A 144179-nucleotide genomic window follows, 5' to 3' on the forward strand; every position below is an offset into this window, starting at 1 on the left:
TTTGTTTCTTTTTTTGTCTTTATTTTTTCAAAATGTTACATTCAAAAAAATATAAGAGGTCCCCACATACCCCCCACCCCCTCACCCCACTCCTCCCACATCAACAATCTCCTTCATCATCACGGGACATTCACTGCATTTGGCGAACACACCCCAGAGCACTACTGTACCATATGGATAATGGATCACACTGTAGTTCCCACTGTCCCCCAGTCCACCCAGTGGGCCATGGCAGGACATACAATGTCCAGCTTCTGTCTCTGCAGTACCACCCAGGACAACTCCAAGTCCTGAAAATGCCCCCACATCACATCTTCTCTTCCCTCTCCCTACCCTCAGCAGCTACCGTGGCCAGCTTCTTCACATCAATGCTCCAATTTCTTCCATTACTAATCATAATAGTTCCATAGCAGACTATCAGTAAGTCCCCTCTAATCCATACTCTATTCCTCCATCCTGTGGACCCTGGGATGGTTATGTCCACTCCACCTCTCTATCAAGAGGGGCCTAGGTTCCACATGGATGATGGATGCAATTCTCCTGCTTGCAGTTGTAGGCACTCTTGGCTCCCTGTTGTGGTGGTTGACCTTCTTTACCTCCCTGTTCGCTGGCTGGGGTAAGTCCAAAAAACCAGAGGGTAGGAGTTGCAGGTCTGCTGAGGCTCAGGGCCCAGCTGTCACATGGACAGTCCAGAGATTCAGCGCCAACCACAGGTCCAGTAAAAGTGACAGAAGAGGCATGCACATAAAAGTCACATCTGAGTCCAACTCCATCTTCACACTCAGGAACATAAACTCCAAAGAGGGCCAACTGACATGGCACTGAACTCCAGAGCCATCTGCCATGACTGTAGAACCTGTGGGTCTCTGTAGCCCTCAGGAGAACCAGTACCTGGGGATTGTATCTACTTTGGCTGTCTCTGAGACCCTGCTGAGGTGTGAGTAAACATGACTACTCTGAAGACCTCCCGACACTTCTTTGGAGACTCATAACCATATAAATTCATTTGTCCTTTCCATTTCCCCTTTTTATTCAAGGTCAAAAAGCAGTTTTTAACACCTGATATTACATGTAGGCTGAGATATTCTGCTGGCTGAGTTGACCCTTTTATTCAAGGTCTTTTTCTAGTTACATCATCAGCTGGTACTTGGTAGTAATCCCTCAGCACCAAGGAGGCTCATCCCTGAGAGTCATGTCCCACACTGGGGGGAAGGTAATGCATTTACATGCAGAGTTTGGCTTAGAGAATGGTCACATTTGAGCAACATGGAGGCTCTCAGGAGGTAACTCTTAGGCACTCTGCAGCTCTAGGTCTAGTTCATATTTCAGGCGCACAGGCTCATAAGCATAGTCATCAGTATCAAGAGCTCATTGTTGGACCATCCTTCTTTGTTGGTCTTTGCCATTGCACTTGGGGATTGTTGCTGTTCCATTGAGGAATGGGATAGAGCTCCGCTGGTTAGGGACTCAGCACTCCCTCAGTTGTCATTTTTAACTGTAATCACTATGAAAATATCCAAACATTTTTATGTACCCTGAATACATGCCCTGGAGAACTCCCTCCCAGCCATGTTCCCCCCGTCAATAACACCCCACGCCAGTTTTCCTCCCCTGCCACAGCTGAACCACTCTGTGGTCCAAAACTTCTTCAAAAATGAAGCCTAATATATAGCCAGGTTCCATTAATAGTAAAATGGAATATAGTGATGGGTTTAAAGGCTAGATATAGAATACATACTAATTTAGAAAAATGAAATAAAGTAAAAATAAATTAGGATATCAAAAAATGAAAAGATGGGAAGCGGACTTGGCCCAGTGGTTAGGGCGTCCGCCTACCACATGGGAGGTCCGCGGTTCAAACCCCGGGCCTCCTTGACCCGTGTGGAGCTGGCTCATGTGCAGTGCTGATGTGCGCAAGGAGTGCCATGCCACGCAGGGGTGTCCCCCATGTAGGGGAGCCCCACGTGCAAGGAGTGCGCCCCGTAAGGAGAGCCGCCCAGCGTGAAAGAAAGTGCAGCCTGCCCAGGAATGGTGCCGCCCACACTTCCCGTGCCGCTGACAACAACAGAAGCGGACAAAGAAACAAGACGCAGCAAACAGACACAGAGAACAGACAACCGGGGGAGGGGGGGAATTAAATAAATAAATAAATAATTAAAAAAAAAAAAAAGAAAAGATGAAAAACTTTGTTTTTGATGTTTTGCCTTTCATTTCTGCAATAGGTGTTGCCCAGTATATGTTTTAAAAAATGTGATGTAATTAGGAGTTCAAACTTGATTTTTCCAGTCTATGTAAAAATCTGACCTGATATGATGAACATTGGGTTTCTTATTTTTAATAATCTGTTTAATGTAAAGATAATATGTTAAATTTTATAGTGGTTGTGGTGGGAGTCCCTCAAACCACCCTTGGGTTCAATGATTCACTTAAAGGACTCACAGAACCCAGAAAACCTGTTATGCTGACAGTTATTATTATATTTTTAAAGATTTATTTATTTATTTCTCTCCCCCCCGCCGCCCAGTTGTCTGCTCTCTGTGTCCATTTGCTGTGTGTTCTTCTGTAACCGCTTCAATCCTTATCAGTGGCACCCGGAATCTGTGTTTCTTTTTGTTGTGTCATCTTGTACCAGCTCTCCTTGTGTGCGGTGCCATTCCTGGGCAGGCTGCACTTTTCTTTTGCACTGGACGGCTCTCCTTATGGGGCGCACTCCTTGTGCATGGGGTTCCCCTACGCGGGGACACTGCTGCATGGCAGGGCACTCCTTGCGTGCATCAGCAGTGCACATGGGCCAGCTGCACACGGGTCAAGGAGGCCCGGGGTTTGAACCGCGGACCTCCCAGGTGGTAGGTGGATGCCCTATCCATTGGGCCAAGTCTGCTTCCTGACAGTTACTATTTATTATAATGAAAGGATATGGACTAAAATCACCAAAGGCAAAAGGTGTACAAGTTGGGGTCCAGGAGATACCAGGCATAAACTCCCAGGTATTCTCTTGCAGCGGAATTGTATGGATTTATGCGTGTCTGTGGGTATGATGTATTGCCAACCAGGGAAACTCATCTGAGCCTTGGTGTCCAGGCTTTTTATTGGGGGTCTGTTGCATAGGCATGGAGTTTGCTCATAACTGAGGTCTGAGCTACCCAGGGCCCAGCAACTCCCCTCCCATTTTGAAATTGATACAAATAGCAAAAACAGGTATTCATCATGAATCATATTAGCACAAACTATGTGGCATGGCCCAAGGTCCCAGATATACAAAGATACTCTTGATCAGGCTGGATATTCCAAGGACTCAGAGGTTATATCCCAGGAGCCAGTCAAGAGCCAGTTTTTTTTCCTTGGAAAACTCTCCATACTTGCTGAGTTTACCTTTTATGGCACCTTGATAATCTCCTTAGCATAAGCTTGCTTGGAAAGATACTGTATTAGAAACACACTAAGTGATTGGAACTAAACATCAGCCAAGCCTCGGAGATTTTGAGCAATGAGCCTGGACTTGAGACTAGTTACATAATTTGTGGGGCCCAGTGCAGAGTGAAAATACTGGGTCCCTTAGTCAAAAGGCAGGAAAAATAGTGCCTTTAAAAATATTTTAAAGTTTTGCCTTTCTTTTGCTCTCTCCCCTGACTAGCTGTGTTTATTATTATTTTTTTAGATTTGCTTTTTTGATGATATTCTAGCTAAAGAAAAATCCAAATTTTTAAGTTATTGCCATTTCACCTTACATTGTACAATGCCAGTTTAAAATGCAAATATAAGCTTTAACCTTGCATAAAGAATCACTGAAATTACACAATTTATATTCTGTAGCTCCTACAAGTTTATACAAGAGGAGTGGAAATGCTGAACAAAATTAACTAAACTGCTTTTTTCCCACTTCTTATAGACACACATTCTACCAACACTTTATACTTTCCCCTTGTTGGTGAGTAAGGAAAGACCGAAAGGAAAAAGGGGAATGATTGCCTTATCTTTCCCTTTCCTTCTACGGCATCATTTTCAGCATCAGTGATTGGCTACTACCTGGAAGTAACTCCAATAAGAAAGGATGTGATAAGGTTCATTGGTCATTTACGTGGCTTAGAATACCATTGCCTTCTTTGAAGTAAAACAGTTTGAAGGGAAAGTGTAGCCTTTTGGAGGTATTGGGGTGCGGCTTACTCAGTCACAGATGCACATGAGTCATGGTGCTCTCCCACACATCATGGGTCCACTGGCCATCATGGGCTCACTGGAATTTCTTGCATGGGCATGAAAATACTATATGTGAATGGAGTTGCAAGGAATGGTGGGCCACATATAAACGTGCATTGCATTTCCTCTGTTCACACTCATGCTCCATTTTTATATGGGACTTCGCTAATAAAACATGAGTTCGAAGATAAATTACTAGAATTGCACGATGGTAACAAAAGAGTATTAAACCAATTGGGAGGCCTTGTGGAGTGTGAGGTTCTGTGTGGCTCCACAGGTTACAGCCCATGAGGCTGGCCTTGTCTAGACCCATATTTATCTCTGCTGGTGGCCAGGCCTGGGCCATGGTTAAGGGATCCAGGTTGTTGGGAAGAAGAAAGGGACCCTGACGTTGCAATCTGGTGTTACAAAGAACCCCAAATCCTTATATTTAACTTAAAACACAGTCTCATGTCTACAAAAAAACATGTTCCCTCTGCTCTCCAACTCCTCCCACCACATATGCTTATATACTTCCAACTGGCTAGGGCATTTAATTTAACCCATTTTCACCCATGTAAGCCATGTTGGTAAGGAAGGTGTTGGAGATTGAATAATGTACTTTACAAATCACATGTTCAAGTATTAATCCTCATTCCTGTGGGTATGAACCCATTTTAAATAGGACCTTTGAAGTGTTACTAGCTAAGGCATGGACTCACTTGTGAATAGGACATTCAAAGGTCATTTTTAGATGAGGCCAGATTGAATTAGGATGGGCACTATTCCATAAGCTGGAGACCTTATAAAGAGAGGAAATTTGGATGCAGTAAGACAGTGAAAGTCAGAAGCCAGAGCGGGGGAGAGAGAGAGAGAGAAATGGCCATGTGTTTTAATTTTCTATTCTGCTCAAGCAAATACCACTCAAAGGGATAACTTTAACAATGGGAATTTAAGAGCTCATGGTTTTGAGGCCAGGAAAATGTCCAAATCAGGGCATCATCAAAATGATGCTTTCTCCCAAAGACTGTGGCATTCTAAGGCTGGTTACTAGCAATCTTCAGTCCTTGGTTCCTCTGTCGCATGACAATACACATGGTGGCCTTTCCTGCCCTCTCAGTTCTCTTCTGGGTTCTGTTTAATTTCAGCTTCTTACTTCTTGTGGCCTTCTCTCTATCTGAATTTCACTCTGCTTATAAAGGACTTCGGTAATAGTATAGAGCTCCATACTCATGGAGGTGGGCCAGACCTTAACTAAAGTAGCCTCCTTAAAAGGTCTGATGGGTTCACAGGGATGGGTTAAGTGTAAGGACGTGTTCTCCTTAGGTACATGCAGGTCCAAACCAGCACGCTTGTGTGTGATGTTTAGGTTCACATGTCAACTTGGCCAGGTGAGTGCCTACTTCTTTGGTCAAGGAAGCACTGGCCTGATTGTTACTGTGAGGACATTTTGTGGAATAAGTTGATTGCATCTATGGCTGATTACATCTACAATCAACTGAGGAGGTTGTCTTCAACAATGAGAGATGGCTTATCCAATCAGTTGGAGGCTTTCATAGGAGAAGTGATGATTTCAGCAGACAGAGGAGAGAATTTTCATCTCTGCTTCAGCCAGACAGTTTTTCCTGGGAAATTCATTGAAAACCTTTATTGGAGTTTCCAGCTTGCGGCTTGCCCTATGGAATTTGGACTTGTGCATTTCCAGAGCTTTGTGAGACAATTAAAAAAAAATTTTTTTTACCTCCTCTCTCTCCACAGCTTTTCTTTTTCGCTTGCTGTCTGCTTTCTGTGTCCATTTGCTATGCGTTCTTCTGTGTCTGTATTTATTATTTATTTATCCCCACCCCCCACCTTGCAGCTTGCTGTCTGCTCTCTGTGTCCATTTGCTGCACGTTCTTCTGCATTTTTTTTTTGCTTGTCTCCCTTTTTGTTGGGTCACCTTGCTGAGTGGGCTCTCCTGTGCTTGCAGACCAGGCAGCACTCCACAGAGCTTGTGGGCCGGCGGCTCTCCGTGGCCTGTGGGTGAGCCTGCCTTCATAAGGAGGCCCTGGGACACAAACCCAGGGCTCCCATATGGCAGATGGGAGCCCAACTGATTGAGTGACAACTGCTTCCCGTATGTGAGACAGTTTTTATAAAATCTCATAATATTGGGAAACGGACTTTGGCCCAGTGGTTAGGGCGTCCGTCTACCACATGGGAGGTCCGCGGTTCAAGCCCCGGGCCTCCTTGACCCGTGTGGAGCTGGCCCATGCACAGTGCTGATGCGCGCAAGGATTGCCCTGCCACACAGGGGTGTCCCCCGCGTAGGGGAGCCCCGCGCGCAAGGAGTGCACCCATAAGGAGAGCCGCCCAGCGCGAAGGAGGGAGCAGCCTGCCAAGGAATGGCGCCGCCCACACTTCCTGTGCCGCTGACGACAACAGAAGCGGACAAAGAAACAAGACGCAGCAAAAAGACACAGGAAACAGACAACCGGGGGAGGGGAGGGGAATTAAATAAATAAAAATAAATCTTTAAAAAATAAATAAATAAATAAAATAAAATCTCATAATATTTACAGACATCTCCTGTTGGTTCTGTTTCCATAGAGAACCCTGACTAATACACTGTGTGGTGGAGAACTGCCAATGCCAGGAGAAACCATGACCTTGCTGACGCCTTGATTTTGGACTTCTGGTTTTCTAAACCATGAGACAATAAATGCTTGTTGTTCAAGTCAACCCATTGTGTGATATTTGTCATAGCTGCCTTGGCAAACTAAGATATATCAAATGCCTTAGCCTGCTCCCCATAGGAATAGTCCTGAGCCCCATACATGCCAGTTTACCTCTATTCTCATACCCAAAGGGAAAAATTAGAGAATTTTGTAATTACACTTACGAAATAACTTTTCTTCTAAAAACAGATTTGCTTTCTGGCAGAGTGGCTGTCTTTATTCTACCCTAGATACAACTGCATTCCAATTACTCATGAGGGACCCTTTATACAATTTTGTAAAATGCTTTAAGAAACATCCAGAAAAACAGGCACCATGCAAGCATAAGGCACTATTATCACTTGTTTGGAAGTCTGTGTTTTTTCACCAAACATTCTCCCCTGGTGATGCATAGATCAGCATGTTTTATTGCAAAAAGTCTGTGCGTGGCTTCTCATACTCCTCCCACTTATCTGTAGAGGGTCCTACTCTTACTGACTCTCCAACACGATGAAACCATTGATAAAAATGCTAAGAAGCAAACCCTGAGTCAAGGGGGATTTGGCTAGTCTTTCCCCCCTAATCAACAAGTGAAGAATCTAACACTAACCCATCAGATCTCCCAGACAGAATCCACAAATCTTTTTTTGTTTCATTCAGTATATTGGCACAATGACAAGTTCGTTTTACACTGTCTAGAATTTCTCTGGTAACCTCAGCAAGTCTCAACAAGTTCACAGAAAGGACCCAGGCAAATAATGCTGGAATGCAGGTGATTATTTATATGTCTGCTTCCTACATACCACTCTGTACCTAAGGCCTTTCCAAAAGAGGTTCATAAAAATTAATAGTAACTGACATTCTGTACTCACTGTGCTGCTGCTTCCATTTCCTGTTTGTTTAATAGATCCCTACAGAGGGTGGGGAAGAAAGCTCAGGCTCTTGTCAGACAATCATATTACTTCACTCTCTACAAGCTCATCAAAAATCTTTTTGCTGCTGTAGGAGTGAAATATATTTTTTGAAAAGATGACCTGGGTATCATTTGTGGGTATCTTTACACCATTTGGCCACCATTTTCCTTGCCCTCACATCATTCCAATCCATTCCCAACATTCATGATTCTCCTGAGAGTGCCTTATGGACCAGAGGAAGGAGGCAAGTGACATAACAACACTTTCTTGCACTTAACATTGCTCAGGAAATTTCAAAGCACTTACAAGTGTAAGGTCATTTAGAAAGAAGGGTAATTCATTTCTCTGATAAATATAATGAAAAGTGCTTGGGTTTATGATGATAGTTGTAACATAACATAACACCCCTGGTAACTTCTGATCAAGGTGAACAGATACATTTACTGGGAAGAAAGAGCTTCTCTGTAAAAAGAAACAGTTTCCAGCTCCTTCTTCCTGGGGTGTTTGCTCAGGCTCCTTCCTCCACTCCCTCCTTCTCCTTTTTTCCTGTTTTGCTTTGAGGAAAAAAAAGCTTTTGAACATTGACTGTTTGACTTTCCACTTGCTTCAGTGTGACCTCTGATCATAGATTGTGGGATAACAGTGGTGTTTGCCATGCTTGAAAGATCTGTTTGTGCCCTCCTTTTCCTTGGGTTTGGGCATATTCGTTATCCAGATTTGTTCATTTATTTAAAAATGATAATATATAGTTGTATCCAGATACAAATAGAAAGGAGGACTGAGCTGGAGTGGGGTAAAGGGAAGCTATAAGGAGGAAGCCTGACTCTCCTTTTCTTTCCACCGGTCAAACTGAGTTAGCAGCTCCTGCTTGCTGCTCCCTTAACACATTGCATGTATCATGACTACATTCTCTCCCCGCCCCCCCTTTTATTTTGGTAACTAGCTGTATTACCCAGAATTATCAGGGCAATTATCAACCATTATTAAATAAATTTTAATGGAAAGACTAAAAATAAATATTTCAATTGTAGTCATTTTCTAAAATTATAACTATCAGTTCAGATATACAAGAATTTGAATGAAGTAATAAGGCTTCTTTAGATACTGTCTTTTTCTTTCTATTAGCTGGAACAACTAGGAATCAATACTGGTGGTGTTTCTTGCTGTGGAAAACAAAAAATCGGAGAATGCAAATCTGAGTGCCTGCCTTGGTCATTTAGAGAGAATATACCTGTTCACTGCACACATTTGAAACCAGGGGGGATAATTTGAGGGAATTACTGGGTCTAGGGGGATAATTGCCAATTTCTCTGGTTGCACCCTTTAGAAATGTACTATGATAGACCCTGCTGTTATTTTTTAAAATGTCTGAATCCTGGATGATAAGGTCAGAAATGGTCCTGACCTTACCATTGGAACAACCTCTCATCTGGATTTTCCTTTCCATTTTAGGGCTAGATGATGGAGACGAACTCCAGGCCCTGAACCTACATTAAATTCAGATTTGCATTTGTGTTCTCTCCCTGCAGCACAGAATGGCATGTCTCTTCAGATGCGTCCTGATGTAGCCCCAGCATTCATCCCATGGGTTTCTCCTGGTACTGGGTTTTGACCTCTGGGAGGATGCTGCTCCGTCTTTGGGTGCTCAATGTGCCCCTGGCTCTCTTGTTTGTGGTGCCTCATGGCAGATACAGCCTGAAAGACACCGTGTCCTGATCGTCCCTCATCCATGTCTGTCAAAAGATCCACTAAGCACCTGATAGATGCCAGCGTCCAGCCTAGATTCTGGGCTCCCACCAGGGCAGAAGGCCCGCTGCACAGAGACTGGCACAGTCACCATGAGTAGGCAGCCAGGCACTCGTGCCTGCTCCATGGTACCATGGTATTGTGGTCACCAAGGAAGACACAACACAGACATAGACTGGTTGGAACACTTTACTTACTTAGAGAAGAGGCAGAGCAGGGTCTGCTTCAGTAACGGGCGTCAGTGTCCCACTGCCAGTAGGTCCTTCCTGAGTGCTGATGCAGGGTGATGGATTGCGCACAGCTCTCTCATGAATGTTGCAGTGGGGAAGACTCCTTACTGGAAACAGATGTACAAGTGGGGCTGGCCAGGTGCCATTTGACGCACATGCTTGAGCAGCACTAAGAAGTCACCATGCATTGGTACAACGAAGGGTCACCTTATTATGAAGCAAAATCCCTGACCGAGTATGAGCTTGCTACCCAGCCTCCGAATGAGGGAATGTTCTAGACCCTGGCTCTGATTAGGGCAAGTCTGTGGAGGGCTGACAGGTCATGCCATGGTTGCTTCCCCAACAGCCAGATCTTGGACTAGGAACTGGGGACATAACAGAAGAAAAGACAGGTTTGGTCTTTTGGGTTGTCAAACTTCTCAGATTTTTATAGCCTGTGCTGATGAGGAACTGGGTTATTCATCTTCAAGAAGGCATTTTTCAGTGTGATTTCTTATGTGAATCTACCGGGAAAACTGGAAAATTATAACTCCAAAAAATTCATGAACATTGAGCCTCCTTTACCATCCATAAAATTATGACAGCATTCAAAATACATAGATTTATAAATTTAAACTTTAATGCACTGTGGTACTCTGAATGAAATGATGCATTATTTGTGTGAAAAGAAAAATAATTGTGTTCTCCCCTACTCTTAAACCTCCTCCCCAGAGTGATTTTGTCTGTGACACCCAGTCACATATGACACCCAGTCACATATGACACCTATTTGGGTGTCAATAAGAAAAAGACAAATAGCAGACAATTTTATTATGGAGATCATTAATTTATGTGTCCTCTTTCTAGAGGGTGATGACTCTGTTCTTCATATTTGAGTAGATTGAGGCTAGCATAGTAGCTGGCAGATTTTGGATTTCTCGCCTCCAGAATTGTGAGATAATACATTTCTCTTGTTTAAAGCCAAATCGCCTGCGGTATTTTGTTACAGAGCCCTGGCAAGCTCAGACCGATGGAAAAAAGGGGGTGAAAGTAGAAAACTAAATGTCCCATACACATACTGCATGTTTATTGTACCCTTGCTGTGCTAAGTACTTTACGTAAATGACATGTATGGACTCTCATGTTTAATCCCATGAAGGAAGAACCATCGATTTCATTTTACAAACGAGGACACTGAAGCCTATTGGATTTAAGAGACAAAGCCAGAACTGGAACCCAGGTCGGAAAGTGAGATGAACTTCAAATATAGTGCTCTCAACCATCAAAATATACTGTATCCTACAGACAAACTAACGCAATGCTTTGTTTATGTAAACCTGCTAGTAGGGTTCCCACCCCCACTCCCACCACCACCTTGTGCCTCTTTTGTTGCTTCTGGATTCTGAGCCTGAGAATATTAACTTTGTAAAAGAAAATACCATTGCATGAGTCGTCCTTGAAAGTCATATTTAGTTTGAGGAAAGGAAAGGAATAATTTGATGGCATTTCTAATTTTATTTACTGTTGGGTTTTTTTTGCAACTTATGGTAATGGGTCCTTTTGCATTCAAACATAAATTTCTAATGAGTTATTTGGAAATGAAGCTATTACCACATTGAAAGAGAGAGAGAGGGAGCGTGAGAGAGAGGGGAAAATATGGTGAAAGATTTATTGTGATTGGAGCTGGTCTCAGTATCAACTGAATTTTTAATTTTTAATTTTGAGTCTTAGACTAAAATCTCCCTTTCATTCTTTCATATTTGGGGATTTCTGCTTCCTTCTTTTCCTTGAGCCTGATTATTTATTTATTTACATTTACTTATTTTGGGGTTAATGCACATATCCCTGAAATTCTGGATGGTGGAAATGTTTGCTCTTTAAAAGCAGGAGCATGCTGAATATAGACCGATGAGTACAGACTGATGAAGAGAATTTTCTCCTTGGGGAAGGCGCCTCTCCCACCAGTTGCTCTGTGCTTTTTGACAGTAACCTCAAGGTGAGGGGTGTGATAATTAGCATACTAACTTAAAGCGGGTGGTGCTTATAACCTTCCTAAGGAGGTAGGGACATTTCCTCTTTGTCTGTTTTGATTTGGAAGGACAACCCTAGGATGGATGTCATCTGCTCCTTGATGTGAGGAAAGAAGACTAGTAAAAGGCATTAAAAACATCTTTTTCCTTATTTCACTCTATTCTTCGCTTCTGTCACAGACCCTGCTGGACTGACAGAACGTTACACAAATAACCCTCCTTCTTAAGCACCAACGAGGCAGCAGTAGGCATTTTTTCATTTAGAGTCTATCAACTGAGAATTGATAAAGTCATCAGAGAACAACTGTAGTTTGACCCTGACCTGACAAAAGAGATCGAAAACATCTCGTGTGGAAAGAAGCAAGGGGGCTGGGAACATTATTTGGCTCAGAAAGAAGCTGCAAGTCGGCTAAGGGCTGACACCCAGGCATTCCGCCGAGTGTGTTTAATAACTGAAAAGTAAATAATGAAAGGGCAGTCAATAAGCAATTGTGGCTTAGTAAATTATTCATTTTAACACTACTTCCCATGTTTGCCCAGAGATGGGAGATGTCTGTATGTTTTCTTCCAATATACTCATTTTGTTGAACCCTGAATGCCTAGTTGTTCACCTTTCTGGACAGCAGAGAGCGCTCGAGTCACATCCCCAAAAGGGAGAGGCTGAAGCCGCCCAGTGCCTATCTGTGTTTATGAGAAAGACGGAGGAGAGAGAAAATGTTGAGAAGCGCTATACGAGAAGATAGAGAGTGGATAGACACGTAAATAAAAATAAAAAAAAAAGATATTTTTCACAGGTAGATAAAATTCAGTCCTGCACTGAACCAAGGCATAAGGAAATAAACAGATAACAGTCATTCCACATTCCTTGGTTACAATAACTTATTTATTTGAAAACCGTAGGATGACAGATTTGGAACAGTCAGGGCAAGGGCAAGGAGATATTTGAAAAATTTAACAGATTTATTTTCATCTTGAAAACCGAACTCTGATTTTCAGGAAATACTCTCAGGAATCAAGTGGTTCTCTTGGGATTTGCTGCCAGTGAGCAATCAAAAATGCTGCACAGCTGCTGAGGTGCCCCAGGCGGTTTGGAACAAAACTCGACCATGCTTTAAAGCATGTCCTTCATGGAAATGGTTCCGTAATATCAGTCAAACTCTATGTTCATTTCCTGTTCTCGTGGTGCTGTGCTACAGCCTTATTTATGAAATTGTGTCACATGAGTCAAAGCTCCTGTCTTTGGTTGAGATGGGCTTTTGTACTCCCTGGGATATTTACTGTATACCTAAGGTGCTGAGGTAATATCTGTCCTCTATAGGAATGCAGATGCTAAAACTAATCTTATTTATTTATAATAACACATGAGGCAGCTTACAGGGAAGTGTTATCTTGTTGGTAATCAATTCCCACGTGAGGCTGTTGTTGCAGCACAATCAGGCTTTGCAATAAGTGACAAATTGGCTTTGTCTTCTTATTCTGACATTTCTCTCGAGTGTGAATACATCCTCACGGTTACAAGGTCTTGAAGCTTAGTGCCACACCCCAACACACACAAATGCATGCTCTGTGAATGTACTCAGAACAAAAGCCACTGACTCCCATCTGCCAACAAACTAAACTCAAATTCTGGTGCTACCGACGAGCACTAATATGTTGAAAGAAGTAGGCAAAGTGGAAAAGCGTTCTGGACTTGTGGTGAGGAAACACTGATGTATCTGGTGACAGTGGGTCATTATTGTACTAACATTGGTATTCTTAGATTGATTTCTGCTAGGAGCTTCATGAGAGAATGGATACCTCACTCCCAAAGACCAAACAAGCAAGGCTATTTGAAGAGACTTTTTAATTTGAACTTTAGATGAAGTCTTCTCTTATCCTGAGGTGGACTGACTCTTAATGCCCTCTACCCCCATAGCCCTTGCTGGACCTCCTCCCTTTGAATGTGAGCTGGCCCTGAGACTTGCTTTTAACCAGTAAGATGTGGCAAAGGTGAACGGATATATGAGATTATGTGTATGATATTATGTGACCCTGTTACATAAGATGGTGTCTCTCATCTTGTTGGCTTTGAAGAAGCAAGTAGCCACGTTGGGAAACCACACATGGCCTCTTAGAGCCAAGGGCAGGCTCCAGCTGACACCTAGCAAAAACCTGCAGTCCTACAACCACAAGGAACTGAATTCTGCCAACAACCTGGGTGAGGCTGGAAGCAGATCCTTCTCTAGTTGAGTCTCAGATGAGACCACAACCCATCTAAAACCTTGCCTGTAGCCTGAGGAGAGGAACCAGCCAACCTGCACATAGATGCTTGACCAATGTAAAGTGTGAGGAAGGAAATGTGCCTTCTTTTAAGCTCCAAAATTTGTGATAATACTGTCACATAACAATAGAAAACTAGTAACCCCAAATCTTATCCTCTTTTTCTTCCATATGTCTCTTATGATCATGCAAAAAATGGAACTACTTCTAATGAGAGCTGAATGAATTTTTTCTGCCTGATTAAAATCAGCTTATGTCTTAAAAAGAGATTTTCCAGGCTTTCTGGAGTAGAACTTGCTTTCTATTTGGAATAAAATCAAAAGTTAGGTATAAAGAGAAAATAAATTGCAATGAAACTGAATTTATGCAATTAATTGTAACCAGCATTAGACTGGATCTTATTTAAAATCAGACCATTGTTATTTGATTAAATAAAGGAAGAGGCTCCAGCAGAGCAGGCAGAAGTAGGAATGTGCAGGACAGGTGCACTTGGTCTCTTTATTTATATATACATATATATATATAATTTTTTTCATTTAAAAAACAATTTATTGAAGTATATCATTCATACGCGAACATACATAAACAATAAGTGTATAGTAAAAGTTGTGAACTTATAAAACAAACATGCATATTATCATACAGGGCTCCCATACCTCACCCCACCATCAATACTTTGCACTGTTGTGAAACATTTGTAACAGATTATGAAAAAGCCTCATCAAAGAATTACTAACTGTAGTCCATATCTTACATTTAGTGTATTTTCCCCCCAACCTAACCTATTTTTTTTTGTTATTGTTCATAAACCTTAGAACTCACTTGCCCTCTTTTTGAGAGTCTGTTATTTATTTATTTATTTAATTTTTATCTTTTTTTTTTTTAAAGATACATAGATCACACAAAATGTTACAGTAAAAAAATATAAGAGGGAAGTGGATATGGCTCAAGTGACTGAGCTCCCAGTGTTGTAGAATTCGAGAGAGGTTCAATTATTTGTATATAGAAAGGCCAGGACTCGGGAATGATTTTGAGAAGGAAAAATGGTTTATTGATGGTCAGCCAGACTTGGGAGCTTTCTGTTTCAATCCTGAGCCCCAAACAAGATTTTTGAGTCCCTTTTATACAGAGAGGAAAGGCCAAATGGTTCTTTTGTTTCAGCTCTCAATAGGCTTGAATTAGCATATCTTCTACATCCTAGGTAAGCTTTTAGCATGGACTTCATACATTCTAGATAAGCTTTTAGCACATTTGGTTTGCATTTCCCCTGAATATTCAAAGTCTATAGAGTTTGCATTGATAAACTGTTTCCTGGGACTGGAGTCGTTGCCATGGTCACCAAGGGCAGGATTGCAGCCTCTCATCATCCCACACCCACAAGTCAGTACAGACAGTTTAGGTTAAGGTTATCTCTGAAGAGACAAAGAGCCTCACACCCATAGCCCACATCACCAGGAGCCTACCACATGGGAGGTACTGGGTTCAGTTCCTGTTGCCTCCTAAAGAAACAAGGAAGATGAATAGATACAGCAAGTGCAAACAATGAGGGAATGGGGAAGAGATAAATAAATAAATAAATAAATCTTAAAAAAAATGTAAGAGGTTCTCATATACCCCATTCCCCACACCCCCTACTCCTCCCACATCAACAACTTCTTTCATTAGTGTGGTACATTCATTGCATTTGGTGAATACATTTTGGAGCATTGCTGCACAGCATGGATTATAGTTTATGTTATAGTTTAGGAGAGTCTATTTTACGTTAAATAATTGGCATATTTTGATGTTGAGAGTCTTGACTGGTGCCTGAGGGAAATGCAATAGTCCATTATTTGGTGGGGAGAGAATAGCAATGATTAGAAACCCAAAAAGATGGGGGAGGGAAAACAGAAATGGTAGGTGGTTCTAATCAGCTAAGACAATCTGAAAAGGGATGACTAAGTGGCCAAGTCAACCAGGATGTATCAGAATGATCTTTGAAGGTGAATTCCATAGAAGAGGGGTAAAGCCCTGCAGGGGTATGCCTGCTTTGCTTAGGTGGCTTTTCTGTCTTTCCTGGAATGCTCAGCCCTCCCTGTATACCATCCAATTCCTATGTCTTACAGGTCTGATTTAAATTCTAATAACGTCATGAAATCTTTTATGTCAATTCTTGATTTTTTGATTCCACATCACAGAAATTTCCTCAATTTCTCTCAAAAAATAAAGGAATGTCACTGACTTATATCACTGAACAGTCAGTAGGTAAACTGAGCTTCTGACAGGGTTGACCTAAAGGAACACAAAATCGTCTGGCCTCTAGCTGTGTTTCTCTGTAATTTTTAAGGTTCTGTTTCTCTCTGACTTTCCTCATGCTGACAAAAATGATTTCATTCCACACTTTCCAAAGGAAGAGAGAATACCTTTATCCTAAAGTTCTAAGCAAAGCCCGCCCTGAGACTCACTAATGGATCTGCTAAATGTATAATGCCCTATCATTTTGACCTCAGGAAGAGAAGGTGCTGATTGGCTGAGACTGACTCCTGGGATAGACTCAGCTTCCCACGGAATCACAGGAGTCCCAAACGGAAATCAGTGTCCACCTACCTTATTTTAAATATACTTTTTATTTTTTTAAAAGGTAGTTAGATTACATAAATGTTACATAAAAAATAGACGGGATTTCCATATGCCCTGCTCCCTACACCTCTCACATTTTTCCACATTAGCAACATTGTTCATTAGTGTGGTGCATTAGTTACAACTGATGAGCATATTTTGGAGCATTGCCACGAAGTGTGGATTATAGTTTACATTGTAGTGTGTACTCTCTTCCATTCAATTCTGTAGGTTATGGTAAGGTATAAAATGGCCTGTGTCTGTCATTGCAATGTCATTCAGGACAATTCCAAGTCCCGAAAATGCCCCCATATTACACTTGTTTATTAACTCTATTCCATCCTTGTTTTTCTTTCTTTGAAATAAAAGTTTAACAAATATGTTGAATGAGTGAATGAATGAATGATAGTTTTTGCAAGTTAGTATCTGACAATAGCCTTTCTCATCAAGGCTGATGGGGCACGACCACTCGTGTGTTGCTAGTAAACATGCCCAGAGGTACCTCTCCTATGGGGGGTAAATTGCTAATATCTATCTAAATTGCAAACGCATAAACCCTTTCATCTGGCAATCCACTCTTGGGAATTTATCAGGTAGATATACCAGTGCATGTGTGAAATGGTGTATGTTCAAAGTTATTCAGTGTAGCATCTTTTAATGGAAAAAGATTGGAAATCAGCTAATTGTTCATCAATATGTAAGTTGGTAAATATAAAATGATGCTTCAATATGACTGAATACTAAAAATACTATACTGCAGTATAAAAGAAGAGTAAAGTCTTTATATATTGGGATGAAAAGGGGAAGACATCTTTGGTTAAATGAAATAGTTAAATGGAAAAAATGTGCACAGCAATAGATAGAATGCATTATCTTTTATGAAAAACAAGAAGGGAAAATACATATTCGTATGCACTTGTCTTTGTATAAAGGATTCTGAAGGCTACCATAAAAATCCAATAAAGTGGATACCTGAGTAGAGAGCTGATGAGGTACAGGGTGGGAATACACGGTTTTACTCTGTGCCTCTAAAGCTGAGTTTCGAAACTTGTAAATGTTTTACCTATTCAAAATCTTTGAAAAAAATAACTGAGCCTTTCAAGTGCTTTTCCCTCTTGCCTGTTTGGGAATCAATGGTTGAAACATTTCTGTAGACTCATTTATCATTTATGTAGCATGTGTACTGCTTCTTACCTTAGACTGGAGGGGACAGTTTAATGTAATGGTAAAGAGCCTGCCTGGAATTTGCAGAATCTGGGTTTGTCAAATATGGATTCTGATTTTAGCTTTATCCCTTAAAAGCTGTGTTAACCCATGGCAAGCCACTTCAGCTCTCTGAGTTCTATTTGTTCATTTACCTCCCTCACAGAGTTGCTGTGAAAAATAAATCAGATGTCAGGTATCATACATAGCACACTGTGTGGATGTTATTAAACACTCTTTAAATCATGACTAATATTAACCTGCAAGCTCTTAGATGTCAGGGGCTTTCGTTTTGTTTAATTTTCTCCCACCATATAAGTGTTGAGAGTGCATTGTGAAAACCCAGAGTATTGTCCATGTACATGAACTGAAAGGGAAGGTAAAGATGTTCTTGTTACCTGAGGGAAATCAGGGAGAGATATATTCATGCGCCTGACCATAATTTAGAAGTCCTCACCCAGTCCTAGAACACAAGGGCAAAAGATGTCTCTTTTTCCCCTCCAAGTATAATCTACCTTGGTTTCCAGGATCAGTCAGGGAGCAACAGGACAGCAACCCCCCATGAAACCAGGGGCTCTCCTGAGCTGGGCTCAGGTGGAGCTGGTCAGATGCTGAGCAGATGGACCTCCCATGCTTTTCCTGTCAGGTGCTATCATTAGTATCATTAATTCAACAAATAATTATGAGCACCTCTGTGATGGTTCGAAGCTGTCTGTACCTCAGAAAAACATGTTCTTAAATATAATTCATTCTTGTGGGTGTGAACCCCATGTACGCAGGACCTTTGGTTGAGGTTACTTAAGTTAAGAAGGTGTGGCCCACCTCAGTCAGGATGGGTCTGAATCCTATTACTGGAGTCCTTTCTAAACCCGGTGAAATTTGCACAGAGAAAGAAAGCCACAGGAAGTAAGAAGCTGAAATCAATGAAACCCAGAAGACTGAGAAGACAGCCCCATGTGCCTTTACCATGTGACAGAGGAGCCAGCCTCAGAATGCCAGTCTTTAGGGAGAAAGAATTGCCTTGATGATGCCTTGGATTTCTTTCAGACTCAAAACCGGAAGCTAATTAATTCCCATTGTTTAAACAAACCCATCCATGATATTTGCTTGGACAGCCTAGGAAACGAAAACAGATTTTGGTACCTGGAGTGGGGTGCTGTTACTGGAAATACCAAAAATGTGGAAATGGCTTTGGAATTGAAAAATGGTAGAGGCTGGAAGAACTGTGACGTGCTTGATAGAAAAGACCCAGCTTGCTTTGAAGAGACTGTTGTTAGAAATATGGATGCTAAAGGTTCTTCTGATGAGGCCTTAGACAGAAATGATGAAAGTGTTACTGGCAACTGGAGGAAAGGTGATACTTGTTTTAAAGTGGCAGAGAACTTGACAAAATTGAGTTCTGAGGTCAGATGGAAGGCAGAACTTGAGTTTGATGATCTTGGATATTTAGCTGAGGAGATTTCCAAGCTAAATGTTTCTTCTTAAGCCTGATTTCTCCTTGCTGTTTATGTTAAAATGTGAGAGGAAAGGCATTAAGTTAAGAACAAAACTCCGGGGCACAAAGAAACCAGAAATTGATGGTTTAGAAAATTCTGAGTTTCCAGAAAGTGAGTCCTCAGAGGCTAGTGCTCCATGTGAGGGTTTAACTGAACATGGATTGAGTCAGCCATTTCAGTGCAATCAGGATTAGAGATGCAGTTATGCAGGATAGATGTGTGAAAATTTCTTTTGTCTAGCAGGTTGGATCCCTGTGAACTATATGCAAAAATAACAAGTTTTTTTTTTTTGCATAATGTGTATGAATGGAACCACTGACAGCCTGTACTAAAAAGATAAAGAAGGGACAAATTGAAGGAAAAGTCACTTCAAGGGCAGTACCATGGAAGCTGAGGTCTGGACTGAAACCATCTTGGTCCAAGAGAGCAGTCTACCCGTGTATGTGGAAAGGGTGAGTGTGTTCCAGTGCTTAGAGAGGGTGGGCCTTCCACCCTGTTGTTCAGAAAAGTGTGCCATCCTAGTCTCAGAGAGGGTGGGAGTCTGTGCCTTAGTATTTGCAGAGAGTTTGGTCACCACCCTGATGTATGGGGAGTGTGGAACCTTCATTCCAGTGTTTGAGGCATGCATGGCCACTGGGCAAGCCCTTGGAAGGGGTGGGGATGCAGCTTCATCAGACTCAGAGGACAAAACATCATTCCAAAGATGACTTTCAGACCTTGAAATCTAATGGAGTATGCCCTGCAAGTTTTTGAAATTGTTTGGGACCCATGACCCCTGTTTTCTTTCTAGTTTCTCCCTCTGGGAATAGGGATGTTTATCCTATGCCTGTCCTCCATTTTATACTGGAAGTTGATAACTTGATTTCTAGGTTTCACAGGTCCACAGACATAAGGGATTGTGCCCCAGGACAGACCACACCTAAAATCGACTTTAATGAGACTTTGTACTAAACGTTGCTTCTGAAATGACTTAAGGCTTTTGGGATATTGTGATAGAATGAATGTATTTTGCATTTAGAAATAGCATGTCTTTTTATGGTCTAGAGGGTGGTTTGAAGCTGTATGTATCTCAGAAAACCATGTTCTTAAATGTAATCCATTCCGGTGAGTACAAAACCGTTGTAAGTGGGACCTTGTGCTGTGGGTGCTTCAGTTGACAAGGTGTGGCCCCCAATACTCTGGATGGGTCTGAATCCTATCACTGGAGTCCTTTATAAGTGGGGACAGAGAGAAAAAGCCTTAGGAAACAAGAAGCTGGAATCAATGAAACCCAGAAGAGGACGGAAAGACCAGGAGATGCTGCCATGTACCTTGCCACGTGACAGAAGAACCAATGATCATGGGAAGCCAGCCCCAAGACACCACAGTCTTTGAGGGAGAAACATTGCCTTGGAAGTGCTTTGATTTCCACTTTCTTTTAGCCTCAAATCTGTCAAGTAATAAATTCCCATCGTTTATGTCAACCCATGTCATGGTATTTGCTTAGGCAGCCTAGGCAACTAAAACAACCTACTGTGCATGTGGCACTGAGCTATGGTGCTGGAGAAACAAGGACAAATGGAAAAGATTTTTGATTCTTGGGGAAACCGATTCTTAGCACATTTTTTGTTTGTTGTTCAAGCTTATATCTGGATTTCTACCAACTCCTTCCACCTTGTGTCTCTTCTATCCCCTTTAATTTCTGTATTTTAGAACTAGCCAAGAGTATATTTTCTGGATCACCTAAATGAAAACCATTTCAGGTCATTAACCTAAGGACACACCTGGACGGATATTCAGACAGAGAAGGACCTTAGGTTACAGAAGCCAGTTTTTAGCTTGATGCATCCTCAACAGAAGTAACAATGTTGTCACCACATCCTAGAACAGGGAGGATGGAGGTAGCCAATTTGTTTGCATTAAACCCTCTGTGAACATGTAAGGTACAAAGGGTGTGGCCCAGACTAGTGGGCTGAGTTTATGACTGGGATTCTGAGCTTGTAACCTCTCACTCTAAATCTGACATTTATGACCTTTTGCAAATATAAAATTTAGTGGTACCTCTGATTTTTCCCAATTATCAGGTTGAGATGACAGTGAGGGAAAGTCATCCAAATACTTTAAGGATCTTAAATTAGAGGATTATGCTCATTTAACTCACACTAAAAAGACTGCTGCGGAGCTTTGATATTGTAATACCAAGAAACTGCTCTCCTTCCTTAGTGCCAGAGATAACTCTGCCCCCTTTTCTGAGGTAACTAGTTCAGTCTCTATCCAACAGGTGAAAAATGAAATTAAAGAGAATTAGACCTATTCTACATGAGTAACATATAAGGCTGGGGGCCAGCCTGTCTTTCCTCTTGATTAGTTGTAAATAACAGCTGTATATTCAGGGAATAACGAATCTGAACAATTTACCCGCCCCTCCCACCCCGACCTCTCAGAGGTCTCCGTGGCACTGTGTGGAGGTGTTGGCTTCCCCGAAGCCACAAGACACTGGCGTAGAGCCCGATGCTCTGAATCAGTGACCCAGGACCCCTCTGCGGTCCTCCCTCCTTGTCTGTGTGACACTGAAGTGGGAGAGGAGCAAGGGCTTCAAAGAATTCTGGGCGTAAGGGAACAGCGCATCTCGTCTCCCGTCCTTCGTTCTGCCTGCGCTGGGGTTCTCTCAACATTTTAAGCACGAGCTGCGCCCGCGGTCCTCTTTCCCAGTGCCTGGCACACGGCGCAGGGAGGCCAAGAGCGCTCGCCGCAGACGGAGGGCGAACCCCACCAGGCGCTGTGCTTTAAGGAGCGGCTTGTTTCCAGCAATCTTCCTCACCTCCACAAAGGGCAAAGCATGCCAGGAGATCCGGGGCTCAGGCTTGGGTTGTTCGTGTCATTTCCTGCAATGTTTATCCGGTCTTCTGTGTGTACTTTGCCAGCTAGAACAAAACAGCGCTGCTATGGAAACTGCAAACACCAGGCAATCCTGGTCCCTGCACTTGGCAGCCCAGCCGAGAGCAAGATAATGGCTTTTGTTGTTATCTACGGATGCTGATGCTCAGTCGGTTGTACCCGCAGGCCCTAACTAGGGACGCGCTGACACTGCACTGTAAGCGCGATCTTGTACTCTGCCTCGGCCTGGTGATGCGGGCCAGAGATAACCAGTACAGCCAGGGCACCAGCTCATTATCCCGACGACAACCCGGGGCTTTATGCTTCTCTGACAACCTCTGTGGTCTCTTCACTCTCAGGTGACCCAGAAATCTCAAAATAGCCTGCTGAACTCTGTAACGTGCAGAGCCCAACCTCTTGGCAAATCTTATATCCTGTTTTCCTTTCTGCTTTTTTTCCCCCAAATCCTAATAAGGTCATTCTTCTGAAGACAATTGTAACCCGCATGCATTCCATTGGGGGCTGGAGCAGGGTGAGAGCAGCCTGTGTGTAGGGGGAACAGGTGGGCTGACATTTTCCCTCCTGGAATGAATACAAATTGCAGCCCTCTGAAAACATTTACTCTCATTTACTACGATTCTTTTTTTTTTTTTTTTTTTTAAAGATTTATTTGTTTAATTCCCACCCACCCCGTCTGTTCCCTGTGTCTATTTGCTGCGTCTTGTTTCTTTGTCCGCTTCTGTTGTCGTCAGCAGCACGGGAAGTGTGGGCGGTGCCATTCCTGGGCAGGCTGCTCCCTCCTTCGCGCTGGGCGGCTCTCCTTATGGGGTGCACTCCTTGTGCATGGGGCTCCCCTACGCGGGGGACATCCTTACGGGGTGCACTCCTTTGTGTGGGGCTCCCCTACGCGGGGGACACCCCTGCGTGGGGCGGCACTCCTTGCGCGCATCAGCACTGCGCATGGGCCAGCTCCACACGGGTCAAGGAGGCCCAGGGTTTGAACCGCGGACCTCCCATGTGGTAGGTGGATACCCTAACCACTGGGCCAAGTCCGTTTCCCAACTACGATTCTTAAAGATTCTTAAAACTTCTCTGTTGACTGCAAGTTTTAATAAGAGGCCAATTTACTACATGTGACATTAACAATGATAATGTTGGGAGATGAGGAGCTTCAGAGATTTAATAATTGGATGCGAAAGCCTTTCACCCCTGGGTTGCCAGGTTAAACACTGCCTGGCAGGGCGTAGGTGTGGACAAACACAGCTGTGTTTAGAATGTGTCAATGTCTTGGTCTATTTTTCCAATATTTGTGCTTTGAAAAGCGCCTTCTGCTTGACATGCAGCCTCTCTTGTGTTTGGAGCTCACATGTGTGGTAAGAGAAAGTTATTCCATCTCAATTTCCAAGATATCTCAGGGGCTAGCTTTCTTGTACTCCTAAAGCTGGTTTTCTTTTCTGTGGCAATACCCATTTTCTCTGGTTTCAAACTGCTCTTTTCTTGAAGAGATAATCGTGGAGAAATCTTCTGACCCATTTGCTTGCAAATGCTCTTCTTTGGTAAGAAATATTTGATATTCTTAAAGCTTTTGCCACATAGAGTAGGGTGATTTTCAAATGCTATTTGATTCTTCTAAAAGCTAGCTAGCCTTGTTCTCAGAAAAAGCGTGGAACAGGCACAAAAAAATAGTTCTAAGTCCTGATCGCTGTTTCTTTCACACTTGCAGGTTGCTGATCACAGGAATATTTGGACAAAGTGAGGTGGGTGAGAGTGAGGCCCTCGTCAGGGATGGTTTTCTTCTCTCTTTTCCCAGAGAGACTGGGAGCAAAGGTGGGCTCTGCCTAAGAATTCAATGGATTCTTGCATATGGTAATTTAAAAGCTTGAAGCTGGTCAACCTGTAGGGAAGGGAGCCATGGTCAAGAAATTTAAGACTTACCAATGGGTTGGATTTTTATTTCCAGCAGGCTATAGGGGCACAATTTGTTTGGGGTTAGGGGGGGATTGTGAATAAGGAAAGCTAATGTTCTGCATAATTAAGGACAGTATTAATTGCACTGTGAGGGAAGCAGCCTTGCAGATTATAGGGTAGGAGTTAAATAAATCTTATAGGTTTGGAGGAGAGGATGCAAAATGGTAGCCTGGTATCTCATGGCCAGATATAGCATGCAGCTCAGTTTTGTTTTGGCTTGCAAAGTGTTTGTCTGTTTTTTAAGTTGAATTAGTTGCCAACTTGTAAAATAGGGAGATGCTATATAGAATTTTATCTTCTTTGGAGCAATTGAAAGATCTGGCAACAACACTGGCCCACAATCTGCATGGTAACAGTTGGGGAGACTGGGTAAAAGCTGCTTCCTTTACACATAGCAGGCCTTATCCAGTCTGACATAGTTTTGTACACAGCCTACTTCAACTGACTGGCATTACTTACAGGACCACTCTGGACATTTGCATTTGTGACTCCCGGTCTAAGAATATTATTCTTTAGGAATGTGTGTGTGTGTGTGTAAATTACTGTTACCTGCTGTACAGTTGAGAGATTCAAGTGTGACCGCAATCCACACCAATGAGGAAACACTGAAGGAGTTTGGATAATGAAGGCCAATGTTATGCCCTAATTTGCAGTACCCTCCTGTGGAGCTTGGAGTGCCAAAGTACTCACTGGCTGACTATTCTGATGAAGTCTCACATTTTTCTTGGGGGCATTATTAATTAGGAATAATTCAGATTTGGTAAAATATACAGGTGGAAGGAGGGGGAGAGATTTTAGAGTAAGACTAACACATGAAGGTGGGGTTTCTTGAAGGGTAGATGAGGAATCTTTTTTGTATGGAGCTAAAGCTACACCGGGAATAACAAAGAAACTCTGGACTCCTGATAGCTTAAAACGATGAGTATATTCTTTGCTCAAAACACAAACACCATCTGATGGAGGCTGGGCAGCCGTCTCTGTGTAGATGGCAGTGCCATCTGGAACATGGGGTCTCCAAGGATGTTGAGCAAGAGACGAGAGGGAGCAGATACTCATACATGGAGTGTATGCATGGTTTTGGAAGTGGAGATCGTCCCTTCCAATCATGTCCCATTGTCCAGAACCCACTCAAATGGCCTCATATTAACTTCAAGGGAGGCTGAGAATGGAGTCTTCTGTGTGAGGAAAATGAAACAAGACTCAGTGAACACACAGTACTGACTCTGTTGCAGAGGTTAAAGGAAAAGTATAATTTTGAGAGAAGGGCAGACCTGAGTGTAGCAGAGCAGAGACAGAACCTCTCAGGAAAATCTGACACAAACCCCTATGTAGCCCCTCGAAGGAGAACAAAGAGGCAGTCCAGTGAAGGGAAGTGGTGCCTGCCCACCTCCCTCCCTGCTGGCTCCCTTCAAGAAGCAGCACATCCTATTGGAACTCTCTGTGTCTAGGAGTCCTGGGTAGACCAGCCACAAAGTGAGGGGTGACCTCCCCTAGAGCAGGGGCCCTTCCCAGTAGAGAACTAGGGATGGAGGTAACAGAATGCCTCCCCTTTGTGCCTATGAAGGAAAGCTGCCCCTTGAGAAGGGGGACACTAATTGCTTGGATTATGCTTTACCATAGAAATAGCTCAAGCCCAGGTCTTATCAGTAGCCTTTAAGATTGATCTACAGTGCCGATCGAGTGCCCACAGAGCCAGTACCATGCTAAATACTTTGCAAACCTTGTCTCAATCTTCACAACAACCTGCTGAGGTAACTGGGATTCTCCCATTTTACAGGTAAGGAAATGGGGGCTAAGAGAGTTTATTAACCCAGATCACTCAGCTGGTGACTGGCAGGGCCAAGAGATGAATCCGTTTGATTCTAAAGCCAGCCTGACACTGTCCTTACTAGCAATAGATCTACCCCTTTACGTTCATTAACGAGGTTCACCAGTTGTTTTCTTTAGCAGTTAGCAGGACCCTCTTGGGATCCTTGATAAATGGTCTTCTGTCTATGACTTTTTTGGGGACTTTAGACTAAATTTCAGGATTTTAGGGAGACCTGGGGTTATTCTTGGGGTTGTAGCTGGAATCGAAAGGCCTGCTTTGTGAGGTGTTTTTGAGCTGTAATGCCTGAGGTCCTGGGTCAGTCTGGATGGGAACAGAGTCCAAGCTTGTTCACTCCTTGGTGGTACAGGTAATGTCCCGGAGGTTCTGACCTGAAGTCAACTTGGAAAAAAATTTAAAAAGAGAGAAAGAAAATATAGAACACAGGCACGCATAAATTACCAAACAATATGATTCAGTTACTATATAGCTTGTATTCTTATATATCTGGTTCTGTACAAAGATACACGTAGCAGTTTAATATAGTTCATGAATTCCAAAAATAGATATTGGATTATGTTTGTAAAGTGGTCTGTACCTGGGCATGATTAAGTTATGATTAGGGCTTTGATTGGGCCACATCAGTAGGGTGTTGAGTCCCCACCCCTTGGTCGGTGGGGACTCACAGATAAAAGACATAGCAAAGGACAGAGTTTTTTTGATGCTGGAACCCAGGAAGTGAACACACAGAAGAACACAGAAGAATAGAGTTGGCTCCTTACACAGCAGAAGCCCAGGGAGAGACAGAGCTGATCACCTGATTGTCTACAGCCGACCTTGTGGAGAGAGACAAAGCCTAGAGAGCCTCATAGTCTACAGCTGGCCTTGTGGAGAAAAAGGAGGAGCTGAGCCTGGAGAGAAATGAGTCTCAGGAAGAGAGGAACCCAGGAAGCCTGAACCCTGGCAGACGGCAGCAGCTATCTTGCTCCAACAGGTGGCAACAGCCTTTGGTGAGGAAAGTAACTTATGCTTTATGGCCTGGTAACTGTAAGCTTCTACCCCAAATAAATACCCTTTATAAAAACCAACCGATATCTGGTATTTCACATCAGTACCCCTTTGGCTGATTAATACAATACACATTTATAATATAGGTATATATATATTTTACAAAACTGACTCTAATACTATGTTTGCACCAGGATTTTGGGTACTCTTCCTTCAATATATTAGTGCTGGTGGGGTGTTGAGGGCCAAGATCAAGGTGTGAGTTGAGGTCAAATGTCAACAATCAGGAAGACAAGACTTGTTGAAAAGGAGGTGAGGAGCCCAGTTCAGCTGAGAGGTCATGAAGGACTAGTGATATGTGTGATGTTTAGGCTAATGTGTCAACTCAGCCAGGTAATGGTGTCGAGTTGTTTGGTCAAGCAAGCACTGGGCTAATTGTAATACAAGGGCATTACATGGACTTTAATCATCAGTGAGTTGATTGCATATATGGCTGATTACATCTACAATCAATTGAGGAGATGGCCATTAGCAATGAGTGACACTTCTCATCCAATCAGTTGAAAGCCTTAAAAGAAGTCATTTTTGGGAAGCTGACTTGGCCCAATGGATAGGGCGTCCGCCTACCACATGGGAGGTCCGCAGTTCAAATCCCGGGCCTCCTTGATCCGTGTGGAGCTGGCCCATGCTCAGTGCTGATGTGCGCAGGAAGGGCCCTGCCATGCAGGGGTGTCCCCCATATAGGGGAGCCCCATGCACAAGGAGTATGCCCCAAAAGGAGAGCTGCCTAGCACAAAAGAAAGTGCAGCCTGTACAAGAATGGCGCCGCACACACAGAGAGCTGACACAACAAGATGACGCAACAAAAAGTAACACAGATTCCTGGTGCCGCTGATAAGGTCATAGAAGAACATGGAGTGAATGGATACAGCGAGGAGACAACTGGGGGTGGGTGGGGCGGAAGAATGGGAGAGAAATGAAAATAAACCTTGAAAAAAAAAAAGAAGTGATTTTGACATTCAGAAAGAATCCTCATGTCTACTGAAGAAGAGACAGCCAACCTCTCCTGAGGAACTCAACGAGGACCTTCAGTTGGAGTCCCTGGCTTGCAGTCTGCCCTAGGAATTTTGGACTTATGCATCCTCATGGTTGAGAGACAATTTTATAAAACTTCATACTATTCACAGATATCTCCTGTCAGTTGTCTACCTAGGGAACTCTGACAAATACAACATGGGTGGCCTATTTGCATGTGGTATGGTAGAGGCCCTGCCTGTTAAAGGTATCAGACTGAGTTGGGTGGTAAAATAACAGATCATTCTCATTTGGAGTTATAGATGATAGTTTGATATGATGATGTCTCAGAATTGGGACAATATTGGTGATTTTTCCTCTGAAGAAACTGTTGTTCCATCAGGGTCTGTCTCTTCAAAAAAAATGGATACTTTGCCTGGACAAGAGACCTAAAGATGTCTCAAAGCTGGCAGTATTCTTTTCAGGCAGATAGATGCATGCTGGCAGAGACCTAGATCCTTCTTTCATTCCCTTCTTCTTTGTTTCTTATCTGCCAGACTTCCTTTCTAGTTTTGGGGCTTGAGTCCTTTTTAGCAGCCAAACTTCCAATTCAGACACTGGGTAGTTAAATTCAGCTTCTGGCCTGGTATGGGAGGAGAGCCTCTCGGAGTAGCACATAGGGCCTTAATGGTTTGTAAATGAGTAAGAATCAATGACTGGATTAAACTGACATGGGAGGTTGAAGTTCAGTGAAAGCAGTAAGTTTTTCATAGTTTCCTCCAAGTACAACATTGAAATGACCTCATTTCAGGGTGTTAGTTTAGTGCTCTTGCTTTTTAAATGAAGGCTTCAAGCCATTCCATTAGCTAAGTCAGGCTGCATTACCTAAAATATGCTGTTTTCTGGCTCCTGGTGAAGGGAACAGAGGGCGTGTTGTAAGTCAGAAAACATCTCAGACAGTTAAAGTGGAATCAATACCCATTTCTTCTTGGGACCCAAGTGTATCATTTAATTTCTGGGCATGGGGAGATCCCAGGCATTCCAATTAACAGCTCTCTCTCTTTTTTTTTTTTCATACTGAGTATAATAAATGATATACTACAAATCTAGGGAAAAAAAGAAACAGAAGAAAGCAAAACCATAAAAGACAAAAAATATAAAAGGCAGAGATCCTGTCGCCCTAAGGCTAATTAGGTGCTTTTATTCAAAATGAGTTGGATAAGATAACTGTGATATCCAAAGATCCAAAGACCAAAACCAGGCTGCTTTTTAGAGGGTCCAATTTTGGGAACTGGAGAGGGTGAGAAGTGACAGGAGAGGGAGCTGAGAGTCAGGGAGTTGAAGTCATGCATTCCCAGAATTGCCTAAGTGGGTTAGAATTCCTCATTGAGGAAGCTGGGAGGAGGGGAGAGGCTCCTGGGCTCCCTGGGGCCTGTTATTATTAGAAGACCAATACTGCTAATCAATCCGGCATCCACAAAATCCTCATAACTTTAATTACCTCTAATCTTTGCATCTCTGTAAAATGTACCCGGCCCTGTTCTAAGCACTTTATATGTACTGACTTGTTTAGTTCTCACAATAGCCTATGATGTAAGGTACTCTTCAACTCTTATTATTTTCATTTTACAGATGAAGAAACTGAAGTATCACAATGTAAAGGGGCTCATTCTATGGTGCACAATTAGTAAATAGGAGGGCCAAGATTCAAACCATGTCTGTCTGGCTTCCCAACTGATTTTGTTTTTCCCATTTCACCATGTGGCAGCTAAAAAGCTGACAAATACCACAAACATCACAGAATCCAGAAAAAAACGTAATATGTTTAGTAATTCCCTTTATAGGGTTACTTTATAATATTCTTTTTTTACTTTTCTGGGCCACATCTCCGTTGATTGCCTCTTCACATGACAATGATTTTTTAATATCAATTTCTACAGTAAGAACAGAAATATCATTTAGTCTTTCATTTAGTGTGATTGATCAAAGCTTTAAAAAAATTTATTAGAGTTGGGAATGCATAAATCATGTGATGTCACACACAAATGAACTTGTTTAATACAACTATAGATTTTTTTGCCCTATCATAAAAGCATGCATATGGTGAATTCTATTTTGCATAATTCTCATCAAAAAAGAAAAAAAATGTATAGTGGATCTGTAATTGTATGTCATGCATTATTGAATATGTTCCAGACGGAAAAAAGCTCTTGTTTTGACTAGTCTTCAATGAGAGCCATAACCTCTAGTTATAATTTGACATGTCTGAAGTTGAAAGAACTATTAAGACTAACCTCTGATTCCATATATTTCAAACTTGTTTCTCTTCTACTACCCATATACTACCCCTGCTGTGTGCTATCGATAGGGTGTCATTACATTCTTGTCTTTCTGGGTTAGTCCAGAACAACAGTTATTGATCTGGCATAATTATTAGTAGCCCCCTTCCTTTTCTTTTCAAAAGTGTTCTGGTCCAGTTTTTTGTTTTTTTTAATAGGAGAGTCCTTATCTATGAAATGTTTTTAGTTGGGTATCTCTGGTTTAGGATTACTTATTGTCAAAAAACCTAGAAGCTACAGATTTATGAGGCATGATCCCTGGAGATGGTCACATTGGCTATACAACTATCTGGGTATAAAATGGAGATGTTTCGTAACCTAAACGCTCCCTGCTGTGTGAGGTGACTCACAAACCTCAGCAGAAGACCACATCTATCACTGGGCCAGAAAGCATGTGTCTGTCACGGGGAACCATGCAGGATGCCCCAGACATCCCCCTGCTTCATTTGCATCTCTTGATTGCTTGTATCCTTGAAATTACTAAGAAAACTTGATTTTGGGTAAAGTCTCTGATTCTTGAGAGTCTGACTTCATAACCTGATCCTATAGGCTGATCACCTGGTTTGAACAATGGATTAAAGGGCGTCTGGCCTTAGGACACATTCGCATTGTGATGTGACTTCTGGCCAAGCACCCTTGTGTCATGATCCTGGGTGAGGTGGTCGAGGACGAGTTTTCGGGGCTACTAGCAATGACATACAGAATTGACTCTGAGCCATGTAAGAATATCTTTCTAAACCTAACTGAACTTCCTCTGATGTGGATATCAAAGACACCGCTCTGCCACTCCTTTTTTTATTTTTTTTATTTTTTTTATTTTTTTTATTTTTTATTTTTTATTGACTTTGTAATAATATTACATTAAAAATATATATGTGAGGTCCCATTCAACCCCACCCCCCCACCCCCCCTCTCCCCCCCCCCCCAACAACACTCGTTCCCATCATCATGACACATCCATTGGATTTGGTAAGTACATCTTTGGGCACCTCTGCACCTCATATACATTGGTTCACATCATGGCCCATACTCTCCTCTATTCCATCATGTAGGCCCTGTGAGGATTTACAATGTCCGGTGATTACCTCTGAAGCACCATCCAGGGCAGCTCCATGTCCCGAAGACGCCTCCACCTCTCATCTCTTCCTGCCTTTCCCCATACCCTTTGTCCATTATGTCCACTTTTCCCAATCCAATGCCACCTCTTCTATGTGGACACTGGATTGGTTGTGTCCATTGCACCTTTATGTCAAGAGGAGGCTCAGATTCCACCTGGATGCTGGATGCAATCCTCCCATTTTCAGTTGTAATCACTCTAGGCTCCATGGTGTGGTGGTTGTCCTTCTTCACCTCCATCTTAGCTGAGTGTGGTAAGTCCAATAAATCAGATTGTAGGTGCTGGAGTCTGTTGAGGCTCAGGATCTGTCTGCCACTCCTTGACATGAGGAAAAATATTATGGTGGAAAGGTAAAAATGGAAAGAAACATTATCTTGACTGATGGTGGTTAAAGCATAATACTTTTGCAAATATTACAAACACTTAAGACTATGTGTGTACATTAGCAGTTTCCTTCCCGGGGTTTGGAAGTGGCTCATCAAAGTGGAAGATCCTGTAATTTAAACTTCATTAGCTTCATGGTGAATCTGCTGCTGCAGACAGAGGTGATTGCTCATGTGGTATCATTTGAGGACAGCAGCCAGGCAATGACCCCAAATAAATACTAATATGATAACACCTTAGATTCTTTAGAAACAGCTTATAGGGAAGCGGACTTGGCCCAGTGGTTGGGGTGTCCGTCTACCACATGGGAGGTCTGCGGTTCAAACCCTGGGCCTCCTTGACCCGTGTGGAGCTGGCCCATGCGCAGTGCTGATGCACGCAAGGAGTGCCCTGCCACGCAGGGGTGTCCCCTGCGTCGGGGAACCCCATGCACAAGGAGTGTGCCCCGTAAGGAGAGCCGCCTGGTGCAAAAGAAAGTGCAGCCTGCCCAGGAATGGTGCCGCACACACGGAGAGATGACGCAACAAAAGAAATAGATTCCCGTGCCACTGACAACAACAGAAGTGGACAAAGAAAACACAGCAAATGGACAGAGAGAACAGACAATTGGGGGCAGGAGAAGGGGAGAGAAATAAATAAATCTTAAAAAAAGAAAAAAAAAAAAAGAAACAGCTTATAGTTTTCAGAACAAATTTACCTACTTTCTCCTCAAACAACCATAAATATTCATATTTTTATTATTTACATTTCACAGATGAAAAACATGTGATTTAAGGAAATCAAAATACTTAAAGAAACTCCAGAGTCAGGGCAAAGTTCTGGGTGGGACTCCTATTTTGTCTTGTATTTTGACTCTAAATTCCATCATCTTCCTTGATATGGCCTGAAATTTTTTTTTTCATTTTTACTCAGTTCCTGAAATTAAAACCCTTAGAGATGATTCATTTAGGTTAACCAATGTCCTATTTCAACATCCAAATTCTCGTGGCCATGATTTTTTGGAGGGGAAGAAATGGTTTGCTGGTTACTTATGTATTAATATGATTTGATTCAATCAGATTGCTTTCCTCCTGATTGGCCAGGCAATGGGCAGGCAGAGAAGCAAGGGAAGGTAATTTTGGAGAATGAAGTTTGAGACCAGGGCTGGGCTTTGCTACTGTACATTTGCCTGGGCTACTTTCTTAATTTTCTTTTCAAATGGCTAGAAATAACCAGAGTCTAATTTCCTAAATGGGTCCTAGACTGAAAGCTCATGGCTGGCTTGGACCTGCCTACGTCCATCCCTGGACCTACATGAATATGGCTAGATGCAGCATGGAGGCCAGCACATGGCAGAGGGCATGTAACCAAGTCTGGAGCTGCTGTGTCTTAGGCTGAAATACCAGTGCAGAGCAACTGTCCTTGAGGGTTACTGGATAGATAGAAGGACAGTAAGAGAGGCACATTATTTCCATAAGGTAGTTTGTTTCTTCTGTAAAGTCATTGTTTTCAAGGAAAAAGTAACTCCATAAAGTCAAACAGGTCCCTTAAACACAGAAAGTCAATAAATTGAGGGCTTTGAATATTTGTCTGTTTTCTTTTATTAGGCACTGCCAGTGTTCTCAAGGGATTCTTGTCCTTCCAACTGAGAACATAACAAGACTAACCAGAATAGGAGTTTAATATTTTCTTGTTTACTGTATGGGTCTCCACCCACTGAGATAACACAGTATATTTATTGCAAGTAACTATGAATATTCTTCTTCAAAAATTGAAACTTAGTGGTTATCATAGATTCTGAGGGGAGGGGGAAGAGAAAAATAGAATAGATGGAGCATAGGGAATTTTTAGGGCATTAGAATTGTTCTGCAGGATCTTGCAATAATGGGTACAGGCCATTTTAAAATTCATCAAAACCTATAAAAGTATACAGTCCAAAATGTAAACCATAATGTAAACCATTGACTGTGGTTATTATCAATGCTCCAATATTTGTACATCAATTGTAACAAATTTACCATCCACATGTAAAATGTTATAAATAGGGGAGAGTGGAAAAAGGGGAGGGCATTGGGTATACAGGAATCCCCTATATTTTCTATGTGACTTTTCTGTAACCTAAAACTTCTTTAAAGATAAAAATGAAAAAAATAAGACACTGGGGGAATATATGGAAGAAAATATCACTGTACATATAAGACAACAGATCTTACAGTGATGAAAGGCACAATGTCTAAAAATTATTATATTATTTCAATTTTTTCTGTATTTCGTTATTTTAAAAACTATTATTATTTCATTTCCTTATTAATTTTATTCATTTTTGGAGAGGTTTTGCATTACAGAAAGGTCACAACTGTGGCAGGAGAGGATCACTGGTACAGGTTGTTAGGGATGGGGTGATGTATGGGGCAAGGTTCACCTAGGGCATGCCTGTAAAGCAAGTGAATATGTTCAAGTGTTCATGGGGTGTTGTCTTGGTGGGTGGAGACCTACGCAATAACTGAAAAAATATTGAATTTCCATCGTGGGGAGTTCTGCTACATTCTCTAAAAGGATTGCAAGAATCCCCTGAGTACAAGGGCAGTGCTTCCTCGTGAAGGAAGACAGACCATTATGCCAGGCCCTTGATATTGACAATTATACCTATGAACCTTTTTTTGTGTGAAATTGCCACTTAGCCTAGTACGATGAGCCTGAAAGTCTCATTGCTGCTCAAATGTGGCATCTCTCTAAGTCAAACTCAGCATTTAAACTCATTACCTTCTCCCCAGTGTGGGACGTGACTCCTGGGTATAAGCCTCCCTGGCACTGAGAGATTATTACCAAGTGCCAACTACCAGTGCATCTGGAAAAAGACCTTGACCAAAAGGAGGAAATATTAAGTGCAAATGAGTTTTTATGGCTAAGAGATTTCAAAGTGATTAGGGAGTTCATTCCAGAGGTTACACCTGTGTACATGTCAGTGGGATCACACTGACTGCTGCAGTAAACAGTGGAGCTCCTGAAGGCTCTAGAGACATCCAGACACTATAAGCAGGGTAGACAAGCTCAGAAATTTGGCGTCCTTTCAGTGGGCCTTACTTTGGAATTTATGCTCCCCAGTATAACAGAGTTAGACTCATTTATAGTTTCCCTACACATGGCTCTTCTGCCCCTTTTATTTGAACCTATAATTAGCACTATATTTGTCAAATATATGTCACAGAGGCTTAACTATTTGGTCCTTTCATGTGCCAGTTGAGCCCTGAATCTCTGCAGAGTTGCAACAACTCTGTTCATTGGACTCACCCTGGGCAACTAACAAGGAGATGATGATGGACAACGCCCATCCTAAAGAACAAAGAATGCCTTCAACTGCAAGCAAGACAGTTTCTTCCATCTGCCCCATGAGATCTAAGCCCCCTCTCAATTAGAAACAAAGTGGACATCACCCAATCTCAAGATTGGGGAATGAGTAATGGACTAAAGCACATTTATTATTATTTATTACAGCCTTATTATTATTCTAGAAGAATTTGTATCATTGATAGAAAGGCAGTGGCCACCAGAGGTTCTGAGGGGAGGGAGAGGGAAGAATAGGTGTAACGTGGGGGCATTTTTGGGACATTGTAATTGTCCCATATGACATTGCAATGACGGATACAGGCCATTATATATTTTGTTATTACTTTCAAAATTGTGAGGGACAGAGTGTAAACTATAATTAAACTATAGTTCACAGTTAGTAAAAAACAAACAAACAAACCCAGAAAGGCAAAACCTCTAGGAAACAAAAAAGTGACTTTTTAGCATTTGCCCCAGAAGGCGGTGTTTGGATGCTGTGCTGTTTAATTCTTCTTTCTGGAACACTGTGCTATAATATCTTATCAGCTAGGTTTTTCTTCCAATAAGACTACTTTGGTTTTGTTCAGTTCTTGAACACTGTTATAATAGCTGTTTAAAATCTCCTGATTGTTAGTTTTACGGGAGTGAGAGTATGTGTATGTGATACTTATTTTGACTGATAAACTACTTGAAAAGTTCCTATAATTGGCCTGATTAACTAATGGATCAATCAAGTCTTTGGGGTTGTGTTTGGGTCATTGTTAGGCCAAAGAGCCACAGAAATGTATACAGATCCAAGCAATGACCATGGGGGCTCATGGTTAAGACATATTCAGAAGAGAAGGAAGACAGGGAAGAGAAGGAAGAAAGGGATTGGGGAAACAGGAGAAGAAATCCAGAGCAGAGTAAAAGAGAAGAAAATAATTAAGCTGTTCAGGTGGGTGCAGCAATAACCCAAAATTACCCAATAACTTTGGGTGAGTTTCATAATTTAAGTTGCCTCCCTCTGCTATTTTAATTTTATTATTAGTTTTAATAGGCCTTAAGATTCAGTCAGACTAGCCCATGCTTGTGAGGTACTCGTTCTGTAAGTTGAATCAGAGCTCTAATTGAGTCTAATTTAGCAGCATAAACCAGTATCATTTAATTTCCAGAACCAGCACTTGGCAGGCCCTCAGCAAGTTTCTGCTGTGGAGACATTGGTTCTACCACCAGGCTATTGAGAACCCAAGAAGAACACCTCCTTCCCCTTCAGTCCTGTTCATCAATACTGAGAAGCAGTAAGGAGATTAAAAGATGCCAAGATCTAATAATAAAATGCCAGCAACCTCAAGGTACCCCAAATTTGGATACAAAGTTTCTCCCATTATCAAATTCCCAGGGATAAATTAAAATTCAATAATTAAATCTCCTCGAAATCTCAAGTCCAAATATGTTAAAGTCCAAAGGAATTACATTTCAAAATAATTCTCTTTTGTACTTGAGTGGAACATTCTAATATTAAAGACCAAAATTCATAGCCTCTGATTTCTTAATCTCTTAGTCCCAGCATTTGCTGAGTCACCGGAATTCATACCCCACGTCAGCATGATACATGCTAAGAATAATCAATACCAAGTTGCAGCAACCTGTGCCATCTCTGCAGAGATCTCCCTAATGACCCAAGAGTCTTAGCTGAAGGCCATGTGACCTTATCCTTCCCCTGGTTGCCCTTTTACCTTTGCCAAAATCTGGATGTCGCTGTGTAAGGCTAGAGTGCCTGGAGCATTTGCTTGAAACCGACTATTCATGTGGACTTGCCTCTAGAGGAAGTCACTTGCCTGTGGAATGAGCCACCATCAGAAGTCAGAGGAGAAAGAAGCTTTCCCCATCCCATTAACATGGGCCTGTGGGCTTCAAAACTTGGTGTGGTCTGCGAGGCCCCCAGATGCTATAATTCTATTTCCAGACATTCTGATTAAGAAGGTTTGTGGCAGGGCCTAGGAATCTGTCTTTTTAACAGGTACCTCAGGCGATTCTGATGAAAGTTTGGCTTACCGCGTTTGACTGAAAATGCCTTGAATATTATTCCCAGTTTACAGCATGACATCTGGCACATATTAGAAGCTCAATGAATATTCGTGTACAGAATAAATCACTTTGAACCTGAGGGAATGGCAGAGAATCTGAGGAAGGATTTCACACCGTTCTTTTTTTTTTTTTTTTTAAAGATTTATTTATTTATTTAATTCCCCCCCCCCCCCCCCCCCGTTTGTCTGTTCTTGGTGTCTGTTTGCTGCGTCTTGTTTCTTTGTCCGCTTCTGTTGTCGTCAGCGGCACGGGCACGGGAAGTGTGGGCGGCGCCATTCCTGGGCAGGCTGCACTTTCTTTTCACGCTGGGCGGCTTTCCTCACGGGCGCACTCCTTGCGCGTGGGGCTCCCCCACGCGGGGGACACCCTTGCGTGGCACGGCACTCCTTGCGCGCATCAGCACTGCGCATGGCCAGCTCCACACGGGTCAAGGAGGCCCGGGGTTTGAACCGCGGACCTCCATATGGTAGACGGACGCCCTAACCACTGGGCCAAAGTCCGTTTCCCTGCACCGTTCTTAAGTATACATTTTTTCAAGGATAAGGGAATCCTCCCTCTTCTTAAAATGTGTTTGTGAGTAAGTTTTTGGGTTTTAGATTTTGATTGAGTAGGATTGGGAAGGAGAGGGAAGAGGGAACATTATCAAAGTAATTTCTCCTAAATTTACTGGAACTTTGGGACCCAAGTTATGTCCTATGTCAATGAATGACACTTTCTACAGTGACTGGTGCCATTAAAATCACTTTCCATATAGTCAGATAGAGCCTACACTGGATGCAGAATGCATTATAATTTTTTCTGCCTTTCATAAGGTTTTCTCTGCAATGCTTTATAATTCTTAATTTTATGTAGCTACTGCTGATTTTAGTTCCATTTTGACTTTCAACTATATTATGTTAGTCCTTATTACTTTCATCCTAATTCTAAAAACTTAGGTAAAATGTCCAAAATTCTCCATGGAAGTTCTTTGCATCTTGTTGGGCTTACACTTTCTCTCTAAACCACTCCTACTCATCTCTAAGTAGATAACTAAAACTCAGTAGCCAAGTTAACTCTCTAAGAAATCATAGAAAATTATTTTTTTAAGGAACTTAGCCAACAGCAACCTATATAGTATGAATTCTAAACTTTTACCTGCCCACAATATGTATTTTTCAGAAAACTACAGATTTTGCTCAACCTGGTCCAGTAATGAGTCCTCAAGCACTGACTAAGGAATGTTTTCCTACTGGTAGGAAAGCTCTAATGAGACTTAAGGAAGATGAGTAGTAGTTAGGCAGCAAAATGTGATCTGGGTTCCTTGGTTGATCTATGTTGTTAACGAGGTAATGAGTGTTAGGGCACCTTGGACAACCAGCAGTGCGTCTCAGGGAGCTCACGTAGGGCTCCGGAGCCACTTTTTTGTGAGCTTGAATATCTGCAGGCAAGGCTGGCTGGTTCCACTGCAATGTAAGCCACAGGGCCATCAATCACTCTGCTCCCTCTTTTTATATCTGAATTTCCCAAGGTGAAGGGAAAAATCCACATTTTAAGATACTGTGTATATATCCTATTCTTCTGAGTGTATTCTAAAACTTCTAGACTTCTTTTCTTCCACTTGTGATGCAAAAGCCTGGCTCTAAAAATAAATCTCTGGTTGCTGACGGTGTCACCTTATGACATACTCCCCATTCCCTTAGTTCCAGAGTAAACAGATGCATATCTTGTACCTTGGCCAACCATAGAAATTGAGTCTCCGCCACTGCACTCATCTGCTATCTCTGCTGGTCTCCTGAAAATCTATGCAAACCGTAACCCAGGAACAGTTCATTTCTGTAAGAAAATTATTTCCTATTTTCCATCTGTGTTGCGAGTGTACTTGCCCCGAAACAATTTAGTTCAATCCCTTCACCCATGGTTCTCAAACATTAGTGTGCATTATATTCACCTGGAGGGCTTATTAAAACACAGACTGCTGCCTCCACCCCCGTACCCCGGGGTTCTGATTTAGTAGATTTGGGTTGAGTTCTAAGAACCCGGATTTCTAATAATTCACCAAGAGATCCTGCTGCTGCTGCTGATCCAGGGACCACTTTTTGAGAATCACTGCCCTTAAGGCAATTTTATTGATTCTGATTAACTTCTGGATTGTGATACATTTAAAACACCATCAGGTGAATTTAAATACCATAAGGAGGAGGTGATGTTTAATTAAATTAGATTAAATCAATTTAATAAATTAGATCAATTTAAAATGCCATCAGACAAATTTAAATACCATTGGTGAATTTAAAATACTACCCGGCACAGATGTTAGGGCACCCACAAGTCCTACGAAAAGGTGCAAAAAAATCAAGAGTGAATGAGAGCTTTAGGAAGCTCTTCTTCCCACAAATTCTTCAAAAATAGATAGGAAGCGGGGGAGGCAGGGAACTGTGCACATTTGTGTATAGATACAAATTTTCTTACAGTTCAGATCAATTATGCAATCATAATTTGCAATCGCTGTAATTAGTTCAGGTAAATTATGGGTTAAAACAGAAGCTCCACAGCCTGACATGGCCCACTATGCTGATAAGCCAGGGGTTAGTCCTTCCTCTTAACTCAGAAAATGTTTGTTGAGGGTCTATTAGGTGCAAGATCTGGTCTAAACATAATTTGTGAAGTTAGATGAACAAAATAGAGTTCTAAGAGCTTACAACCCAGTGTGTGAGATTAGTCAGAACTACAACTCAAAGCATGGTATAATTGTCACAAGAAAAGCACAGATACAGTGTTTTCTATGTTCAAAGGAAGAAGAGATCATTTGAGACAGGCACAATGAGAAAACACGTACTAGCAACTGTGAGTGCTTTGTGTATTTGAGAACACTAGGATAGTGCCCGTGGGGTAGGCAGGCGCTGAGTGTTGGTGGATGCACGTCTTGAAAGACGTGCGGAAGAGCGAGTGTCTTCAGTAACCTAAAGCCTCTGTAAAAAAAGAAAAAAAAAAAAAAAAGAATAGAGAATTTAAAGGGGATTAATGAGAACTTAGACTGAAAGGTACACGAGGGTCAGATGTGAAAGGCCTTAAGTGCCAGTCTCAGGAATTTATTTCCAAAGGCTTTGGCGGGACTCGGTGATATTTTTTGAACTAGAGAAACAATCTGGTGGATAAGGAGGCTGAATCGCATTGGGGTGGATATAACTGGTTACATTCAACCAACATTTACTAAAGTACTAGGATCTGTGCTAAATGCTTCATGCAAACTATCTCATTTCATCCTGACAACTCTGACAGATAAGTATGCTATTGTTCCCATTAACAGATGAGGAAACCAAGGCTCAGAAACCTAAAGGAAGTTGCCCAAGTTCTCATAACTGCTAAATGGTAGAGAAGTAATGAAAGCCTGAGTAGGGTGATCATGGCATGAGTGCCTAGCCGGGGACATGCAGTGGGCACATGGCTATAGTGCCCTAGCGTATCCACAGGGCCAGGTGATGGCCAGTTGTGGGGGGAAAGGGAAAGGACAAGTTTAATTGACTTAAAAGGTTTAAGTCTGGCTGACCTGGGGAAAAATGTTGCCTTCAACATGTTTTCTACTCCTGATAGATTATATTAGCATCATTAGAAGACTTCATTGTTTTGTAAAGGAGAGAGGCGTCTAGATTTCCTTAACAGCAATGTCTCCTTTTTCTGTGTCATATCTGAAAAGTGTGGTTTGCATGGGAAGTCTTCAAAATGTGGATAGAAGAGGGGTGGGAGAGAGAGAGAGAGAGAGAAAGACAAACAGAGACTGAGCTAGGAAAGAGAGGAGAGGATTTGTAGAATGATGAAAGGGTAATGTTTATAACTCTTACTTCCTTTCCTTTGAAGTTTTCATGTTTCTAAGGAGAGCCAGTTATCTGTTTCAGTGTAGTTTGTTACTTCCTGGGTTCCTCAGGAGGTTGAGAGTGAATTAGAACTTGAGTAAATGACCCTGTCTTTTGTCTGTGTTATGCTTAGTGTCAATTTCCATAGTTCATTTCTGACCAGTTTCATCCAGGACAACTCAGTAGTTCCTTAAAGAAGAGGCAAAGTTGAATTGAGTAAAGAGTGAGCTGGGACTCTTTAGAAGAGTGACTTACCTTCCTCAATTCCCAACCAGGACTCTTTTTACATTCATCCTTTTACTCCTTTTCCATTTGGGAAACTTTCTTTCCTTAGGTTGATGCCTTTTAAAGATTATAATAGTCTCTGCTGGAAGGTTGAGTGAAGGATTGAATTTAAAAAAAAAAAAAAAAGCAAGGATTAGATTATATAAGGGAAATGCCCTGATTTTCCTTTGACCATAGTAGAGGGATCAAAATGGGTGGGTGAAATGGGGAGGAATAAGAGAGTATATTATCTGTCTGAGCCAAATTCTCTCTGACATCAAATCACATCTGAGTTATTTCTAGGTGATTTCAAAATAAGTGGTGGAGGGAGTGGGTGTGGCTCAAGTGGTTGAGTGCCTGCTTCCCACATGGGAAGTCCTGTGTTCAGTTCTTGGTACCTCCTAAAAACAGAGATAAACAACAAGCAAACAATGATAAAACCATTTCAGGGGAGTGGATATGGCTCAGTGGTTGAGCACTGGCTTCCCACTTACAAGGTTCAATCCCTGGTCCTGGTACCTCAAAAAACAAAACAAACAAACAAACAAAAAACAATACTGGTGGCCATCCATTCAATTTAGTGAAACAAAAATCAGTCATCACAGGTTTTCAACCTGAGGTGGTAGTTTTGGAGGGGGCTGGGGTGAATTCCAAAATCAGAGTCTGCCAAGGAAATTTCCTTTTCTCTAAAAATACACATGGCCTGGCCTCCTCCCTGTTTTTTTTTTAAGGATTTATTTATTTATCCCTATCCTGCCCTCGCCCCCCATTGTTTTACACTTGCTGTCTGCTCTCTGTGTCCATTCACTGTGTATTCTTTTGTGTGTGCTTGTCTTCTCTTTAGGTGGCACTGGGAATCAATCCCGAGACCTTCCAGAGAGGGAGAAAGGTGCTCATTCTCTTGCACCACTTCAGCTACCTGGTCTGATGTTACTCTTATTGTCTCTCCTGCTTCCTTGTTGCTCATCTTGCTGTGTCAGCTCTCCGTGTGGGCCAGCACTACTGCATGGGCCAGCACTTTGTGCGGGCCAGTTTGCCTTTTCCAGGAGGCCCCAGGAATTGAACGCTGGACCTCCTATATGGTAGACAGGAGCCCAACTGTTTGCACACAAACCGCTTCCCCCTCCCTCAGTTCTGATCTGCCCTGGGGTTCTGAAGAGGAACCGAGGTCATGCTGACAGGCTCCCAACCCAAGCTAAGAGCCTTCCAGTTATACAGCCACATTCAGGCAGTTTGAAGGGTCTGCTTCTTGACTGTGGCAGTTTTAATAAAAAAAGAGGGGGACTGATAGTTGATTTTCTAGAGAAAACACAAACTATACTATGCTTATCCTAAAAGACTGGAAGGATAATTTCTTTTTTGGGGGCAGTGGTGCTCCTGTGCGTTTCTCAAGGAAGTACCGAGGCTGATGGCATAAACATGAACCTTTGGTTCATCGGCATCAATGACATGTGCTCTGAATCGCTGGCCACTGAAGTTGCTCTCAGGCTAGTTCTGCCAGCAAGGGGCTTTCTCTTTTGAATATTTATTTTATGATCTATAAACCAGCCTCACCTACAGAAGAGCTAAGCCCCCTGCATGACAAGGCTGTGTGCCATCCGGGGACTTACTAATGGCTAAGCCATGTTGAGAATGGAGATTTATGATCACCTTCCCAGTCAATTAAAATTCCAGATATTACTAAGGCAGAATTCAATTAAGGTTAATTGGGGCTTCTGAAAACTGCTTTTCCAAAGGGAGAGACCATGATGGGATTGTGACTCCTAGTGGGTTTCGATCAGTTTTAAATAACTTTCCGTGCCTTTCTTTTCTTGGCACAAGACACATCTTCTCTCTGCTGCCTGGCTCTTGCTATTATCATTCGATTCAGATGTTGATTTTTCTGTCATAAGTTATCATTGTGACTTATTTGGTTTTTGCTTTGTCTTTTCCTTAAAAACAAAATGGAACAAAACGAAAAAAAAACCCTCTCAAGGCTCTCAACAGACTAGAACCCTAACAAAACGGCAACCTGTGCTGCACAGAAATCACCGAGGTCTGACATGAAAGAAATATAGTCATTTGGAAGATTGTGACAACATTTCAGAAGCAATTATACAAACTGGAAAAAATAACCCATTCCTTTTTCTTTGTCATTAAGGTAGATGAAAAGGTTCGCAAACATTGTCAACGAGGGGGGAAAATGAAGCAAGGGGAGAAAACCAGGTGCAAACAAAAATTAAGATGCAAGTCAGGTTTCCCATTCTACCCTAAATTTTATTTTCTTGTTGTCAAGGGCTATTGTGACAGTTCTTAGCACAGTTGATTGAACTGGGAAAGCACATGGGACGGGGCCTTAGTCACCGAATGCAGAACATGTAGTCCGTAGCTCACAGAGCAATCTGGAGCGGGGAGCGAATAATAATTTCAGCAGTTTATTTTCTCAGAATTTCCAACCTATTGTTTATCACTGGAGACTAATAACAAAAAAGCTAAGGAGGAATTTTCTTTTTGAAAAGAAGAAATGAGTGTGTGTGTGTGTGTATTTGTAGGGGAGAGACATGGCAACTGCTCAGATGTGCTGTTGTTCTTCCAACTAGCTGAGCTACGTATTTGCCACAGGCAGAGAAGGCCACCCTGTCGGAAGCTGCTTCTTCTTGAATTACCAACTCCTTACGTGTTTTGCACACCTGAGCTTCTCACTGTACGATTGCACGTTAGATCTCTTTGGTACAGAAAGCTTGTCTTTGGAAATGGCTTTGCTTCTTTGAGAGCAGAGGAAGGATTTCTGTGAGGCCAGTAACAAAGGCTGCTGGTTTCAGTGCTTTCCTTCTTGGTGCATTTCAGTGGATGGTAAAACAATGATGTGGGCAGGTTGTGACATATGCAGAGCTATCTACAGGGCTGGGACAGGGAGCAGTGAACAGGGCTGGAGTAGCTTGAGTTCTAAATGGGCTTCCTTTCAATGTCTCTTTCATTTGTATGTGAGAGTGGTGTTCCAATTGCCTCTGCCCCATCACAGGGAGGACACACACTGGAATTGTTTTCTAGGAATGACGATAGTCTCATTAGCACCAGACTCCCACACATTACTTTTATCTACAGACACAGAACAATGTTGGAATGAAAGTTTAACCCCGCACTGGTATCTACTCATATACTTATCTTTGCCAATATCCTGTTTCTCCTCTTTTTAAGGCCAACTGGAAAATGAGATGGTCCAGACTTGCATGGAGGTTAAGGAGAAAAGTTTCTGTAATCAGAAATCTGGGGTGTAATTATACAATAGCTAGAAGAAAGAAACATGCAGGTGGAATAAGTCTCCAGGGTATGATTACTAATGAATTCTCTCGATTCCTTATGGAAAAGAGCCACATTTGTAAAATTAAAAGTCAATGCCTCTTTGATGAGAGGATTTGCAGGCTCTGCTGTCCTTATTTCAAATATTGTGTGCTTGGAAAGAAGAGCGAGAGAGCTAACCCTCTAGTCAAGGGCGTTGGAGCAGAGCAAGCTGCCTGCTTTTCTTTTTTCTTTTTTCTCTCTATTTCAAGGCTATGTGAGCCTTTTTCTGAAGAAACTTGATAGGTGGTACATGCGTGGCTGTTTTGAGGAATATGGCCTCATCTATACAATATCAAAATACCCAGCCAATTCAGAGGAGAAAGACATTTTAGTTATACCAGTTTTTGGCATTGTGTAGCCAAACCAAGTGGTTGACTGGATTTTTCACTTTTTATCCTGACGTTAGGGAGCCTTCTCGAGTCTGTGTGTATATATTCCAGCTGACATATAGTGCAGGGGACAGCAGGAGGGGACTCCGCAGGAGGATGTTATCTGGTGTCTGAGAGTCCTTTACTGAAAGATACTTATAATTTGAGAGGAAACCAAGAAACATCTACTTCATAGAACCATAAAAGCTGCCTGAAATTCAACCATTGTAGTTACTCCTTCAGGTCACATAAAAAATGTCACGAATGAGCAGGTTATGTTAGCAAATCAAAAGAAGGGCCGGGTGGCTAGTGGGTGGGGCAGTGGTTTGCTGCAGTCAAACTATACAGGCTTGAGAGAGCCGATGGTTAAGTTTTCTGGAAATTTGTGAGCTGGTTGTTAAACACAGTCATTATTAAAAAGTAAATGATATAAACTTATAATTAAATAAATTATGTTAGAAACAAAGGTCGTGAATACTCAAAACTCGAAACTCGTCACTTCCGAATTATTTACATCTGTTGCATCTTTACTCTGGAAATTCTGTTTAATAACATGTTGCTGCAATTCTTTCCCAACTCTGTGTTCGATTGTTAGGTTGGTAGCTTGAAATTAGCCAAGGTGGCAGAATTGACATCGCTGCAAAGGCAAATCATATGAATCAGGGTTTTTTTGTTTTTGTTTTTGTTTCGGAGAGTGGGTTGTTGAAACGTGCCGGTTCTACCCTGTGTTGTATGTGTGTTTGTGTGTATACTTATGGCTGTGGTAGTACAGGGACCCCTGCACCAGATAAGCAAAGATGTTTGTTTTTTTAAGTTGGGGAAGGTAAAAAGGCTGTACGGAGCAGGTGGGGGTGAGGCAGGTCCCTGTGGACTCTGGGCAGGAGGAAAGAGAGGTACGTGGCATCCAAGGGGGACCGGGAGGACCCCACACTTTGCAGTTCTGCACAAGGCAGGCTGAGCTCCGCTCCCTGCCAGCATCATCCAGTGGTCTTCACTAGTATTAGTGGTTGGTGCAAAGGGAATTGCGGTTTTAGACTGAGAATTTTAAATCATTATAATTAGGCTCAAACACATCTTTATTAATCAAAATAGGAACCATTACAATCAACACATTTTTGCCAATGAGAAATAAGTTTGTTAATTCCTGTAGGGAAAAAGAACTCTTGGAAAGAAGCATTTTCTGCATCCTGCTGGTTGTGGAAGCATTTTCCCTGCAAAAAGTTGAAATGCTTGAAGAAATGGTAGCTGGTTGGTGAGAGAGAGGTCAGGTGAATATGGTGGATAAGGCAAAACTTAGGTGCCCAATTTGTTCCACTTTTGAAGCGTTGGTTGTGCAACGTGCAGGTGGGCATTGTCGTGGAGAAGACTTGGGCCCTTTCTGTTGACCAATGCCGGCTGCAGGTGATACAGTTTTTGGGGCATCTCTTAGATTTGCTGAGCATACTTCTCAGATGTACTGGTTTCGCTGGGATTCAGAAAGCTGTAGTGGGTCAAACCGGCAGCAGACCACCATACAGTGACCATGACCTTTTTTTGGTGCAAGTTTGGCTTTGGGAAATGCTTTGGAGAGTCTTGGTTCAGCCACTGAGCTGGTCTTCACTGGTTGTCATATAAAATCCACTTTTTGTTGCATATCACAGTCCAATTGGGAAATGGCTCATTGTTGCGTAGAACAAGAGAAGACGACACTTCAAAACGATTTTTTTTTCAGTCAGCTCATGAGTCACCCAGTTATCAAGCTTTTTCACCTTTCCAATTTGCTTCAAATGCCAAATGACATTAGAGTGGTCGATGAGTTCTTTGGCAACTTCTTGATAGTTTACGAGGATCAGCTTTGATGATTGCTCTCAATTGGTTGTTGGCAATTTCCGGTGGCCGGCCCTAAGCTCCTCATCTTCAAGGCTTTCATCTCCTTTGCAAAACTTCTTGAACCACCACTGCACTGTATGTTCATTAGCAGTTCCTGGCCACATGCGTTGTTGATGTCGGGAGTTGTCTCCACTGCTTTACAACCTGTTTTGAACTCAAATAAGAAAATCGCTCATATTTGCTTTTTGTCTAAAATCATTACCATAGTCTAAAATAAATATAAAATAAACTGCAAGTAATAAGTCATTAGCCAAAAACCATAAAGCAAGAAATGCATATTAAAATGATGTATAACATAACCACATTTATTAAAGAATGTATTTCAATATCAAATGGCAAATTTCAGCAATGCAAAACTGCAATTACTTTTGCACCAACCTAATACTAGCCTCACTACTTATTTGGGAGAAGTTCAGAGCCTGCTTTAGTAAAAATGGATTGGGGTGTTTTCAAAGATATTTGCCTACACACAATGAAAGAAGGATGTGAGGATTCCGGGGTGCCTGTGTTTGAGGAGGAAAGTGGAAGGACACTGCCCTGGGAATCAGGACGCTCCATTCCTAAAGTCAGGCTCTGTACTGCTAACTGTGGAATATGGAGCCGGAAGCCAACGGAGCTGCTCTTTACTCATATGTAAAACGGGAATAATACTGGCGTGCTCATGACGTTGTGAGAATCACCTGACACGGCTTTGACAAAAGGGGAAAATTGTTTGAAAATTGTAAAACATGTAAATGCCAGGTGTTAGGAGTCCGGGGGATACTTTTTAATTTACAGGTCGAAGGGCAAAGGAGATTTCTAAAGTTTTGGAACTCACTGTTTATTTTTCTCTTCATGATCTTCTCTCTCTCTTTCTTTAAAATTTAATTTTCTTCCTTTAACTTTCTTATTTCTTTTATTTTGGTCTACTTTCGTCCCTACTTCTCTCCTTGTTTTTCTCCTTCAGGCTTCTTTCTTCCCCATCTCCTATTCCCATGACTAGTTATATTATAGAACTACAGTGTTTTGAATATATTCTCTTGTTCTAAAAAATCAGTTTTACCTTTAAATATTGCTCACTAAAAACTTCTCTTCCCTTCGAAATTAGGTGCATTTTCCTTTGGTGGGATCTTCGATTATTTTCTGACTCAGTGACCCTAATGTTCTTTGCTGTGGGTGTAAGATGTGGAAATTGCTATGGGAACTCTTCTAGGGCCAGACAAGTTGGTGTTTGTGAAAGTGGCACAGCCGAGGGTTAGAATCCTAGGTTTCCTTGAAAGAAGGACAGCAATTAACCTTGGCAGTGGAGTAGAACTCACTTGAATTTGTACTTGCAAATCTGCACCTCTCCTTAAGCAAATACGATGGGAGGAATCCAGATTTTCATCAAAAATAAATTAAAAATGAAGTCTTCACATTATGAAAGAATTCATGCGGAGATTTCCTTAGTGAGCAACTCTTCCTCAATATATTTAAGTCATGTTTTGATTCATATAAGTTCATTACCAATAGAGCTGTTCCTGGTAGCATGCAGACGGAAAACATGCGGCATACCTGGGATATGCTACAGAGGCTGCTCATACTTTCAGTAAGTTTATTAACCAGTATTAATCCTTATTTCACATGGCAGTTTACTGCTTTTTAAAGTTTCCTTCTCTTAAGGAGGATGTTAAACCCAGGTGAGATGGCTGTTTAGTTCCATTTGGGCATACAACACAATCTGTTTATTTGGAGTCTTGGCTCTACTCTGTTTTCACTTTAAAGAAGGGATTTTGGCTTCTGTGATGTGTGGAGTGAGAAAGTAGGTCACTAGCAAAATGCTTCATGCAATGGATAAGTAATCTGCCATCCGAACAGCACACAGAGGCTGTTTACCGAAAGGACAGTCCAGGCGGAAAGAGTGAGAGGCAAGGCCAAGTGGGGCAGGCTTTCCAGGATTGTCCAAGGGGTCCTTTAGAGTGTGTGCTCCCTGACCCAGATTACATCTCTGAACTGCAGGGACTCCCATCGTCTGGTCACACATTCGTGCCAAGTACCCTGAGGGTACTAGCTATAGTGCTGGGCAGAACCACTTTGTTTGGGGCAGAGTTTGCCAGAGGTTAACCAGGAAGTTCAGAACTGCTGAAGCTGCTTTTCCAACTTTGTGTTCATGTGGCTTCTTGTCTAGTATCTCCTTCCCTTTGAAGTTCTGGAATTATGAGCTCCAGGGAGAAGATGCAGGTTGCCCATGCTCCATGGAACCACAGGGCGTCTTTTCTATAAAGACCACGATACCCTGTGAGGAAGATGATCTCCATTCATTGCAATTGCCCTTCCCCTCACTACCTGCTTTTGTTTCCTATTGCTGCTGTAACAAATTATTACATACATGGTGGCTTAAAGCAACAGAAATATATTCTTTCACCATTCTGGAGGCCAGAAGTCTGAGGTCAGTGTCAGTGGGCTGAAATCAAGGTGTCGGCAGGACCATCACCCCTCTGGAGGGTCTGAGGGAGAATCCTTTCCTGGCCTCTTCCATTTTCTGATGGCTGTTGGCATTCCTTGGCTTGTGGCTACATGGTTGCATCTCTGCCTCCGTGGTCACTGGCCTTCACTTCTCTCTGTGTCTAGTGTTCCTCTGCCTCACTTTTATAAGGACCTTGTGCATACATTTCGGACCCACTTGCATAATCCAGGACAATTTCCCCATTTCAATTTTCTTAACTTAATCATATCTGCAAAGTCCTTACTAGATAAGGTAATACTTACAGGGTCCAGTTAAGGCCCTGACATCTTTGGGGGGCATTATTTAGTCTACTACTTCTCTTAAGTTTTCAGTAATACTGTTGTGTCCCCACCAATTTCATGTCCACCCACAACCTCAGAATGTGAACTCATTTGGAAGTAGAATCTTTGAAGATATAATTATGTGAAGGATCTCGAGATGAGGTCATCCTGGATTTAGGGTGGTTTTTAAAACAAACAAACCAAAAACAGAACAAATGGGTTGATTTTATTATTGTTTTAAAATTCTCTACAAAGAATACACCCATTGTTCCCCTCACCTTGGGCTGACCACTCCCACATCCTCCCACCTCAGTTCCCACTTGTTAGTAAAAAGGCACTTCCTATTTTAATGGTCACAAGATAGATGCAGAGAAGTGAGACAACTTGCCCACTTACAGAGGTAGGTACAGAGCTGAAGCCAGGCTGCACGGCTCCTCTCTCACATCCCAGCTCTATGTTTTTGTCATTGTACCCCTCCTCATGTCATGAAACTGTTTCCCACTTACAGAGCCAAGGAGGCATCACAGAGTCAGCCTCACCCTCACATTCCCCTTCTGAGTTGTCATCTTCTATTTAACGTTTTTTTTCTTTCTCCCTCTCAGTGTAAGTCTGGTTGTAGTATAGGAGGTTCTAGGAGGTTCTTTCTCTAGTTTTCCCATTTCCTGCAGAGTTTGGAGCAACTGGCTCAAGGGATCCAGAGCCAAACGCCACAGGGAAACAGAACAAGGAAAACAAAACAGCCACAGTATGCAGCTAAGATTCCAGCCATCTTATAACAGACTATGGCCATGAGTCCTGGCCAATGGTTCTTCCTGTCTTAGGGTGGAGAGGAGACACAAGCCATGCCTGGAAGCCATCTTCCTTCCTTCTCACAGACTCTAGACTAGATAACTACTAGAGTTCTCTTTCTCCCCTGGAAAAGTTTGACATTTCCTACATTGGTACCTGAAGTTCCTTTACGATTTCTTCACATAGCCCTCTGGGACGACTCTTCTCCACCATGGTTTCTCTGCTCTATTTTTTTTTTTGCCACCTGCCTCCTCACTGACCCATCCTTAGAATTGATTCTGTGTTTGTTGAGTCTTAGCTTCTTCTTCTATCACTTAAACTGATGAGAACACCCTCGTAAGATTACCTGACCCCACTGGGAGAGACCATCCTTCCCCACAGGCACCTAATCCTTTCCGCTCCTGGGAGTTTCTCCTCACACAATATTCCTGTTCTCTTAGAACAGGCCTCAGGTTTGCAGCTCATTGTGGAGCAGCAGTGGAATGATGGAGCCCCTCCCAGCTCAGGTTTTGTGGGTGGGGGCCCCCTTTTGTGCTCTTTTCCCTCCGTTTTCTTCTCTCCCTGCTTTCCCCTTCTCCATGCCCTCACAGGAGTAGTCTTTTAAAATCACATCTTTAAAAAAGAAAATACTTCAAAATATGGAGACAATAAAAGACATAATACTCACCAAGGGGCCAGGAAGATAATTTCCTCACATGCATTTTCTGACAATTTTGGCAAAGCTGCTTTCCAAACATCTGCATTAAATATTCTCCACCACAGGTGTGTGTTTAATGTGGTCGTTGAGTAAATAACACTCAGAATTGAATCACTGGGTGACTTGGGACCAACCAGGCCATCTATTTGGATTTACCTCTTGGGAAACTGGGGGGATGGAGCCCTGGGATCAGGGGCAACAGGGATAGTGGGAAAGCAGATGGAGCTCAGGGCCTTTAAGAGAGACAGCACTCACTCTTCATAGCACAGTCCCTGAATTAACCTTATTAATTTAGTCGCTGTGCTATCCATCTTCCTGCTTCGCAGATGAAAAAACAAGGCACTGAGTAGTCAAAGATTAGATCTCAAGTACCTCAGTTCCCTCATCTTTAAGATGAAGAGGATGGACTAATATTTCTCCTCATTCTAAAATGGTCTGATTCTTTCAAATCAGTCCTTCCAAATTTATACACTACTGCTGATGAGTGCGGCTGCCTCTCTAATTTCCCTGCGATGTGAAGGGTTTTTTAGCAATCTGCAGGCTGAGCTGAATGCCTCTTTGTGCTTTCCATTGCAGTCTAAAATAAAATCTTTGGAATCGTAGGGGGAAAAAAATCTTCTGAGAAAGTCTTAGAAAAAGAAAAAGAAAAGTGCCTTCAGTGTAGCCTCTGTTCCACAAAAGGAAAAAGATCTTGACATTTTCCCAGGAGTGAATGAGCAGGTGCAGCAATTGTAAGAGTTAATGGCAAGGTTTCCCAAGAGCTCTGGGATAAGGACAGGATCATGACCGAACTTCTCAATGAGCTTTTTAAGGGATGATGTACAGGCTGGAATCGAAGATGCCATTATGTTTCTCTGGTGAGGAACAAAAAGGCTGTTTTAGTGTGTCTCTTGTTCTACCTGTCTCCTCGGTAGTCTGGGGTTGTGTGTATGTATATATGCATGTATGTAAGTATCTATCATCTGTCTATCACTTTCCTTCCTTCCTTCCTTCCTTCCTTCCTTCCTTCCTTCCTTCCTTCCTTCCTTCCTTCCTTCCTTCCTTCTTTCCTTCCTTCCTTCCTTCCACCCAGCCATTCATTTGCCTCTCTGTCTCTTTAGCTCATTTGCTCACTCTCTCTGCCTCTTCTCATTTTTGTCTCGTCAGGCTGAAATTACTTGTCTTCCCAGTAAGGATGAATAATGATGCAGTTTTCTCACCCGTGGTATGTCAATCTTTCTCCTGAGTGGACTGTTCAGATAGTTTCATAGAATTAAAATTCTGAGTCTGCCCTGAAAGTTGAAGCATACATATATAATGTTTCCTAAGGGTTTTCAGAAATTCCAAGACAGGTGATCACAGCTGCTGACAGTGAGGCCCTCTTCTCTGAAGGGTCCCAGAGGCTTTTTAGCATGATCATGAAGGAGGCATCCCCAGGCACCTGTTGGCAGTAACAGAGTTCACATCATCCCATTCAAATTTTCTTTGTCTTAAGGTTGTGGATGGAATTTGGTAGCTGCAGAGCCCCACTGTGGAACTCTTAGCCCCCACCCCTCATTAAGGAACTTGAGATCTTGGGAAAGGAGACATGCATTCCCTAAAAATGAAATAGTTATGTAACTTACAAAAAGAGATTATGAAGAGTGAATAACCCTAGCTTCTTAGCCCTGATAATTTGACTTGCTAAACTTGTTATAGTACCAGTAGTTGACATTTATTGAGAGTTTCAGGTACTCTTCTGAGCATTTTACATGTATTAACAAACTTAATTCTCACAACAACCTGATTGGGTAAATAGCACCGTTAGTCCCATTTTATACAGAGGGCATTAATGAGGGAGTGGATATCTTTTTGATGTAAGGCGCACTTACTGCTTGGAAATTAAATGGACAAGGGAATAAAAAAAGTGAGTTTCTGTCCTACTCACATTTTACTTTCAAATTCCCTATCGACAGGCAAAATAATTTTAAAAATAGGGCAATAAGAATAAATAGGGCAAGGAAAAAATAGAGCAATGATTACCGATTCATCATCTGTCAGGGTTGAAGTGAGTAGAGATGCTCAATGTCACCTTATAATCATTCCCAACCACCAGTTCTCTTCTTGAGAAAGGGTACGACAGGTGGCTTACTGTTTTTGTCATAGCCATCCTGATTCTTACAGTGCTGATGATACCTTCTTTTCATCTCCAGCCATCTCTTCCCGCTATGAATAAAGACTTACTGGATAAAATGGAATCTGGGTTTCCATCTATGTCAAACTTTGGTTGACCTTTAGTCTTCAAGTTTATGCAATGCATTAGCCAAGTAGTGGCTTCCGAGGGTTGAAGTGGGAAGAAAGAAAAGGAGTCTCCAAGGACCAGGTCACAATGCCTCTGCCCATTTTACTTCTGCTTCTGTTGGCAGGTGCAGGATTGAGGAGAGGGAGGGGACTGAACCCGGATTGCTTCTTCAGTGATGCTGGTGGGATTTCCATCGCATTCAGTCAGTGGTGTGTTTGCTGTTTGACATCGTTCTGGACAGCATCGTTAACGGCCTGTGCTTTCAGATGGGTTAAACTTGGCTTCTATTTTAAGCCCTAAACCAGAGCATGGAGATAGAAGGTCCCTCCAGTGCAGGATATTGACAGCTTATCTAAATTTAGAGGCCATGTGGAGTGTGATTTCGCATATGTCCCTTCCTGATGCCATTTGGCAGTGAAGAGCTCAGCAAAGCCCTGAGCATTTTCATGCTGCCCTCATCTCTTTCTCTCTCTGCTCCAGAGCTGTGTGCTTCAGGAACATGACTAAGCAGAGGCAGCAAAAGCACTTTACAGATTTGTTCGAAAATGGCTTCTTTCAAAATGCCGAGATCTGCTTTTAGCTCTCTTTCTGGAAGTCTATGAAGAAATGTCATGTATCCAGCACCGTTTTATGGGGCCCCACAGCTCCTGTGTTGGCCGTCCCTGTCTTCTGCCCAGCCTGTTTACTGTATGAGCTCTTGAACTTTGACTGCCAGAGCCGCTTGTCCTCTTCAAATTCCAAGGGAAAAACTTTTCGAGCCTTGACAGAATATGGCCACTAGATGGGACCAAAGGTCTGCGAAACATTTTATGGGCACAGAACTCGTCATTCCACCCTTAGCTGAAGAATTCTTGTAGGAGAGACTTCGATCATAAATCCCACACGCAATAACAGGTTCATAATGCATCCCAGTGACTACATGTTGTATTTTTTTCTCCTTGAGAAATAAAATTTCTCTTTCAATGGAGAAGGATGTTCCTTTACAGCTAACATGTGCTAATGTTAAATCTCTTTCCTAAGAAGCCGGCAAACTAAGCCTTTAATGTACACTGACCAAGACATCTGGGCAATGTCTGCAGTGAAATGTGGGATTGATAGCTTGAGGGACTGAGAACACATAAGCCACAGTCTTGGCAGCCTGGATAGAGAGGGTTATTTTTCCCCTAAAAGATGAATATTTGACTTGTCAAAAACGTTTTCTCATTGATCCACTGAGACAGAATCTGCAGGTTAGAGAGACAAGTTTTCAGAAAATCTCCTTCGTTTTAGAAGGGAAGTTAACGGAAAAGAAGAGTCTAATTTCCTCCATTTAAATTGTTTTTATCTATTGGAGAGTGACTTCAAGAACAAAATATTGGTGGGATGGAAATACATTTCTTTGTTGCCCCTGACTTTTCTCTTCCCACAGCCTTCCATGTTGCCTGGGTAATAGGAATTACAAAACAGAGAACATTGTTGAATCAGAGAATCAACAGCAAAATCTAAATGAAAACATATAGAGCAATATATCCACCTACATCTCAATTTATTCTTAATAGCTGTCCTTTTTTCAGCAGGCCCATGCAACAAAAGAGCTGAAATTTATGTTTGTTAGCTTATTGGTGAGCTCTTTATGTATTGGTTATGATTTGCAAAATGTGAGATTAGGTAATTAAAAAACCTAAAAATTAATTTGAGATTGAGTTCCTCTTCCTTTGCATCTTCTACTCCTCATCGGTTGAAAGCTAATTTTCCAAAGTGATTTCTTGGAACTGTACTAGGGGGTCAGGTGCCTTGTGTATGCCTAGCACCTGGCATTGTATCTGGCATGTTGTGGACTCTCGACCTACTCGCTCGAAGAATGAATGGCACGAAGGTCTGGAAGTGGGTCTGGCATGGAAAGAACATGTTCATTTCCATATTTTGCAGGTGTCATAGTCTGAAGTCTGCCTAAATCAGATGGGCCCTTCCAGAGGTGGAGATTTACATACAGTCCTTATATCTTATTTAGAAAAGTAGAAGAAAATGACCACACCCCATTCCAAAACAAGAAAGAATCCTGCTTGCCTTTCAAATAAATCAAACCAAGGTTCTCAAAGTAGACTGTGGCACACTTATTTTTAATAGGTTCATTGTTTTTATTACTCTTTATGGCAGGCAGTATCCTTTTTTTTTTTTTTAAAGATTTATTTATTTATTTAATTTCCCCCGCTCCCCTGGTTGTCTGTTTTCTGTGTCTATTTGCTGCGTCTTGTTTCTTTGTCCGCTTCTGTTGTCGTCAGCGGCACGGGAAGTGTGGGCGGCGCCATTCCTGGGCAGGCTGCTCTTTCTTTTCACGCTGGGCGGCTTTCCTCACGGGCGCACTCCTTGCGCGTGAGGCTCCCCCACGCGGGGGACACCCTTGCGTGGCAGGGCACTCCTTGCGCGAATCAGCACTGCGCATGGCCAGCTCCACACGGGTCAAGGAGGCCCGGGGTTTGAACCGCGGACCTCCCATATGGGAGACGGACGCCCTAACCACTGGGCCAAAGTCCGTTTCCCGGCAGTATCCTTTTGATATTTTTCTTTCCCCAAGTCTGGTGGTGTTTTTACTGGTTTCCATAATGCTAAATAGTCATCCTGTATTTAGACTTGGCCCATGTGGACAGGTGCAGAAGAGAGGCGAGCATACAATAGGACATAGATCATGTTTAGACTGTATGATAAACAAAGCCATAACTCTTAACGAGGTGGGAGAGCTTTTCTTCTCCGTTAACATACTTCTTTATCAAACTTTGTTTCCAGAAACACAGGAAGCAGACAGATGTATTCCAGGATATAAACATCTCTCAGATACTTCAAAATACTTCTTAGAGGCAATCCTTCCCCTCTCCTCTGTTTCTCTCTCCTCCCCTCCTTTTCTCTCTTTCCCTCCTGGCAAGAAGACACACCTCTTTCTTTCCCTTCAACCTGAGTTTCCTTGGGTTGCATCTCCATTCAGTGATAGAAGAACTGCAGATCAAGGCTGAGGAAGGTGCCATATGCCTCCCAAAACTGGGTGGCAGAAGCTGGGATGTACCATGGCGGGAGAGAGCCCTTTACCTCCACCCCAGCTGCCCGGGCCACTGACACAGCAGGGAGGGAGCCAGCACTGGCCCCCAGCTCCTTTCCCAGATAAACCCTCTTCCCTTAGACCTTCAGTTGGCTGTCATTCCCAAGAAGCAATCTGACCACAGGGCAGATTCTCTGAGTTTTCACATTTCAACCACTTTTTCTTATGAGAGCTACTTACTTCTGGTCAGAATGTAAGTACATAGGTGCAGGGACCATCTTCAGTGTGGTCCCTTGAAATCCCCTAGGGCTTTTGGGGAGGGGGTAGCACCCCACCTCCCTATTCCACAAGGGGGTTTGTGGGATATTCTCAGGACTCGTAGCAGCATAACTCTCTCCAAAGATACCATTTTATAGATATTTTCACCAAAACCCCTACCAAAATTTTCTCTTTTCTGCCCGCTTTTCATGTCCTCATTAGAATAAAACCAAGAACTGTGGAAGGGGTTCTGGGATCATTTCTTTGTAATCTGCATGAGGGAAGTCTGTCCCACAAACCTTGATATCAGACACCTATTTATTTATTTCCTACCTCAGTTGAAATGGAGGCAGAAAGAGTATCATTCTAATATCTCATTTCTTGAGGACTGAACAAGATTCTGAAAGTGAAAACCAAATGTGAGGACATCACTGCAAGCTATAAAATTCTGTGCAAATGTCACTTACTAGCAAATAGTTCTCTACTAATCTGATAATGGACTCTTATTACAATGACTATCAAGAAACATTAAAAATCCTTTGAATAGCACTGTCCAGTTTGAAAGTATACTTTCTGGAAACAATGCTTCAGATCCAAAGATTACTCATAAGTGATAGTCTTCAGTCGGGGTAGGGAGCATTTAATTTCTAATCACATATCAGATTGGTTTCCCAAAACCAAAGAGAAATTCCATCAGCAGTTTCCCCCCTCCCCACCCCTCCCCTCCCGTCCCTTTCCCCACTGTTTTTGCTTTTTGTGCCCATTTGCTGTGTGATCTTCTGCACCTATTTCTCTTTTTGTTTTTCTCCTCTAGGATTCACAGGATTTGATCCTGGGGACCTCTGATGTGGAAAGAGGTTCCCTGTCACATGTGCCACCTCAGTTCCTGGTTTCTGCTATGCTTCACCTTGACTCTCCCCTTCATCTCTCTTTTGTTGCGTCATCATCTTGCTGCATGACTCACTTGTGTGGGCACTGGCTCTCAGCTTGTGGGCACTCAGCTTGCCACATGGGCACTTGGCTCACTGCATGGGCACTCAGTTTGCTGCGTGGGCATGGGTACTGGCTCACCATGTGGGCATTTGCTCACTGCACAGGCACTGGCTCGCTGAGCAGACACTGGCTCGCCACGTGAGCATGCTTTCTCTTTTTCTTTTCTTTTTACCAGAAGGCCCCAGGGATCGAACCTGGGTCCTCCTGTATGCGGAGAGGAATATGAGGGGTAGAGGGAGAGAGGTGTTCCAGGGAGAGAGCCCCTGTGTATAAGTGGGGGAAAAGGTGTTGGTAAGGCAGTAACTAGATGGTACTGAATTAGCCTGGCAGAAAGTTGACTGAAGGGAAGATCTGGAGAGTCAGTACTGAATTTAGATTTGATGAGTAGTGAGTGTTGAATTATACTGAAGCCTTTCAAACCTGTTTCTCATGACAAAAGGGGTACATGTATGCAGCGAACATGAAAACACAGAAATGTGCTTGTTACAAGGAGGGTGTGTCCCACTACTATCCTGGCTCAGTGGTTTCAAACTTGTTCCATCTAGCCCCATCTTGGTCGGGAGCAAAGCATAACCTTTATCCCACTACCACTCTCCATTGCTCATGTCTCACCCTGCCTTGGGGCAAGGAGGCAGCTTACAAATGTCTAATGTTGTTGGACTATGTCCCAGGAGTTTTCCACTGGAAATCAGCTGGGAGGCTAGGTAGTCTTGGGAGACAAAGCAATACCACTCCAAGGTGGACTGTCACTGGGTGACAAACCACTGTCGGTGACAGATTGTGTGCACCCACTCACAGTTTCCTGCAGCTCCCTAGAGTTGGCCAGACTTTCTTTTCTGGGGACTCATTGCTTCTCTTTGTCACCCTCTCCTGTCCCAGAGGTGGCTGCTCCATATCTCTCCAGCCTGTGGAATCTTTTCACTTGGAGTCAACTTAGTCTTAAACCTCCGTACTCTTAGTATATGGCAGATTCTTTCTGTCCCAGATTTAGTGTTTTATTTTTCCTTGGAAGTTGAGAATTTGCAACTTTTTCTTGTTTTATTATATGTGACTCATGCCACAGTACCAGTAAAGGATTTTGGTGAGTATATTTAGGGTGAGAAACATACTGATTAATAATTTGAAATAGGCGGTGGACTTGACCCAGTGGTTAGGGCGTCCGTCTACCACATGGGAGGTCCGCAGTTCAAACTCCGGGCCTCCTGGACCTGTGTGGAGCTGGCCCATGTGCAGTGCTGATGCGCACAAGGAGTGCCGTGCCACGCAGGAGTGTCCACCGCGTAGGAGAGCCCCACGCGCAAGGAGTGCGCCCTGTAAGGAAAGCCGCCCAGCGCGAAAGAAAGTGCAGCCTGCCCAGGAATGGTGCCGCACACACAGAGAGCTGATGCAACAAAAAGAAACACAGATTCCTGTGCTGCTGACAACAACAGAAGCAGACAAAGAAGACGCAGCAAATAGACACAGAGAACAGACAACCAGGGTCGGGGGTAGGGGAGAGAAATAAATAAATAAATCTTAAAAAAAAATAATTTGAAATATATCAATACGTATAATTTAAAAGTGAAATCCCTCATAACAATTCTCTTAGAGAAAATCACTGCTTACGTCTGATATGTATTCTTTCAGGCTTTATATTCTTCCATATTATTCTAGTTTACATATAGTAATATTATATATAGCAGTATAATCAAATATTTGCAAATTGCATATAATTATGTTTATATTATTTGGAAAAATGAGATCTTACTAACAGTACCCTTCTCCATTTTGATTTTTCTCTTAACACATTTAGGCATCTTTCTACATTGTCAGCCGTAGATCAACCTCAGGATCTCTAGGGGGAAGAGGAGAAGGGTACTTTGGGAAAGCTTCTCAGGCAATTCTGATAACTAATCCTTCCCCACTCCCCTCTGCTGATGCTGCGTGACCACTCTATGATTTAAACCCTCACCCCCTTTGCAGGGGCACTTAAAGGTGCTGTGCTTGAATGCCAGGGCAGCATGCTCTTCATAAGCTCCTTGATTTTAAAACAGTGCCCTCTAACATTTAGTTCTTTTCCTTCCCTCCCTCCCTCCCTTCCTTCCTTCCTTCTTTCCCTTATTATTTTCTTGCCATTTCAAAAACCACTGAGTATAGGATATACAATTAGAGTGGGAAAGAATCACAGATAGCTTTTTTCTATACTTTCTCCCCCTGTAGATGGAACCATAACTGAACTTTGATCACCCTGAGAAAGGATCTGCATTTAAAAGGACCTGAGGTAATACAAAGCTGCACAGGCTTTGTGGGGCTGCTGGCCATGCTGGGAAGGGCCCAGGTAGGAGGTTGGATGCCTGGCTATGCATGAAGCCTCATGGCTGAGGTGAAACTCCTCCAGCTCTTTTGAAAATAACATTCATCTTCTTTCACAGATATTAGGTGGGTCTCAAGAGGTAGCTTCTGCCTAAGAGCCAGAAGGAAAGCATGCAAATAGAACCAGAACAGCCACTGGGGGACTCCTGTGATTTCAATGCTATCCAGTTGGTGGGGAGAGGAGCCAAGCTGTCACCTGTCCCTTTGTTCCTTGTTTGCATTCTTGCCTTTAATGATAAGGCTTTTATTTCTACGATGGAGGTAGTCTCTACTCAGCACTACCTCCTTCCTCATACAACTTCTCTTACAATTTTCATGGTCAGGGTCACTGTTATGGATTGAATTGTGTCCCCCAAAAGATATAATTGTGTGCTAACACTTGGTCCTATGACTGACTCTGTTTGGAAATGGGATCTTTGAAGATGTTAGTTAAGATGAGGCCAACCTGGATTAGGGTGGGCCTTTAATCCAATATGACTGGTGTCCTTGTAAGTAGAGGAAGTTTGAACAAAAGCAATATGAGAGAGAGAGAGACAGACAGACAGAGATGGCCATGTGATGGAGATAGAGATTGAGTTATGCTGCCATGAGCCAAGGAAAACCAAGGATTGCCAATAACCACCAGAAGCTAGAAGAGACAAAGGACAGATTTTTTCCTTATGTACTTCAATTGAAGCATGTCCCTGCTACCACCTAAATTTCAGATTTCTACCCTCCAGAATTGTGTGACAATAAGTTGCCTTTGTTTGTTTATTATTTCTTAATTGTCTGAAAAAGAATATATATGCCTTTGTTTTAAGCTCTCAGTTCATAGTACTTTGTTATGGAAGCCCTAGGAAATTAAGTTGCTCTTAGAATTTCAGCTTTTCCTTGAATATAAGAGCTACTTATGCAAATATCTCTCTAATGTCAATATTCTTTGATCAAAAAGAACATTTTTGACAAGTCTGACATTAATTTTTTAGAAGGAAAATAATCATCTTGAGCTGGGAGAGGAAAGATTTATTTGCCCATGACAAGAAGACCTTGGCTTTCACCCTGAGTTTTGTGAAAGGAGATTTTTGGGGTGAATGGCGGATGGCTCCTTTTGCCTCTGTAACAACTTCCATCTACCCATCTACCAGGGTCTTTTTAAATAAGTCACTCTTAGGATCAAATACAAGGCTGGTAGCAAACATTCCAAACCACTATACCAGCAATCTCCAAGAAGAAAGAAAGATAATTCCCAGATAGTGAACAACATCTTTTGATTTGCTTAAGAAATAAGGGATATCATTAGATTAAAATGTTTCAGAGTTATTTTGACAGAAACACTTGAGTGGTATTTCCATTCATGAGAAGGTTATTTCACCTCCTGTACATATCTCTGTCTAGTTTTTTATTTTATGACTCTTCTTTTCCATTTTACTTATGAGGAATTTGGAGTAATAGAAGTAAGAAGGAGCAAATAGAATTTTAAACCTTTGTTCAGTTGCTTATTAACAGAGGATCTCTGTTAATTTCAATTTTCATATTCCTCCCGGATTCAAGACTAAGTGTTATATTAGATGTCCATGAAACAGGAGCAGCTTGGCTTGGCTCTACGCCACCTGGCAGTTCCTTGGGCAAAGAACTCAGGCTTGAGGCCTGTCTTGGTGAGAGACTAGTTGTCTCAGGGTTTTAGAGGCTGGAATCCAGGGATTGGCAGGGCCATGTTTACTCTGTAGTCTGTAGCTGGTGGTGGCTTGCCGATAATCCATAGCTCAGCCTCTGCTTCTGTAATGGCAAAAAATAAATTATAATTGATGCCTGACTAAGTCATAAGTTCCCTTTTTGAGTGACCACTCAGTTAGCTCTGTCCTGGGTGTACCCGCAACTAGCAAGGCTTGTACATCTACATGGTTTAGATGATAAAAGGTTCCCTTAGCATCTCCATATTGTCCTTGCCACTTCTACCCTTTGGCACTGCATAACTCACTAGTAAGGTATGCAGCTCCATATGGCTTGGGTGATAACTCTCCTCAGTTCCTTCAAATAGCCCTTGCTGGGTCTGTGTTTTTTTTTTTTTTGCATTGTACAGTTTAAAATTGCCAATCCCCATTATCCTCAGGAAAGCCTCACTACTCTCCTCTAGGTCACAATAAAGGCAAGAGCCTGGGGCCTATATGTGTTCTTCCTTGCCTCCTTCAAAAACCCTCTCAGGGGATAGTTAAGCCCCGGGCCCCTCCACTGTCCTCACTCTCCCCTTTCCCTCCAGCCCTTTGATCTAACAGAGCTGTTGTTTCATGCATTCTTGGCTGGCTGTCTATCTGTGTTTGTGCCTCCTGACCTGAAGAACTTCCATATAACATCCAAAAGAACCTCCATCACATGGAAATTTGTCTCCTTCTGCCTCCTACTACTCTTTACATTGAAATTTCTTCTGCTTATAATGACTCTAGTCGTATTGGAATAAGGACCATCCTGAATCAGTTTGGCCTCATCTTAACTAATAATATCTTTAAAGATCCTATTTACAAATGTGTCCCACATCCACGGAACTGGAAGTTGGGACTTGAACATGTTTTTGTGTGGATCATGGTTCAGGTCACAACAATGCTCTAGTGGGATCATCCTACCTCACTCTTAAGATGCTTGGGATGCAGGTCAACAAACATGGTCAGGTAGAATCTTAATTTTGGACTCCAAAATAAGTTGAACACAGTCATGATTAAATACCTGTGTCAACTGGGTTAGGTTATGAAGTCCGTTGTTGTTTGGTCAAGCAAACACTGGCCTGATTGTCAGGTAAGTGTATTTCATGGATTTAAATCATTAGTCAAATGACTGCTTCTATGACTGATTACATCTACAATCAAAACAGGAGATTGCCTTCAGCAATTAGAGAATTCTCACCCAATCAGTCAGAAAGAAGAATTCTTCTTTCTATTCAGTCATCCAGCTTCTCCTGGGGAATTCTTCGAAACCTTCACTGGAGTTCTTAGATTGCAGCTTGCCCTACAGAATTTGGATTTGCCAATCTCCATTGTTGTGTGAGTCAATAGCTAGAATAAATCTCATATCTATCTCTATCTCTTTCTCTTCTAATTCTGTCTCTATCTCTATCCACACCTACATCTATACCTACACCTACACTTACACCTACACCTATATCTACATCTACATCTATATTATATTTCTGTATTGTATTGGTTTTTGTTTCTCTGGGGAACACTGACTAATATAGATTTTGGTACTGAGAATGGTTCTCGAGAAACAGAATTTTTTTTTCCATTTTTACAAAACAGCTTTATTGAGCTAAAATTCACATGTAATATAATTCATTCATTTAAAGTGTACAATAAAATGTTTTTTAATAAATTCACATATATGTGCAACTATCACCATGGTTAATTTTTTAGAATATTTTCAACACCTCAGAAAAGAAAGCTGGTACCTGAGAGAAACAATCTTAAGGATGTGATTTCTGCATTGGTTCTTGGGTTCCTGGAATTAGTTCTATATTCTGATTAGATTAGCAGCCACTGTGGGGGAGCAGATGTGGCTCAAGCATTTGGGCACCAGCCTCCCATATGGGAGGTCCTGGGTTTGGTTTCTGGTACCTCTTAAAGAAGATGAGCAGATGCAACCAGCTGACACAATGGGCTGGCGCAACAAGCTGGCACAATGAGCTGATGAACAAGCAGACAAAATGAGCAGGAAGTGGATAGGGCTCAAGTGGTTGGACACCCGCTTCCCACATGGGAGGTCCTGGGTTAGGTTCTTGGTGCCTCCTAAAGAAGATGAGCAGATAACAAGTGGACATGATGAGCAGACAACAAGCAGATAATGAGTAGATAGATGAGGGAGCCATCTTGGGGGGGGGGAGGGGAAGCCACTAAGGACTCTATTTCTAAGGTTCAAAAAGGCACTGATAGTCCATGATATGAATTGGCAATAGAGATACACAAAATATCACCATTGGAAACTGCTGCATAAATAATTAAAAGCGTCAAGGCTCTGGTTGACAGTATTTGAGCGCTTAACTTAGTTTTGTGGAGTTAAAACGTATAATGATGTTGGCTGTTTATTCCTAAATATGCTGGAAACAGTTGTTAAAGGGATGAGCTTAAGGTTTCAAATCCCCTGCTCAAGTACCACATGAAGAACATGAAAATTTCCATATGTACCTGAAAGAAACTCTTATTTCATATAGCCACACACTCAGGATTTCTGAAAACCAGACTCAGAGTCTCATTGTGTGAGTAGTTGAATTACAATGTAATTGAATTTCCAAACTTGCAAGTGTCTGCTCTTAAAGTGAGGGAATTGATTAGGAAGGAATGGAAACCCAAAAATTGGAATGGGGACATATGGGCTGATAATGATGATGGTTGTGACATTAAAATTGCTGACTCTTCTTTGCCAGACAAACCTGCAATGGTCTGCCCTGAGGAATGAGCCACCTGACCTCCAGTCTGCCCTGAGGAATTAGTCATCCTGCCTCCACCCAAGAGTTCAGGCTTGCTGTGCTTGATTAATCTGTAACTTCCTTCCTTTGAGAAAACCACCCTTATACCTCTGTCTGAAGAGATTAATCTTATTTCACAAGATGAAACTGTAATAGAATGCTTTGAAGTAGTTGGCTTGCAAGTCATTGCTAATTTTTCTCATGATGCACTCCCACCTTTCTTTTCTTCTAGACCTATAACTAGACTGATGTCCCAGCAGGCCCCAAAAGGTGAGGTAGAGAGGTGACCCATGAGGAAGTATGCCTCACTCCAATAGAACTGAATGATTTTTCCATGCAGAAGAAACCAGAGGACAGAAATCAGGGGATTATGTATAGGAATGGATATTAAGAGTATGAGACAATGATGGTAGGAATGTAAAGTTGGATCAGATTGAATTTATTCACATGGGCCCACTAAGCAGAGTCTAGATTCAGTGTTATAGCTCAAGGGGTTATAAAGGGCTTTAACAGTTTGTTTGGGTGGTTGAAAAACACATGACCAAAAGGTGGCCTACATTACCTGAAACTGAAATGTCAGAACTGCATTGGTATAATGTTAGAATGTTAGAATTGTTGGAATGTTCAAGTAGATTTATCATGTAAGAACTTCTCACCCATCCCAGGAATGTTGAAAGGACATACTTTCACCAGGACTGCGAGAGCAATTCAACCATCCTAGAATAATTCTGTGGTTGCCTTTCTCTTTGGTCAGATATTACTGTAGAAACTGCTGCCACTGAACTTGGGTCCTTAAACACAATGTGGATGATCAGATCCCAGGTTGGAAGGAGCCAAGTGGCAGCACTTACTTGCCAATGGCAAGGTGGGGGTGGCTACCATAATGGATAGCAGAGTCAAAGCAACAATCAAAATAATCTGAGTCACAGAGACCTATGGTATTGGTCATGGGATACCTAGAAGTGAAATAAATGGACAGGCTACTAAATTTCTACTTGATATGTAAAGGAGAAGATTTCCAGGTTAGATAAACAAAAGTCTAATTTGAATCACAAGAGTCATGACCCTGCAATGAATTTCAAGAACTGAGACAGTTTATAGTCAAAGAATCCCTTATATAAAGGGAAGGCTTTGTCCCCTTGGGTAAGGACCCTAATACACTGCCCAAAATATATATAGTTATTATTCCTCACAGCCTTCTCCAAAGGGACCTATGGTCTTTTACCAGGGTGATTGTACACTGGGGAAAAGGAAATGATCAGAAATTTTGGAGATGATTAGACTGGTTCCAAACTGGCATTAATTCCAGGAGACCCAAAATGTCATTGTGATTGGGTCAGAGTAGAGCTTATGAATGTTGGGTGATCAATGGAGTTTTAGCTAAAGTCCTTCTCACAGTGAGTCTAGTGGGTCCCCGAACCAACTCTGTGGTTATTTCCCCAGTTTCAAAATACATAATTGGATAGACATATTCAACGTCTGGCTAAATCCCTATATTGGTTCCCTGACTTATGGAGTGAGGGTTTATTATGGTAGAAAGGCCAAATGGAAGCCACTAGAATTACCTCTACCTAGAAAATAGTAAATCAAAAGCAATATCCAGGCAAGTGGATGTGGCTCAACCACTAGGGCTCCTGCACATGACATGGGAGGTCCCAGGTTCAGGTTCCAGTGCTTCCTAAAAGAAGATGAGCAGATGCTGCCTCCTGCTGCAACAGAGCTAGACTCCACCACAATAGAGGTAGAAGCTGCCATAACAGAGCTATACATCACTTCAACAGAGCTAGACACCATCTCAACAGAACTAGATGTTGCTGCAGCAGAGCTAGATGCCACCACAATGACCTAGATTCCACCCCTGCCATAACAAGCAGAGGCCATAAGCCAGCAGATGCTGCAGCCCATGGGGAGCAGATGTGACTCAGTCTGTTGGGAACTCGCCTGTCATGTGGGAGGTCCCAGGTTCAGTTCCTGGTGCCTCCTGGAACAAATTATTTGCTCCTGGAGCAAATAATGAGCAGACAGATGAGTGAAACATTTGGGGGAAGGGGAGGTTAAATAAAGAAAAACCAAAAAAAAAAAATTAAAAATTAAAGCAATACCCATTCCTAGAGGGATTTCAGAGATTAGAGCTGTCATTAAGGTCTTGAAGGATGCAGGGGTGGTGATTCTCACTGCACCCCCACTCAACTCTCCTATTTGGCCTGTGCAGAAAACATGGATTTTAGAGAATGTTTGTGGATTATTGTAAACTTCAACTTATTGGTGGTGACTCCAATTGCAGCTGCTCTTCCAGATGTGATAACACCTCCCTTGGTACCTGATATGAACTTATTGATCTGGTATTCTTTCAATACCTGTTAGTAAAGGCCACTAGAAACAGTTTGCTTTCAGCTGTGTTTTAGTTGCCAAAGGGCTACTGATGTAAAGTACCAGAAATATGTTGACTTTTATAAAGGGTGTTTATTTGGGGTAAATTTTACAGTTCCAAGGCTGCAAAAAGTCCAACTCAAGGCATTGTAAGAGGTGCTTTCTCACCCAAGTCAGCTGCCGTGTGTTGAAGCAAGATGGTGGGAGAGCCCTGCCTGGTTTCTGCCTTCCCCTCCAGACTTCCATACTCATGCTCAGTGCTTTGCTTTCTTTATAATTTCAGCTGCAAGCTAGCATAGGGCTTGTCTCTTTCTGGGCCTTCTATCTCAGTCTCGGCTGTTCTGCTGTCTTCTCAAGTTCAGCTTAAGCTATCAGGCATATAGCAGGGCTGGGCACCTCCTTAGCTGGTCCATGGGTCCAGCCTCTTGGGGACTTTGTGCTTAAGCAATCCACTCACATTATAGAATCAAATATGCTGGCATCCTTTTTTTCTCTGTCTGTGTGTCCATTTATAGCAGATCCACCAAGCAGGGCAGAGACTCAACCTGAGCCACGCCTTACTGATGTAGTTCAATCAGAAGCCCTAATATGATCTTATCAAGTAATCTAATCAAATATCCCTCAGCTGAATTTAATGCAATCAAAGGGAACCACACCTAGGGGAATAAATTAGTTCACAAACATAATGTTTATCTTTTTGGGATTCATAAAATAATTTCAAACTGCCACAAGCAATGCACCCTCACTTTCCTACCTCAGGGTATATCAACTCTCAAGCCCTATGTCATAATCTGCTCCAAAGGGAACTTGAACACCTTTCCCTTTCACATGCCATCATACTGGTCCATTATATTGATCACATTATGCCGACTGGACCTAATGAACAAGAAGTAGCAACTGCTTTAGACTTATTGGTAAGACGTTTACATGTCAGAGTGTGGGAGAGAAATCCAACAAAAATTCAGGGGCTTTCCACCTCAGTGAAATTTCTAGATGTTCAATGGTGCAAATTATGTTGCAATATCCCTTCTGAGGTCAAGGATGAGCTGTTGTATCTGGCCTCTCCTACAGGAAAAAAATGAAGCACAAGGGCTAATTGAATTCTTTGGATTTTGGAGGCAGCGTAGTCCTTACGTGGGTGTGCTATTACAGCCCATTTATTAAGCGACCTGAAAAGCTGCTACTTTAAGTGGGGCCTGGAACAAGAGGAGGTTCTGCAATAGGTCCAGGCTGCTGTACTAACAGCTTTCGCCTCTTGGGACATATGATCCAGCAGCTCAATGGTGTTGGCAGTTTCTATGGCTAATACAGATGCTATTTGGAGCCATTGGCAATCCCTATAGGAGAATCACAGCTGAGACTCTTAGGATTTTGGACCAAGACCCTGGCATCCTCTGCAGATAATTGCTCTTTTTTTGGGAAATAGTTTTTGGCCTGCTGCTGGGTCTTAAGAGATTGAAAGCTTAACCATGGGTGACCAAGTTACCATGAAACCTGAGTTGCCTATCATGAACTGGGTGTTGTCTGACTCACCAAGCCGTAAATTTGGGCATGCATAGCAGCACTCCATTATCAAATGGAAGTCATACATATGAGATCATGCCTGAGCCAGCCCTGAAGGCACAAGTAAATTACATGAAGAAGTGGCCCAAGTGTCCTTCACCTCACTTCTGCCATATTACTTTCTTTTTTCCAACCTGCAACTATAGTCTTGTGGAGAGTTCTCTATGATCTCTATGACTGAGGAAGAGGAAACTCAGGCCTGGATTACAGGTGATTCTGAACATTACATAGGCACCACCTGAAAGTGCAGCACTACACCCCTTTTCTGGGAAATCCCTGATAGACAAAGGTGAAGGGAAATTTTATCAGTGCACCTGTTAGTTCATTTTGCATGGAAGGAGAAATGGTCAGAAGTACATCTGTATACTGATGCATGGGCTGTGGTCAGTGGTCTAGCTAGATGGAAGGGACATGATTGGAAAATTCGTGACAAAGAGGTCTGGCAGAGAGGTATGTGGATGAAGGTACAAAAAACATTAGTATATTTGTGTCCCTTATGAATGTTTCCCAGAGGGTGATTTTAGCAGAGGAGGATTTTAATAATCAAGTGCATAGAATGACTTGTTCTATAGATAACTTCTGGCCTTTTCCCCCAGCCACTACTGTCATTGCCCAGTGGGCTCATGAGCAAAGTGCCTATGCTAGAAGGGATGGAAGTTACATGTGGGCTTAGCAACATGGACCTCCACTCACCAAGGCTGACAGGCCCAGAGCAGTGCTGAGTGCTCAATCTGCCAGCAGTGGAGACCAACACTCAGTTTCTGGTATGACCTCATTCTTTGAGGTGGTCAATCTGCTACCTGGTGTCAGGTTGATTACATTGGACTACTTCCATCTGGAAGAGGGAGCATTTTGTTCTTATCAGAATAGATACATACTATGGATATAGTTTTGCCTTTCTTGCATACAATGCTTCTATCGAAACTACTATCCATGGGCTTACAGAATGCCTCATCCACCATTATGAATGCTTCTGATCAAGGGACCCACTTCATGGTAAATGAATTGTATGAATGGGCACATGCTCATGGAATTTACTGTTCTTATCATGTTCCCCATCATCCTGAAGCAGGTGGATCAATAGAACAGTGGGATAGAATTTTGGATATTCAATTATAGTACAAACTAGCTGGCAAAACCTTGCAGGACTGGGACAATGTTCTCTAAATGAGCATTCACTCTATGGGACTGTTTCTCCCATAACCAAGAACCACAGTTCTAGGAATAAAGGGGTAGAAATTGGAATGGCACTGATCATTGTTATTCCTAATGATCCACTAGAAAAATTTTTGCTTCCTGCCTCTGCAACTTTAAGCTCTGCTTGTCTACAGGTCTTATTTCCAAAAGGGTGACTCCTTCCACCGGACACACAACAATGATTCTATGAAATGGAAGTTAAGACAGCCACTGAACACTTTGGTCTTCTCAAGCCTCTGAATCAATAGGCAAAGAAAGGAATTATTGTACTGACCAGAGTGATTAAGCCTGATTTTCAAAGGGGGAAATAGACTGCTAACACAATGGGGTAAAGAGTTTGCCTGGAATACAAAAGATCCTTGTAGCAGTTTGATATGGTCCCTGAATTCCAAAAATAGATATTGGATTATGTTTGTAAACTGGTCTGTACCTGGGCATGATTAAATTATGATTAGAGCTTTGACTGGGTCATGTCAGTAGGGTGTTGAGTACCTGACCCTTGATGGGTGGGGACTCACAGATAAAAGACATGGCAAAGGACAAAGTTGGAGTTCTGATATTGGAGTTTTGATGCTGGAGTCTTGAGTTGGAGCCCTGGGAAGTAAACCCACAGAGGAGCTTGGTTGTGTGGGAAGAGAAACAAGCCCTGGGAAGAGAAGAACCTGGATCCTAGAGAGAAATAAGCCCGAGGAAGAGAGGAACCCAGGAAGCCTAAACCCTGGCAGACATCGGCAGCCATCTTGTTCCAACACGAGGCAAAAACTTTGGTGAGGGAAGTAACTTATGCTTTATGGCCTGGTAACTGTAAGCTTCTACCCTCCAAAAATACCCTTTATTAAAAACTAACTGGTTTCTGGTATTTTGCATGAGCACCCCTTTGGCTGACTAATACAATTCCTTAGGACAACACTTAGTACTACCAAGTCCTGTGATTAAAGCCCACACTTAAACAAAACAATCCAGGCAGGACTACTAATGGCCTAGACTCTTCAAGAATGAAGGTTTGAATCACTCTACCGGGTAAAGAACCAAGACCAGTCGAGGTGCTTGCTGAGTGTAAAGGGAATAAAGAATGGGTAGCTGGAGAAGGTAGTTATACATGCAAGCTACATCCAAGTAACCAGTTCCAGAAATGAGGACTATAATGGTTATGAGTATTTTTCCTTGTTTTGTTATGAATATGTTGGCATATATACATAAAGCAAATATCTTTGTTTTCTTTCCTAACTTATCCTAACTTTCCTAACTTAGCATAAAAGTTGTATTAACTTTATATCATAGTATTTAAGTGACAAGATATCAGGTTTAAGAGTGAATATTTCCCAGGGAATCACATTCTCTTCTGTGGAAATTGTTAGTGTGCTTCTGGTTGTAAGTAGGACAGTTGAATTATGTTAGATGAAAATATGATTGATATTATTATATTTGACAAATCAATTTTATTGATACATATTAATAAAGCATACAATTCATCCAAAGTGTGCAATCAATGATATTTGATATAATTACATGGTTGTGCATTTATCACCTCAGTCATCATTAGAGCGTTTTCATTATTTCAATAATAATAATAAACAAAAACCAAATAAACTAACAAAAAAATTCTTCATCTCTTAGTCTCTCTATTTCTACACAGATGCTATTTCTGGCTATTCTTGCACAATTATTTATTTATTAAGCAGCTTTATGAAGTTATAGTCATATACCATATGATCTATCCAAAGTGTATAATCAACGGCTTTTAGTATAATCAAAATGTTGTGCATTCATCACCACAAAAAATTTTAGAACAATTTCATTACCCTGAAAAGAAAAACTCCACACTCCTTAGCAGTCCTTCAAAAGCCCTACATAACCACTACTCTAACTTCATCTTTATAAATTGATTTATGTTTATATTTTATATAAATAGAATCATACAATATGTAGTACTTCGTTATCATTTTTATTTAGAGATTAACTTTGGTTCAAGGAGATGTGCTTGGGTGCCAAGTTGACAAGGGATGGACTGTGATAGTTAAGCTCATGTATCAACTTGGCTGGTTGTGGTACCCAGTTGTTTGGTCAAGCAAATATTGGCCTGACTGTTACTGTGAGGATACTTGTGTGTTTAAATCGTCAGTCATTTGATTCATCTGTGACTGATTACATCTACAGTTAACAAAGGAGACTGCCTTCAGCAATGAGAGAAGTCTCGTCAAATCATAGGAGGTCTTAAAAGGAGAACTGAGGATTTCAGTAGTCAGAAAGAAGAATTTCTCTCTCTCCTTCAGCCAGTCAGCTTCTCCTTGGGAATTCATGAAAACCATCATCAGAGTTCCCAACTTGAGATTGCCCTATGGAATATGGATTTGCCAATCCCCACAGTTGTGTGAGTCAACTCTTTTTTAATAAATCTCATGATAATTATATAAAAATCCTCTCAGGTCTGTTTTTCTGGAGGATCCAGACTAATACAGATGCAAACAGGAGTTTTTATTTTTTTCACCCTGAGGAAAAACAGAAGGGATTTGAAAGGAATCTATGAACCACTTGGAAGTCTATACTTGCAAGAATATTTGGAGGAAGAACCTTCTCTCTGGGGCAGACCAATTCTAACTCTGAGACAGAAAATATTGAAATGATTGCCAGGAGTGTGGATGCCTATTCAAGTTCTCAAGAAATCCAGGGCTTAACAACTAAGAAACGAACTGAACCTTGTTAGAAATCAATGTGTTATATGGAATTTAGCTGGCAGATGAAGCCCCAGCCAACTGGGGCCTGGCATTTGGGCACCTTTGTTTATCAGCTTTAAGTCTAGTTTTGTTTGGTAATAGCAGTTCTGCATGCTGATTGGCTGGGGGAGATTCTCTTCTCGTAAGATGAAAAGATAATCAATCATGTTACCTGCTTTTGTCTTGGCGCAGGTATTTAGATTTCAGCCAGCTGGTTAGCTGCCTCAAGGCCACCTGCTTGACTAGAAAATAATGGATCGGTTTCTTCCCCTCTGCAAGGAGAAGGGAGGAAATATTGACTTGTGTGATAATTTTAGGTGGATGATTAAATTTGGCCTCTTAGGCTTCAGCTGAAAATTCAATTCAGATGACTGGTTTTTCTTTTCATACGTCGTTGAGCAATCCTGTGTACCACCATGGCTAATGCTCCTGATGCTGATTGTCCCTTCACTTTAACAAAGCACAGAATCCCCAGCCCACCCTCTAGTCCATGTGCCTTTGGGCTACAGGGACATAATGAGGAAATGCACTCGTTCTCCCTTAAGTTAAGAATACTACTCTTATGCAGGCATGCTCAGAGGCTCTCTCAAGGAACAAAATTGCTCTGAAGGAGAGAGTCAGAACAGTGATGATCTCTCTGATGAGAGTTTATAAAAATATACCAGTTTCCTCCAGTGCTTTTCAAATTTACACTGCAATTGGTCATGTATTAGGTGCTGTTTGGCTGAAACATTACAATCTCAGATGTCAAATTACTGAACAGGTCCAATGTATTACCAGGAAGTCAAAATCTGGGAATCATTCTTGACTCCTCTCTCTCCCTCATCCCCCATATCAAATCCTTTAGCAGGTCCTGTCATTCTGTCTCCAAATTCCAATTCTTTACCTCTCTGCTAATTACCACCCCAGTAAAAGCCCCCATCAGATCTCATCTGGGAGATGTGGCCTACATGCTTCCATTTTTGCCTTCCTACAATCCATTCTCAAGGCAGCTAGGCCCTCTTTAAAAATCATTTTGGGGGAGTGGGTGTAGCTCACTGATTGTGCACCTGCCTGCCATGTACATGGTCCGGGGTTCAATCCCTGCTATCTCCTAAACAACCAACCAACCAACCAACTAACCAACCAACCAACCAACCAACCAACCAATTTGGTCACAAAGCTCCCTTAATTAAAACCTTCTGATAGATTCCCATAAGACTTAGACTAAAATGAAGCTCTTTATGTGAGTATTCAGGGCCCTGTGACACCTATCCTTTGCCTACATTTATGACTTTATGAGATCTCTGTCTTCTTTCCCTCCTCCTGCTTTTGCCCCTTCTTGAAAGCTCTAAGTTCTAGTCTGTGTTAGGACCGCTGCACTGGGTGCTTCCTCTGCCTGGAAAGTTCTTCCCTAGTCAAGCTCTTGAAAGGCTTTCTCTTTTTTAAGTCAGTTTTTTAAACTTAAATGTCAGTTCTTCAGAGAATCTTCCTTGACTACCGAAACCAGTTGAGTGCTTCTTTCCATTTAATATTACCCTGCTTTAGCTTCACGATGGCTCTGATTACTATGTTCATTTTTCTTGTTTATTTGTTTACTGTCCGTATCCCTCTACTAGAATGTAAGCTCTATTAGAGCATGGATTTTGTCTGCTGTTCAGGATAATCTCCGTGCCTCGTGTCTTTGAAATGATAGGGGCCCCACAAATGGCTGTCAGTGAGCAATCCCTGGCAAAGAAGGGGTTTTCCAAAGTTAGATAGAAACAGCACCGGGGAGGTGTCGTCCAGTAAAGGGTTAGGGATTAGGCTGAATTGCATATTTGTGGGCATATTCTGGGCTTCTAAGTTATCAGATATTTTCTGAGGCCTAATGTCTACGGTGCTGTTAGAATGTAGTCACACAATGACAACCTCTTATCTTGGGGAGGTAAGAGACTGACCTCATTCTCCGCTGATCTGATCAACTGAAAAGCAAAATGTGCCGTTAATTTTAGTATCCATTATATGTGACATTTTTGTCTAGCTAAAGGCTAGAGGCCAATAGGAGAATTGGAGAAAGCTTGCTAAACAATGTATCTTTATTCACATTTAGAAATTAGTTGGCACTGGGGACAGAGGTGCTCACTCTGATTTGAAGTCTCAGTCTTATTTTTCCAGGAAGGACTGGTGTCTGCGCTATGTCCTCAGTGTCTAAAATATCTTATTCATGCATAAACAAAGGGCAGGCATGATTCAGACAGGATGAATCCCTGAACTTCACGGACAGAAGAAAAATGTAGAGTCGTGATACTTAAAACATTTCTCAGCCTTAGTTGTCAGGGCTGGTACCCACTTCAGCACATTTCTGAAATGAACTTTGCTAAGGCTAGGTCAGTGACACCATAAAGAAGAATTTTTGCAATTAAAAAGGCTTAAAGGGATCACTGGAAAGATGGCCTTTTTTTTTTTTTTTTTTAAACCAAGTCACTTAGGGAAGTAAACTCATAGAAGTATTTCCTTACATCAGTTTTGTCGAACAGTCAAAGTGAAGGGATTCAGCCTGAGAAGAGTGGCCATTTGATAAACCCTGTGGGGCAGGTTTCAGAACTCAGTCTTTACTTGGGAAGCCAGTTTTAACCTGATGAAGGCTTCTCTCAGGTGACTTCAATGGTCCTTTAAATTTGATAATCTACAGAGAAAGATAATAGGATTAGGATATAAGATATAGATAAAACATCTTGCTTGGAAAGCCCTGCCTTTTATGCACAGCTATAAGCCTTACTATTTTAATTTTTCAGATGGATGGCAATGAATTAAAAAATTATAATAAAGGAAAACAATGACCTCCACCATGTCACATTATAGTCAATGTCTATTTTGCTGCATTTGACCCATCTGTGTCGTAGGAATTTGATTTACTGACTGTTTAATAAATGAGCAAAATATACCAAATCAGAGGCAAAAAGTGAGTGAAGAAGGAATAAGAGTCAGAAATATCCTCTTAGTGTTCTAGGGGGAAGCAGCTATTTTCATGAATTATCCTGTAATGATGAGTGATTACGGGAGTTGGCTACTGTGCTGCCTCTCTCTTGAATGGAAGGCAATTAAGGTCCATAACAAGAAATTATTCCATTTGAGGAGTTTAAAATAGGACACTTGACTCATTCTTTCAGATAGTTGTTTGGAATGACCACAGAGAGATGGAGGGAGAGAGAGAGAGGACGTGCAAAAATGATTGCATAACCCTGTGAGAAAACAGAACTGAAAAGTTAGAGAGTATTTGAGTTAGAAGACTTAGAGAGCATCCAACTTGATCTCTCTCTTTTTACCAAGAAGTAAATTGAAATCCAAAGGGGTTAAGTGACGTATCTACTGTCACACAGACTGTTAATGACCAAGCAAAGGCTAGAATCTGCATGTGGTGACTTATAGTCTTTCTAGACAAAATTGAAAATTAGAAAAAATTAATTCCTAATGCTCGTTGTATTGTCTCTTAAATGCTACCTCTGTTGTGAGGCAGCATACATAAAGAGCTATAGAGTTTGAGTTTGAACAAAGAATTTTCTCTTTACTAGCTGTTTGATCAAGGACAAGTTACTTCACTAATCTGGGTCCTTTTTTCCCTGATCTTTGGAAGGTACAAGTGTAGGCAGTGATGAGCCTTCAGATAATGTATGCAAAGGCTAATATATAGTGGCTGCTTGGTAAATGGCAATTATTATACTGGAGGAAACATGCCTTACTGGTTGATGTGTGGGCACTGGAGCCAGACTGACTGGCTTTGAATACTGCTTCCACCACTTCCTAGTTCTGGGAACTTAAGACATCTGTAAGCCTCAGGTTGTTCACCTTTAAGTGGGGCTAACAAAAGTGCCCACTTCCTAGATCTGTTGTGGAGATTTAATGATTTAACTCATATAATTTATTTAACAGTGCATTGGAAAGTTTGATAGCCATTGGTTATTATTATAATTACTTTAAATTTTTCTGTGGAGATTATAGGGCAGAGATCAGCAAGACTTTTCTATAACGGGCCACAGAGTTAATATCTTAGGCTTTGTGGGTCATATGGTCTCACTTTGCCATTGTAGTGGGAAAGTAGCCAGAGACAAAATGTAAGCAAATGAGCATGGCTGTGTTTCAATAAAACTTTATTTACAAAATAGGTGGTGGGCTCGACTTAGCACAAGGACTATAGTTTACCAACCATTGATATAACACAACTAAAAACTACTGCTCTGTAGTTTTGGAAAAAGGCATCCTGTTGATGCAGTTTAAGAAGGCAGTGTCTACTTTCATGGAAAGAAGTAAATAAGTCACCTTTAGGCACATGCTTTCTTATATTCAGACCCTCTCATGGCAGAATTTACTTGTATATACAGTTGTGGTTCTGATATTAACAAAATTTCTACGTTTCCTTTATTATAAACACTAGGGGGTAATAATTTTTCTTCTCCCTGTTTGAAGAATAGCAGTGGTTATGCCCTTGTGTTGCTTCATAAGGCCTTTCATAAGGAGAAGGTCTTCAGAGACAAGGAGTTTTTACCTTTTGCCATTGTCTGATGATCTTTCTCCTAGTCATGAACCTAACATGAAGTGGGTGGCCTGCTTCTGGAAATGGGTAAAGGTGGCACTTTGCTACAGAGTGGAGGTATAATCTTTTTAATCTGGTACCAGAGTAAATTTTGCAGACAGAGAGAAGAGAAATTTAACACTGGCCACTTTCACACAGAATATTAAGACAATTACTTTGTACCCACTGATCTAGGTTTTGGGATGTAGAAAAGAAGCATCTGAAGCAGCTGCAGAAATTTGGGAGTGGACTCTGATTAAAAAAACACTCAGTTACTTTATACCAAGCAATGTGACAATCAAGAATAGTGAGTTCATCATTGGGGTGAGGATCTGAGACTCTATCAACTGCAATGATATAGGGTTAAATGTTTGCCATAGAGCACAAGTGCAGAGAAAACTATTTATGGGAAAAGGGAATCAGATCCTTATGGTTTCAAAGCAAAATCCTGTGACCATTCATTTCTGGTTAGAGTAAAAGGGTAAGTAACATTTAGTAGAACAGGGAAATTATCTCTCATGTTTCTGACAGTAAGCCATCATATTATTTCAGAACCTGCATAGACAGCAATTGATAATTAACTTTTCCATAATCTTCCTTCCCATAGGAAATTCTCTAAGGGGGCATCAAATTTGTCACCTTTATTCAGAGTTCTGGAGAGTTAGTAGAGTATTACCTTGCTTGTTGCTAATTGTGAATATTTATTATATTGTTTTAATTATAGGAACAGTGTTTCTATAGGTTTTAAAATATATTTATTTTCTCAGACACAATTAACATTTTCTATCAAGACCATAGAGCTGACATCCTTTAAAATGAACTTGTTTTATATTTCCTATCTTCAGTGTGCTACTATTTGATTTCTGAGGTAAAATTTATCTGCTAAATTAATTTCTTATTTTTGAATGACGATGGCTTAATGTACAAGTTTTTTTAGAGGTATTTACTTTTTAAAAAACACATGATTCTGCTGGACATGCACCTCAACCCAAAGGGATAGATCTCCAATCAAATGTTTGCTATGGTGGAGTGCTCAGCGTGTGGTGGGGATGTCAATGTTGGGTTTGAGGAAGAATATCTAATCATCTCCGAAGCCTCCATACATGTAGCTGGCTCTCTGGTTATGAATGAAGGCAGGTGCTCCATAGCAACAGGCAGGACCAGACCAAGCAGAGGCGGAAGGGGACAGATGATGAGGGGGTTCAGCATAGGGGGAGCTCAGGGAAAACGATTGCAAGAGTTTCCTCAGTCATGTCAGATACAACACCCAAATCCAGAGCATTAAGACTCAAAATAGAATATGTGATTTGGCAAAAAGAATTTGATGAATAATTTCAGTGCTGTGGTGGACATGACAGCCATATTTCAGATGGTTGAGAGAGTTGGTGATGAGGTAATGGAGATTTGGCTGGTAAAGAAATAATAAAAATAATGCAATATTTGGAGGCAGTAGCAAGGCTGAGTCATGAAAACATAGCTTGAGGGAACTGATGCTCCTAGCAGTCATGTGAACTCTGGTGGTCTCCTGGCAAATAAATAGAAGAGTAGGGGTTGGAATCTACATCTCCTGGTAGCCAGTCTAGGGAAGATTTTCAAAAGAAGAGGAACATAGACATATTTGATAAGAAAAGGAAAGGATCCAGTGGAACGCTGGAGAGGAAGTTGGTTTTTGAGAAAAAGGGAGACCTTTCTTCTTTAAAGGCTGTGAGGGAAGATCAAAGGGTAGATAAAGAGAGGAAGGAACACACAGACCAGGGGAGGCAGATGGAGGAACCTGGCTAGGTTGATGTGCTCCTCTGGAGAGACCATGCTAGTGCTAAATGAAATCTCTCTCTCCACACACAGACACACACACACACACAGACACACATGCTTGGGCTGATTCCTCCTTTTTTCAAGAAGAAACTGATTACTATGACTAGCTATTGTGGATTTAGGTATGGGGAGAAAGTTGTTCCTGTTTTTATTTTTAAATTTCTTTTACGTTCAATGTTTTTATGAGTATTTTGATGCAATTTTTTGCTTACACAGTATAGATTATGGTTAGAGCCTTGATTTCATGGCTATCCTTCCTCTCTCTATCCCTCTGTTTTAGTTTCCTAGGCTGCTCCAGCAAATACCATGAAATAGTTTGGCTTCAGCAATGGGAATTTATTTGCTTACAGTTTTGAGGCTGAAAAAATGTCCAAATGAAGCCATCATCAAGGTGATGTTTTCTTCCCGGAGACCAGCAGCCTGTGATCCTTGGTTCTTGTTGTCATATGGCAAGGCACGTGGTGGCATCTGCTGGTCCCTCCCTTCTCTTTCGGGTTTCGTTAATTTTTGTTTCTTGCTTCTGTGGCTCTCTCTCTCTCTCTCTCTCCATTTTGTTCATAAAGGACTCCAGTAATAGGATTAAGACCCATCCTGAATGAGGTGGGTCATACATTAACTGAAGTAACCTCATCAAGAGATCATACTTACAGTAGGTTTATATCCACAGGAATGTATTAGATTTAAGACGATGTTTTTCTGGTTTACACAGAGCTTCAAACTACCATACCCTCCTTCTGACTCTCTTTTTTTCCCTCTACCCTCCCTTTCCTCCCTCCCTCCCTCCGTCTCTCCCTTCCTCTCACTATTGGAACTTGAATCATGTCCCCCACAAAAAGCATGTTCAGATTCCTGACTCCTGGTCCTGTGGGTGTGATCCCATTTGTAAATAGGACCTTTGAAGGTTTTATTAGTTAAGGTGTGCCCAGAGAGAATGTGGGTGAGCTTTAATCCAAAATCCAATATGACTAAAGTCCTTACAAACAAAAGAAATTGGACAAAGAAGAAGCCACAGGGAACAGCCTGAAGCTAGAAGGCAACAGAACCCAGAGAAGAAAGAAGACACCACTATGTTTACTGCCATGTGACAGAAAAGCCAAGGAACCCCAAAGATTGCTGGCCAGCTAGAAGATACGATTCTTGGAGGAAGCAAGCCTTCTAGTCTCTGAAAGCCTTAGCCAATAAATTGCTGCTGTTAGCAGTGGGCAAACTAAAACTCCCTCCCTTCCTCCCTCCTTTCCTCCCTTCCTCCCTTCCTCCCTCCTTTCCTTCCTCTTTCTCTCCCTCCCTCCCTCTCTCCCTCCCTTCCTTCCTTCCTAACTTCCTTTCCAAATTGATTTCTAAATGTTGTGTACGTGCCATGATTAGAACCTATTCAATAACCATAGCAATTTTATCAGAACTAACAACTAACAATTACATGGTAGGATTTTAAAATAAATTACTGATTAAGTAGGATAAAATCCTTTAAGTAGGGTACTACAAATAATAAAAGGTCTACCAATTCTATTTCAAGTAATGTTTGGGGACTCAATGGCCACATACTGTAAATTTTCCTTTACTGTTGTTTTGGTTTTGGCTGTTAGGAAATGCTATGGTAAAAATAATGGATGCTGGGAAGTGGCTATGGCTCAATCAGATGAGCTCCCATCTATCATATGGGAGGCCCTGGGTTCGTGTCCCGGGGACTCCTTGTGAAGGCAGGCTCACCTGCAAGCTCCGCGGAGCACTGCCCAGCTGCAGATGCTGCGGAGAGCCAACTCAGCAAGGTGATGCAACAAAAAGAAGGGAGACAAGCGAGAACACAGAACACACAGTGAATGGACACAGAGATCAGACAGCAAGCAAGCTGCAAGGCAGAAGGGGAAATAAATAAATACAGACACAGAAGAATGTACAGCAAATGGACACAGAGAGCAGACAGCATGCAAAAAGCTGCGAGGGGGGGAGGGATAAAAAAAATAATGGGTGCTCTACAATCAGTGTAAGAAAAGACCTGGAATTGTTTAATTTCATGTTTCTTGTGATGACCAATCTACATTCCTGCTCCATCTGCTTATTCCCATCTGCAGTTCCAAGACTGAGGGCTAATAGCTAAGGAGATACTTTCCTTGAATTTGTGATCTTAGGATGAATGATAGATCCTAGGAATGAATCAGTAAGTTCACATTTATACCAAGTTCAAACATCCAGAGAGCTCACATTAGCAGACTGTATTACTAAAAGTGCTGGCCAACGATGAGCAACTTTAATAATTGTCACCCAAGATTTGGAGTAATCCTGAAGTGCCATCTGGATTATTAATGAAAGATTCCATTTTGCTTAGTTTTAGTATCCAATTTATTTCATTTGATTTTCTCATTTGCTGAAAATGGGAGAGTATGGTTTATTAAACTTTAGCCAGAATATTTGATTAGCAGTGCTACTGAATTTCTAGCCACTGGATATGAATGGGGTTTTAACTGACAAAGACAGGGAAAGAAAACCCTGCCATGTCCTTTTTACTGCAGCAGCAACAGGGATGGTGAGATAGAATGTCCCTTCTTTTAAGTCAAGCCTGTTGTTGTGAAAGGAGAAAGGAATTGCCTTGCCCGCCTCACCTAACCACTGGAGTTGAATCACAAAAGGAGATAACACCCACCAAAGGGTTAATTTCTAAAACCTGACTGTTCCTTTTGAAGCTGACAGTGAGTAAAGCTGCTTCCCAGGTCTAATTACCCACTGAAAGCCAGGGTGGGAGTGGAGTCTCCGCAGGAAGCCCTTGCCCTACCTGCCTGAATAGTTAGGCTGGAAAGTGCCTCGTTTTTAATCCTACACACAGCCCTCTCTTCTGTTAGTTGTTATTTTCCTTCCTCACCTCTGGATACTTCGGCACATTCACTTGAAACATTGTCGCAGTAGAACTGGGCTTTGATGGAAACCTCTCTGAAATTATTATTTTTTTTTTCCTGTTCTGGCTTGCACTTGAATAATTTTCCATCAACAGCACGTCTGATTGAGTTGGCATCACAAACCTTTTTGTATGCTGCTTTTTTTTCCTTCAAGAAATATTAAAGTCTGAATAAAATTGGAATAGCTGCCTGGTAATGATCTCATTATATATAAATACAGAAGTGCCCACAGGGGAGATAATGACTCAGAGGCTCAGGTATGCGGCGAATACCTATTATCTTCCAAGGAGTCGGAGCACATTCAACACTCCTCCACAGCTTTCCTGCAACATCCCTTGCTGTTGAAGGTTCAAGTCTCAGAAAAACGAATGGCTGATTGAAGCTGGGAATAAGGTTTCTTTCTTTCCCGCTTCATGGCATATGCTAGGAGATGAAAGGGACCTGGGCTGTGTGTTTACTCTTCATTTGGGAGTTTCACATGTTCTGATTGATCGGAAAGACAAAAAGGCAGAAGGAGAGACATTTGGTGCTGGCTGAAAACCATATCCATTCTCGATGTGAAGTTTCCTCGTTTGGTGTGGCTAATTGTGATGAGGCCGTTCTGGGGTATAGACACTACTGAAAGAGTTTTTAAAAATAACAGGCCCGCCACCCAGTTTGAGTTCTTCTGTAGCAAAAGAACAAACACAGATGGCAGCAGTAGGGGTGGGGGCTGGGTGGGAAAGGCCCTCCTCATGTGGGAGTTTACTAGTTATTAGCCCCAGTAATCTTTTCTGGCTGCCAGGGCGCACACAGATGAGTTTAGCACATCAGAGGCGCACAAAGAGGGTTTGATTCTCAGTATGGGCTAAGCATCCCTAGAAAATTTTCTACTCCCTGTGATTCGCATCAAAAAAGGAATTGGATGGGGGAGAGGGTAGACTAGATTGTTCTAAATGTCCCTGTTAGGTCCCAACAGGGGCATTTATCTAAAGGGAGATTGCCATCTGCCATCTTAGACCAGAAAGAGAGGTGGGATGGAGAAAGAGGATTTGGCTATTTCTATCTGCATGGGATATATAAAAGTTATTTTCCCCATTCTGATGTCCATATTAGGCACCATCAAAATACAAAATAACATTATAACCATAGTTCTTTGGCAAAAGGACAGGCTGGATGGCAAAAATATTTTGCCCATAGCTACAACTCATTCATGCCATGTGCGTGGTATGCTGTTGAACAATGACAATAAATTCCTATTGACTGAGAGACAATTACGGCCATTTGAGTCTAAAAAGGATTAGTCATACCAGAAAGGGCTCTATGTAGCCTGAAGAGAGCCTTTGATTTCAGGTGGGACCAGCCTCATTTTGGGGAGAATTGGGACAGATGTCCTTGGCCACAGTTGGATCCACTGTATACATGTGCTATTTGACACATGTTTTCCTTTCTGTAGTTTAATTCTGCACTGACATTTATAAGGCTTTAGTCCTGGGGGGAGGAATCTTCTTTCTTTTCTTCCAGTATCACAGGTGCTTTTAGGATCTGGGAGAATAATCCTCCCCGACTTGTGCTCTGGCTTCCTTGGGTGATGGTAGTTGAATATGAATTCAGTTCTTTGCAGAAATGGAGTGTTGGAAACCAGTGTCGTGTATGTTTCCTATAGATTGTGGAGGGGCCTAGGAGAAATCCTCTGTTCAGTAATTGCATGATGCCCAGTACCTAGTTATATCTGTGGATGCATCCATTATTATTACTCATAACAAGCTACTTCTCTTTTAGTGTTCACTATGTACCAGGCACTGTGCTACATGACTTACACACTTTATCTCATTTGTTCTCACACCTCTGTGAGGTGAACTCTGTTACTGCCATTTTACAGATGATGCCTCAGATCGTGGCGTGATGCACCCTGGGAGAAGCACTGGTTTGTTGCTCCAACTATTCAGAGGCTGTGGAGGCAGGGGAGGAGATGGTTTACATGAATGTGAAGCCACCGAATGAATCCCTTATGACCTCAACTCCCCTGCATTTATTAACTAGTTTTAAGGGAGACCAGTATTCAATCTCCATTGTTTGGGATACCACAGAAATAAATATGTGGCACAATCCCTGCCTACATGGCACCCATGTCTAGCAGGTGAATAAGAGACCATGAAAATACTACGATGGGCAGAAAACTAGGGTTTAGCCTCTCGACTGCTATTAGCTAGTCTTTCTGGGCCAAAGTTCCTTTTCAAAACTTAGGTGATTGGACTATATCAGAGACTAGCAAACTTTTCCTGTAAAGGCCCAGATAGCCCAAACTTTAGGCTTTGTAGTTCCATTCTGCTGCTGTGAGGTGAAAGCAGCTGTAGACTTTTATGCAACAAGCTGGCATGGTTGTGTCCCAATAAAACTCCATTTACAAAAACATTTATAAATAAAAATCAGGTAGGCCTGATGTGGCACATGGGCTGAGTTTGCTGACGCCTGGACTAGATGATGACTATATGTCCTGTCTGGCTAGAAAATGCTATAGTTTCTCCACATTCCACATTGAGTTCAGCTTTGAGCATGGATACATTTCTCTGACTTTTCTTTTCTTGAGAAGGAGTATATAAAAAATAGCAATAGAAGTGGTCCTGGAGAGGCACCAGGAGGGATTCCCAGCAATGTTCTGATTGAAAATGCAATGGGAGGAAGCCATTATAAAAGGAGGGGAGAAAGGTCCCATTAATCAGAAATGGGCACTGCTGTTTCAGTTGGAGATCTGGCTATTAGCTCAGTAGGAAGAAGAGGAAGACAAGATGGGTAGGTTGGAAAAATGGAATTTCCCAGCAGCAGAATGCTAAAGAATTCTTTTTAGAACAAAGTTTTATGTTATTCCTTATCTAAATCCTAGAATCCAAGGTGTAACCAATAATGAAATTTTTTACTTGTATCAATAAACACATTCCACAGAGTTGATATTTGTTGGAGAAATATACGTCTCCATTAAAAACGCCCCCCATTTATTATTTCCATATATCTGAGTGACTGAGTTTTCCAAGGCATTAAAACAAGGGCACAATCTTAAGACGCTTCTTGCTGCAAATGATAGAAAACCCCTGCATGAACTGAGTTAAAGAGCAGAATGTCCAGGGGGCTGCTGGCTTCGGCTGGGGTGAGGGGCAGGGCTTGATCCAGAACATCACATGAGGTCATGAGTACTTACTGTCCTTGTCTAGTTCATTTCTGTCTTCTTCTTACTGTCCTTGTCTAGTTCATTTCTGTCTTCTTCTGTGCATCAGCTTCTGCTTCAGGCTGACTCTTCCTTGGATAGTAAGATACCGTCCCAAGAGTCACCTTCTAATATGACTAAATCCAGACAAGGAGTGAGAGCTTCTTTTCCGCAAAAGCCTTAACATAGTTTCCCCATGTCTCCTGATCTTTCAATGGGTTTAATGCCTGTTCCTAGCCCTGCGGCGTCAGGCACTTAGGGCCCACCGAAAGGCTAAAAGTGGACATGAGGAGAAATTTCCTGATGGAAGGATGGGCTGCATTCACCAGAAACAGGTGGATGGCTGTTGAGTAACAAACAGCAGATGCCCAGTACAATGATACTTTATAGTTTTCAAAACACTTTTATGGAAATGGTCTCATTTGATTTTACAATGATTTTATGGGAATATGTTTCTCAGCTATGATTATTTCCAATTTCAGATTAGAGCACCAAACCTCAAATGACCTAACTAGTTCACGTTCACATACTTGGTGAAAGAGATTGTGTTATGTTTTCTCTCCTAATGATGTGATGTCTGGCTATGACACAAGATGACTATTACCTCTTTTGTTTTGTAGTAGATGTCTATAAATGTGGTTTAAATTGAATTGAATTGGCATTTTTGGGTAGCTGTATCACACTATGGCTTACACTGATTGTATAGCAAAATAAGAACCCCACTGATTTTTCACATGATTGCTGGTAAAACGCATTGTTCCCAAGATAGCCTCTTGAACTTAAGTGCAGGATTGCATTTATTCCTGTGATATCTCATCATATTACATTTGTCCCATTGTTCCAGTCTGGTAAGAATTTTTGAGTCACTTGTATCCAAAATGTTAATTCTCCCCCACAGCTTTTTGCTATCTTTACAGTTAACAAGCATGCCCTTCGATTTCATCTTCTAAATAACTTCTAAAGAAATTGTACAATAAGGTATACATATTGTCAATTAATTATTGATCTTAATCTGGAATGAAGTCTCTAGCGATATGATGCAGGGCTCTATCTTTGGCTTTGTTCAACATCAGCTTATTTGGATGAAGGGTAAACTGATATTAAAAGTATGAGTCACTTCACAGATGGAATGTGGCTTCTCATTTGATCTCTGATATTTCTAATATGAGCAACATTTTGATGGAGAACATCAACTTTTGAAACGGAGAGCCAGGTTATTGCCCTGGAGTCAGTGGTAACTATAATTTTGTGAAACTCTCATATCATTTATTCTGGGTAGAGTCAGGAAAATTGTGGCCATTCAGTTAATGTTGAATTACTGCAATGAAAATAATAAGGTAATCACAGAGCAAGCATCATGCTCTGTGAAAATTTGGTAACAAATAGAAAATACGTATTCCTTCAGTGACTTACTTTTCTTTCTTAGATTAGAAAATTGCAATCCTGTAACGCAAATGTAAGCGATACAGGATTTGGCCAGAAATATCATCTGGGGCTTTTGCTTTAAAGTAGTTTCTTAAATATCCTCAGGGAGAAGGGTACCAGACAGGTTATAGAATCATCGGGTGGGGAGGAAGGGTAGTGAGGCTTGTAAACAAAGGTGCTCCCATCACAGAGCTTTGATTTGGGTTTAGTTTAAAAAACTTTAAGGGAGGGTAAAGACTTTTTATGATTATTAGAGCGTGGTATAGCTTAAATAAGGTCGAGAAACATCGCTGTAGACCTTAATTTCTCTTCAAAGACACCATTTGGCATGGGTTTCAGTGGTGGAGCAGGGAGGCCAGCTGCCGCAGTGCCTCTTTGGGAAGGAGCGGGGAGGTCCCGGGCGCTCTGCTCCTGCTCCCGGCTGAGGGAACGAGGGAAGCCTTCGCTGCCGAGGCCTGCTTGCTGAGGGAGGCCATCATCTTCTCCCCTACATGGCCTGGGCAATTCCTGGGCTCCGCTTTACTTCTCCCATCCCCACCCTCCCTCCTCTACCCTTAGATCTTGTAGAAATGCAACCATGATTTAAGCATGTCATAGAGAAATGTGGCTTTCAAACTGTAATGAATAGGTTTTAGAGAAAATGAATGAAAGCTATTTTCTTCCTTTTTCCATTAAATGATTAGTTACGCAGACTGGAAAACACTGTTTTTATTTAAAAGGAGAAATATTTAGAGAACAAACTTCCTTCCATCTTTCGCCATCTCCCCTCAGAAAGCAAGAAAACTGCAGCTTATTCTCACCTGGTTCAGCACCTGACCTGCCCCTCCTCTCCAAAGGTTCTACCTACACCCCTTTCTTTGTGACACTCTTCCCTTAGCTACAAGAACAGGTTATCAAGGTGATAATAAGTGAGAAAATGTTCCAGCCTTGTTTTAAGCCTCCGCCACACCGCACTGCTTAAACGAGGTTAAATGCCTGTGTGAACCTGTGTTTCCACCCCCGCTCCGCCCGGGCCACGGAGCCCTAAGCCCGGCTGATCCGGCTTCTCCATGCCCCTCTCCACCAGAGACTCGGTGGTGCAGGATGATTGAAATGGCCCCCGCCTCCCCAGCAGCCGCTGACTTGCACTTGGAAATTCAATCCTCTCAAGGTAATTCCTCAAGCTTATAAAAAACTTTTCAGTAATGAATTCTGAATTTGACACAGCCCAATCCACGCCGGTGAATGGCAGTCTCCCTGACTTCCGCAGACACCGAGCCAGGGATCGGTGGGCAGCATCTTATTGTGCGAAGCACTTACAGAAGTAGGATCTTTGTAGCCTCGTTAGGGGATTTTGAGCTATTTCTAGACCACCACTCTAATCTTCTCTCGCTTCTGAGGTCCTCTAACTCCCAAATGCCCTGGGGCCTGTCTGGGATACCCTTAGGCAGCAAATATCTTGGCATCAGAGAGAGCAAATCTGTACTTCAGTTTTTTATTGGGAGGAGCCAGACTAGTTGCCTGGGTGGTGCTTTGGTACTAAGATTGGAGACCAAACTAATTGTGAATAAAAGACGTGGAGTTACCTACCATTTATTATTTGTCATCTCTTTCAAGCTGGTGGAGATGTTCACCATCTGCCAAAAGGGATAGGGTAGCAGCCTTGGGCAAATTTCTCTCCATGTCTCAAAGGAGCCCAGAGATTCTGAAATAGCCACCTGCCTTTAAGATTCTTTGGATGATTATTTTAAAATAGTAAGAATTTCCCCTTCTTTCCCTCCTCCAGCCCCAAAACTGCCCCCACCTCCAACTGCAGAAAGCCCTGCGTGCTGGTGTGCAGATGCTGGCTGCTGTGATAGCCTTTAGCCTCCTCACGGGAACTGCTTTGTTTTGTTAGGATTTGAATGTCCTTGTTGTCTCCTAAAGCTTCAGCAAGAAGTTTCAGGATGTGCTTTGGCAAGTGCAAAATCCAATAGTCATTGAACCCTTGATAATCTTTTATGCCCTGTAGAAGTATGTTTTTATTCATCCGTTTCTTCAGGAGGTAAGAAATAAAGCTGTTCCATTCTAGGCATAAATTAGCATTTATAACAATGCAGCGCAAAAAATGTAATTTAAATAGAACTGATTAGAATTTTGATAGGGCACCAAGGAACCTCTAAACAAATGCTGATCAGGTAATGAGTGGAACAGCCATTTATTTTAGTGGTTCAGCTATCTGTTCAGTGATTGGGTCACAGTTTCCCAAACATATATGGTGACTGTTCATTAATTATGCACTTCTTGCTCAGTAATTGTCCAATTTAACTACAAACTATGAGCTTCTAGGCAAAGCTACAGAAGACAGCAGAGGGAAAAAGTAACAACCCAGATAAAAGTGTATTTTCTTTTGTAACAACATTCACTAATTCAAGGATTGGAGAGAGGAAGCTATTGTTAAAGTCTTTGGCCTTGGTCTTGGCTTTGTGCAACAGACTAAATTGCTCACCATTTGTTAAGCAGGGACATTTAAGCTCCAGAGTGCAGAGCTGTGCAAATGAGGCTGTACAAGTTGGCATTCAGCCTGCTTTTGTAGGTGTTGCCTCACCTTTGGATCAATGTGCAATGTGTTTTAAGTGGGACAGATAAGCTTCGGAACACCATCAATTGAATCACATATGTTTCTTCAGGTGCATCATCCTGGAAAATGTTCTGAATCAATCTGAAAGGTTAACTTACAGGATTTTTCATTTTTGATCTTTCGGAGGTTTTTCTTTTATTAAGAAGACTGAAATATTTCCCTCTTGTTTCATGAGGTAGTCTGACTCACATCTGGAAAATTCTGGATGTGATTGCACTCCCAATATATTGTTAGGCTCAATGTTCTGTTTTACTTATTGATTATCCATATCGGTTATTAAAACTTAGTTTATCAGCCCTGTTGTGAATATATGGAGATGAGCTGGATTAGTTCTGGAATGCAGATTAGAAATGAAATCTCATGAAAGGTAATAATCAAAATAAATTTTCCCCCAACTCTGGACGAAGCATTGTTTTAAAGGAAATAGCATCAATTTACTATAATTTTTACATTACCTTCCTGACCCTGGGTGTTTTCAGTTGGGTAGGACTTCCAGAGATGTGGCTCTCCAAAGTGAGTGAAGCCTGTTTCGAATGAGCACCTGAGTTTTGAGGCAGTTAACGTAAACCCATGGTCTGGTGGGCTAATGCTTGGCCTAGAGTTTTGTGCTAGTGGCCCTTGTTTTTATTTATGCTGCTCCCTGAAAATAGAACACCTTCCATCCTTTGGGTAATGGCTGGGTTCAAAGTAAACATCCAAAGTGGTGCCCAGTGGAGGCATCTACATTGCTCATCATTACTGAATTAATAAAGCCGGGGACCAGGTATGGCCCAAATGCAGGCCGTGGAGTGACAAGCATGTATGTGGAATTTCTTTCATGTTGGAAAACAATAGCAAATAGCTTTGGGAGAGAGTCTCTGCTGCCCAAACTCACCATGCCCATGAGGAAGAACAAGCAAGAACAAGTTTGTCATTGCTGGAAGAATTGATAGTGCCTTTGCTTCATATTTGCAAAAATTTGTTCATTGTTTGAACCAATTGCTTTTAACAGCAGACCATTCTACAGTTGAATAAACCAAGGCAAAGTGAGGTAAAAAAAGTCTCACTCACACAAAATAATTCTGTGGCTGCTCAGGAGAAATAGAAATGAACTTTCCACTTTAAGCAAATTTTAAATTGCTTTGGTCCCATGGTCCCACCATTCCCAGGCCTCTCTTTTAAAATAAAATAAAAAGGAATTAGATATACTAGTGTATCAATAATCCTTCCACCAGAGAAATAGAACCAACATAGAAATATAAATATTTATATATGCTGAAAACTATACAGAACAAGTATATTTATAGTATTGCAATGTATATTCATATATCGTGGGAGGTGGCTGGGCAGGTCTGAAATCCATAGTGTAAGGCCATCAGGAAGGGCAGGCAGAAAACGCTCTGGCAGGAGCTGACTATACAGACCACAGGAGGAATTTCTTCCTCATCAGGGAAGCCTCAGTTCTGTTCTCACAGCCTTTCAACTGATTGGATCAGGCTCACCCAGATTATCCGGGATAATCTTCTTTACATAAAGTCAACTGGTTCTAATTGTTAATCACATCTATGAAATACTTTTACAGCAACACCTAGATTCGTGTTTGATTGAATAACTGACTGTTATAGCCTAGCCAAGTTGACAAATAAAACTGACCATCTCAACTATTAGTGATTGCTTAAATTGCTGTCTCCAGTGATGGATTTAACTCTAAATGAGTTATGCTATGTCGGAATACATCAAGAAAATTCACATTTCACTACCCAGAAACAAACAAACAGCAAATGAACAAAATATTGTGTCTGTGGTAATTTATTTTCTTTGGCTATGTTAACTCTTGAGCAATTAACTAGATTATTTCCCTAATGAGAACAACTATAGTCATACTAAAACAATTAATTGGGCAGTTGTTCTAGGGTGAACATTTGCTCTATTATTTTTATCCTTTTTCTCATGTCACCTCCCATTCTACACACCCGTGGCTCCCACTGAGAGAGCAATTTCAACTGCATAATGTCTATGAGAAGATGGTAAGCTCTCAAAAACCAAAGTAAGAAACTATAGCTGCACATTTTTTTCTCAGCAGATCTCCATGTGTCTTTGGATTTGTATGTTGTACTTACTTCATAATCACTGAATTCCATTTTATAATACCTCCATTATTTTGGCCGGTATATTAGAGCTGATTGTTTCTCTCAGCAGCCCTCACCCGCCCCCTGTGAGATCTCCACAGCTTACCTTATCATAATATTGGAAAGCAATTTCTCTTGACTGCTGTGAACCAAAGCCAGCAATCCAAAATGCTGCCACAGTCATTAAGTGATTTCCAATTAGTTAATTGGTTTCACAGGCTGCTTCTTTCTAAACTGCACCTTAAATGAAAAGCAGAACCATCCATTTTTGAGAGAGGAAAAATTCTGGAGCCTTTGGGTTTTCAAATCTTCAAGTACAGACTACTTTGGAAGAAACTTCACTAAAAACACCAGTCCTGCTTAACAGAAAATGTTTATTATCCTTACTACAGTAGAAGAATGGAAACTCTCTTCTGACTTTCCTGAATTGTCTAGGGTTTATATTGTCCACATTACTTTTGAAAACAGCCCAGAATGGGAAGCGGACTTGGCCCAGTGGTTAGGGCGTCCGTCTACCCCATGGGAGGTCCATGGTTCAAACCCCGGGCCTCCTTGACCTGTGTGGAGTTGGTCCATGCACAGTGCTGATGTGTACAAGGAGTGCCGTGCCACGCAGGGGTGTCCCTGCATAGGGGAGCCCCACGCGTAAGGATTGTGCTCTGTAAGGAGAGCCGTCCAGTGGAAAAGAAAGTGCAACCTGCCCAAGAATGGCACCGCACACACACAGAGCTGACACAACAAGATGACACAACAAAAAAAGAAACACAGATTCCCGTGATTCCTGTGCCGCTGACGACAACAGAAGCAGACAAAGAAGAACACGCAGCAAATAGACACAGAGAACAGACAATGGGATGGGGGAAGGAGGGGAGAAGTAAAATAAATAAATCCTAAAAAAAAAAACCAGGTCAGAACATGGAGAATTTCTGGATCAACACTGATTCTTCTTCTTGCATTGGGTCTTCAGAGCCAAATCTGGTTGACTATTTTGGGGCACTACATTAAAACCTCACTGAGGGGTTGGGCAAAGTCCTTGAAAATAGTTTCTTAAGAAGCTGTTTTTTAATTTTGAGGAGGTCCCATTTATCTATTTGTTCTTTTGCTGTTCATGCTTTGGGTGTGAAGTTCAAGGAGCCATTTCCTATTACAAGGTCCTGTAGATGCTTTCCTACCCTACATTGTTTTCCAAGATCTTTATGGTCTTGGCTCTTATATTTAGGTCTTTGTTCCATCTTGAGTTGATTTTTGTATAAGGTGTGCGATGGTAATCCTCTTTCATTCTTTTGCATATGGATATCCAGTTCTCCAAGCACCATTTGTTGAAGAGGACTTTCTCTCCCAGTTGAGTGGGATTTGTGGCCTTGTCAAATATCAAATGACTGTATATGCAAGGATCTATATCAGAGCTCTCAGTTCAGTTCTGTTGGCCAGTATGTCTGTCCTTGTGCCAATACCGTGATGATTTCACCACTGTAGCTCTGTAGTATGTTTGAAGTCAGGTAGAGTGATTCTTCCAATTTTGTTTTTCTTTTTCAATATGTCTTGGCTATTTGGAGCCTCTTTCCTTTCCAAATAAATTTCATAGTTTTTCTAGTTCATTAAAAAATGCTGTGTTGATTTTTATTGGGAGTGCTTTGAATCTGTAGATTAGTTTGGGTAGGATAGACATCTTAATGATATTTAGTCTTTTTATCCATGAAAAGGGAATATTTTTCCATTTATTTAAGTCTTCTTTGATTTCCTTGAACAGTGTTCTATAGTTTTCTATGAATAATCCTTTACATCTTTAGTTAAATTTATTCCTAGGTATTTGATTTTTTAATTTGCTATTGTAGATGGTATTTATTTTTCTTGATTTCCTCCTCAGATTGCTCATTATTTGTGTACAGAAATGCTACTGATTTTTGTGCATTGATCTTATAAACTGTGACTTTACTGAACTCATTTATAAATAAGTTCTAGAAGCTTCATTGTAGATTTCTCAGGGTTTTCTATGTATAGAATCATGGCGTCTGCAAATAGTGAAATTTTGACTTCTTTCTTTCCAATTTGGATGCCTTTTATGTCTGGTTCTTGCCTCAGTGCTCGAGCAAGTACTTCTAACACAATGTTAAATAGGAGGGGTGATAGTGAGCATCTTTGTCTTTTGCACCTCGAAGGAAAACATTTGTCAAGAAAGTGAAAAGACAGCCTATCCAATGGGAGAAAATATTTGGTAACCATATATCTGATAGGAGACTAATAGCCTGCATATATAAAGAAACCCTATATTTCAAAAATAAAAAGACAAACAACCATTTAAAAAACAGGCAAGAGATTTTAACAGATGCTTCTCCAAAGAAGAAATGCAAATAGCTAAAAAGCACATGAAAAGATGCACAACATCACTAGCTGTTAGGGAAATGCAAATAAAAACTACAGTGAGATACCATCTTACTCCCAAAAGACTGGCAGCTATGAAAAAAACAGAAGACTACAAGTGTTGGAGAGGATGTGGAGGAATGGGAACACTCATCCACTGCTGGTGGGAATGCAGACTGATCCAGCTATTCTGGAGGACAGTTTGGTGGTTTCTCAAAAAATTAGCTATAGATTTGCCATATGACCCACAAATTCCACTGCTGGTTATGTACCCAGAAGAACTGAAAACAAGGAACAAAACTGATATATGCACGCCAATGTTCATGGTGGCATTATTCACTATTGCCAAAAGCTGGAATCAACCCAAATGCCCATCAACAGATGAATGGATAAACAAAGTGTGGTATATACTTATAATGGAATACTACTCAGCTATAAGAAGGAATACAGTACTAACACATGGGATGACATGGATGAATCTTGAGGACCTTATGTTGAGTGAAGAAACCAGGCACTGAAGGACAAATACTACATGACCTCTGTGATATGAAAGAAGCAAATAAGCTGTCTCTGAGAACTAGAGACTGGATGATAGGCTTACAGAAAATTGGGGGAGAGAGGAAGGTTGTGAGCCAATGCCTACATGGGCGAAATCTATGATAAAGTGTGGGTAAGTAGTTGTACATGGAAGGGAAAGTTGGGGGCATAGGGATACTATGGGGTGGGGCTTTGCAGGCTTGAGGGGGGCTAGGTTTGGGAGGATGGGTCAGATGGCCCAAGGAATTGGAGGGTTGGGGGAAACAGATGAACGTGGGAGATTGTTGGGTATGTGATTGAAACTATAATGTTGATAAACTCTTTAGAAAATATAATAAGGAAGGGTTACCTGTTTAAGGTGCTTAATGGGGGGCACCTGCCACAGGGGCAGTCTTCTAGGGAGTGTACTCATCTTGTTATAGTGTGTTGTATCATTGGGTGGAGACCCATGCAATGTGTGGGAAGGTGTATCCCCATCGTGGGGAGGCCTGATGTTCTCAAACATAGGGAATGGTGTCCCTCGAGAGAAATGGAGGTTCCCAATGGGGAAGGACATTCTAGTGTGTCAGGACCTCAGCATTGTTGCAAGTATCTGTGAATCTGGTCCTTCAAGCAGTGAAACTTGGTTGTCACTGTGGACCCTGAGGGGAGTGGGAGAGAGGAATAGAATAGATGGAAGCAGGGTAACTGAGGAGCAATGGAAGTGTTCCACAGTATCAGGCAATGATGGATATAGGATATGTTAAATTTCACCAAAAATTGTATAAAACTCAATAGGCTAAAATGTAAAGCATAATATAAACCATAATGTGACTTAAAATTTTAGAAAATTGTACAGTCTAAAATATAAAACATAATGTAAACCAAAAAGAAACCATGTTTGGTAACTATGTTTCAAAATCTGTACATCAGCTACAGCAAATATAACATGGACATGTAAAAAGATGATTGCTGGCGAAGAGGAGAAAAGGACTTGATATTGGATATATGGGAGTCCCTATACTGTATATGTGACTTTACTATGATCTAAAGCTTTTTTGAAGACAAAATTAAAAATAAAGAAAGAAAGGATGTAGACACTGAGGAAGGAATGAAAGAAATTGCTTTGCCACTGTACATACAGGGCAACACCTATTAGAGTGATGAAAGACAAAATGTCAAAAACAAAATTTTGTGATATTTTTCATTTTTTAATATCTGAATTCATTTTTTACTTTATTTTAGTTTTTGCAAATTATTATGTGTTGTATTTCTAATCTTTAAACCTATCATTTCTATTTCATTTTCCTACTAATTGAATTTGCGACTATATTAGGCTTCAGTTTTGAAGAAGTTTGGACCACAGAGAGGTTCAACTATGGCAGGGGAGGAACACTGGTGTGAGGTGTTATTGATGGGGTACACATGGTTTGGAGGGAATTCTCCATAGCATGTATATAGGGGACATAAAAATGTTTGGATATTCATTGGGTATTTTCATAGTAGTTACAGTTACAAACGTCAACTGAGGGAGTGCTGAGTTCCTAGTCAGGGGAGCTCTGTTACGCAGGAGCAGCAACAGTCCTCCACATGCAAGAGCATAGACCAGTGAAGAAGGATGGTCCAATGATAAGCCCATGATATTGATGACTATGCTTATGAGCCTGGGTGCCTGAAATTTCAACTAGGCCTAGAGCTGCAGGATGCCTACGAGCTACCTCCTGAGTGCTTCATGTTGCTCAAATGTGGCCACTCTCTAAGCCAAAGTCAGCATGTAAATGCATTACCTTCCCCCCAGCGTGGGACAGGACTCCTGGGGATTAGCCTTCCTGGTGCCAAGGGATTACTACCAAACACTAACTGGTGATACAACTTGAAAATGACCTTGAATAAAAGGGGGCAACAGTAAAGACAAATGAGTGTATATGGCTAAGAGTCTTCAAAAAAGAATTGGGAGGTCATCAGAGGGATTGTACTTATGCACGCCTCAGCAGGATCCTAGAGACAGCCAAAGTAGATACAACCCCAGGTACTGGTGCTCCTGACGGCTAAGGAGACACATAGATTCTAAGGTCTTGGAAGATGGTTCTGGAGTTCAGTGCCTTGTCAGTGGGCCCTACTTTGGAATTTGTGTTCCTGAGTGTGATGGAGTTGGACTCAGATGTGACCTTTCTACACATGTCTCTTTTGTCACTTTTACTTAACTTGTGGTTGGCACTGGGGTTGGTGTATACTCAGGAGACTTGAATCTCAGGACTGTCCATGTGCCAGCTGGGCCCTGAGCCTCAGCAGAGTTGTAACTCCTACTCTCCAGTTCATTGGACTTACACAGGTCAGCTAACAGGGAGGTGAAGATGGTCAACCACCACACCAGGGAACCGAGAGTGCCTACAGCTACAAGCAGGACAATCTCATCCATCAACCATGTGGGATCTAAGCCCCCTCTTGATATAGAGGTGGAGTGGACATCACCATCCCAGGGTCCACAGGATGGAGGAATAAAATATGGATTAGAGTGGACTTACTGGTATTCTACATAGAACTATTTTGATTAGTAATAGAAGAAGTTGTAGCACTGCTGTGGAGAAAGTGGTCATGGTAGTTGCTGAGGGCAGGGAGAGGGAAGAAAAGATGCAATGTGGGGGCATTTTTGGGACTTGGAGTTGTCCCGAATGATATTGCAGGGACAGATGCTGAACATTCTATATCCTGCCATAACCCACTGAATGGACTGGGGAGAGTGTATACCACAATGTAAACCATTGTCCACGCAGAGCAGCAGTGCTCCAAAATGTATTCACCAAATAAAATGAATGTGCCACAATGACGAAAGAGGTTTTTGATGTGGGAGGATTGGGGAGGGTTGGGTGTTGGGTATTTGAGAACCTCTTATATATACTTATATATATATATATATTTTAAAGATTTATTTTTTAAAATTTATTTCTCTCCCCTTCACCCCCATCCCCCCCATTGTCTTCTCTCTTGTGTCCATTCGCTGTGTGTTCTTCTGTGTCTGCTTGCATTCTCAGCGGCACTGGGAATCTGTGTCTCTTTTTGTTGTGTCATCTTGCCGTGTCAGCTCTCTGTGTGTGTGGCGCCACTCTTGAGTGGGCTGCGATTTTTTTGTGTGGGGCGGTTCTCCTTGCAGGGCATACTCCTTGTGAGTGGGGCTGCCCTATGTGGGGGACACCCCTGCAAGGCATGGCACTCCTTGCACGTGGCAGCACTGTGCATGGGCCAGCTCATCAGGTGGGGTGGGAGACCCTGGGTTTGAGCCCTGGACCTCCTATATGGTAGGTGGGCACTCTATCAGTTGAGCCACATCTGATTCCCTATATTTTTAATGTAACATTTTTTTGTGATCTATGTATCTTCAAAAAAAATACAATTTAAAAAAAAAAGAAAAAAAGTGAAAACAAAGAACATAGGATTTAAAAGAAAAAAAAATGAAATTGCTTTTTGGGAAAGGAATTGTATGTGATTATGTATATGGACTAGCAAAAGGTATGGGGTGAAGGAAACAGAAGAGATTGGTCTGGAGCAGTCTATCCAGTCAACACATATATTTTAATGGTGGTGGGTTATAACCATGATTTTTGGGGGTCTTATTTTTTTAACTAGAGAAATTGTAGGTTTATAGTATAACCATGATTTGTTAGTAATCAAACACTCCATAGGGTAAATCAGTCATCAATTTTCCCTGAGAGAGAAAACTTGGCTTTAATAGTACATAGAAAGCATGAAATATGAATGCAAACTTTCCTCTCTATTAGAAAAAAAAAATGCAATCAATCAAATAAGAAGCAGCAGAGTGTATGGTTAAAAGCATGCACTCTGGAGCCAGATGATTGGGTTGAAACACTGACTGCCACTTTCCAGTTGTGAGACTCTGGGCAAGTTTCTTGACCTTTCTGTGCTTCAGTTTCTGGTGACATGGGTGAGAATAATGATAATACCTTCACAGGGTTCTTATGAGGATTAACTAGGTTAAAATTTATGAAGCCTAGGACTGGTTGTGATACATGGTTTGTTAAATCAAATTTCATAATATACTGTGTTTTGAAAGTTTCACCCTTTTGGCTCTCCTTAAAACAAACAAACAAACAAACAAGCAAACAAACAGACAAACAGACGAACAAACCCCCAGATCTTCATGTTTTGGTTAGTTAGTAATGAGAACCAATACTTGAAGGAGGGCAATAGGTGAGGTACTGCTGGTGCAGTTAGTTGGTCGGTACATCCGTTATTCAACAATGTTTCCTGGCTCCGAAATATACCCCAACTGTGTTCTTTTCCTTAAACTTACCCAGTGCCTGATCTTTTTGTTAAAGAGCAATGCTTATGTAGGGAAGTAGAATGAGCTGAAAGGGTAGTGCTATGTACATGTGTGTAGGTGTGTGTGTGTGAGAGAGAGGGAGACAGAGAGAGACATAGAGAAAGACACAGAGAGGGAGAGAGAGAGTAATAGCCAGGTGGCAACAGCAGATCTTTCATGGGACTGGGAGACAGTGCCTGAGAAAGTCAGCACATTGATGAGAAGGAAATCAGAGACAAGAAAGGGGTATGGGTAGCCAAGAAGGGAGCTGAGGACAGAAAACCCTAACTGGCTCTGGTGCCTTCCTCTCTGCTTTAGAAGCAGTTGGTTCATCACTTGGGCAGCCTGGAGTCCTTTAGCAATGACTTTATGGATTAAAATTTAAAACCAAATTAGATGTGTTTACAAAACAGCACCCGCACTGAATTGATAAACTACCAAAGTTGGTCTCACAATTATCCCCTGGAGCTCTGTGGTGTCCTCTTCTGGTAGATGGCCTAGTGTCTGTTCTCTTGGGTAAAGCTGGAGCTGCCCTTTCTCCTCTGCTATTTCCCAACCCCCCCAAGGGTAATACTTTTATGTGATAAATACATTTATAGGCACATATTTGCAGGCCTTGATAAGAACTCTGTTAGAAATTTGTCTGATTTTTTTTTTTTTGGTAGGTGGTAGGTTTTTTCATTTCATACATTTAAAGATTAAAGTTAATAGATCACAAAGAATGTTACATTAAAAAACATAAGAGGCTCCCATATAACCCACTCCCCACCCCCATTCCCATCATTTTTGTAAATTGTATTTTCTCGAAGATATATACATCTCAAAAAATGTTACATTAAAAAACTTAAGAGGTTCCACCTCCCCACCCCACTCCTCCCACACCAACAACCTCCCCCACTCATCGCACGCAGTGAATATGTTTTGGAGCACTTCCGCACCACATGGATAATAGTTTACCCTGTAGTTCAAACTCTCCCCCAGTACATTCAGTGGGTTATGGCAGGTTATATGAAGTCCAGCATCTGACTCTGCACTATCATTTAGGATAACTCAAAGTCCCAAAAATGCTCCCACATCACATCTCTTCTTCCCTCTCCCTGCCCTCAGCAACTACTGTGGCCACTTTGTCCACCCCAATGCTACAATTTCTTCTATTACTAGTCACAATACTTTCATAGTAGAATATCAGTAAGTCCACTCTAATCCATATTTTATTCCTCCATTCTGTGGACCTTGGGATGGTGATGTTCACTCCACCTCTAGATCAAGAGGGGGCTTAGACTCCACATGGATGATGGATGCAATTCTTCTGCTTGCAGTTGTAAGCACTCTTGATTCCTGGTGTGGTGGCTGACCATCTTCAGCTTCCTGTTAACTGACCTGGGTAAGTCCAATGAACCAGAGAGTAGGAGTTGCAACTCTGCTGAGGCTCAGGACCCAGCTGGCACATGGGCAGTCCAGAGATTCAAGTCCCCTGAGTATACACCATCCCTAGTGCCAATCACAGGTTCAATAAAGTGAAAAAAGAGGCATGTGTAGAAAGGTCACATCTGAGTCCAGTTCCATCACACTCAGGAACACAAACTCCAAAGTAGGGCCCTCAGCAATGGCACAGAATTCCAAATCCATCTGCCATGACCATATACCCTGTGGGTCTTCGTTGCCTTCAGGAGAACCAGTACTTAGGGTTGATTCTACTTTAGCTTTTTCTGGGATCCTGCTGAGGTGTGCATAAGCATGACCCCTCTGATGACCTCCTGTCTCTTTTTTTGAATCCTCTTAGCCATATAAACTCATTTGTCTTTGCCATTTCCCCCTTTTATTCAAGGTCAAAAATCAGTTTTTAATACATGATCCTACATGTAGGCTGAGATATTCTGCTGGTCTACATTGACCCTTTATTCAAGGTCTCTTTCTAGTTGCATCACCAGCTAGTGATTGTTAGTAATTCCTTGGTGCCAGGGAGGCTCATTCCCAGGAGTCACGTCCCACACTGGTGGGGAAGTTAATGCATTTACATGCTGAGTTTGGCTTAGAGAGTGGCCACATTTGAGCAACATGGAGGCTCTCAGGAGGTACCTCTTAGGCATCCTGCAGCTCTAGGCCTAGTGCATACTTCAGGCACATAGGCTCATAAGCATAGTCATCAGTATCAAGGTCTCATCATTGGACCATCCTTCTTCACTGGTCTTTGCCCTTGCATATGGGGAATTGTTGCTGCTCTGTTGGGGAATGTAACAGAGCTCCCCCTGGCTAGGAACTCAGCTCTCCCTCAGTTGACATTTGTAGTTGTAACTACTATGAAAATACCTAACATAGATCAGAACATTTTTATGTCCTCTATATACATGCTCTGGAGAACTCCCTCCCACCCATGTGCCTGCCATCAATAACACCCCACACCAGTGTTCCTCCCCTGCCATAGTTGAACCTCACTGTGGTCCAAAACTTCTTTAACTTCCTACAATCTGATTTATTGGACTCACCTCACTCAGCTAAGATGGAGTTGAAGAAGGACAACCACCACACCATGGAGTCTAGAGGGCCTACAACTGAAAGCAAGAGGATTGCATCCAGTATCCACGTGGAATCTGAGCCTTCTCTTGACATAGAGGTGCAACGGACACAACCAATCCAAGGTCCACAGAGAAAAGGTGGCATTGGAGTGGGAAAAGTGGACATGGTGGCTGATGGGTATGGGGAATGGCAGGAAGAGATGAGAGGTGGAGGCACCTTTGGGACTTAGAGTTGCCCTGGATGGTGCTTCAGGGGCAATCACCGGACATTGTAAATCCTCCCAGGGCCCACTGGATGGAATGTGGGAGAGTATGGGCCATGATGTAGACCATTGACCATGGGGTGCAAAGATGCCCAGAGATGTACTTACCAGGTGCAGTGGATGAGTCATATCATGGGAGTGAGGGTTGCTGGGGGGGGAGTGGTGGGGTGGGGGTGGTAGGGTTGAATGGGACCTCATATTTTTTTAATGTAATATTTTTACAAAATCAATTAAAAAAAAAACAAAAAAACTTCTTTAACAATGAAGCCTAATATAATTCCAAATTCAATTAATAGGAAATTGAAATATAGTAATGCAGTTAAAGTTTAGAAATAGAACACATACTAATTTAGAAATACTAAAATAAAAATAAATTGGTATATAAAAAAAAGAAAAATAGTATAAAGCTTTTTTTTTAATGTTTTGCCTTTCATCACTGTAATAGGTGTTGCCCTGTATGTACAGTGGCAAGGCACTTTCTTTAATTTCTTCCTCAGTGTCTACATCATTTCTTTCTTTCTTTTTTTTTCCTGATTCTTGATTTTGTCTTCAAAAATTTTAGATCACAGTTAAGTCACATATACAATATAGGGGTCTCCCATATATCCAACATCAAACCCTTTCCCCCTTTCCCCAGCAATGATCTTTTTACATGTTCATGTTATATTTGCTGTAGTTGATGTACAGATTTTGAAACATAGCTATCAAACATGGTTCCATTTTTGTTTACATTATGGTTTATATTTTAGACTGTACACATTTAAAAATTTTTAGTTTCCTTATGTTTTACATTATGGTTTACATTTTAGCTTATAGACTTGTACACTATTTTGGTGTAAGTTAACATGTCCTATATCCATCATTACATGACCTTGTGGAGCATTTCCATTGCCCCCCAGTTGCTCTGCTTTCATCTGTTCTATACCACTCTCCCCCTCCCCTCAGTACCCACAGTGACAATCAATCTTTACTACTTGAGGGACCAGATTTAGAGATACTTGCAACAATGCTGAGGGCTTGACATACTAGACTGCCCTAAACTATTGGGAGCCTCCATTCTCTCAAGAGACACAATTCCCTCTGTTTGAGAACATCAGGTCTCCCCAGGATGTGGGTACACCTTCACACTCATTGTTTGGGTCTCCACCCAATGATATAACACACTAGACAAAATGAACACTCACACACTCCCTAGAAGCCTGCCCCTGTACCAGATGGCCCCCCTTAAGCAACTTAAACACATAATCCTTCCTTATTATATTTACTAAAGAGTTTTCTCAACATTATAGTTTCAACCATATACCTGACAGTCTCCCATATTCAGCTGTTACCCCCATCCCTCTCCCCAATTCCTTGGGCGATCTGAACACTTTTAGGCGATAAATACATTTATAGGCACATATCTACAGGCCTTCATAAGAACTCTGTTAGAAATTTGTCTGATTTTTTTTTAAAGTTTCCTTATTAGCACATCCATTCTAGTGAAACCTGTGGTTTGAGAAACACTAAATATGAAATCTCATAGTTAAATTCGAATTTTGCTATGGTATGCTTTGAAAGTGGACGGTTTTCAGGGATCAGGCCTCCCTCTCTTCCAGCAATTCCTCTGTCTCATGCCACCTCATTATTTCACAGTCTTTTATGGAATAGAATTTATGAGAATACTCATATCTTTTTTTTTTTTCGGACAGGAACTTCCTTTTCAAGTTATAAGTCAGCATAAAGGAACAAAGACATCCCAGAGAATGGCTGTTGGTTGTATCTAAAAAAAGCAATGCTTTTTTCTTGTAAGGACGTCTGTTGACAGATTTCTTTCTGTGGTGCATGAAGATAGTTAGGAGTCAATAAATACTAAATCAATCAGCCAAATACCTCACCTTGCCCTCAAGGAACTTATGATCTAATGGAACAAGATGAAGGCCGTGTACCATTATCTTTTTAATATTGTTTTATTTATGGGAAATAAAATCTCAAGAATTCCCATTTGGGGAGCATGAAACGGTTTGGGCTATTATATACTTAAATTCGCTTACAAGCCAATAAGAAGATTGTCTTGGAGCTATTAAATGAGCAACAATAATGTTTGTGAAATGGCTCCTTTATCAAAAAGAGTTAACTGCTAAAAATAACATGGAGCTGAAAAGTGCGGGCTGCTGGTGCTGGTCCAAATGAGTCTGCAGTATGTCTCCTGAGGGCAAGGAGGGGGTGATGAGTACACTGGGACAAGCCTTTGCCATCTGTTAATCACAGGATTTAAAACCACAATTCAATTACTTGGGATTCCACGCTAACGTTCCCCTTGTCGCCTGGCTTTTCCATTTCAGAAGGCAGCAGGATCTCGCTGCATAATCAATGTGTGTCTAAAAGCCTGATTAAATGTACTGTGGTGTGCATGGATATCGTATTCTCAGGGTATTATTTATGTTGAGGCAGGGGCAGGCTTGGGCACTGGAGATGCATTAAACCCTGCACACTTAACTGATTATCTTTTGCTTCCAGAGAGGCCGAATGTTGCTGTTTGGGCTCCCGTGGCCCGGGTAAGCTCTTGGCTTCTTCCTGACCTGCGGTAAACTGCTCTCCGTACAAGAGACACATTAGATATAAACAAAATGCTCTAGTTTGAATCGATGCTGGGCATTAAGTGGCTCCTGGCTTTATGTCGGGGTCTCTGCTAGGAAGGGTTATCCTCTGGTTGCCCAGGGCTTTGTGGGACAGTAAATTTCAGACTAAATGGGCTGGATGTTTAACCCGTGGAGGCAGTTAGTCTTGTGACTTCTACGTGGCTCTCAAGTCTTTATGAAAGTCCTCAGTCAATTGGACTCCGTTAATGATTCATCCTTTTTCACAGCTGGACCTTTTCTGCCCTCATCCCCTCCACCAGGAGGTCCTTTCTTCTAACTCTACATGTCCAAACTCAACTCATTCTTCCAGAGCCAGCTAAAATGTCAGGCTGGTGGTCTTCGTTCGTACCTCCCTTCACTAATTCCACCCTCTCCCACCAACTAAAAAGAAAAAAGAAAAAGAAAAAAACAAGACCAACGAAGCACAGTATCATAGAAGAAGGGTGGATTTTTTTGGCCTGAGTCTGCATTCTAGGTCTTATGGTTACAAGGTAGGTTTACCTGGTGTCTTTGCTAGGACCATCGTAACAAACTACCACAAACTGGGTGGCTGAGAGCAACCGAAATTTGGCCAATGTTCTGGAGGCTAGCTGTCTGAACTCCAGGTGTTGGCAGGAAGAATCTGTCCCCTGCCTCTCTCCTGGCTTCTGGTGGCAGTCTATGGCATTCTCTGTCTGACTGGTCACTGGTGTTCTCCACTCTGTCTGTCTGTCCTCTTCTTCTCAGGACAGCAGTCATGTTGGATTAAGGGTCCACCCTGTTCCAGTGTGACCTCATTTTTGCCAAATTCCATCTGTAACAACATTATTTCCAAATAAGGTCATCTTCTGATATGCTGGTGGGTCGGACTTCCACATATCTTCTTTTGGGATACAGTCCAATCTGTAACAGCTGGTAAGGCTACTTGACCTCCCTTAACTTTGCTTTTTTTATTTGTCAAGTGGGGACAATGCACCTTACCTTAGAGTGTTGGGGAGGATTAAATGACATGATCAAATGCAGGGCCTGGCACAGAATGAATGTTGGTGCTTTCATCCCTTATGTTTCATTCAGTTAACTGTGATTCTTAACCTTTTGGTGGTCATGGAGCTGTTTGAGGATCTGATGAAAGCAAAAATTTTTAATACAGTTTCAAGAACTTCAGGAGTCCTTAAAGGCCAAACAAGAACCCTTTCAGTGTTTTCAGTAGCCAACTAGTATAAGGGGACATATGCAGAACAGCTGGAATGGGACCTGGCATTTAGGAGTGCTTGAACAATCTCCTCCTTTCCTAAATTACAACCAGAACATATACCATGCCTGAGGGAAATCTAGCTATAATTTTTTCCTTAAATTTATTTTTGAGAGGCTGCTATGTACAAGTGACAGAAATACCTCTGAGCAGAGAGTCTAGTCCTTGACTGACATGTCTTCCAGCTGGCCTGCCATACCTTATTTGAACAAATTTGGCCTTTTAAAAAATCTTCCCTTTCTTGTTGGACTCTACCCTGCAGTCCTGTGTGTGCTGCTATCCAGCAGACATATTTTGCTGACATCTCTGTCTTAGCTCCCTGTATGGAATTTATAGCAATTATCCTTTGGTTGGTCTCTGTCTATATTTTGGCTGGTCGTCCTGCCTTCTTTGTGGCAGCCACTTTGCAGAAAGTGTGGCCGAAGCTCTGCCAATGCCTAATGTCACTTGTCAGATACCACCTGGGGCCAGGGGTTGCTTATACCTGCCCCTCCTTTTCTCAGGTTTGCTGGTACAGTTTCCTCTTGCACTATGTTTAAAAGCACAAAATGCTGCGCACGTCTGACTGTGATCCAAATCATTGGAACAATGTTAGCAGTGAACCTGGAAGGTTCCAGCACTTCAGAATGTTTTTTTTATGGCCTGCACTACCTGGATTGGTTTGTCTGGCTGTGTGCAGCAAGTAAATGAACTGGATAATCGCCATATTTCTATTCCATTCCTTGCTGTGTAGCCCGTGCCTCTGGAAACAAAAGTTTTCTCTACAACAGTCACTTCGCAAGAAGTATGTCCCCCCTGGGGGTGAATTTCTTTGTCACTGTGTGCAAAACTATGACTAAACAAATGGGCTCATAAAGCACCTTTTCTCCATTTGATATTTGCACCAAAGATCAATGAGGAAACAACAGAGAACTCTCTAAAAACAGACAGCAAGCCAACCAAAATACTCTCCTACCGTTCCACCAACAAATACCTCTCACAAATGTGTCGCATTTCAATGTATGGTTCTGGCTTTAAGCAGATATTCTGTGGCTGCATTTTGAACATCCATGTGAGTGAGTTTAAAGATGCTGTAGATCAATGATTCGCAAACCTTACCGTGTATCAAACCACCATGGAGTTTGTTAAAATATAGATTCTCACTCAGTGGGTTTGGGGTGGGGCCTGAGAGTGCGTGTCTAACAAGCTCCCAGGTGAGGTCGGTACTGATGGTCCATAGGCACACTTGCAGTAGTGAAACTGTAGGCTTCTGCAAAGTAGCTGCACACAACAGTCAAGCCAACCTTGGCTCATGCCAATCTACGTGGCCCCTCTACTTGGCCTGTTGTTAGTCATAACCTGATTTTATCTTTTCATAGCAAAAGCAAGTAGAAAGGCTCTGTCTTGAGGAAAGAGCAAACGTATTTTAATGAAATCAAGACAGAATTCACCTAAATACAAGATATTACCCACAAAAAACCCTCTTTGCCTATAAATCCTCATTGGCTTCTCATAGCTATTTAAAATTCTAGGGGAAAGCTCTTCATCACTCAAAATTAAGAACAGTCTAGAAGGTACAATGAATGTAAATTATCTGACTCAAGTACTTGAGGCAGCAAAGAATAAATTTTTGGAGCTTGAGTTCAAGACAAGGAAAATTCTGCTCATACCCATTCATTCTTTTTTCATACCAATTAATACAATCTTTAAAATTTCATGTCTCTTAAAAAACTACCTGAAATCCTTTCGGTAATGAACAGATACGTGTTAACAAATTAATTACATAAACATTTATTCTTTTTACACTGAGTGCCTACTATGTATAAAAAATTATGGTAGCTACTTTGCTCCTAAGTTAATAAAGCAAGCCACTAACGTCTGTGAGTCTCCATCTTGTTATTGGAATACTGGTGGGCTGGTCTGGATGTTCCCTGAGTTCTCTCTTAGGGTTTCACTCCAAGAACTGGGAGAAGCAAAATCAGTAAACATTCTGCCTGTTTGTGGCTTTTTTTGCTGTCCAACACAAAATCTTTACTAAGCTTTTTCCCTTTCATGGCAAGGTAGAGAAGTCACACATAGAGTTGTGTGAACATGTTTCATTGCAGCAACGGAGTTTTTTTGTTTGCTTGTTTGGTTTTTGGGTGGAAGAGAACTTATAAAAAAGATTCTAAATACAATTCCTATTGAAAAAAAGAGAAAAATGAGGGGGTCTGAAACTCATCCTGTGGGCCTTTCCTTTGCCTTCTGAGATGGCTCCGGAAATACCCTAGGTCTTTGTGGAAGGCAGATGGAAAACCATTGCTCTAAAGTAAGTTCTCTGAGGTCCAAATTCCAACTCACTCTAAGCTGTTTCTATATATATAATGCCAATGGTGGGAAGTCTGATTTAGGAAGTAAATGTTTAAGGGTGTGTAAATCTGAGTAGGTCTAAGTAAATGAGAAATTTGGAGTATGGAGAGGCAGTTTCCTTCTGAGGATGGTAAGGGAAAGAGTTAGGGCAACCGAGCACAAAGCTGCCTAGTCTAGGTCTTTAATCTCTCCTGGTTCATCCTATGTTCGTGAAGGATTTGATTTTTGTAATGGAGTGGCTGATATCTGGGCTTGAAACAAGAATGAGGAGTGGTGAGACTCAAAGGGGAAGAAGAGCGCAAGAGAGTGAGGGTGAGCAAGCAAGAAGGGAAGAGAGAGCAAAAGAGAGAGAAGGGGGAAACGGGAGGCAGCCAGCCTTTACTCCGTGCCCAGTGGGCAGGAAATGAAGCAGAGCTGCTGGAAGCCTGTGATAGATGGTGCCGAGGGTCCTCTCCTGTCCTTGTAGTGCATCCATTCACTAGGGTCGGCTGGGGAAGTCTCCCTCTGCAAACCACAGGAGCTGGGTTTAGACTCTAAATCAAGTATTTCTGTCTTCACTCTTCTTTGGTGTCCGTGAAATGCTTAAGTATCAGGTGAAAAGAGGAATTTTAGCTTCTACTTAGGTCAGTAGAGCATAAACCCTGTCACGGCCTTTAAGCAAATGGCTTTTTACTGTATATATATTTCTTTTCCTTTTCTTTTTTTTTTTTTTTTTAACAGGATGACTAAAAGTAAAGTGTGCCTTTCCTGTTGTTGTGAAGGCTTCTGTCTAGTTGAGTTGCTTCTCTAGGAAGAACAGTCAGAGTCATTAATTTTTTCCCTCTACTGTGTGGGCTGTGGAACATGAAACTGACGTGATTGATCACAGTGCCACTTCGAAAAGTAAGCCTTCAGAGGCAGGTGGATGAGTGGGTTGGTGAAACACTTGGGAGAGTTAATGCATTTGTGTAGTTATCAGCAGCACCGCCCTTTGGTAGATGGATTACATTTTAGATCTGCTTACGTGTGAGGGGATGTGGTAAAAATCAAGATGGAAAGAGAGGGATGGGGTGAAACTAGAGTGATAAAATGACTCTGTATCAACCACCCCATAACTATGAGATGGTTGAGGTTCAAGAGGATCGTGGACATATTGCTGTGTGTCTGGAGGAGGAATCAGGCAAAGGGACCGGAAACCATGCTGTATAAGGAAGAGATCAAAGACTAAGCCTATTCAGTGGCAAGAGAAAAAATTCTACTTTCATGTGTTTTGTTTATTATTTTCAACTCTTGAATGGCTGTTGCAGCGAAGGGCTTGAGGTTATTCAGTGTGGCTTCTTAGGAAAAACTGGGACCTATTTTGGCACCATCTGAGGGCAAATTGTTTAAAATGGAATGAGCAGCTTCTTGTGGAAGTGGATTTCTCCTCATGCTGATGTTTGAGCCACTGCTTCAATGGAGATGCATTTGGCTGGGCCTGTCTCTAGAGGCCCTTAGAAGACCATCAGACAAAGATTCCATGACATTTCATAGATTTCCTCCCCATTTCTGATAACAACTTGTGGACAATCTCTGGCCTTGCTGAAACTAGATAGCCTACCCTGGAGGTAGTCTAGTTTCCTGTAGAAGAATAGTCATAATAGAATTGATTTTATTTTCTCTTTAAGAAATGAGAGGATTAAAAATATAAGGTTCTGCATTGTTGTCGTATAGGAGAAATAATACAAACCTCTGAATTTAGAGTGGAATCCTAGCCCAAACATTCACTTGTTGTATGATCTTGGGCAAAGCCTCAGTCTATATATTATTCCATTGACTCTCCTAGACAATTAAAAATACAACAGTCAGCAGATTAGGATGCAATTTAGGGACAAGGTTGGCTCATGAACATAGATATTCTTGGGGAAGGGACCTTAGTGACATAAGTCCTTGTCTTGGGTATGCCCTCCAACAGGTTTGTGTTGGGCAGGTAGACTGTGCAATAGGCTTCTCAAGCCTGTCTGAAGGTGTTGTCAGGGAATCATGGTGACATAGAGAGGATGGCATCCAGGCTGGTACAAGGTATAGGACATTGACCTGTTCTTGGTGAGACTTCCCCTTCACTCCGCATTTGTACTTGTCTTTCTCCCTTTATTGAGTATCTGGCTGTCTTCTCTAACATCTCCCTCATCTACCCATTTAGGTTTGGCCAGCCATAAGGAAAATGTCTACTGGTAGATTCTGATGAGGAAATGGGGGTGAGGCTGGAATGGTGATTCTGCTTCATATCTCTACAACCCATTTCCTTGGGACAAAACTGGAAATGAAAATCTTCTAAACTAGGGTTCCTATCATTTCTGGCTTTCTACCACAAAAGTATACTTTGGCTATGTTGACCCCAATTCTCCATAAATACATAATACAACATAGCCTTGAACTCAATCGTAAATGCTGTTGGAGGATCCACTTTGAGCCTATGCTATGTCCACCTCTGGGGTTCAGACAAGCCTGGATAAAGTTACCAAACTGGCGCAGGAAGGATTCTGACACGTTTGTTTGCATAAGGGACTGAGGAGCATCTTAGTAGGGAACTTCCACGAGAAGGAGACAAACATGTTAGGCTTAACACCAAAACTTGGGAAGCAGGTATCTTATTCTCAAATATGTCTGTGGCCTGCTGTTAAATGTTGGGGAGAAAGTGAACTTGAAGGTAAGGCTGAAAGAGTTTCACCATTACTCTGTAAGGAACTATAGCACGATCAATACAGTTTTTATATCTATTGGCCAGAGAATAATAGAAAATGGGGGTAGAATAAAAGAAACATAGCTCAGTTCTGGCCTCTCAGGGGTGCTACTGGCAATGCCCAGTTGGATCCCTCACTATCCATTGGGAAATGGTGGCAATTTGGCAGATGTGGTGCTAACCAGTGGATATGGCAGCTGTGTGGGCCAGTAGCTTGCTATGGAAACAGCAGTGGTACTCATCAGCTACTACTGCAGCTAATCAGATTTATTAATGAAAACCTGTATGAAATAAATACGTAATGAAGACCTGCGCACTTGGCACATGCCAGGTAGTGACGATCAAATGCTAGGCAATGGTGACATAATGATGGGCAAACCCCATCCTGGTCTCTATATTGTGAATCTCTTCGGAGACCAGGGTTTCATATGAGCAGACAGCAGCAAAACAGGTGTAAAATTGAGTCCTTTTTTTTTCTTTAGACTCTACCTTATCTCATTCCACAGTCCAGTGAGATTTGGAAATTGGGGTGCTATGCCTTATAGGGTATGCAGCCATGTTTAGACTTAGATTCCAGCCAGAGTTCTTCTACACCCGAGCACCTTTCTATGATAGCAGACCATGAGCCTGCTTAGCTTCTGTCATTCACTTAGGGTAAATACCTATCATGGATCTAAGACCCATGGGCAGGATGGAAGAATAGGTGGATGGAGTGGGACAAAGTGGGAGAATACTGAAATCCAGTCTGCTGGTAGTTCAGACTAGAAGAGAGGTCCTCGTTGCCTTAGAGTAGTGTGTGTGTATTTCTCCTGCTTTTCCTAGACTCAAGCTGTCTATTGCATCATTGACTCTAATCTGGTGTTCTTCCAATTCTAATGTGCACATGAATCTCCTGGGGGATGTTGCTAAAATGCTATAGATCCGTGGTAGGGCCTGATAGTCTGCATCTCTGCATTCCTAACAAGCGCCCAGGTGATGCTGTAGCTGCTTATCCATGGGCAGCAAGGTTTTAGTCCACAGGAATGTGGGCCTGCGTAAAGCCTCTGGAGCCATTTCTAGTTTGGCTATGACTTTGGAGTTCTGCCTGCCTCTCTGTTTCTGCCAGGACTCATGGAGAATATTTCCTGATCATTTTATTTTGCTAAGGCCCATTATTTACCAGTACAGTACACCTCCTTTTCTCCAAAGATGAGGTTTACCTGCGCTCTATAAAGTTCGTGTTTGGGCTTCTTATATCAACACATACTTTCCCAGAGTGGTGCTAACACTGGTGGTGGTGAAACTCTAAGTACAAACCTGTTTTAGGAAAGAAATTCATCTTGTTAGAGGGAGCCAAGCTACTTACAAGGCAGATAACGTTCTGCAGCTTGCTGAATTGATGGAGAGAGGCGCCAGGATTCAGACTTACCTATTTTTCATTCTTTGAATGAAGTCTATCTTCTGAATTACATGAGCCATGTGAAGCAGGGAAGGAGAGCAATGGTTCTGGAAACAAAAACAGAGTTCTTATCTTTTAATACAGAAGAGAATGCCTCAGGATATTATTATTTGTGATTTATGGGGTGCATAGCAATATGACCAGTGTTTCACCACAGTAGACAGAGGACTCTGACCCTCTGCCTTTGATGAACTCTTGTAGCTTCCCAGGGGCAATTTTCCACTGTAGAATAGCTGCTGCATCACAAAAATTCTAACTTAAAAATCATACTGAATGAGCTACTAGGAGACTTGTTTCTGTTTCTAATTCAATCACTGACTTATTCTATGATGTTGGCCAAATTCCTCAATTCTTCTGACCTACTAATAAATCAGATTAATCACACTTGTTACCAGTATTTTCTTGTAAAGTACCTTGACATATACTTATTAACTAAATATATTTCAAATATTTGTGAAAACTCGTATTTCTTCCTGAAGTTTTATCATATTTCACTGACAAGATCAAACTATGTAAATGAATAAAGCTGAACAGACAAGCAAAACAGAGAAGATCATCAGAACGCCCTTTGTAAGACAGCAGTAGAAGAGAAGGCAAATTTCCTCCTTCCTTCCTTCCTTCCGTCCCTCCTTCCTTCCTCCCTCCCTCTGTCCCTCCCTCCTTCCTTTTGGAGTTTTAAAAACTATCTTGAAGTAATTTCAAGTTTACAGAAAAGTTGCAGGAATAGTGGAGAATTCCTATAGATAATTCCTGTATAATCTCCACCCAGATTGGTCAAATATTATTTTACTACATTTGTGTTAATTCCTCTTTACATGTTTATGTGTGTGTGTGTATTTCTGACCCAATTGAGATTAAGTAGAAGACAAGATGTCCCTTTATGCTTAAATATATCAGTGAATATTTTCTAAGGAGAAGAATGTTCTCTTATATAAACACAGCCAAGTTATCAAAAGTAGGAAATTAAGTTGACAGTACTTTAAGATCTATGGACCTTATTAAAATTGCTAGCTGTCCTATTAATGTCCTATATAGGAAGATAAAAAATTTATTTTCTGGTCCAGGATCTAGGCCATTCTCATGCACTGTATATAATTGTCCTTTTTCTGTCTCCTTAACCTGGAGCACCAACTCAGTAGTCTTTTTCTATCTTTCATAGAGAAGATAAATTCTTGAATTTAAGAGATTTCAATGAAGTTGGAGGGACAAATTTTACTTTATTTTTAACAAGCAACCATAGAAGACAGTTTGAAAGTCTTAAGGTTGAATTCTGAGAAAAGTGAAGTTATTTTTTAAAGGTATAAAAACATGACATAATTATTATAAAATTTAAAATACAGAAATGAATCAAGTCAAAATAGAAGTCCTCCATTTAATCCCTTACATTCCTCAAGAGTAAACACTGTTAAAGATTTTTCTATATTGTTTTAGCTTCTTTCTAATATTCATAAAACATATGCATTTATAACTTGTTTTTAACAAAATTGGATCATACTGTACATACTGCTTTAGAACTTATTTTTTTTTTTTTAGGAGGTACCCAGGATTGAACCCAGGACCTCATACATAGGAAGCAGGTGCTCAACCACTCGAGGTACATCCACTCCCCTAGAATTTACATTTAAAAACAGGTTAGTATGACATTAGCATATTTTCCTATCAGCTTATGCAGATAAATGAGGGCAGATTTTGACATCCCAACTGGGGAAGCCTGAATACAAACTCAGTCTTCCATCTTGCTTTTTGATGGTAGCTTTGATTTATTAATAAGCTTGGAAGTGGCCTTGTGTACTGGGTGAGAACAATTCTTAATCACAGCTAGCTGTTCAAGTACGTAAGGAGAGTTTGGTGAACCAACTCCCTCTTTGGATTCTTGACCCTCTCTGTCTTTCTCTTTCATGGTTCATCCAGAGCTCTCCCTTAATTATGTGCCCTTCACAGAGGGCCTCATTAGGGTGGCTGTAGCTTGAGAAGTCTGACCACAACTTGTATAGTTTTGCCCTATAGACCTAACATAGCCTTAGTGTTGACACATTTCAAAGTCAAAATGAAGTATGAGAAAATTGTTTAAAATAACATTCTTGATTCATTAGTATCTGTCTTTTGCATTGTAACTAGAGTCCCTGAGGCACACACATTCTGTAAAGTTTCTGTGATCACATATCTGGGAACCATCCCCATGGGTGTTAATTTCTAACTCTTTAGATACTCTTTTATCTGCATCCCAGATTAGAAGTGCAGCTGTTCTTCTCCAGTCTTAGACACACTTGCCTGCTCTTGGAGTGACTTTAGGGAGTTTCTAGCAACTGTTCTGCTGAGATCTCAAAGAAAATAAGTCCTAAAGATTGGTTTAGGCTGCTTTTCCTTTGGTTTGTCACTGGATCTTCTCTGGACCTTTCTAACCTTTAACTTTATTCATTTTTTGTTTCCTCTGACCTAAATTGCTTTAACTCCAAGAAGGCAACTAGACACTGATGATCCAGCTATTTCTGAACTTGATGACTGCCTTGGTGGGTTTCCCATTTTGTCTCTCTCCCTGTAGCCTATACCTTAGAGCACTTTGCAGACGGGCCTGTTTTTCTACATCTCCTTCTTGCACTTGTTGGGGCAAAATCAGATCAGTGATTGAGTCCTCAACACCCTTATGGCGCTAGAGTAACAACATTTATCACACTTCTTGTTTAAGCCCTTTAGAGAATGACATTTCATGGTGTAATTTTGCTTCACAGATTTTTCCCTTGTGAGTTTTAACTTTCTGGGTAGGATTTTCTCCTATGGCTTTACCTTTTCCCTATTTTGTCTAACCATGAGAAGTTGCACAAATAAGGTTTCTCTCAGCATAGCAAATGGAATCGGGTCGTGCTCCCAAGTGCCCTTCACCTCGAGATTCCTGATTGTTTCTTCCTTATTTGTTGTGAGCAGGCCCAAATTGCCTCACCTCTAGCTGCCCTTTCCACTTTATGAAACAGGCAACTAACATCAATGCAGCTCTAAAAATTCCCCGATGACCTGCATTTTGCTCTTTTTATTATCCCTTAAGAAATGTCCCAGTAATTGAAATCTAGAGTAGCAGAGTTTTGTGATCTTGTCATTTAGCATTTTACTTACGTTTGGCTTATTTATTCTGTGCCTTTAAGCTCGAGTGGTCAAAGTTTGCTTAAGAGACCTCAATGACTAAAACTAAGAATATTGTCATTAATTCAAAGGCAGGAAGTTTAACAGGTGTATTGGTACCCACACTAATTTAGGAGTCAGCAGGAGGAAAAGAAGGATAAGAAGGTTGGAACATTTTAGTCAGTAGCAGCAGGGAGAGGCAAGGCATCTATGCTGAGGCTTATTCTGCATGTTACATTTTATTTATTTATGGAGACATGAGCATCTGTTTTTCTTTTCCTTCTACAGTAATTTATTAGTGGGTTCATTTTTATTTCATAATGCTCAGAGGACACACTGTTAATCCCTCTTTATTTCATATATTTCTTTTACCTTAATTCATAAAACTTCAGTTTTGCTATTTCCTTTATAATCTATCTATATTTCATTGCAGGTCCAACTCTCTTTGATCTATAGCAAAGCCCTCCTCTTCCAACCTCTTTGTCCTCTCTTCACACTATTGAGATTTCAGGCACTTGATTTATCCCAACAGGTTCCCCAGTTCCAGCTGGATCATAATTTCCTTCCTGGCAGTATCACTTCAAGACCTTCCTGGCTATTTCCCTTGGCTCCTACTATTTGTGGATTGGCAACTAAGAGATTTACCACCAATTTGTCTCTTCTTTTAGGTCTCTGTTTGCTTAGGTCCAAACCACAGGTGGTAACTTGGGATGCCTGAGGATATCTGCAGTTGTGTGAAATGTGAGTCTTGTTCAGCTTGGTAGGGAGTGCTGGAATGCTCTGTCTCAGGCATGGTCTTAGAAAGGCCATCTCTGGAATTGCTTTTAACAGAAGGATCTGCCCCAAAGCATTCTGCTAGCCTTTTTAAATCAAATGTGATCTACCTGATTTCTTTCAGAGCTTCTAGATGGGGAGAGGTATAGTACCAATTTTCAAAGTGGGTTATCTTACATACCTGTAAAAAAAATATTAATTTTGGTTGAAAGATAGCAGGGTACTTCTTTTCTTATGCCATTTATTACTCTTCCACACTTTCTTTGTGTGCTCTGAGCCACACACACATACACAGACAAGCAGACACACACCCATATGTAAAAGACACAGGAGAGAGAATGAGAAAAATTATCCCCTTCCTGAATTCTCACGATGTCGGCATTAAAATCCTGAATGCTGCATTATCACGAGACCTTCACTTGTCCTGATTTGCATTAGTGACATCTATTTCTCATGTCAGACAAGAGAAAGCAGCACAGAATTTTTTTTTTATCCTTTAAGTTTTCTCTAAATAGTTACTGTGATTCTACTTGGAGAGAGGTTCTGTGGCATGCACATGATTTATTAGAGATTTGCCTAGATTAGAAAAAGTAGCCTTCTTTCCTTGCTCTTAAATTGAGTTGAATCTAGGAACTTACCCATTATTTAAAATTATGATGCCATGAAGGCACTCACAAATCTGCATTCTGCCGATTTCCTCTGTAAAGCATCTGGGGCTCAGGTTTTTTCGGATTGTTCTAGTAGAGATCTATGAAATTAGTTCTAGCTTCCTGTCCTACCTCACGATGGTGGATAAAAGACTTTCTGCTTGTGGGTAAGGAATGCCTATCAAAAAGCTCTTTTTCCTCCTCATTCATTGTTGAGGAAACATTGAAGATGAAGACCCTGCTGTCCTTTACTTCGCCCTTCTTCTCTCCACTGTACAATGAAGGAATTTATTGAGTCCCTTCTAGATCTAAAATTGAATTTAAATTCTTTTTCAGTTGGGGAGATTTGGGTTAGCTCTGAAGAAGACTTTCCTGACTCTGAGGATGTCAAATTACTTGAATGGCAGTATAATCACATTCTCAACAGACCTTTAAAATAAATGATATTGTAATCTGTTTCAGATACCTGGAGGGAAAGGAGAGAATCTTTTGATTTCTCAGGTCCATCACTGAGTTCCCTAGTAGAAAAGGACCACAACAGGTATTGTCAGTTTGTCATTTCTGATAATGATATCTGGGATTTCTGCCCAATATTAATGTTCCATTATGTTACTGAAATCCTGTGACATGATTCCAAGATTATAGGACAACTAAACAGATAATAGCAAAGCAGTAACCAAAAATGTCAAGAGAAAGAAGCATGAAGAAAAGTAATAGAGTTTATATGTATGTACATACTTATCTCTATATATCTATATACATATCAAGATAAACAATAAAAATAAAGTTAATATCCTTTTTTTGGATATACATTTTTGAAAAAGAACGGAATTGCAAAGAAAAGAAATAATCAAGTTAAAATCTCATGTTTGAAAGAGAGTAACCATGGGTCATATTTAAGGGCACAAAGAGAAAAATATTATCAATATAATTTTTTCCCCAAGACATCAACAGATAAAGTCACTAGGGAAATAGGACCTGAATGTCCAAAAAGTGTTCATTACTTATCTGCTACCAGGGCTAAAAATAATGCAAAAATGCCTGTCAGAATTACCGACAAGTAAAGTGCAGTAGAAGAAACATTTTCTACTGCTCTCCAACATTTAGAATCATTTTTATAGATTCACCCGATCTTTACCACTTGGATTTATGGAGTACTGTAAAGAATTCAATTATCCTATTATAATAGTATGTACTCTCTGAAATTAGGAATTTGCTGCAGGCATGGACTAAAATGCATAGGCTGATGGCTTTTTAGCTGGAATGGAAGACAAGCTTTCAAAACAAAACAGACTCCTAAGTGTTGAGCTACGGCTTCTCTTTAAAACAGCTTCTCACAGATTTTTTTTTTTCCTTAAAAGCTGAGACAGAAGGAGTGATTTAACATTTATATAAGGGGCATAATTTATCCACACTGATTAAAATGATCACGTATGCGGTGACAGCTCTTTATATTTTAGGTAAGTGCTTCCTTTATGCTCTTCAGACAAGAATTTCTGACACGATGTGGGAAAAACTGAAGAAGTCAGTCTTCGGGGCGTGTTTTTTTCCAGGAGATGGCTTGAGATGGATTAATGGCAAATCACAATAAATTATTTATCAGATAATAAGTGTGAAAATCATTCTTATTTATCATCAGTATAACTTGCCTTGTTTTCCTGTCATGCTTTCAATCAAACCCTCCCCAAAGATTTGCTGGTTGAAATATACAGCCAAAAGGTCATTCCAACAATTTTTACTCATAATGGCACACTGATTATCTCCTAATTGAAAAATGTAAACTAGGGCTCTGTGAGTAATGCGAGTGACCCTTGCATTTCTAACACAATGAGGAGAGTCACTCCATACCTCATTCATCCTGCCATGGGGAACAGCACAATTTTCAGTTATTTTGATGGTCTCCTGAATTAATTGAAAATAACATTTTTGTTTTCCACGGAGAGGGGAAAAAAAACCCCATATACCCAAATTTGCTGAAAAAGTAGAGATGTAAAATACCACTCAGTATCTACTGTCGTGCTGGCAGCTAATCCATTGAAGTTTAATTGTAATTATCCACCAGGTCTGGGGCCAGAGAGGAATACTGATTACCATTATGTGCATTTCCATGGGCAAGGCTGAGCATTGAGCCTGTTGCAAAGTTTCAAGTAAATTTATTTCTACTGGCAGCTGTAATGGATCATTGGTCATGGACTATTTCTGGACTTGGTGAAATGGGAAGAAAATAAATTCCAACTCGTCTGTGCAGAATTCCTTAGAATCGTGCCGATGTTGCCTAAGTAGACTGATAAGACTCTCACCCACTCAACACCCTTGTGTCAGAGGCACCTGTGGTCCAAATGGCCCTGGGTTCTTTTCTTATGGTTCATGTCTTCACCCAGAAATCCATGCTGAGCTAGATAGCCTGATAAGGGTTTCCCAAACTTCTTAGCGTGAACAGTGGTTACTAGGAGAAATGAAGTCCTTATACTTCTGTCTCTCCCCCCTCTCTTTCCTCCTTTCTCCACCCTCTAATGTGTTTTTTTAGTCTCTCAAGGTGATAGCTCAGATGGGACACCCTCCCAATGCTCCAGTTTTCTACTGGAGTGCATTCTATCACATAGCGCATGGTTTCTTTTGAGCAAGCTGCTCCCGTGTGGCTCTAGGAACCACCATTTGTCACTTCCCTTGCCTAACCTGCCCTAGTCCTCCTGGGTCAGAATGTTTTTAGCAGGCTGGTGATTCTTTTCTGTACTGGGGAGTTTTCACACATCTGAACTGGATCACCCTCTTTGCAAAGTTGCTCAGCATTTTCACAACTCCGCCCTACAGAGCTCATACTGATGTCCTAGGGCATGCCTTCCTATGCCCACTTCCTTTTTTCTTGTTTTCTTGGCTCCAAGCCCCTTTGCCTCTTATCACAAGTTCACAGCTCTGCATAGCTTGCTTCAGACCCTTGTTTTGTGTTGTCTCTTTTATTTCCAATTTTGCCCTCATGATTGAACACTCTTCAATTCTCTCTTTTCCAATGTCTCACAAGGAAGATCTGGATCCACCTCTGCTCCCTCAGCTCAGTTAGTATAAGAGCCTTGAGCTCTCTGCTTCACCCACAGTGGAGTTTAGGCAATATCTGTATCAGCCTCCATAGTAGAGGCCACTTCTGACTCTCAATAATGTGATCAGTGGCCCTGTTTTTTTAATAACTCTTTATAGATATCCACGTGATTTTCTTAGCTCACTGAGAATTTGGCCTGCCACATGTATTTTCAATGTATAAGTATTTTCAGTGAAAGGAATAGTGGTAATATATTCTCAAAGAGTGAGGTACAGACTCCAAATTAGGGCACATGGGTGAACAACATGACAGAATATTTAAAATCTTGAAAAATCTAGGTTGTTGCAACAATTATCTATTGTGGTGTAACAAATTGCCCTAAAACTTCATGGCATAACAAGAAACATTTATTATCTCATATTGTTTCTACAGTTTTGGGATTTGCAGTCAGTTTACCTGTATGGTTCTGGTTCGAGGGCTCTCATAGGCTTGGGGCTGCAAGTATCTGAAAGCTTAATTTTGTGCCTCCAAGAGGGCTCACTGACATGGCTGTTGGCAGAAGGACTCAGTTCTTCTCCAAAGGGCTGCTTGAGTGTCATCACAATATGGCAGCTGACTGCCACCAGGGTGAGGAATCCAAAACGGCAAGTTGGAAGCTTCCAGGTCCTTTATGACCTAGCTTCAGAAGTTACAGAACATTGTTTCAACATTAACTGATTGATCATCTAAGTCAGTCCTCTTCATTGTGAGAGAAGACTACCCAAGATCAGGAATACCATCTTGGAGACTGGCTACTGCAAATGTACACACTCATTTCCTGATTCCTCATCCCACCCTTGTTATTCTTTCAACCATGTTAGGAAGGTGGTGGGGAGGATTGTGTCTTATTCAGCTCAGCTGGAGATGGTGCTGGGGTACACTATGCTATTTTAGCCCTTGAATCAGAAGTGAAAAGACTCCAAACAACCATCATGGTTAAAACAAATTAGAAAGATTAGCTCATGCTATCTCTTACTCTTACCTCCCCACATCTTGGTCTTTTCCTATATGTATTTTCCAGAGCACTAGTTCTGTAAGGTGCTCTACCAAAAATGATTTTGTAGTCACACTCAGAGAGCCACAGTTTTCATTGCCTGATGGCTGTGGGAATTCCTGCAATTGAGATACCTTGTTTCACTTTGTTTACCCTAGCATCTCTCAAATTTATTTGCCCACGGATTATTGTTTGGTTATAGCAAATGACTTCCTCCAAATGTAGAGTTCTTTAAGACATACACTTTGAAACACTGGTCTAGATAGATGGCCATAACCAATATTCTTGAACAGATTTACAAAGGTTGTAATATTAGAGACAGTAGTTTGAACTTACATGGAGTCATATAGTTGAGCGTGCCCACTTTGAACTTTGAAGGGCAATCTTATACCCATAATACCCAACTCAGTACCTAAAATTGTTTGTTTACTGTGGAACCCACAGTCTGAGCATCCCCTTTACTATGTTCTCAGAGTGTACTCTTCGATATTCCTCTATCCCTGAATGAAATCTCTATTGAAAACTGGCCATCAAAGTCTTTCAAAGAATGTTAACCTTCTTCCCCAAGAGGAAGAGATTTTCTCCACCTATATATAAACTCCAAGAAGCATTGTTCTGCTGAGATTAAGCATCTCTTACCTGGTGTATTTTGTGGCTGAATTGTTTGTCTTGGTGTGTAAGCCTCTGGGGCATAACCATTTCTTCTTATGAGTCTGGTACAGCACTCAGCACCCTGTCAGCACTCAACCCAAAATAAATCATCATAATAATAGTAATAAACATAAATCAAGGGAGCACAATTCAACTTATTTATAGCCTTACAGCAGAAGCACAATAGAAAAAGTGCAGTTATTTTCCATCATATTATCCTATATCATTTCCAAGCAAAATGTCATATTGTCCACTCATGTGTAACCAGGTAATGGATTCCAGTGTAACCTGCAAATTCTGAGGGGCCAGAGTGAAATGAAGTGAGGCTAGAAGCACACACTTCCTAAGTTTCCATAATTAAAATCTGAATTTCTCTGGTTTATTAAGATAATATTTAACATATAATTATCTTGACATTTTAAAAAGGAAAAGTGTTTAAGACAAATTATGTAGCAATATTTAATCACAAAAATCTACTTGTTCTGCTCATTTCTTCTAAGATCTGCTCTCTGATTTCCAAGGTGAAAGTTTAAAGCTTCATAAAGATTTTAATCTAATGGATGATAGTGGATTAATTTTTAGGTTATCCTTTCCATATAACATATTTTTATGTACAGAGTGCTTTTATCACTTTGAAATCAGGGCCACTCTTAAAACTGGGCTTGCCATTCCTTATGACTGAATATCAAATTAAAGGAACCGCATTTTCCCTGTTTTTACATTTAGAGAAATTGAAAAACACAGGCATATATTTATATATTCTCACATATATTCTTGTATATATTCATATATTATTCATATATATTCACATATATATTCATATATTCATTTAAATATATGAAAATAAGAATCCCCAGTATATCCACCACCCAGAATAAACCACTTGAGCATTATGATAGACTTGCAGTCAGGATTTTTCTAAGCATATACTTGAGAAAAACACAAGAAACACATGACTATATTTTCCTTTTTCTCTTTATTAGAAGATTTCAGATAGAGCTGAAGTTCTTTTTGATCACCATCTAAATCTTGCAATTTTCTATCCCTTTTTAGGAATTTGGCTTATATCTACCAGATTATGTTTTTCAGTACTGTGTATATGTACATATGCTTATGAAATGTGTATTATTGTTTTATAGCATGAAACACATTTATATTATATGTATTTTTATGTGACTTACTTTTAAAATTTGTAAAATTATTTTTAAAGATGCTTTAGATTACATAAATGTTGCATGAAAAATATAGGAAATTCCCTTTTATCTCATCCCCTCCCCTACCTACACTTTTCCTCATTAACAACATCTTTTATTAGTGTGGTACATTTGTTACAATTGAACACATTTTGAAGCTTTGCTGCTAACGTGTTCTATAGTTTACATTATGGTTTTAACTTTGCACCACAGAATTTTATAGGTTTTACAAAATGTAAATGGCCTGTAATTGTCAATGCAATGTTATGCAGAACAATTCTGAGGTCCCAAAATGCCCCATATTATATCTATTTTTACCTCTCCCTTCCCTCAGAACCTCTGGTGACCACAGCCTTTATATCAATGTTAAAACTTCTTCCTACTAGAATAATAATAAGTCTCCTTTAGTTCATACTTGCAATCCCCCCCTATGTTTGCCCATTCCTCAATCTTGAGGATATTGGGATGGCAATGCCCACTCTGCTTCTGATTAACAGGGGCTTAGATCCCATGGGGCAGATGGGTGGAACTGTCTTGCTTGCAGTTGTAGATAATTTCTGTTTTTTGGAGTGGTTGTTGTCCATCATCATCTTTTGTTAGTTGTCCTGCGTGAGTTTGATGAATTAGAGGGTAGGTGTTGGCTGCAACTCTGCTGAGATTCAGGGCTCAACCAGCATATGAACAACTGGAAGATTTAAGCCTCTGGGACACATATTTAATGGGTATAATGCTAATTATAGGTTCAAACAAAAGGTGCATAAAAGCCTACCACAAGGGAGGTCCAAGGTTCAAACCCAGGGCCTCCTGACCCTTGTGATGAGCTGGCCCACGTGCAGTGCTGATGTGCGCAAGGAGTGCCATGCCATGCCAGGGTGTCCCCTGCATAGGGGAGTCCCACGTGCAAGAGTGCACCCCGTAAGGAGAACTGCCCAGCACGAAAGAAAGTGCGGCCTGCCCAGGAGTGGCACCGCACACATGGAGAGCTGATGCAGCAAGATGACACAACAAAAGGAGACACAGATTCCGGGTGCAGCTGACAAGAATACAAGCGTACACAGAGGATCACACAGTGAATGGACACAGAAAGCAGACAACTGGGGGGAGAGAAATAAATAAAAAATGAATCTTTAAAAAAGAAAAAAAGAACCATGTGTGGGAAGATTATAAATGAGTCTACTCTGATAAACCGGGGGCGGGGGGCGGGGGGCGGGGTAGGTTATCATATATTCCAAGGTAAAGGCCACTGACAAGGTGCCAAATTTCTGGGGTTGTCTGCCCTGCTTATAGTGTCCAGGTGTCTCTAGAGTGCTTGGGATCCTCCTTGCTTGAGGCACTGTTTACTGTTGCAGTCAATCAGATCCTCCTAAGATGTGCATAACTATAACCTCTGGAATGACCTCCCAAATTGCTTTGAAATTTCTTAGCTGTTAAAACTAATTTGTATTTAATATTTTCCCTTTTTGGTCAAGGGCTTTTCCCAAATGCATTGTTATTTGGTGCTTGATAATAATCCCTTGGTGCCAGGGAGGCTTATCCCACACTGGGGGGAAGGTAGTGAGTTTAGAGAGAGCCACAGTAGAGCAAAAGGATGCTATCAGGAGGTAATTCTTAGGCAATATATAATACTAGGCTAAGTTTCAATTTCACAAGAAGAAGGTTCATAAGCACAAGTATCAATATCAAGGTCCTGGCATATTAGTCTGTCATCCTTTGCTAGGCACTGCCTGTATACTCTAGGGATTCTTGACATTCTATTAGAGAATGTAGGAGGACTTCCCAGGATGAGAATTCGACATTCTTTTGGTTATTGTGTGGGTCTCCACCCATCTAGGCAGTACCCCATGACCACTCGAACACATTCAAACTCCATTGAGGCATTATGTGACTTAGTTTTAAAATAAAACCTTCTATGTTGATGCACCACATTCTAGTTCATTCTTTCTATCTACTATATATTATTCCAACTCTTGACAATACAGAATTTTGTTTACTACTTACTATTACAAACTATATTACAATGAACATCTTCTCATATACTAAAGTTTTTCATAAGTATATATCTACAAGTGTAAAAGCTGGGTCATATTTTATGCACTTTTTTATATTAAAATATAGTACAAAGTGAATATTCTAATTTACACAGACACGAGGGGCAAATAAATACTTATATCTGCACAATATTACCAATACATGGTGTTTTCATATGTCAACATTTCTTCCTACCTGATTGGTACAAAATACCATTAATGATTTAAGTTGCATTTCTCTGGTTATTGGTGAAGATGAATTATTTTCATATTTTCTGACCATTTGTATTTGCTCTTTAATGAATTGCCTGTCTATATCCTTTGCTATTGGATGGTCTTTTTCTCCTTGATTTGTAAGCATTCTTCATATTTTGTCTTTCATATTTTTCTCAATATATATTTTCACAATATCTATTTTTCATATAAACGTCTTGTCTTTGATCTTTGTAACTTTGTAACTTTATTTTTCTAAAGATTTACTGTTTTTATTTATCCCACCCCTTTACCACTCGTGCTCACTGTCTATTCTCTGTGTCCATTCACTGTGCATTTTTCTGTGTCTGCTTGTCTTCTCTTCTCATCTTTCTCTTTAGGAGGCACCAGGAACCCATCCTGGGACCCCCAACATGGGAGAAAGGCATTCAATTGCTTGAGCCACTTCAGCTTCCTGGTTTGCTGCATCTCTCTTTGTCTTTCCTGTGTGTCTCTTTTTTGTTGCATCATCTTGTTGCATCAGCTTGTGGCAAGGGCCAGCTTGCTGCAGCATGGGCCAGCTCGCCTTCCGAGGAGGCCTAGAGAACTGAACCCGGGACCCCCCTGGTAGTTGGGAGCCCAATTGCTTGAGCCACATCTGCTTCCCTTTGGTAACTTGTTTAAAGCAGTTTAAAATTTTCAGGTTATCAAAGTTAACTGTTTTCTTCCATGGTTTTTACTTTTTTAGTTTTTGAAAGATAAATTTAGTCCTTTTTACCCCTTCTAATTACAATGAGAGCTCAGTAATTCTGGATCTTAGCTTGATCAGATGTGAAACCAATGCAGAGTTGAAACTCCGTCAATAGCTAGTCCTAATGGACTTAATCAATGAAGAATCCTAAAAATTATCTAAGTGTACCCCATTTTAAAGTGAAAGCATCATGTTCTTTTTCCTCAATTATTTTATGCCTAAGCTTATTATATTTAGCAGTTGGATGCCCCTCCTTTGATTTTCAACATCAGCTAATTAGACATTTGGCAATCTCCATTTAATGGCTTCCTCATTCTGTCACTAAAATTTTAACAGCAGTTGTTAGTGAGATAAGAGAAAGCTGTGTTTGCCAAGAAGTATACCAAATTCAAGGTATACAATTTGGAATTGGAATCAACATGGTAATGTCACAGAGAAAAATCTCTTCTACTTTCCTGCTTTATGTACACCTGGCCTCCTCTGTTTTTACAATAGAGTTCCTGTGCTCCCTAAATCTTGCAGCACATTTTTCCTAGTTCACTTTATTGTATATGTTCAGAGGAAGATATCAAGTAGTGGGACAATTAGAAGGTTGACAAGGTCTGAAATAATTGCTGCCCAAGTTTTCAGCAAAGAAAATTAAAGTGCAGGATCCTAGTGTGATGGACTCCTGGTATGCCACTCTACTGCAGAGCCTGCCTCCAGATTTGTTGCACATGCTAATTTAATCTCTTGTAAGAGCATGTGTTGGGTGGTAACAATCCCTTACCTTGATCGTTTTAGGCTATTTTAGGTATCTTTGGATTGACAGGATGACATTGAAAAAATCTTTTTTCAAGGAAAATTTAAATATAATTATATGACTAATATTCTATGGGATGCTCTTCATTAATGAACAGCTTTCGTTTGCCTTATATTGTTTAATCCTCACAATAAACCTGATTTTTAAATTAACAGCTTTATTAAGATTATTTCGCATGACATACAATTTACCTATTTGAAGGGCATAATTTGGTAGTTTTTAGTGTGTTTATGGAGTTGTGCAACCATCACTGCAAGTTTCATCACTTATCCCACCCAAACCCCATACCCATTCATCTACTTTCTGTCTCTCTATATTTGACTTCCCTGGGCATTTCATATAATTGGAATTATATAATATGTGGTCTTTTGTGATTGGGTTCTTTCACTTACCATAATGTTTTCAAGGTTCATCCATATTGTAGCATGTATTAGTTCTTCACTCTTTATTATGGCCAAATAACATTCCATCATATGAATAGACCTCACTGTGTTTATCCATTCATCAGTTAATGGGCGTTCAGGTTGTTTTCACTCTGATAGGTATTATTACCCTCATTTGATAAATGAGGAAATGTTCTCATGGAGTGTGAGAGATTTATCCACAGTGGCAGCAGATCCACTGACATTAAATCCAGCATTCATTTCACAATTTAAGAATATCTCCTTTTATAAATTTTTACTTTCTCCTTGCTGCCTCTTAAAGGAAGGACACATGAATATCTATATTTAAAAATACTGCTATCAATCTGACTCATCTGATGCTGTCATTTTCTTCAGTCCCCCTGGGAAGAGACAAAGTTCTTGGGCACCGTTAGTGGAATGAAACTTACACATATCTAAAAGCCCCTAAACAAAAAGTCTCCAAGCACATAGACTTCAAAACCTGTTCATTTTTGGTAGTTTGGTAGTTGGTTACAGTGAACAAATTTTTGGCTGACACCAAGTAAAATGTGATATTTCTCTTAGTTCCGAATTTACCAGGACTTACAGAGCCCTACTGCTTTGTTAAATATGTTAAATGTGGAAGAAAGTCTGAAATTAAAAAACACAAACTGATGCTGCTGATGAACAATAAAGCTTATGATTCAATGAAGTATTTTAAGATTACTCTGTATAAGGTATTGAATGTAGTTACATTGAAACTACTGAAATTGAATCTGGACAAGGCAATAAAAATCTTTTTTACATGGAAGAAAATAGCAGTTAATGTAAATGACTCTCCTTGGGACTTACTGATCATCACACTGTGCCAAAAACCTTATTAATGTTCAGATGACTTGGCTGAACATTCAATATTCTGCTAATATTACTTGAAACTAATGATTTCTCTTGCTAGGCTGTAGGGTGAGTAGGAAAAGCTGGATATATAGTTTTATACTTGAAAGGGACTTTACATATTGGCTAAATTTCAAGCTTCTTATTTTATAGTTGGAGAAACCGAGTCCAAAAAAGGTTTAAAGGCATGAAGTTAAAGTCAGTCCCTTTATGCTTCACCTGACTAACAACTATCCTTAAGACTCAGCAGGTGGTTCTGACAGAACAACATCCCTGACATCCTTCCTTAGTTCTCCTTTCATTTTGCAAACATTATCAGGATATTATAATGATTTGTTGTGTGAATGTGGTTAAATGGGAGCTTGTTTATGTTCTGTTTCTCCACGTATTCCCAGTGTCCAGCACAAAATCCAGGCTTACATTAGATGCTCCATAAATATTTGTTGAATCAATTAAGTTTCTCTGATGTACTGCCCAGTATCTTTGCATGCTTTACTGTCTCATGGTCCAAGCTAGAGTTTCTTTATCTATTTTATTTTAGCAGTGGGCCAGTTTCCCCTGGCAAAATCTTGCAGGAAACCCCAATACAAGAGAGAGATGCTGGAAGAGCTGGCCTGGTTGAAGCAGGAGTTGGCCCTGCACTGAAATGCCTGCCCCCACCCTAGGGAGCATCTGAGAGGGAGGATCAAAGGCAGCACTTCTGGCTTTCCAAGACTCTGAGGATCACAGCTGGAACCCTCCTGATTCCAGATGTTTAAAGAAGGCCAGAATGAAGATCTCAGGAAGGAACACTCTTGCCTATTCATCAGTCCCTGTCCTGTTACAAGACCCCGCATCTTGCAGGAAGCTGTAGGTTCATTCGATTCATTCGACAGTTAAGGAATGGGTACACCTGTTACGCACCAGGTTCTGTTTCATTAGCTAGGGACACAAAAGAGTGAGAAAACCAGATAAAAATATTTTCTCTAATGGAGTATTCCGTTCTGATAGGGAAAGATAGACAATGACAAAAAAAAAAAAAAAAAGAATAAAAGAAATAAAGAATATATAATATGTTTGATGATGATATATTCCCTGGAAAAAAAATAAAGCATGAAAGTGTTAGAGGCTGTTTGCATGTGTGTATGTATGGCAGGGTGTACTGCCTATCTAAATGGGTGGCAAAAGGGAAGTTCTCAGGGAGATGGTGACATTTTCATATAGACATGAAGAAGTTAAGGGAATGAGCCACAGTATATTTGGGAACAGTGAGTGCAAAGTCTTGACGTGACAGCATGGCTTACATGTAAAAATAGGGATTCTGTCTACTTCACATGAGATTTCTTTAGATGATGGGGAACCACAGAAAAATTTTGATCGAGAAAATGATTTGATTGATTTCCTTAGTTCAGACCTCATACATAGGAAATACATAGGACATCATTTTTGTTATGAGTCATCTGAAAACCTAGAATGCAGTTTTGTTTGTCCCATTGTTTAGCCTCACAGCCAAGCTGATTAGAGATGTAAATGAATCCTTCCCCTGTCTGTCTCTTCCTTTCTTAAGAGGTCTTTAAAATAAGCTAGCTTGTCATCTGGGGTAGTTTAGGAGAGCCCTCGCCTGAAGGCAGATTAAGCTCTCAAGTCTCATTACTGCCCAAAGTGTCTTTGCAGTAGACTGAGCCTCTCCAGGTGATCTCAAATTCTGTCTTTTCACCAGGAGAAAGTTCTTTGATACTGTCATTCTTTCAGTTTTCCCTGCTTCAGATACAGAGAAAATTCTGGGGCATCACAGACCTGAGGGTGTGTGAGAGAACTGTTCTCCATCATTTAGGCTGCAAGCAGCATCATTAGGGCAGTGCCGAAAGAAACGAGTCCTGAGAGGTTGCTGTGTGATTCTTATGGCCACATTTGCTGCAGACCCTGTTTTCTAAAACGACTCACTAGTTTCTTTCAAGGGAGGTTGTTATCTGCTTCTCTAAACAACTTACTTTGTAGCCAAGTCACTTGTGGAGAAGACGAGTTATGAGGTTTCTGAACAAGGCTGGTGACGGAAAATAACAGTGATGGCAAGTGCTGTATGCATGTTAGGTTTTGTTTGGAGCCCAATCTTGGTCCCATGGGATACAGTGTTTACATTTTATTTAATGAGGGCCCAACACTGAAAAATGGACACTACATAGCTTTTTAGTGGGAGGCTGGGGAAGGCGAGTCAGAACAATCGTGCAGAAGGGAACTTGATGTGGAGGAGATATATACTGCTCTATCACTATCCATTTCCTACTCTTCAGTTGTTTTCAGCTGTTTAGATGCTATGTGCTTTTTGGCTTCCCTGAGGACCAGCTCTCGCTATATATATGATGAATGCTGGGCCTCTGTTGTTGGGTTGTGGGTAGTGGTGGTGGTGATGGTCAGGGTGATGAGACTGGGAAGGAAAACGTTTGCTGCATCATACAACAATGACTCCACACCTACACAGTTACACCATACTTCATGCAATAGATGGATTCTTTTCTTATCATTTATTAAGATAGTTCAAATGAATGAACACAATGACAAATTAATTTGCAAATTATAGTTTCTTCCTAATTAAAGTCTTTTGTAAAATTGGATTTTCATCCTATAGCTTGCCAAAAAGCAGAACACAATGGTAGGACATCTCAGATATCATTGAGCTCAGCTTAGTGTTATGTTAAAAGGCATGTAGCTTTTGATGACCAGAGAGATCTGAGTTTGAATCTTGTATCTACCATTTGCAAGTTCTGTGATTATGGCTAAACCATTTAACTTCTGAGTCTTCAATTAATTTCCTAAAAAAAGTGGTGGTAATGATTCTTCCCATACTGGAGTATTGTGAAGTAAAGTCTCTGGCACTTGATAGATGCTCAACAAATGTTATTTAATCCCATTCTTTCTCCCACTGTAATGCATTAGCATACCAATTTAGGCTGAACTGAGTGTTATCTTGGCTTATCAGAGAAATTGCCCAGCTGTGGTGAAGAAACCATCCGTTCCTTAAATTGTCTTTTAGCACTTTCCTTGGGCTTTGATGGCTCATCTTCAAGTTGGAAGCCACCTAAGATAATTTTCTGACTCTGTTCCCTGTAATGGTTTCAAGGGAGTTCCCTACAGTGTCTCTGAAGTGATGTCACTTTGCAGCTCATCACATTTACCATTATGTCAACTTGTTGTATTGGAACCTGAGTTTCCTCTGAGTGCCAAAATTCGACATTTTATACTGGGTCAATTCCGTTATATTTTGGAAAAAGCTCCAGGTAACCAAACGATTTTCTAGGAAGTGGCAAAGAGGAGAAAAGAAAACTTTTCCAAGGTTTATGTGTTCACTATATTTATTTTCCCATGTACTAAATAAAAAAATGTCATGTTTCTAAGGTATTGGGGTTGACCATCCCTCAGGAACTCCAACAAATGGTGGATATTTGTAATAAAATACAGGAAACAGACCCAGCTATTACAAAACAACATGGTATTTGTCATCCTGACAACTTTGAGTTTGGCTGGGGTAGTGCTGCTCAGTCCCTCCTTGTAGATGAGAGGTAGCTATTTACTGTTATGTTCCTGGACCGTTTCCTTATATAAAGAAAGAATGAGTTGTCTGTGAAAAGATAGTTATTCATTTAAGATACTGAAGTTTCTGTGTGCTCTCTTAAAGTTTTCTTGCTCTCTTGTGGAAAATCTAAAAGAGGCAGTGGATTTCGGCATTTGCCAAGTACTTGTAGTAGTATTATCGATTCCCCTTGGAGCCACTCTGGCCATTAGTGTTAGGCTTGTGGCTCTCTGTGAAACATATCTTCATGCTAAAAATCTGAGAACACACTGTTTTTGTGTTTCTTTGTCAAGGAAAATGGCGAAATTGTGATTTTATTCTGTTTCAGGAGCTACAATGATCTGGTAGGTGGAGTTCTGCTGCACCTGCTTTCATGTTTTCGAGTGTGGTTTCTTCATTGGACTGTGTAACCAGATTGCTGTATTTCTCAATATCTCTGTAAAATTCCTCCTGCTACAGCAGTCCTATAACTTCATTTTGCGAGCAATGACTGATTTCTGTACAAGCTTCCTTAAATTTGAATTGCAAAATTGGTATTGCTCCTCCAAAGAGTTACCTGGGAAGGTTAAACACTAACTTCAATGATATCATTACCACTGCTTCACGATCGTTCAAAATAATTCTGGGCCTGCCCATTGGGAATGGCCTTCAGAGGCAAAACACTAGTCACAAAGAAAATAGTTTGCTGATATCATGGACTTAAACAATCTAAGAACAGAGGTATTCAGCTCTTTGAAAACCAACACTGCTTGAATATCTAAGTGGTGGTTTATTTGTTAAAAATCAGTCTCATTACTTTATGGTCACAGGAGCCAAGGATAGAAAAGAATAATTATATTAACATCTTAAGCATAGCTTCTGTTGACAGCTTGTACTAGGAAGGACAATCCTGAGTTTTGGCTTTTCCGTGATCATTAGCAGTGTGTCCTTTTATCTAATGATCCACTCATTGGGACTTATTTCCTTTCCTCCTTGATTTAAAAAAATCTCCTTTTTCTATGTTCCTTGAAACTGGCAATTTTGCTTGATAAAGGGAAGCTCTTATATTTCTAGTTCCAGGAAAAGTCTTTGATGTTTAAAATCCTCTTTTGTTCTCTTCTTTCTAGACAAGGTAATTTTTACATCTTGCTATATATGCCATATTTGTCCAGCCATGATTTCTCTATCAGTGGAAACTGCCAATCACTTTTTCCACCCCAAGGGATTCACCTGATTTGTTCCCACACTCCTGCAGTGTTGTTTTTGAAATATGGACTCCTAATGAAGAAGGATGTAGGAAACAGTGTTAAGATGTTGTTTTGTAGTCTTTTACATTTCATATTGGTGTGTGTATGTGCATACGTGTGTAAGGTTGTGTGTGTGTGTGACTTCTCTTTCTGGGTTCTTGTCTTTCTGTCATATGTCCCACCAGTCAAGTTTCTATTAATTACTAAAGCTACATAAAAGCCTCTGCTTTAGAGGGAAATTGTTTTTATAAAGCAGCATTTAGGGGTTTGGTAGCATGTAGAATTTGGAAACAAAAAGAAACTCAACGTCAGGAAGACTGATAAGTGACCCAGCTATCCCGAGTCCCTGAGCACCACACTTGCTTTTTGCTTCAATAAAGTCTGCTTCAAAGCAATCGCAATCCTTCATCAAAGAGATTTCCAGAGCACTCCCAATGGGTTAACACAAATCTTACTGTTCTCATTCTTTTTTTTCCTTCCAAGTTGCCTTTCAAAAAAAAATCAGTCTTGTGTCTCCATTTCTTTAAATCTTTTATCCTCGGGCTGCTACCACTGGCTGTATGGATTACATATCAGCAGTTAAGAATATTCCACAAAGTCTTGGCTTGTTCTCACCCTGCAGTGCTTACAGTCACAGATTGCGATGAAAGGAATTTGAAAGGCACAGCCAGGCACTCCTGAACCGGCTCAGCACCTTCTCTCTCTGCAGCTTATCGCGCTGTGGATGTTCTTTTGACCAGCCATCAATCATCTTTGAAACTATCTCGTGATTCCTGAGATATGAACTCCCTTTGATAAAAGTTAACAATATAGCACACGTGGCACTGGCTAAGGAAAATACTTTTGACTTCGAGTTAAATACACGCTTTGTCCCAGGTCAGATTTCTCCGTGTTCTTGGGGTTCAGTTTCTCTTGCGCAGCCTGAGTGGCCCCTAGGTAAAGAAGCCAAGTTCAGGCACCCACGGATGTTTCAAGTGGTTGCCATATCTAGAGAAGTGGGCGGTTGAGAGGAATAATGATCAGAAAAAGAGATGGAGCAAAGTGAGGAGAGAAAGAATGAGAAAACAAGATGAGGATTTCAAGTTGAAGGAAGAAGCCATTGGAAAGGATTCAAGACCCAAAGGCACTGTAGGTGAATATAAGACTTGCAGTGTTCAAGGGGAGGGGCATCCAGAAAGAAATCCCACTCACCTGGAGATGGATGTGTTTTAGAACTAACAAAAGGTAAAGAAGCCATTTTTGGAAAATATTTTTAGTAGCCTGAGTTTTACGTGTTACTAGAACCCCACTATGTGTGATTTTCTTTCTTTGTTGTTTTTAAAACTTGGCCTTTGCTTTAAATATTTTGAATTTTTATGCTTGGTTTAGAGTTAGCAGGGCAGAGAACTCTGCTTTGCTGATGGGAGTTAAGCTTGGCTCTGAGGGGTAATATTTACAAATCAAAGCAGCCCAAGGAGCCCTCATCGCAATCAGGCAGATTTCATTTTCAGTTAGTTCTAAATGAAAGAGATGAGGAGAGCTGTCTCCAAAATTATGGTGCCCTAGACCCCTATATCACCATGCTTTATTTTGAGTGGACAGGGCACTGATTGCTCAGTGTTCTGGGAAAGCTGTCCGTCAGTAGAACAACAACAAATGCCACCCACAGTTCTATATGAGGGCTTGTGATTGGAATTAAACTGTCACCCTTCCTTTTATCTTCAGCTGCAGTTTGGAAGTACTTCCCTGGTGGGTTGATTTGCTCCTTCTCTCATTGGGTTGGATTAATTCCATTAAAAGTCCTTTGCTAACTCAAGTAAAAGACCCCACCAATTGAGTGGCATTTGGCAAACTTGTTCTCTTTTCTTGCTTATTCTGGTCTATTGATCTGTCTCTGGGGAAATTCTGGAAACTTCCAAAGAAGTCTTTTGGAGTTAAAAATATAATCTCCCTGATGATTAACTTGAATCGGAGACTAATAAAATGGATTCATTCTTTGCATCGGCGATCCTGGTTCTTTCTTCACACCCATCAATCCTCCAGTGCTCAGAGAACTTAGAAACAAAGAAGTATATTTGTCACTAGTGGTAATGAGGTGACAGAACTACTCAGGTTGGTCATACAGAAATAAATGCCTTTGCAGGTAAAGTAGAAGGCACAACAGTTGATTGTGGGAAATTGGAAAGAATTTTACATGGAAATGGTGGAAGAATAAATCTCATTGTGTTAAGAACCACCAAATTATATTCATCTCAACTCTGGTAAATTTCTTAAGGCCTGGATCCAAATAATCTGCTACCAGAAAAAGGAAAAAAATAGAAGTATCTTCCTTTGTACTTTAGGAAAAGTCATGATTGATTTTTGATTTCCTGGCATACATGAAGAAAGAATGGCAGTAAACTTTTCCAGAGAGTCTAATTTTTCCTGGAGAGAAGATAGCAGAAAAATGAATGATGGCCTATTTCTAATTTATAATGATGGTTTCATGCCTCCCAGATATTACTTTTTTTCTTGGATGATCAGTTATTCCCATCTGAATCCTGATTGCTTTTTAAAGATGAAAAAGATCAAAGAGACTATATTGTCCATTTCTTGTCATTACAAGTTTACAGTTTACAAACTACTTTTAATACTAGTTTAAGTTGCTTGAATAATGAGAATTTCAGTTTGTTCTCAATATCAGTTTTTCAAAAATTTTTTGTTTGCTCCCTGATTGAAATAACAGACACATAAACAAAGTTGATTAATATCATTTTTTCAGTTGTGTTGGTGCTCAAGTCCAGGCTTGAGATGTCTCCAACTAAGTTTTTTGAACATAAATAGTGTTTGCGTTGATAGAAGAAACTGAACAACCAATGTGAGAAATGCTGCCTGTATGTATATGTGTTAGATAAAAGGGTATGTTCTTATAATATTGATATGACTCATCCTTTTTTTTTTGATTCTCAGATTAGGAACTTTTTTGTTTTAGAATTTATGCTATAGTTTTTAGATAATCTGAAGCTCTGACCACTTCCATTCATATGTATATAAAAACTTGGAATACTCTCCAAAAGAAGTGATGATATCTTTTAAACAATTTTAAATTTATTTTATTATTTTATTTTTACAAACATAGACTCCTCCTTCTCAATCCTCCTTCTTCCCCCCACTGCCACTTCCCCTCATAACCTCTAATCTGCTTTCTATCTCTGCAAACTTGCTATCTCTATTCATTTCTTACAAGTTATGTCATACAATTTTTGTCTATATGTGCCTTGCTTATTTCACTGAGCATATTTTCAAGGTTCTTCTATGTTGCAGCAAGTCTCATAGCTTCATTCTTTCTTCTGGCCAAATAATATTCCATTGTGTGTATCACATTTTATTTATCCATTCCTTTGTTGTTGACTTTTGGCTATTGTAAACTATACTGCTGTAAACACTGGTGTATAAATGTCTGAGACTCTGTTGTCCGTGTTGGACATAGTTGGATGACAAATGTTGTCCATGTGTCCATCCTGTTTAAGACCATGTTTATACCTCTTTGGGTATGTACCTAGAAGTAGAAGTGCTGGGTCTTATGGTAATTCTATATTTAACTTATTGAGGAAACACCATATTGCTTTTCACTGTAACTGTACCATTTACATTCCCACCAATAATGCACTAGACTTCCAATATCTCTACATCCTCTCCCATACTAGTCATTTTCCATTTTTTAAAATAATAGTCATCCTCGTGGGTATGAAATGATAGCTCATTGTGGTTTGATTTGCATTTCCCTAATGGCTCATGATGTTGAGCATCTTTTCATGTGCTTATTGGCCATTTTTATATCTTCTTTATAGAAGCATCTATTCAAGTTCTTTAAATTAGGTAATTGGTTTTTTTGTTGTTGCATTGTAAAAGTTCTTTATACGTTTTGGATATTAGGGCCTTATCCAATATATGATTTGAAAAACCGTTTTCTCTCATTCATAGGTTGTCTAGAAATGGTGTTACCTTAGGCTGTTTTTTTAGAAAGACACTCAGGTCTTTAGCAAAGAGTACCAATAACATCCACATATGAATTACCCCCATTGTTTTTGGGGTTGTCCCAAAATTAAAGTTTCTGTGTCTCTCTTTCTGTTCTTCAGCATCTTCTTTGGTCCATACTTCCTTCTTTCAGAAGAGAAAGTTGGAAATAGGGAAAAGGGTAGAATATTCAAGGACAGGATATAGGGGCAAGATATATGCACATATTGGGGGCAGAAACTATGTCTTCTGTAACATTTAATCCATCCTTGGACTATCTCTCTTTGTCAAATATTTAGAGCATAGCTTGGCAATTGTTTGATTTTTTTGATGGAATAAATGATTGAGAAAACAGAGTTTGTGGACAAGTGTAGATCAGTGTGGTCCTATGCAACACTAGTCTGGATATATATTCCATAAAGATACTTGGAGCAGGAGAAAAGAGATTGAGAAATACCATGGACTATATTTGCTGTAGGAGAATCAAAATACACATTAATATAGTAAAAACTATGAAAAAGCCCGATAGGAAAGAAACTTGATTAACCTGACTAGCCCAGAGTTTCTCAAATTTATTTGACCTAGGAACTTTTTTCCCCTCTAGTTTAAAAAAAGTTCTTTCTCTTAACATACCACAAAAAGAATGTTCTGCCTAGCATTCTGGATTAAGATGGATTGGATTAAGATAGCAGATCTTGTCTTCCTTGGTATTAAATTCAAGATGTATTTATTGAACATGTACAATGTCTTCAGGTATCACAGGATAGTTGCTTTAATAAGAGAATGGAGATGATGAAGTAAAAGCTGTCATTTCCCATTAAATCAGGGAAAAAAAACTAAAATAACAATTGAAACAAAAATCTTGATGAAATATTTCTTAGGGAGGAACCAGATGCCACTGAAAGATATAAATGCCTATTATGGGAAGCAATGAGTAGGCCTTCCTAAAATGTTTGCTTTTGTGTAGTCACAGGCTGAATATAGTCTTACAGAGAGAAACTGCTCTCCTGAAATGAATAACAATTTAGTGTGGGCAAGCAGTATAGATTGTTGATTTTATGCATATTATTTTTTATGCTTTTCTAGAGGAGGAGTGGACTGAAAAAGAATCAGGCTGCTAAATATTTTCTCTTATAAGGCTTGTGAAGAACCTTACTGCAATGAGGCTAGTGTAGTTTCCGGGACAAGCTTCTTTGTGACTTGTTCTGTCCTGAGTATCATCAGAGCCCTTGTCTGAAGCAAAGGGGCACTATCATTTCTTCACCATTTGGACCTGTAGGAGGAAGACTGGGCTATGTGAGTGAAGCTTCAGCATGGCAGTCACCTTTCCTTTATTTCTGCTCTTCCTTCTTTTTGGGTAATGAATCGGGGTGTCGTTAGCTGCCTGCCTTGTGTTCATCACTGTCAGTACTGGCAGGGTAACAGATAACGGGAGAGATTCAAGGCCACCCAGGGAATGAAGCCTGACAGGACCTCATTTATCACTCCCCTTTTAGGGGGTCTCTGTGGTAGAGCTAGCATCAAAGCTGTAATCTAAGCTCACCAGGTCGCACAGGGGCCAAGCAGGATTGCTCTGCCAAAAAGCAACTTGAGCTGTCAAATCTGCTTTGTAAATGAAGTGCTTTTCTAGAGACAGTGTGTTTATAATTGTCATCCTGTATGTAGTTCTTCAATCCAAGATTTGCTCTCCATGCGGTCCTGCTCATTTCTTTCATACAAATGAAACTTATATCATGTAGAGAAATTGTATGCCAGAAAGTAGATTTCTTTGACCTTGGGCACACCTAAGTATGCTCTACATCTGTGGTTTATCTTTTTACCCCAAAGGATTTGAGTTTCATTTACTTGAGTGGCTCAATTATTAAGGCCTGGTAGGATTGGCCTGACCCAGAAGCCTCTTCTTCTCTAGCCCCTTTCCTGGGATGAGTCTATTCTCATGGCTAATCTCCATCCATATAAGTTAACAACTTCCAGTTCTGTATCAGCAATACTTCAGTTTTCCCTTCTGCACTCCAGAACAATATGTTCAAATCTCTACTCAGATTTATCGTGTCCCAGACGATACCATCTTTCCTTTAAACCTGCTTCCTGTTATGTATATTCAATTTCTGGAAATGTACTACTTTCCACCAAGAAAACGAGAGTCATCCTAGATTATTTGCTTATTTTTGCCCTACTCTAAAATTGAATCAAAACCAAATTTCTGTTGAATCCAACTCTTAAATATCTCCAATAATCAACTCATCTTCTTCATCACCTGGATTTTTGCAATAGCTTTCTCAAACCTCCCACTACCTTTCTCCCTCCATACCACAGGGAGCTTTCAAACATACAGATCTGATCATATCACTTTATATACAACATTCTGACTCCCCATTTTTGTGGCCTATTTTGTTCCTATTTTCATGACTTCTCATAATTTGGCCCCTATTTCTATGACTTCTTTCATCTCCTGGACTCTGCCTTGAACTTTCTGATCTAGCAATACTGACTTACATGCATGTCCCAGCATATGCCATTCTTCTTAATAGCTCCACCTTTCTAGATGCTCTTTCCCCTTCTAGGAATACATGCCCACTCATCAAACCCTACTCACTATTTAAGTCATAGTGCAGGTATTATGTCACTTGTAAAAACTTCTCTAACTTCTTTCTATTCATTTGCTTTTGCTATACACTTATTTTTCATGTCTGCCTTTCCGTTTTAATACAAATATCATTTATCTAGTGCCTCCAATGATCAAATATTATATTAATTTTCTTTACATATTTATATTTAAATCTTCAAATCAGCCTATATGGTAGACATATTTAGACCGATTATACAGATAATAAAACTGAAGTTCAGAGTGATTAAATAGTTTCCCCAAAATCTTATAATTAGTTAGTGGTAGAAATGGGCTTCAGCTCCAAGGATATGTGACTCTAAGCTGCTGCTCTTTCTACTCTTTTAAACAGTACCAGTCAATGTCTTGAGAATAAACTAAGTGTTTTCATTGTTATTTTTCTAGTACTGAACACAGGTATAGTATGTAGTAGACATTCAGCAAATAGCTATTGAATGAATGAAACTCATAAAGTATTCCACCTATTTTATATCCACTAGATACAACATACACATTATCTCTATTTTTAACAACAATCCTACTAGGCATTGGTACTTACTTTCCTGTTGTGGAAACTGAGGCTTGAGCAGTTGAAGGATTTTCCTAAAGTGTTATGAGAGTTAGAATCAGTGCTTTCTCACGCTATATATCATATTCTTCTCAATAGGTCATTCTGGCTGTCAGTGAATGCATTCCTGAATGACAATGACAGAATCAACACCAAGGAAGGGGTCTAGAGAGATTAAGAGCTGATAGTTTAAGGTCAACTTCCTTCCTGTGTCCTTCAAGGCTTTCTCTGGTTTCTTTCCAACTTGTCTACTACAACTCTATGACTCTCCAGTCAGGGTGACCCCTTTACAATCCTTCTTACATATCATGCTAACTGTTCCTGCTCTCTGATTTTATTCACAATTTTCTCTGCCTGAATTGCCCTTCTCCACTGCCGTACCCAGCCAAATCCATACATCTCTCAAGGACAAACTCAAGTTCTATCTCCTCTATGAACTATTCCTCATAGCTCCATACTGCGTGCTCCAACCAAACATAATAGTGCCTGTACTTATATTTTTGTCTTGGTTACATAATTTTATTGCATTTCTCTATATTATCTTGTATCCTGTAATTATTTTAGCATTCAAGTTTTATTTCCAGGAACATTGCAAACTCCTTGACAGAAGGAACTGTGCTATATATTTCTTTTATATTACACATGGTACATAGCACAGCAGGTACTCAATAAATATTTATTATATTAAATTGAATATGGCACAGGCTACATTTATACTTCAACAAAATTCCTTTTCATAAATTATATGGGTCTAGACGAGAAGATTGTTGGAGGGAACCATTTGAATACATTCAGTCTGGGTGTGTACACATAAGATTGCAGGCCTATGATTCAGGTTCTTGGACAAAGATAAGTGGGCAAACTGGGATATGGAGAGCCAAGGGTAGGAAGAGGAAGATTCTGCCACATCACGGAAGAACAGAAATAGTAGCTTCAGTAAGAGTAGGAAATGAGAGCTAATAAACCAGAGCTGTGCCCCAATAATAAAGAATCTGCAAAGAACTTCTGTTTTACAAAGTTATTAACAAGCTAAATAATTTGACAATGTGTTACTATATAGTCAGGAGCTTTGCTAAACAAAACTCTTGCAGAGTCAGCAAAATAATGCTCCTTTCAATAATTTCTGCACGAATGAAATATTTTCAGACTTTTACTCACGAAAACACTTCTAGTTCTTATTACTGCTCTCTTCTCCCAATTTGAGCACACACACATTTTCTTTCTGTTGATAGTCTCCCTTGAGACTAGGAATGATAATATTCTCTTTATGTGACTAGATTCTTGATAGATTTTGTGATTTTTTTTTTTTAATTCCCAATGTGGATTTACATGTTTGGGTCTATGGGAGAAGCTCCTGTGAGGAACTTGACTCATTACAGGTAGAATTAGCCCTAAACAAAGTCTGAACACAAAATAACATTAAATCAAACCATTTGTACCGCTACTGTATCCCTGGGAGTATTTCAATACTTTTATTTTTCTTGTAACTGGGCATTGTTTTTCTCTTGACTTCATTTCTGTGGTTGGAGGTTCTGGATTATTGACTTCCTAACTATTTCCTAACCCGTTTCTGATAAAATAGAATCATGCTATTCCAGAAGCACAGATTAAGATTAAATGCAAAGTCAGGGGACTTTCTTGTCCAATTTCTTGCTTTACAGTAGAAGATAAATTATAAAACATTTTCATCAAATTGTTTGAAACTGAAAATCCTTATAAACCTCCATGGAAAAACATGCCATCATTTCACTAGGAAATGTTTCTGTTGCCCCATAAATGCTACTAAATAACAAGAAAATATTCTCCATAAGGGAAGGTTTTTTTCCCTGCTCTCTCTTTTCCTTCTTCTTTTTCTTCTTTTCCTTATTCTTGGTACTTGATTAGAAAGTAATGATTTATTTTCATTTGAAAGCTTTCTGTTGTCACTAAGCAAATAGTTTTGTGGGATGTGACAGTCACTGTTGACTGTCCCTATCCCCATATCCCCATATCTTACCTTCCCTATCCCCATATTTTACCTTCTAACTGGGCGTGGCCACATGACAGAGTCTGGCCAATGAGCTGTAAATGGAGGATGCTGGTGGGGTTTCTGTAAAAGTTTCTTTAAAAAGGATAGCTTTAAATGAACTGTCATTTGGCCTTTGCCCCAGCCCCCTCCTTCCTGCTTGGCATGTAGATGTGAGATGTAGGGAAGTAGTGGCCATTTGGCAATCTTAAAATGGTAAACATGAAAAAAAGGTACACATGTGAAGGATGGTGGACTCCAAAAGACTGAAAGATGCTGGCTTCCTGATGACTTTGCTGAGGACCTGTGTTAGGCCTGCCCTTTCCACCCTTGTGTCTGACAAATAAATCTCATAATTGTTTAAACCACTGTCAAGTTTCTGTTGAGAGCATCCAAGCATAATCCTAACTGATACATGGGGTAAAACTTTGTTCAAGAAACTCTCAACTGGGATTATGTTTGCAGTTTCCTGCAAATTTTTTTTTTCTTTTTAAATTTCTCTCTCCTTCCCCCTGCCTCAGTTGTCTGTTTTCTGTGTCTATTTGCTGCATCTTTCTTCTTTGTCCACTTCTCTTGTGGTCAGTGGCACTGTCATCTGTGTCTCTTTTTGTTGTGTCATCTTGTTGTGTCAGCTCTCCGTGTATGCAGTGCCATTCTTGGGCAGGCTGCACTTTCTTTTGCGCTGGGCATCTCTCCTTACGGGGCACACTCCTTGCGCGTGGGGCTCCCCCACTCGGGGACACCCCTGCGTGGCAGGGCACTCCTTGTGTGAACCAGCACTGAGCGTGGGCTAGCTCCACACGGGTCAAGGAGGCCCAGGCTTTGAATCCTGGACCTCCCATGTGGTAGATGGACGCCCTAACCACTGGGCCAAGTCCACTTCCCATGCAAATTTTAATAGTCCTCTATTCATTATTGGTTGCTGTCATTGAAAATATCATCAAGCACTCATTAGCAAAAAAATAAGAATAAAAATTAAAAAGTTGGGAAAAGTGATTTTCATCACCATATTTCAAAACAGTACCCAATAAATAGATACTATGTGTGTTTTTCCTTCCCTTTTAGAAATTATTTTATTCTCCAGAAAAACTACTTCTGAGTGTGGTACATGGTGGAAGGTAATGCCTACAAGAGTATTGTTCTTCTTGTCTACCTCTAAATGATAACCAGAAATTGCTGTGGTTCACTGCTGGTGCCAACCTTAGGTACAGGCCTGAGATTTCATTAACACCTACATTTTCACCAACATATACACAACACCTAGACTGACTTCCATCAACTGCCTTTTTGTGTCTATTTATTTTAATCTTTTAAAAATTAACTACTACTTTCACTTTTTTTTTTTTTTCAACCTTCTGTGTTCATCATATTCTACATTCTAAAGCTTGGATATGCTGTACAAACTGGGCTGAATAAGTTCCCTAACTATCAGACTATAAGTCTGTTCTGAGGGTCACTGTTCCATTTCAATCTTCTGGGAAAAGGGCAAGACTTTCAGATTCCCCCAGAGGACGGTCTCCATACAAATGCCTTGTAGATTCTGATATGGCACGATCCACTCCATTCTTGGCCAGGACCATGGAGAGGGGAGAAGGTAAAAACTCTGGACAACACTGATCTTTGTGTGAACATTACACTCTCTCCCTATACCTTCTTTTTTAAAAAAATCATGCCTGTCTTTCACTTGTAAATTGTCTCCAAGATGTGCATTAAAGATGTCTCCTCCTAAATCATTTATATACATAAAATAAAACCTACCTTCAATGGAAAGACATTTGCAAAGGAAACTGAAGATATTCCCTCTTTATTGGATTGAGAAAGTCAACAACCCCTCCTGTTTTTGCACATTAATACCAGCTGCTTTTGTCCTACATACAGCACAATGTCTAAATTGTATTTATAATTCTCATTTTTACCAACTGCTTTGAGAGAGTAAAACTCCAGGTCATTGGAGAATCATCAGCTCTATTTTCCTCTAACAAAATTTACATGAAATAGATTTGAACATTGGGAAAAAAAGACTAATATTTGATAACTTAGATTTTAGAAGTGCCTGGAATGAGGCCATTCTCAGGTCCATGAATCTCTTGGCAATTCCTGGTATAGTTTGTGGAAAGATATTGGTAGAAGGATTGAGTCAGTTGAAGGATAGCTAATGACCCTCACTTAGGAAATTGGACCCACATTTACCTGTTCAGCAGTATGGCACCCATCCACCCATCCTTTATCTGTTTCCAGTGCTGCTCGGAAATACAATACAGAATAATGGTCCCCCAAAGATGTCCATGTCCCAGTCCCTAAACCCTGTGAATATGTTACCTTACACAGCAAAAGGCGTTTTGCAGATATGATTAAGAATCTTAAAATAGGGAGAATATTCTGGATTATCTCGGTAGGCTCAATGTAATCACAAGAGTCATGTAAGAGGGAGGAAAAATGATGGTGTGAGAGAGAAATGAGAAGATGCCATGCTGATGGCTTTGAAGATGAAGTAAAGGGCTATGAGCCAAGAAATGTAGGTTGCTTCTAGGATTTGGCAAAGGCCAGGAAATGAATTCTCCCCTAGAGCCTCCAGAAATCTATTTTGGAGTCCAGTGAAAACTATTTTGTATTTCTCACCTCAATAACTGGAAGACAATAACTCTGTATTTGTGGTAATTTTTTTTACAGCAACGATAGTTTTCCTACTTAAACTTTTTATTCCATGCTCCTAACCATCTCTCTCTTATCCCTACTCCACCATGTGCCATTAGCACTGTTAGTCTTGCTAATCCTTTGGAATTTTAGACAATATAAAAGTAGGCAACTGCTTAAATTTCTAGTCTTTTGTTTAATTGCTCTCAGTGGCCTAGTAAAACAGTCCTTTTCACACAAGAAGATGGCACTAGTGAGCCCATTTTATAACATCCTTCATCACCTTGAATTTGGATTACTGCAGCAGCTTTCTCTGTGTTCTCCTTAATACCTACATTTTGTCCTTCTAACTAATATAGTTGATCTTTCTTATACATTACTATTATCATGGCCATTTCCTGTTCAAGAATCTACACTGGCTTTCCATTTATTAATAAATTGAGTCTCAAGACCTTTTAGTTTTCATAATGTGATCCTACTCTGGCTTTCCTACATGAACTTAAACATTTTTTTTGATGGGTACTTTCTATCTCCCATGTACTCTGCCATAACAAATCTTTGTCCAAGGTTTTCCTACTTTAACATGATGTTCTGTATGTTCTTTAAAATCGTGTTCAAGTTACCAAATATCTCAGATCATCAAACTGTAGTTGGTACCACCTATGTGGCTTTGTTTCAGAATTGTAGTCTCTCTCTCTCTTTTTTTTGCCTTGTTTCAAGGCAGAGCCCATGGAAATAATGTAAATGGAATTATACTTAGTCAACCACATTCTCTACTGCTTTCTGCACTCCTCCACCCACTTCCTCTAAATAGTGCCACAGATTCTCCAAAGAGCTAATTGTGGAGAGGGAGAGTGGGTTCAGAAACTGCTAATGGACTAGATCTGAAACCTGGATGTGACAAGCACTGTATTCTAGTCAACTGAGAAAACTCTCTCTGAAGTGCTTGGTAAATGCTGGAATTTATTAGGCCATTTTAGAAAGCTCCCACAAATGTCTCCACTATATCTAACTTTAAGTATGTTAGCTAATTTATTATTACTATTAATATATTTATTT

At 40.9% G+C, this 144179-nt stretch overlaps 1 long non-coding RNA gene across 1 annotated transcript; it reads left to right on the plus strand.

The window, feature by feature from the left end:
* The first annotated feature begins 23539 nt into the window (after nt 1-23539).
* Nucleotides 23540-112672, plus strand: LOC139439324 (uncharacterized). Its single transcript, XR_011649282.1, has 3 exons — nt 23540-23556; nt 23907-24010; nt 112599-112672. It is a non-coding gene; the product is annotated as an uncharacterized lncRNA (long non-coding RNA).
* Nucleotides 112673-144179: the final 31507 nt, after the last annotated feature.

Source organism: Dasypus novemcinctus, chromosome 1 (assembly GCF_030445035.2).
Source record: "Dasypus novemcinctus isolate mDasNov1 chromosome 1, mDasNov1.1.hap2, whole genome shotgun sequence".
Lineage (NCBI taxonomy): Eukaryota > Metazoa > Chordata > Mammalia > Cingulata > Dasypodidae > Dasypus > Dasypus novemcinctus.